The sequence below is a fragment of the Pseudorasbora parva genome, chromosome 1, assembly GCF_024679245.1.
Source record: "Pseudorasbora parva isolate DD20220531a chromosome 1, ASM2467924v1, whole genome shotgun sequence".
In the NCBI taxonomy this organism is placed as follows: domain Eukaryota; kingdom Metazoa; phylum Chordata; class Actinopteri; order Cypriniformes; family Gobionidae; genus Pseudorasbora; species Pseudorasbora parva.
The window spans coordinates 69015846-69159869 of NC_090172.1; the positions used below are offsets into that span (position 1 = coordinate 69015846).

At 35.7% G+C, this 144024-nt stretch overlaps 2 protein-coding genes across 4 annotated transcripts; both read right to left on the reverse strand.

Moving 5' to 3' along the window:
- Nucleotides 1-12509: 12509 nt before the first annotated feature.
- On the reverse strand, nt 12510-73085 carry apold1b (apolipoprotein L domain containing 1b). Of its 3 annotated transcripts, XM_067447614.1 has the most exons (11): nt 72950-73085; nt 70573-70659; nt 31759-31818; nt 30708-30758; nt 30548-30583; nt 27320-27379; nt 25902-25955; nt 25786-25825; nt 25659-25710; nt 17388-17802; nt 12510-13998 (listed from the first exon to the last, which is right to left on the reverse strand). In XM_067447614.1, the coding sequence occupies exons 2-11, from the start codon at nt 70645-70647 to the stop codon at nt 13513-13515; spliced, it is 1329 nt and encodes a 442-aa protein (XP_067303715.1). In that variant the 5' UTR covers nt 70648-70659; nt 72950-73085; the 3' UTR covers nt 12510-13512. The 3 variants fall into 3 exon arrangements, with proteins under 3 accessions (XP_067303715.1, XP_067303717.1, XP_067303716.1); XM_067447616.1 differs by lacking the exons at nt 70573-70659; nt 72950-73085 and adding an exon at nt 31979-32073 and having other exon boundaries at nt 25902-25950; XM_067447615.1 differs by lacking the exons at nt 70573-70659; nt 72950-73085 and adding an exon at nt 31979-32073.
- Nucleotides 73086-74565: 1480 nt separating this feature from the next.
- On the reverse strand, nt 74566-107815 carry si:cabz01007807.1 (uncharacterized). The gene is made up of 35 exons (XM_067445177.1): nt 107684-107815; nt 106535-106576; nt 105958-106002; nt 103139-103771; nt 102975-103043; nt 100493-100555; nt 100276-100335; nt 100047-100082; nt 99077-99130; nt 98944-98994; nt 97956-98021; nt 97799-97876; nt 97669-97716; nt 96364-96411; nt 96197-96277; nt 96075-96122; nt 94500-94559; nt 93341-93406; nt 93194-93259; nt 88052-88117; nt 87919-87978; nt 87743-87799; nt 87622-87669; nt 86642-86719; nt 86407-86457; nt 85704-85748; nt 84187-84240; nt 84034-84117; nt 83902-83955; nt 83756-83830; nt 83124-83210; nt 83010-83049; nt 82875-82929; nt 77178-77511; nt 74566-75751 (listed from the first exon to the last, which is right to left on the reverse strand). The coding sequence occupies exons 1-35, from the start codon at nt 107684-107686 to the stop codon at nt 75338-75340; spliced, it is 3219 nt and encodes a 1072-aa protein (XP_067301278.1). The 5' UTR covers nt 107687-107815; the 3' UTR covers nt 74566-75337.
- Nucleotides 107816-144024: the final 36209 nt, after the last annotated feature.

Sequence of the window (144024 nt, forward strand, 5' to 3'; positions counted from 1 at the left end):
CACCTTAACTCAAATACAGCAGATCCTCCGGTGACGCTGTGCAGTGACGGAAATAATCCGTTTACCATCATCACTTGTGATGCACTTGACTGACAATAGCTTTCTTCATCAGAAAAAGAGTCGGACAAAACCTCACATAATATAAAAGTGAATATAAGTAGAAGATTCACTGAAGCCAATTTGGTTTTGATACATATTATTGAGTAATATTTCGTCGTAGGTGTTTGTATATTGTTTGAAGGAAACTGCAAAAAAAAGTAAATGTTGAGTTTATTGAACTTTAAAACATTTGTTGATACAATGAAAGAAATTTAAATTGTAACTGAACCACGGAAAATTGATAAATTGATAAATATGGTTACACAAACTTTTAGTAATGTTTTTATTTTTTTATTACAGTTTGTAAATAGAACAAGTAATTTGTTTTAATGAGAAAATGACTATTTTTCTTTTCTCAAATGAGTTTCTTTAATTCAGTGTGTTACTTGCAATTTCTTAATAAAAAATAAAATAAAAGTTTTAAACAGTTTCTACACAACACATTTTTTTCAGAAAAAGAGTCATAGTTATATTCTGTAGTTTCAACTGTAGAAGTTACATTGAAGCCAGTTTGGTTCAGATGCATATTATGGAGTAATATTTAGATGTAGGTATTGTGTTATATTGTTTTAGGGATTTTTTTGGTGTTTGTTTTATGAGAAAATACTATTTGAGTTTCTTTTTTCTTCTTCCTCAATTGAGTTTGTTACTTGCCATAACTATTTTGTAAAATGTTTGAGGGTTAAACTGTTTCTACAGCACATTTTTCAGTATTATAACTGGTATGTATTTGGCAGAAGCATTGGTAAAAGTGTTGTCACAGTTGATCTTGTGGTTACCGTCTAATCACTGCCTCTTCAGCCTTTGTTCTTCAATACATGAAAACTCCTTAAATATTTACTCAGGGTGAGGTATAGGCATTTGCTTTTATACATTAAATCACCAACAACTGCAAATAACCACAGTCCATTAAGAATGACCTTGAGTCTACTTGACCGTAGAAAAAAACTGAAATTCTAAAAAAAACACACATAACACAGGCATTATGTTTTATTGGTCTGAAAAAGGAGCGAGAATTAAAGAATTTGACCATCCAACTTGGCATTTGTTAAAACAAACAAGATTGACGCTCATCAAACTTTTATTCTGGTCTGTTAAATACTTCTGGGACGATCATGGCTATTTTAGGCCACCGCGTCTGTTAGTTATGTTATATAAGCATTGATGAGCATCAAGTTATTGTTGAGCTGCTCTTCCAGTTTCTCCAGATAGCGACGTAATGAAGGGACAGTGCAGAGTGAAGCTTCACACCCAGTCGAAGACAAAAATTCCAACTGCACCATCAATTGAGACAAAAGGTATAAAAAAAGCTCAAATTCTCCAGAATGCACTCCTGCATTCTGGAGAATTTGAGCTTTTTTATACCTTTTGTCTTCATTCTTCAGTCTGGAAACACAGACACAAGTGAAATCCATTTTTAAACATAGTTTGACACTGAGCAATGATATGATCAGTCAGTCATGGCAACTTACGTTTTTACATTACTTTGACTTAAAATATTTTTATATAATTCATATGAGATTCAACTCCAGTTTGTAAGTCAGTTTAACATAATTTAAGTTTAAAGGACGTACAGCCAATCTAATGCTTAATTTACGGCAGAAATTGAACTTAATTTTTAAGATTTCCTTTGTATATATCTTATTGTATATTATTTATTATATTATTTAAATTACTGCATCATGCTACATACTGTATTTTGTCAGTAAAATTATTGGTAACTAAGTAAATAAATAAATAACAACAAAAGAAGGCATGGAAAGTACTAAATAAAGCTAATTTATTGTATAATTGTAGTGTAACTATAAAGTACACATACGTATAATATAATTAAACAATATGTAATATTTGTGGAATAAAGGGGTAACTATCGGGAAAATTGACAACCTAATTATACTGTAAGCGTTTTTAATTAAGGGGTAATTATCTGTGTCAGGGTAAGTGGTACTTCTGGTGTTACCAAAATATCTCAACAAACTTCTTCTCAAATACATCTTGATTTAAGAATAAGTATCGTTTTCTGAATGATTAGGTGTGATTTTGCTCAACAACAACAACAAAACAAAAAAAAACCTGTGTAGTAAGGAAAATCATTTTGTTTTTTCTCTTTAAGTTAAGTTGATTTTTCCGGCCCGCTTGGCAGATTGCCTGGTTTTAAACAAACTTTGATACAGTTTTCAGAAAGCAAGGCTTTATATGTGTCATTTAGGTACCGGAAAACAAGCATAGATTTTGTGTTTGAGTGTGTTTGTAGTCCTGATAACAGGAGAGTAACTGTTAAGAATTTATTGAAATGATTTTAAAAACAAAGATGTGTATGAACACGCCTTTATACACTAAACAAATCTTGTCTCTTGGTCTGGTCCAACAAGTTCTTCTCTCCACTGAAAGACAAAAGGAGGGTGCATCACCGAGAAGAAGAGAGCCATTGATCTGGAGGAAATGAACTTGGTAACTGGCAGAAAACAATGACACATGATACGAAAAATGCATAAAACGACATACTTCTCATATCTTTCTGGGCTGAATTGAACTTTCCAATAAGCAATCAGTCATCTTCATCTCTAGAGTCTCTAATGTTCAGTTATTTTACGTGATAAGCCCCTGTGTATTAGCCTGGCTCTGCCCTCCTACGTACTCAATTTTCCTTTTCCTTCAGCGCTACTTCTGGGACTGCGGTGTATTCTTAGGTTTTCTCTGAAAAGATTTTTACCGGTCCAATCAGCGAACAGAGGGAGGGGCTGAGAACGATGGCGTTAATATCGAACACTAGTTTGAGTTGTAGTTCAGTAATGGCGGTGGAGAAAGATGTGAACGAAACCATTCATTGCATTGTGGCACCGCTGCCGAATATCCAGAAGTTAAAGCCGGAGCAAGAACAATCTTTGCTGGGGTTTATTGGTGGCCATGATATTGTGACCCTCCTCCCCAACAGGGGGAATTCGGGAAAAGTTTGATTTTCCAGCTCGCTTCGTTAGTGGTGAAGGAGTTTCTGTATTTGGACGGTAACTGTTCCTCGTGGGGTCAAAAGATATTGCCATCATTTAAGTTACAGGGACTGGTCAGTAATTTTATTGCCGTCCGTCTCTCAGCACCCATGTAAAAATCCACGGCCGAGTTACTGCTTTTGATATACACAAGGTAGTGTGGTGATTATAGCTGTCCGAATCCACATCTCTGAGTTTTCAAGAATATAGCACTTCAAAATTCACTGTTTATAATCATTTTTGACCACTACAGACCACCATACGGTTGCTTCGCTGTTATTTTGGATGCATTTCTAGACTTGTATTTCTTTAAAATGCTGGCAAGTATTTAGAAGAGCAATATATTTTATCACCGCTCAAAATAATTAAAATAAAAAGCTCTTAAACATTTGAATTGGTCCGTTATTTATAGCAGCATTTATTATCATACCAAGCATATGACATTTTATTTACAGCATACAGTGATGTTACGGACCATGTGAGCACCGCGTTCCCGATCACAGAACTCTCCTCTCCACCGTGGCGTGAATAAATCACAATCCGAATGCACGAGTTTTAGGTTTTATCCTATTATTTCATCACTGAGGTGGCATGCACATGTATATTGTCAGATATAGATATATATGACATACGTCACGACCAAACGATAGCGATTGGTTTTGGCAGATCCAGAGTGGCTCAGGGCAGATCCAATAGTTTTAAACCTCAACAGAGTTCCCGCCTTCGCGGAAATAAACCCTCGTCAGTGGAGAGTGGCCAGACTCTTTGTACAAATGAAATGTACGAGAGTCTGGTAAGACCAGGTTACCTGGCATTGATAATATCTTGGATAGTTGTTTTAGAAAATATGTCTTCATGTGAGAAAAACAAACGGCATATAGGCCAATAACTATGAAATACCTAATGTATTAACCGTTGTTGTTGTTAGTTGGGGTCAAATTATCTTTACTTAAAATTTTCTTTAATACTGAACGAATCTGATCTGAATCCAATAGAATGTTCATCTATTGGAATATCTGAAAATTAAAAACAGGTTTTTCACAGGTATATTTATAGCAGCATTATAGCAGCATAATTTACACATGAGGAAAACCAATTGTTTAGTCAATAAATCAAAAAGGTCCTCTTGATTCTAACTTGTACTTGGTCTTATTAAAACCTAACATAGCTACTTAAATTGTTTAACTATAGCATTTGTTACAATAAGGATATAATTACAGGTAAAACCAATGACGGCTCCTCATTACCATGCTTAGGACAACCGTTTTTTCTTTTTTTATCTATAGCTTTTGATATGAAAAATTAGCCTGACAAGCCAGAGCCACATCAAGATGTTTGGTCTGGAAACTCACCATTGACGGCTCTATCCAAGGAGCGGATAAACGTCATCTGTCAAACTCCCTCTGCACGCGATAGGATAGCTCTACAACTAAAGCTCGTTGACAGATCTAGATGCACCCTAGCAGCAGCAAATCTAATCTGCCCGCGAGTGTCGTCTATCAACTCTCAATACCCTTCTGAGCTGTAAATGCCAAACTCTTGCCGGGCCAATCACATCATGTATAGAGTCTGTGGGCGGGGCCATAATGACGACGGCCGAGTTGCGCTTGCGTGCTTCTAGTAAACACAGAAACTGGCGAACTGCGGTCTGTCGAATCAGCTTTGACCGCGACTCTGGAAGACTTGGAGTTAAGCTTTTCTCTGAGAAAAGAACAAAGAACGGCACTGAAGTCATTCTTAAGAAGGGAAGATGTGTTCGGAGTTTAGCCGACCGGATACGGTGAATGTTTAATCTGTCAGCGAGCTCTGCTTCCCCTTCATTGCTCTGGTTGGTTGTAGCGCTATCCTATCGCGTGCAGAGGGAGTTTGAAAGACAACCGTTTATCCGCCCCTCGGATTGAGATTGTCTATGGTGAGTTTCCAGAACAAACATCTTGATGTGGGACTGGCTTGTCAGGCTAGTAGCGGCGTAGCACCAAATTTTGGGCCCTGGGTACAAACCATCTTGTTGGGCCCCTGTACCATGTATGTGTATGTATAGAAAACTGACTTCTAAGGGCCCCCCCTGCCTCGGGCCCTGGTTACTCGGTACCCTTTATTCCCCCAGTCCGATGCCCCTGCAGGCAGATACTACTAGCCTGACGTGGTCATACTCAATTCTAGACAGAATATGAGTCTGATGCTCCATTGGGCTGTGATTATGGGGCGTGTTTTAACCGAAGCAGGAAAGATCTCAATTGGATAGACCGACAACCAATCAGAGCAGCGGAGCGACGCATTGTCAAATGTCAACAGAGCTCAACTGCACTGTGTTGCCAAGTCCGCGTATTTATCGCCGGTTGTTTTCTATGTCTGCGGGTTGAAGCGACTATTATGTGATATATAGACCCATGAGTGCGAATTTTAGCAGCAACCTTGCCAAAATAACACACATTTTACCCCAAAAAACCTTTTTCCCCCAGAGAACCCCCCGAGAAGCTATTATGGCTAGTAGTTGGTGGGTTTTGTTGTAAAAACAACCCGGTCTACAGGCGCGCTGGAATCAGGCTGGAATACACGATCTTTGCCAGTGTTGTAAAAAAATAAGTGAACTGAATGGGGCAGTTTGCACCTCTAAACAATAGAGGCAATAGATTGAATGAAAGCTGAGATGTGGCAATAAACATCAGTTGATATTTTAGAGATATCTCAAAATAAAATCACATGAAACGATCTTGTAAAACGTTTAATAAAATTCAGAGTTTTAGACTGATCATCTTCAGATCTGAAATATAACATGGTCAGACTTGTGGCTTTAGCTGTAGTGCATTTCTAGATTTCTCCAAGGCCCACTTCAATTTTATTTTCATAAAGATATTTCATACAAATACATTTCTAATAACTTTACAAAACTTTGAAGCTTATTATAGCTTTTTTTTTTATTATGATTATTTAAAAAAATGAGACCATAATTATGCTTTTAGTGCAAAGGATTCACAAACTGTATTTGTTTTAGTCTGAGTATGCATTTCTTAGGATTTTTTTTCAAAAGTTGGGATTCAGCTTAACCGGATAAACTGTCCTACATCTGACCTGAGATCATTTCTCAAATGTGTGTACGTGTGAAAATGTGCGTACGCCTCTCACATGTGAAATCTATAAATCGAGTTGAATGCTATCAGATATCCTTCCTAAACGCCCCCAATTAATATCCATCCATCTATCATTTTCCGCTTATCTGGAGCTGGAGCTCCCAGACTTCCCTCTCCCTAGACACTTCCTCAAGGAAAAGAGAGGTGTCCCAAGGCCACATAATCCCTCCACTGTGTCCTAGATCTTCCCCAGAAACAAAATCTTTCCCATGATCTTCAGTCATGTTGGGACAGGAAGGGGCCGTCCCCAAACTGTTCCCACAAAGTTGTGAGCATAAAATTGTCCAAAATGTATTGGTGGAGCATTAAGAGTTCCTTTCACTGGAACTAAAGGGCCAACCCCTGAAAAACAACCCGGCCATGGAAACCCATTCCATGAAGCTCTCCTCTAAACTCTTCCTCCACTACTTTTCTTTTTTCTTCCCTTTTCCTGGTTTTTGCTACTCTGAGTAGTATACAAATCTTGGTATTTAGGGCACTTTTTGTGTTTCTTTGTCTCTTCTTGAAAGATCGTTTCCTGTACTCCTGAGTTGTAAGTCACTTTGGATAAAAGCGTCTGCTAAATGCATAAATGTAAATGTAAATGTACGCTGTTCTTGAGCTCATCTGTAGGTCACAGAAGTCTGGAGGTCTGGAGCTGTTGACTCTGCAGAAAGCTGGAGACTTCTGCGCACTGTGACCCTCAGCATGCGCTGACCCCGCTCTGGGATTTAACACTTCGTGGCTGAGTTGCTGTTGTTCCCAATGGCTTCCACTTTGTTATAATCCCACTAACAGTTGAGCGTGGAATATTTAGTAGTGAGGAAATGTCAGGAATGGACTTATTGCACAGGTGTCAGCCTATCACGGCCCCACGCTTGAGTTCACTGAGCTCCTGAGAGCGACCCATTCTTTCACTAATGTGTGTAGAAGCGTCTGCAGGCCTAGAGCTGGAGTTATACACGGATTGAACACCTGAACTCAGGGATTTGGAAGGGTGTCCCAATACTTTTGGCAATATAGTATAGCTTTGAGATAGGACTCAAACCAGTGGAGTTTCTGTGATTCCAGTGAAGAGAGGCTGGACAGAAGGATCAGATGACTCAGTGTCAAAGGCAGAAGATATATTAGATGATTAATTTATTTATTTTCAATAAAACATAAACACTTGTAAAAGGTGTTTTTGCAGCACCCTGTTCTGCCTAGCCACAATCACCAGCGTGTGGTGCTTCGAAACAGTGAATCATTGGATTGAAAGCTGTGAAAAGCTTCATTTGTCCCATCACTAGTCATCACTCCTTCTTTTATCCTTTTGGAGCTCCTCCGTGAGACTCGAGACCATTGTGGCCTGTAGGTGGCGCTCATTAATCTTGTCACTGAAAAGGAGAACAGGAGATGACAAGAGGGCCTTTACTCAGTGCCACTTCTCTTCACTTTTTGCCACTTCACTTTCCCTATCTTAGTTTAAAGTTATGGCTTATTTGATAAACTACAGATGTTTTCCACTGACTGGCTTCAGCCCTTCCTCAAGCACCTTTCACTTCATGCATAATTCCCATGCTGGTTTTCTGCGTCCAGCAAATGACTCATTATTTGAGGAACATCTCTAAATAGAGATTGTAAAGCTAAGATTATCTAGCCCCACCAAAACCTTGAGACACACCTCTGTACGATTCACCTTTCCTTTACCTCCGTATTCACCTGAAGCGCTTGTGTAAATAAAACCATATCTCCACACCTGTGGCACAGACGTCTTCACTGTTCGCAACTCACCCGACACTCATCAAAATAATATCATTCCTTCAACACTTATATAATATACACAAGGGGTGAGCATATTTTAATTACTGAAAACGAGGGCACTCGGCCCGGCAATGAGATACTGAAATGATACTCGAAGTTTACTCAAAGATTCCTTATTAATTTCAATACATTTAAAGTATCGGTACGGATAGAAAATTGTTATATTACAAAATACTATCTATAACCAAAATGTCCTGGTAAAACAGGAAGTCTGGTCACCCTAATGCATAGCTAATTCACATTTATATGCTGCTCATTCTTTAAGTCTATCAATATATTTAGAAACACTGCAAAAAAAAAAGAAGAAAAAAAAAAGAATTGTCTTAGTATTTTCATCTTGGTTTAAAAAACAAAACAAAAAAAAAGTTCTCTTTGAGTTGTTAATCTTAAATCAAAGAAAAAAAAACGTTCATTGTTCTGACCCCATTGGCAGATATTCTTTCTTGTTTTAAGCACAAACTCGCTTAATTTTGAGACATTTTTCAGAACACAAGACTTCATATCTTAGGTAATTTTCCTTCTTAAGAAAATGTACCCTAAAGGGCAACTCCGGTGAAAAATGACCCTAGGGGTAATTAACAGATGGTTAGCGAGTAGATCGTTCTCTGAGATGCGTTTTGATGAAAACCGAATGTAAAGAGTTTTATCTCTAAAACAGATTAGCTTATAACGCTTGCATATAGGGCACAGAGTAAGTCAAATTAAATCGCTAGTTAATACCACTAACAAGGCTCAAAATAGCCTCACACTAACACTGCAGCATAATGAGGGTCCCTACATGCAAACCCAAGCATTGAGGACTTTGTAAGAGTACAAAAAGTTTAATAAGAAGATACTTTATAAAGACAGTACATTACGCGTTTACAGACAGCAGCCATTTTGGAAAACAAGTCAAGCCATGAACAGAAAAGTCCATTTTAAATAAGCCTTGGCCCAGAGATCATGTTTGGATATGGCTTTATATATATATATATATATATATATATATATATATATATATATATATATATATATATATATATATATATATTGTTGCGTTTTCAAGTGTTTTATGTTTGTGATTTAGTAAGGGTAATGTTTTGACCATTTCATTTGACTCTTAACATATATTTTATAAGTAATTTGGTCTTTTGTGAACTGTCGTCATCAAGGTTACAATGTTGATTTTATTTTACATTTGATTTTGGTCAGATAGGCCTGCAGCGTTATTGACCACTAAGAGGGTGATTTATTTAATTCTACAATATGGTGTTTTATATGGTTTTGTTCATTGTTACTAATGTTCTATGTAAAGAGTTGTCGTGTGTTGTGATGCAAATTGGTGTTAATGCCGTTATGACGCTACAAAAGAGTTGCAATGTGTACTGCCCGCTGTGGGCCAGTTCCTCAAGAGATGCTCTAGTGACTGACGCTAGAGGTTGTAGGCTTTAGCCTCCTTGTTAGAACGTCCGACGCTCATGCTGGCGAACCTGGGTTCGCGTCCCGCTTGGAGCAAGCGGTTCGAACAGGAGGGGTTACACGGGCATCCAGTATGGTTTTCTGGCCTTGTGGAATGTGTAGCTCTCATGAAATCCAAAAGGAGGTAATATTTGGAATGACATTTCAAAATGTCTCACTTGCAACATTTGATATGTTATTTATTTTCTATTGTGAATAAGAAATAAGTTAATGAGATTTGTAAATTATTGCATTCCTTTTTTATTCACAATTTGTACAGTGTCCCAAATTGCCCCAAATAAAGTGATTTGGAATCGAGTTTTAATTGGTCAGTTGATTGGTTGGATGGCTGCTTGCATAGTTATATAATTGTTCAGTTGGTTTGATGGATGGCTGGTTGTTTATTTCTTTATTCGTCACACTATATGTGCAGAAAACATTAATATTTTGACCAATAAAATAACAAACTGAACCGTTTGTGTAAGTTTAGAACGTGAAACACTTTAGCACACAATACCATGATGAACAAATAAAGGATTGTTTATAATAATTACAGTTTCTGAGTATTATAGTGAATGTCTGCAGTTTCTATTATTCAGAAATTCATACCAAAGTTACATCCTGATTCCAGGTAATGTTAACTGCTGGAAGTACTGGTGTAGTTGGTTAAACCACATTGATCACAAGTAACATTATTACCGCACCTGTTTAATGACTAACCGGCATACATCAGTGTTTCCCAACCTTTTTTTCAGTCATGGCACCCTTTGGTTCGGTTTGTATCACGGCTTTAGGTTCACGGTTTCAGTACGGTTGGGTATTTGCCATGCTCAGGGACAGAAAGAACTACTGTCAAATAAAAATAAAGAAAATAGGAACAAAAAACTTAAATACAAGCAGCAATAAATACTATTGAGCAAAGATACTGATAAAATGAACAATGCTTTTCAGGTTTTTCAGGTACGTCTAACAGTTTTTAGGTAGAGAAATTGAATAAATTAATCAAATGTAAAATAACTGCACATTTAACTGTTTAAATTAAAGATTAATCCTCATTAATCTTACAAAAGCTCTTCAATCAAGAGCAGTGAGTGATGTCTTTATCTTTTGTTTGACATTAAACAGACAGCAGTAAAGGCTACTGCCCCTTTAAGACCTAATGCACGGATATGCATGTTGATATACTTTTTGCGTGAACTTGTCCGTTAAAGCACAAGACGCGCGTTTGGACGAGCACACAGAGACAGATCTTCTCACACTGCATTCGCATCTAGTGAATATACCCGGGTGATGACGGCGAAAATGACTGGTCATACGGCAGCACTCGCATGCATTGAACACAGTTTACGAAGACAGACCGTTTTACCCACGTTTTTTATTTTTTATTATCGCTGTGGTAGTGTAGCCTATCACTGAGGAGCCAGCACGTGTAGGCTATCCATCAACAGAACCATACATAAAGCATTATTTTTCAAGTTACAACCCATATTAAAGATGCGTCATCAGATGTGAGATGGGAAACACTGATGTACAATATTTAATCTCTAGAAAATTTAACAACCTAATTTCAACGTAACAAAAAAAAGGGGGGACATTTAATCTTCAAGTTAATCAAAGAGATTCAGGTGTGTATTTAAGATAAGCTGGTCTGAACGCAACCAAATGTTTTTCTAACACTGACTTGTCAATGAAAGCTATATTTAACTTGAAATGTCTGAAAAATGCGGAAAAACAGTGAGACAAATGCCACAAATGTCAGTCTAAAAATATACATAAACCAACAATTACAACAAAACCTAAAATCGCCATTCATTTTAATGGGACAGACAGATCAGTGAAAGACTGATGGTGAAAGGGGCATTTAAAAGAGCTCAATGATGACACAAATGTCTTTTATAGAGCAGCTTTACAATAATTTGGCATCATTAACATGATTATTACATGTTTACTTCAGTGAAGCTGCTTGGAAATATATTTGACTTTAAAAAATCCGGTCCGACTTGTTTTGGTGGTCATAAATCATTTGGATGACTGCCTCAGCAAACAAATGTGGTGAACTGTAATTCTGTTGAACGATCTGAGCAATTCATTTATTACTGGTGTTGTGGGTCTGAGGTTTGGTGCACCTGCCCTCTAGTGGTGACAGAAAGAACATAATGGGTGGGAAATGACTATCTGTAGAGTGAATCAAGTAATCATAAACGACTGTGATTGGTCCGCCCTGACCAGTGCTGAGAAAAGGAGTCATGTGACTGCTGTTTGTGTGCTATTTTTACATCCACCGAACTGAACATATACAATAAGACATAAGTATACATATTTGAAATGTAAGAACCCATCATACCTGAGCAGTTTCTGATTTAAATTGAGCAATAATAGAGAATAATAATAAATAAGAGAATGAAAATAAACATCTGTTATAACTATCACAATATGTAACATGGCACTATGTTGATGATTGCATAGGATATAAAAGAGTTACTCATCATCTCGTACCACGAGACTCAGCCTAACCTAGCAAACTACTGTCTAATGACATTTGGCAAACAGCGGAAATATGATACACGCTAGCGGACAAAAGTTTGGAATACTTAAGCTGTTCTTTTCTGCTCATTAATCTGATCATAAACCCAGTAAATCAGTGAGTGTAAATCATCATCTATATGGGAATATATAGTAAAGTGTCATTTATATCTGTGATCAAAGCTGAATTTATCCTCATTACTGGTCAATCTTTAGGAATTATAATAATAATGCATACATAATGAACAAATTATACATAAGTAAGGAAGAAATGACTCCAGGCCTTTGAATTATTAGAAAAATAATCCACATCCACATCGTGACCGCATCTCCACCTCGGGTGTGCATTATTTTTTTTAATAATTCAATGGCCCGGAGTCAATTATTCCACTTATACTACGGTTACCACACCACACCAAACGCTATTGTGAGTAGTGATTAAAAATCAAAAAATCAGTGATTTAAAGTGATTAAAAATCATTTAGTGATTTCTTCTTGATAACAATCTACTGCGATTATTAATGAAGTTATTAGAGAGAGAGAGAGAGAGAGAGAGAGAGAGAGAGAGAGAGAGAGAGAGAGAGAGAGAGAGAGAGAGAGAGAGAGAGAGAGAGCTCAGACTGTGCTCACACTGCCCTGGTGGAGTCGTAGAGGTCGAGCTGCACTTCCTCACCCAGTGCAAATATAACAACATCAGAGAAATATATTTCACCCAAATCACTCAAATGTTCCCCGAATTCCTGCAAACCAGTGACAGCGACCAACTCTGTTATATCTCAGGAGAAGAAGAGAAATGTCTCCACTGCCATATAATGAGGGGCAAAGGCTGAACCCTCCTCATTCTCTTCACTGCTCTCTGTAACCCTTTACCCTGTATTTTACAACCTGTTGATTTATGTCAATATATATGTACAATATAGCAATGTATAGGTTATGTTTTCTTTTTCCTTTCTTCCCTTTTTTATTATATTTTGTATTTATCTATCTATACCTGTATAACTTGTTACATGTTTAATGCTTTGGCAACATTGTACTATCCGACAGTCATGCCAATAAAGCTGAATTGAATTGGAGAGAGAGAGAGAGAGAGAGAGAGAGAGAGAGAGAGAGAGAGAGAGAGAGAGAGAGAGAGAATTAGGCTACCTCTGTGCGTCTCTAAACAGCGCTGTTATAACCTCGCTAGTGAAAAACTGTTATTTGTAGCCTTTAAGTTGCTTTATGTTGTTTTCCGTTATTACTGTATCCTGTAATTTCCGTTATTCCACCTAACTATGCGAAGTGATATGGAAGTGTAATGCGGTCACGAGAGCTGCCTGAACTACGCTCGCTGTGCGTTTCCCAGAAAATAATTGCACGGCTCAGAACATTAATCAGCCAATCAGATTCAAGCATTCAACGGGCCCCGTAGTATAAATAAAAATATTCCAAACTTTTGACCGCGAGTGAATTCTATACGTATATAATTACTTTATGCACGTTTATCCAAAGCAACTTGCAAACAAATCGTATCCAAATGATTAATATGTAATCTTGCTCAGCATTATCGTCTATGCTTATTCCTCTAGCTTTGACTGTTCTGATCCTCGTTCTTCCTCTTCCTCTTCCTCCTCATCTTCCTCTTCCTCCTCTTCCATCTCAACGCCGTCCAGGGTTTTCTGCAGCTGCTGTTGGATTCTCTTCAGCTCCTGCAGTCCATCTCGGAGCTCCTTGCAAACCTCCCTAATCTTGGCCGCGAACTCGGTCTTAGCGCCCTTGCGCAGCTCCAGCGATCCCTTGGCCAGGAAGAAGACGTCGAGCGCGAGGAAGAGGCCGGACATGACTCCGCTGGTGATGCTGATGACCTGCGCCGCTTTGGCCGCTCCTCCCGCCACGCTGAGCACCTGGACCGTGTTGATGAGGTTCTCCGTGTTTACGAGCAACGCTTTCCCGGCCCGGCCGCCCTCCTTCAGAACATGCTTGACATTCTGGTTCAGAGCTTTTCTGGAGATGCTGTCCACGTACTGCTCGAAGTTCCACTCCTCCAGAGTCGCCATCCCGGCCTGGAGAGACAGAAACCACGGAAGAGAGACATGGCGAGGAGATATTTATTACAGGGTTTTTGTTTCAATTGCTAAATGACAGTGAGCACGACTGGAGGCACATTAACTACAGTCTGCACTACCAACATTCACCCGAGCTAAACACTTCACATCACCTGCAAAACTCATTCCAGGCAACACAACTCTTAACACATGGCTCAAAACAGGCTCAGTGCAGCCAAACACTATGCACAACACACACTCGAATAACACACACACTGAGATACACACTGAGATAACACACACTTTAAGATAACACACACACTGAGATACACACTGAGATAACACACACTTTAAGATAACACACACACTGAGATACACACTGAGATAACACACACTCAAATAACACACACACTGAGATACACACTGAGATAACACAAACACTGAGATACACACTGAGATAACACACACTCAAATAACACACACACTGAGATACACACTGAGATAACACAAACACTGAGATACACACTGAGATAACACACATTAAGATAACACACACAGAGAGATAACACACACACACTGAAATTACACACACACTGAAATAACACACACTGAGATAACACACACACTGAATTAACACACACAGAGATAACACACACACTGAAATAACACACACTGAGATAACACACACACTGAAATAACACACACACTGAAATAACACACACTGAGATAACACACACTGAAATCTATCTATCTATCCATCCATCCATCCATCTATTTTTTTAAAGCAATTTAAACTTGTTATTGCATCTAGTTCCAAGAAAATGTTTCTCATACTAAAGTACTAAAGTAACAATAAATTAATAATAATTATAATAAAACTGTATAGATTAAAAATAAGTTGAAACAGGTCTGAAAATGTTTCATGTCATAAGCTGTAATGCTTCTCCTGTCCTCAAGGGGGCTCTAGAGAGGTTTCTAAAGGAAATGCTGTCGTTTAAAGAGAGACAAGGAAGAGTGTTTAATGGAGGTACTGGCACATTTTGTAATTCTATGTTTGTTTTCTGTGTTCAAGTGGATATTTAGATTTTGTTTTGCATATTTCTTCAGAGGGTTTTCTTTCGGCCTCATTCATTGAAAAGGATACTTCATCTGGACTATGATATGATCTTTGTCTGCACTGATCACTGAACGTTGGGCCACTGTGTTGAACTGTTGGAATGTGGTAAAGATACTCTGATTATTTGCGGTTCATAACATGTTGTGGTTTTTGATGAAATGTTCCAGAAAATAATAACCAGATGTGTATTGTGAATTTTTCTTTGAATGTGATGTTTTGTTTATATTGTTGCTGTTTGGGGTATCTACTCTTTAAACCTTTTCATTTATATATGTGACCAGAGTGTTATAAAGTCAAAACATTATAAAACAAGCAGTAAAATATCTAAAACAGAACATAATGTTAAGTAAAAAATAAAGTATAGAATTATGGTTAGTATTAACAAAACCTTAAACCATAAAAAATACTTTTAAAGTATTTTAAATATTTTCTTTCAGTTTGTTTATTTAAAATTATTTATTTTTATCTTGTTGCAAAGGCAAAATTTCTTATGTATGTTCAGTTTAAAAACAAGCAACAAAATGACAATCTGACTAAAATTAAAAACTAACTCAATACTTTAATACATAATTTATACCAAAATATATATTGTAATAACTTCCCATTTAATCTCCAGATTACCGTGCACTGTACCCGAATTCTCAAAATGCTTTTATGAGTATTAGAACTTATTGTTTTAAGTTAAATCTTTAGTCATCAGAATAATTTCATTATTATGAGTTTTATGAACGCGTTTCTTTTCATTTAGACAAACCAAAATTTTTCTGAAACTGTCATGGGATTTATATTTCCCAGCCTACTTTGCCATGACACTTAAAAAGTAAATGCCAAATCAAATGTTATATTGGTTGCAAAATTAATGTTCAGTGGTAGATTTAGTAGTGTTTGATGTTTTGCTTTAGAAGAGTTTCTATTATATTGTGTTTTGGTGATGAGAGTGCATTAGCTTTTTTATGAACAGATTTATGTTAAATGTTTAATATTGCTTTACTCATTCAACAAGTGCTACGCTAGTACTATTAAAGCATTGTGCTACCAGTTAGCTTTTTTTTTAATTAGCCAGTTAAAGCTAGCCAAGTTTCCACTACTAAAAATATTTAAGTTGATAATTGTGAGTAAAATGTCTGAATTAGCTTACTTGAATATTTAAAGTTAAAGGGTAAGTTCACTCAAAAATGAAAATTGTCATTAATTACTTACCCTCATGTCGTTTGACACCAGTAAGGCCTCCGTTCATCCTCTGAACACAATTTTTGTCGTTCATAATTCGGATCGCGTGTCAAACTGCTGAAATCACTGACTTTGGCAATCCGAATCTTGAATCGATTCGCTGATTCATAACGGTTAGAAGCTGTGTTTTGAATTTGGCCCATCACTATATAAGTCTTTTTTTTTTTTTTTGCGCACTAACTCTATTCTGGCCTCTTCATCAATGATTGTAGAGCTGCTGTAGTGAGATGGGCTTTGTAACGACGTCTTTAGTGCCTTTATGGGTCTTGAGAGAGGAAATGACATTGGTGTCAATGAAGGCCTTTCTGAGCCATCGGATTTCAACACTAATATCTTCATCTGTGTGTGAAGATGAGCGGAGGTCTGACGGCTGGCCAACCACAGGAGGAATTAATCACACAATTTACACTTCTGGGTGAACTAACCCTTTAAGAGCAATTCAACTTTACTTAAAGCTCCACTGTGTGATATTTTCCCCATCTAGCGGTGTAAAGGTATTTGACCGTCCAGTGAATATTAGTTTCTGTTCCTCTCAATTCTGATTTCGTTTTAAATCCTACGGTGGCTGATTTAGTCCAAGATTAACATGGCTTGCAGTTCAACCTCGTCCATGAGTGGCATCGAGTGTTAAACGCGAAAGGCGAAGCTTGAATTTACGGGTATGTCCCTCTTTGGCTACTGTACTTTCAAGATGGAGGAGCAACATGGCGGCCGGCATCCGAACCCTCACCCGTATGTTTTCTCAACGGCATATTATAAACTTACGAGAATAAACTAAAAATGTTACACAGTGTAGCTTTAAACCTAATTTCTTAACTTAATTTAAAAAAATGATTTAGCTGATTGTATACTACAAGAAGATTGGTCACTGATACTTCTACTGATTTCTCTATGAAATATAATTTTCTCTCTCAAAATTAGCCATTATAGCCATTCGAAATTACAGTATGTCACAGACAGGAGATTCACAGATGTTTTACGTTTATGTTTTAAACTGAAAAACAATTAATCACATGCATTAACATCTTAATTTTGACAGCACTAAAACAACGCGTCTGACCTGCAGAAAGTCCAGGCATTCTTTAATATCCTGAATTTCGTGCTGATAGTCTTGGATCATCTTCTCCACCTTCTTCCGGTCCGTGTTGGAGTGAACCGTGTCTGTGATGTTTGCCGAGGCTGAGGTCACGCCCCCAGCGGTCGCCACGCCGATGCCCACCGCCGTCACGATGAGGGAAGTCCCGAAAGTGAAGGGCGCCAGAACCAGGCCGGTGATGGTGGTGATGGATCCGGCTACGCTGGCCACCCCGCCGCCCACGCTAGCGGTCACCGTCTTCTTGTGGAAGCTGTCCGCCGAATCCGCTAAAGCCAGGAGCTCGTGTATCCGCTGCTCCAGCGACGCCTCCCGCTGGTTCAGCAGGTGAACGAACAACTTGGCAGCCATGAAGACCCGGTTGGCAACAGCTTCGATCGCTCTGGCAGACAGAGACATGTTTCACTTAAAGGGTTAGTTCACCCCAAAAAAATTATTCTGTCTTTAATTACTTACCCTCACGCCATTCGACACCCATCAGTTCTCCGTTCATCTTCACACACAGATGAAGATATTAGTGTTAAAATCCGATGGCTCAGAAAGGCCTTCATTGACACCAATGTCATTTCCTCTCTCAAGACCCATAAAGGCACTAAAGACGTCGTTACAAAGCCCATCTCACTACAGCGGCTCTACAATCATTTATGAAGAGGCCAGAATAGTTTTTCTGCGCAAAAAAACAACTAATTGACTTTATAGTGATGGTCAGGTTTCAAAACAAAGCTTCGAACCTTTATGAATCAGTGAATCGGTGTCAAACCGCCAAACTGCTGAAATCACATGACTTTGGTGATCTGTAGCTTCATAACTGTTCAAAGCTTTGTTTTGAAATCGGCCATCACTTTATAAGTCAAAAAATATTCTTCATAAAATGATTGTAGAGCCGCTGTAGTGAGATGGGCTTTGTAACGACGTCTTTAGTGCCTTTATGGGTCTTGAGAGAGGAAATGACATTGGTGTCAATGAAGGCCTTTCTGAGCCATCGGATTTCAACACTAATATCTTCATCTGTGTGTGAAGATGAGCGGAGGTCTGACGGCTGGCCAACCACAGGAGGAATTAATCGCACAATTTACATTTTTGGGTGAACTAACTCTTTAAGTAACTAACTCGCAGTTTTATTTTTTATTGATTTTGATTTCAGTTTTAGCTTTAGTAAATTGGCATCTAAGTTTTTTTTTTTTTTTTTAGTTAATGTTTATTGTACATACAGTATTGTTCAAAATAATAGCAGTACAATGTGACTAACCAGAATAATCAAGGTTTTTCGTATATTTTTTTATTGCTACGTGGCAAACAAGTTACCAGTAGGTTCAGTAGATTCTCAGAAAACAAACAAGACCCAGCATTCATGATATGCACGCTCTTAAGGCTGTGCAATTGGGCAATTAGTTGAATTAGTTGAAAGGGGTGTGTTAAAAAAAATAGCAGTGTGGCATTCAATCACTGAGGTCATCAATTTTGTGAAGAAACAGGTGTGAATCAGGTGGCCCGTATTTAAGGATGAAGCCAACACTTGTTGAACATGCATTTGAAAGCTGAGGAAAATTAGTCGTTCAAGACATTGTTCAGAAGAACAGCGTACTTTGATTAAAAAGTTGATTAGAGAGGGGAAAACCTATAAAGAGGTGCAAAAAATGATAGGCTGTTCAGCTAAAATGATCTCCAATGCCTTAAAATAGAGAGCAAAACCAGAGAGACGTGGAAGAAAACGGAAGACAACCATCAAAATGGATAGAAGAATAACCAGAATGGCAAAGGCTCAGCCAATGATCACCTCCAGGATGATCAAAGACAGTCTGGAGTTACCTGTAAGTACTGTGACAGTTAGAAGACGTCTGTGTGAAGCTAATCTATTTTCAAGAATCCCCCGCAAAGTCCCTCTGTTAAAAAAAAGGCATGTGCAGAAGAGGTTACAATTTGCCAAAGAACACATCAACTGGCCTAAAGAGAAATGGAGGAACATTTTGTGGACTGATGAGAGTAAAATTGTTCTTTTTGGGTCCAAGGGCCACAGGCAGTTTGTGAGACGACCCCCAAACTCTGAATTCAAGCCACAGTACACAGTGAAGACAGTGAAGCATGGAGGTGCAAGCATCATGATATGGGCATGTTTCTCCTACTATGGTGTTGGGCCTATTTATCGCATACCAGGGATCATGGATCAGTTTGCATATGTTAAAATACTTGAAGAGGTCATGTTGCCCTATGCTGAAGAGGACATGCCCTTGAAACGGTTGTTTCAACAAGACAATGACCCAAAACACACTAGTAAACGGGCAAAGTCTTGGTTCCAAACCAACAAAATTAATGTTATGGAGTGGCCAGCCCAATCTCCAGACCTTAATCCAATTGAGAACTTGTGGGGTGATATCAAAAATGCTGTTTCTGAAGCAAAACCAAGAAATGTGAATGAATTGTGGAATGTTGTTAAAGAATCATGGAGTGGAATAACAGCTGAGAGGTGCCACAAGTTGGTTGACTCCATGCCACACAGATGTCAAGCAGTTTTAAAAAACTGTGGTCATACAACTAAATATTAGTTTAGTGATTCACAGGATTGCTAAATCCCAGAAAAAAAAAAAATGTTTGTACAAAATAGTTTTGAGTTTGTACAGTCAAAGGTAGACACTGCTATTTTTTTGAACACACCCCTTTCAACTAATTGCCCAATTGCACAGCCTTAAGAGCGTGCATATCATGAATGCTGGGTCTCATTTGTTTTCTGACAATCTACTGAACCTACTGGTAACTTGTTTGCCACGTAGCAATAAAAAATATACTAAAAACCTTGATTATTCTGGTTAGTCACATTGTACTGCTATTATTTTGAACAAGACTGTACATTTTTACATTTGAAAATAGTTTTAGTTTTATATATGAACCCCTCGAGGTCAAACTTGCTTTTTTTCTTGTCAGTGTGAAAGAGACTCAATACTCGTTTGATTTTGGTCATTCAGGCAAGTTTTATACATCATTTTCATCTGTTAAGTTACTACTTTTATTTGTGTACATTCACAATAAAAACTAAATGTTGTGCTTATTGCTTAATGAGAAAAAACTAACATGATGCGCAATCTGCAGCCTCTCTCTCAATGACGTTCATTCAGAAAGGCGTCAGAAAATGAACTGTAACTCAGTGAATTCTTGTCACACAAACATGAGAAACATGTCTTAAGAAACATTGAAATGTCAGGTTTTAAATATTGTCAATCAGATCGAAAACAAATATTCTCTGTTTATGTAATCCCTTTGAAAAGAAAGCTGTCGGTTGCTCGCAAGCCTCTTCATTAGTGTTAATGCGGCCACGCCCACGGAGCTCGCATACTTTTGAAATTCAAATCCTGGTGGGGTCCATGAGACCAGAGTCAATGCCCACATCAACTCAAACACATCAAGAGTTGAGCATGTACGTTTCATCGTTTTGAGACACGGTGAGGAATAATCCTGGGATAATTTACCTCAGAAAGAAGCTATTTCTAAAAGCAACGGATTCAGATGCTGATTACAAGGTAAGTTTATGATGTTAGTTTCTGTAAATATTAAACTGCAAAAGAGTTTAAATATGAATCCTGCTGCAACATAAAATGTCAGACGCAAGACTGTTTGGACAAGATTTGGACAGATTACGAAGTGTTAACTGTAAAATATCTAGTGTCACATCAATAAAGCTTTTGTTTTGCAAATAATTCTGTTTTACATCACCAAAATAAATTATATTTTAAAGTATATTAAAATAAACAACCATTATTTTAAATTTCACAATATTAATGTTTTTTTCAGTATTTTAGATCAAATAAATGCAGGCTTAATGAGCATGAGACTTTCAGAAACATAGAAATAGTAATGTGTCCAATCTTAATCATCAAACTAACCAACTAACTAATGATCTAAATAACTAAGTAACCAACTAACTGACCAAACCTCTAACTAATTAACTAACAACTAAGTGACTAAACATCGAACTAACTAAATAAACCTATAACAACTAACTGACTAAACTTATTAAGTAAACATCTAACAACTAACTGACTTAACTAATTAAGTAAACATCTTACAACTGACTTAACTAATTAAGTAAACATCTAACAACTAACTGACTAAACTTATTAAGTAAACATCTAACAACTAACTGACTTAACTAATTAAGTAAACATCTTACAACTGACTTAACTAATTAAGTAAACATCTAACAACTAACTGACTTAACTAATTAAGTAAACATCTTACAACTGACTTAACTAATTAAGTAAACATCTTACAACTGACTTAACTAATTAAGTAAACATCTAACAACTAACTGACTTAACTAATTAAGTAAACATCTAACAACTAACTGACTTAACTAATTAAGTAAACATCTTACAACTGACTTAACTAATTAAGTAAACATCTAACAACTAACTGACTTAACTAATTAAGTAAACATCTTACAACTGACTTAACTAATTAAGTAAACATCTAACAACTAACTGACTTAACTAATTAAGTAAACATCTTACAACTGACTTAACTAATTAAGTAAACATCTAACAACTAACTGACTAAACTTATTAAGTAAACATCTAACAACTAACTGACTTAACTAATTAAGTAAACATCTTACAACTGACTTAACTAATTAAGTAAACATCTAACAACTAACTGACTAAACTAATTAAGTAAACATCTAACAACTAACTGACTTAACTAATTAAGTAAACATCTAACAACTAACTGACTTAACTAATTAAGTAAACATCTAACAACTAACTGACTTAACTAATTAAGTAAACATCTAACAACTAACTGACTTAACTAATTAAGTAAACATCTTACAACTGACTTAACTAATTAAGTAAACATCTAACAACTAACTGACTTAACTAATTAAGTAAACATCTTACAACTGACTTAACTAATTAAGTAAACATCTAACAACTAACTGACTTAACTAATTAAGTAAACATCTTACAACTGACTTAACTAATTAAGTAAACATCTAACAACTAACTGACTTAACTAATTAAGTAAACATCTTACAACTGACTTAACTAATTAAGTAAACATCTAACAACTAACTGACTAAACTTATTAAGTAAACATCTAACAACTAACTGACTTAACTAATTAAGTAAACATCTTACAACTGACTTAACTAATTAAGTAAACATCTAACAACTAACTGACTTAACTAATTAAGTAAACATCTTACAACTGACTTAACTAATTAAGTAAACATCTTACAACTGACTTAACTAATTAAGTAAACATCTAACAACTAACTGACTTAACTAATTAAGTAAACATCTAACAACTAACTGACTTAACTAATTAAGTAAACATCTTACAACTGACTTAACTAATTAAGTAAACATCTAACAACTAACTGACTTAACTAATTAAGTAAACATCTTACAACTGACTTAACTAATTAAGTAAACATCTAACAACTAACTGACTTAACTAATTAAGTAAACATCTAACAACTAACTGACTTAACTAATTAAGTAAACATCTAACAACTAACTGACTTAACTAATTAAGTAAACATCTTACAACTGACTTAACTAATTAAGTAAACATCTAACAACTAACTGACTTAACTAATTAAGTAAACATCTTACAACTGACTTAACTAATTAAGTAAACATCTAACAACTAACTGACTTAACTAATTAAGTAAACATCTAACAACTAACTGACTTAACTAATTAAGTAAACATCTTACAACTGACTTAACTAATTAAGTAAACATCTAACAACTAACTGACTTAACTAATTAAGTAAACATCTAACAACTAACTGACTTAACTAATTAAGTAAACATCTAACAACTAACTGACTTAACTAATTAAGTAAACATCTTACAACTGACTTAACTAATTAAGTAAACATCTAACAACTAACTGACTTAACTAATTAAGTAAACATCTTACAACTGACTTAACTAATTAAGTAAACATCTAACAACTAACTGACTTAACTAATTAAGTAAACATCTTACAACTGACTTAACTAATTAAGTAAACATCTAACAACTAACTGACTTAACTAATTAAGTAAACATCTTACAACTGACTTAACTAATTAAGTAAACATCTAACAACTAACTGACTAAACTTATTAAGTAAACATCTAACAACTAACTGACTTAACTAATTAAGTAAACATCTTACAACTGACTTAACTAATTAAGTAAACATCTAACAACTAACTGACTTAACTAATTAAGTAAACATCTTACAACTGACTTAACTAATTAAGTAAACATCTTACAACTGACTTAACTAATTAAGTAAACATCTAACAACTAACTGACTTAACTAATTAAGTAAACATCTAACAACTAACTGACTTAACTAATTAAGTAAACATCTTACAACTGACTTAACTAATTAAGTAAACATCTAACAACTAACTGACTTAACTAATTAAGTAAACATCTTACAACTGACTTAACTAATTAAGTAAACATCTAACAACTAACTGACTTAACTAATTAAGTAAACATCTAACAACTAACTGACTTAACTAATTAAGTAAACATCTAACAACTAACTGACTTAACTAATTAAGTAAACATCTTACAACTGACTTAACTAATTAAGTAAACATCTAACAACTAACTGACTTAACTAATTAAGTAAACATCTTACAACTGACTTAACTAATTAAGTAAACATCTAACAACTAACTGACTTAACTAATTAAGTAAACATCTAACAACTAACTGACTTAACTAATTAAGTAAACATCTTACAACTGACTTAACTAATTAAGTAAACATCTAACAACTAACTGACTTAACTAATTAAGTAAACATCTAACAACTAACTGACTTAACTAATTAAGTAAACATCTTACAACTGACTTAACTAATTAAGTAAACATCTAACAACTAACTGACTTAACTAATTAAGTAAACATCTTACAACTGACTTAACTAATTAAGTAAACATCTAACAACTAACTGACTTAACTAATTAAGTAAACATCTAACAACTAACTGACTTAACTAATTAAGTAAACATCTTACAACTGACTTAACTAATTAAGTAAACATCTAACAACTAACTGACTTAACTAATTAAGTAAACATCTTACAACTGACTTAACTAATTAAGTAAACATCTAACTAAATAAACATCTAACAACTGTAACAGTCAATGCCTGTCACAAGATTTCTAGTACCGATGGTTATGTTCTTCCGGGCCTCTAGGGGGAGATAGGAACATACTCTGGCTGGTGTGCATGTGGGTATATAACAGGAAACTGTAGAGTAAATGTTAGGGTCTGTTTGATGCTTCCTCGGCGGTTGTTTGTAACCTTTCTTTCCAAATCCTGTTTGAGAAACTGTTGGTTTCCTGCTCAAACGTAAGTTTAAGGTTGATTTGTATTGTGTTGCTTTAAAGTTAAAATGAATTAATTGAGTTTAATTTATTGTTATTGCATTAGATGTTTTCTCTTTGTAGAGGATTTGTTTGTGAGGCACTTTTTTTGCTCTTTGACTGTGGGCAACTACATGTTCACAAACATACTGTTTGTGTTGGTGAAACCATCCTCTGCTACCATGAAACATTTCGATTAACCACACATCCAAGTGAAGGACAACAGTCTACCATATCTTCTGTAGCTCTACTCATCGACAGCTAAGACTGTTTCCTTAAATTGCTGAACTATTTATGCTCTCAGATAGGAGAACAGGACTATGTCGGATATTGTGACAACCCCCCCCCCCCCTTCACATGCACATATATGTACACATGATGAAAGCATTGAATTGTACCTATGTATTGTAAGAATGAGGGTGAATAAATAAGGGTGAAAATATTACACAACTCTTGTTTGTTCCAGAACTTTTGTTTTTAGGTCCTTTTCCACTATAATACCATTTCATTAATAATCGGTAACTGACTAAACTAATTAAGTAAACATCTAACTAACTACACATATCACAAATTAACTAACTAACTAAACAACTAATTACTTATCTAACAAACTAACAATTCATTTATGTAGTACTTAGTTATCTTTCAGAGTACATTTTTGCCATTATAAATGTTAATATTTTGAATATATATTGTAAAAAACTTTTATTTCAGTTAATTTTATTTGTATTTAACACATTTTTATTTAATAAAACAATTATAAACCTGGTTTAAATATAATACAACAAATTGTAACACTTAAAGAAAGGTATTTTTTCTTATAAAATGTAATATATATAAATGTAATATAATTATAAATCTCCCTCACCGTTCTCCATCTTCATCTTTAAACTGTTGTGACTCGTTCCATTCACCCCAACCTGACGAATAAAGCATAATTGTGACACTGCAAGACCAAACATATTTAAAACACATGTGAACTTTAAAGAACATACCTTCCACTGTTCTCCACCAATCCAGCAAACCATCTTCATCCTGTCGGTGAAAGACGAGCTCAGTTTTCTAACACCAAACACTAGTAATCAAGGACTAAACTTGAGTTTTGACTTACATCTTCATCGTCCAGAGGATTCCCGGCAGCAGTGTGAACTTCAGCAGAGCTGCTCTGGAAATCAAACAGTGAGTGACGATGCTTTCAGGCTTACAAAACACTGATCAATCAGCTTTTCAACAACGCAAGGCTGCAAACCTTTTACAATTAAACATGGGACTTTACAATTTTTACTCATGAGTTCTGCATGTAAGTGAAAGCAATAACAGGTTATTGAAGGTACAGCCAATAGTTCAGTATGTCAGTCATATTTCCAAAATGTAAAAATTTAGTGTGACACACTTTTGTCTGACTTATCTTTAACTAAATAACCAACCAACTAACTATGTAACCAACTAACTGGCTAACTATGTAACCAACTAACTAGCTAAATAAACAACTAACAAGTTAACTAACTAGCTAACTAAGTAACAAACTAATTATGTAACCAGCTAACTAACAAACTAACTGTGTAACAAGTAACTAGCTAACTAAGTAACAATTGACTAACTAGATAACTAAGTACCTAAGTACACAACTAACTGTAATCAACTAACAAATTAATTAACCAGCTAACTAAGTAACTAACTAACTAGCTAACTAACCGAGTAACCAACTATCTTGCTAACTAACAAATAACTAGCTAACTACATAACAATTGACTAACTAAATTACTAAGTAAACAGATATGTAACCAATTAATTAACCTGCTAACTAAGTAACAACTAACTAACCAAGTAATCAACCAACCAAGTGACTAAATAACCAACTAACTAAAATGTATCTGTATTGTGTCAAACATTACATTTATTAATAAGTGATTAAATGTTGAAGTAAACATTTGCTGTTATAAATTATTTTGCAGCATTTAAAAAAACTAATATAAATATTATTTTCAAAGTTTTAATTTTTATATTTTCGTACCTTTTATATATATTGCACATACCTACCTTCAAACTTTTTAATTTATCATCTCATAAACTATATCATGGCCCAGCTGTTGAATGTGACTAAGGCATGGAAATATTAAGATATTATTTACATTTACATTTAATCATTAAGCAGACGCTTTTATCCAAAGCGATTTACAAAAAAGGGGAGAGTAATAGAAGCAACGAAACAGACAAGGCCAACAACCTGTAAGAGCTGTAAGAAATCTCAATTAATTAGCACAATACACAATATTTTTTTTTTTTTTTTTTAAGACATCTACAACAAAAACTCACGTATGCAAAATGCCATAAAAATGCCATAAATGATATAAACATATAGAGCTGCTTTGAAATTTTGTGTGTTGTGGAAAGAGATCAATTTGACGATTAGATGTATATAAAGCAGCTCTCACACAATCTCAAAAGAAATCATCACATCTGATTTTGAGTCAAATGGGACCATATTTAAGATGTCATACATGTGCACATGAAGAGACGAACACACACCTGTGTGACCAAACACTCTCCATCTGTCGAGGATGAAGTGGCCTCACCTCCATCACATTCCTGCAGAAGTGATTCAGAAACACTATATGAGTATTTCATATATCAGGCTTCGCAGGGTTAATATCTTACACATGTTTATTATGAGCTGGTTTTGCAGTATAATGGAAACATATTTTGTAGATTTAGTTTGAAGGTTCAGTAAATATGCTTTTTGAGTATCATATTTGATACATTAGGGCTTTTATGGCTCATAGAGTGAAAATATGGAGGAAAAATGGCTCATTTTTATTTAAAGATTCAATTGGAGCAAACTATGTTCGCTGCATATGCTGATTTTTATTTGAAATTCTGATGCTTGTAATGTAAATCAATGAAGTCTTTATATATATGAATATCTGCCAAAATATGCCTGAGTAAGACGATATTTAAATGTGTATCATGCAATAGTGATGATTTACAGATTAACTAATAACCCTTCCTCAAGAGCCGGATGGTCATATTTGAGATTCAGGATTTTTATAATAAACCCTGTATAATCATCATGTGGTGGTCAGGGTCAATATGACCTCAAATTGAAAATGAATGGGAAAAGTCACACACATATACACAGTTTTTTCCCCCATGAGAATGATACAAATATTATTTTTCACAAAGTCTGCTGCCTCATTTATTATGGCAATTTGCATATACTCCAGAATGTTATGAAGAGTGATCCGATGGGGTCCTAGTGTCATTAAAGAGGCCACTCCGCTCCTGGAAAGACATTAGGGACAGACTGATATCCTGCAAAAGGCACAGTGATTGGACCATAATTGTAACCAACTAATTGTGTAACCAACTAAGTAACCAGCTAACTAACTAACTAACTATGTAACAACTAACTATCTAACTAAGTAACCAGTTAACTAACTAACTAAGTAAACAACTAACTATGTAACTAAGTAACCAGCTAACTAGCTAAATAAGTGACCAACTACATAACCAACTAACAAGCCACCTGTGACAACTGACTTACTATCTAACTAAATAAACAACACACTATGTATCCAACTAGCCAATTAAGTAAGTAAGTAACTAACTAACTAACTAACCGTGTAACAACTAACTAGCTAGCTAACTAAGTAATCAACTAACCGTAACCATCTATCTATCTATCTATCTATCTATCTATCTATCTATCTATCTATCTATCTATCTATCTATCTATCTATCTATCTATCTATCTATCTATCTAACTAAACATCTAACCATAACCAACTAAACAATTAAGTAACTAACTAACTAACCAACTAACCAACTAACTAACTGTGCAACAACTAACTAGCGAGAGAGTAAGTAAACAACTAACTGTAACCAAATAACCCATTAAGTAACCAGCTAAGTTACCAACTTACTAGCTAAATAAGTAACAATCTACATAACCAACTAAGCAACCAACTAACAAGCTAACTGTGACAACTAACTAACTAACTAACTAACTAACTAACTAACTAACTAACTAACTAACTAACTAACTAACTAACTAAGTAAATAACTAACTACATGACCAACTAACCAATTAAGTGGAGGTCACTCAGAACACAGCTGTAAATAATGAACGGCACAAAGTTCCTCCGAGAGCAACCATCCAAGAAGAGTTTGGTGACGAACAGTGGCTTTTCCAGCATGATGGAGCACCTATAGTGTGACTCGGGGAACAAGACATCAACATTTTGGGTCCTTGGCCAGGAAACTCAGACCTTAATTCCATTGAGAACTTGTGGTCAGTTTTTAAGAGGCAAACAAAAACCCACAAATTCTGACAAACTCAAGTATTGCTTATGTAAGAACGGGCTGCCATCAGTGGGGTGTGTCCCAGAAGTTGACTGACAGCATGCCGCGGCGAACTGCAAAGTTCTTGAGAAAGAAAGAAAGTTGAACTCTGCAAAAAGATCTAAAAACACTGACTTTGTGAAAACGTATATTTGTGTCATTCGCAAACTTTGCCCACAGCTGCATATATATATATAATACACACACACACACACACACACACACACACACACACACACACACACACACACACACACACACACACACACACACACACACACACACACACACACACACACACACACACACACACACACACACACACACACACACACACACACACACACAGCGTTTGCTATAGGCAAGCTATGTTTATTAAACATGATGATCATAGGGCGCCCCCTCAGCCACACGTTTAATTACTTATCAACCTGATTATTAGATTGAATTGATGGTGATTATTGATTATTGGTTCAGGCGTTAGGTCAGTGCTCATCTTGTGCGTTCATCAAAAATGAGGCATCTAAACCCGCGGATGCACAGGGACGGAGAAAGAGAAAGGAAGAAAATCGAAAGAAAGCCCAGTATAGATGATAGTCTTCTTATCTCAGTCAAGCTAAATAAATTTACTTAGTATTATCAATATTATCAACTAATATTAATTTTATTCATATTGTCACTAAGCTATCACTTGGTAGTTTTCTACGTATTACTACGTATTGCAAACATAACTTCACTAACAATAATCTACAATAACCTATATGGATGTCATTTAAATATCAAAAGTCCAGTTCGTTATAAATATGGATAACGTATGCATGTTAGTTATGAAAAGTACAAACGCTCTCTACATGGGCGTCAGAAGAACATAAAAAGTGGGGCCTCTGTTTTTTTTTTGTTTTTTTTTACTAGAGTAACGATAGATGCCATATTATTTATATTAAAAACAAATATAATGTAGTTTACTTAAAGATTGATTGGGCCAGACAAAACTCTATCTCGCCTAGGGCAACCAAAGAGCTAGAGCCGGCATTTTTCGCATATTATTATGTTGTAATATTATTATATTATTATATTATACTATATATTTAAATCAATGCAACTTTAGTTTAATTAACATACTAATATAGACTTGATTTTTAGTAGTTTTATTGTGCTTCTGTAATTGTTATTCGTTTTTTTTATACATCTATATAGCTTGTATTGATTTTCATTAATGTTTTAGCTTTAGCACAAACAAGCCAAAGAGAAAATAATGCGTAGACGCTGACGCACTTCAAACCAGAAACAACAGATCAGCCGGTCAGACGTGTGTGTGTTTACACACACACAGTTCATTGGCGAGAACAAAAGCCTGACAGACTCGCGTCCATATAATCAGACATCACAAACTCTGATGAATCCAGACTCTCGTACCTGAGCGGGAGACTTCAGATGCATCCCAGCGAGATCCTGAAACGCAAACTCACAGAAGTCAGAGCATGAACGCAGTCCCACCGGAGGAGTGGAGGAGTGTAGGAGTGTGTGTATGTGTGTGTGTGTGTGAGAGAGAGAGAGAGAGTGAATGTGTGTTGACCTGTGTTTGCTGCTCGGATGCGGAGACACTTGGAGGCTCGTCGCTCTTGTTCTACAGAACCAACCGAGAGAGAGAGAGATGCTGAAACAGACAAACATTTACTGCTGAGCGGCCGAAAGAGCGCCGGCGGATTGTGCTGAGACCTTAAGGAGCTGTGTGTGTGTGTGTATGTGTGCCCTTCTTTATATTACATTGTGGGGACCAAATGTCCCCATCAGGATAGTAAAACCTGACATTACCTACATTGTTGGAACCAGCCAGCGGTCCCCACTTTTCAAAAGACTTATAAATCATACATGATGAGTTTGAGAAAGTAAAAATGCAGAATGTTTGTGTGTGTGTGTGTGTGTGTGTGTGTGTGTGTGTGTGTGTGTGTGTGTGTGTGTGTGTGTGTGTGTGTGTGTGTGTGTGTGTGTGTGTGTATAGATGGAGAGCTCAGACTGTGCTCACACTACCCTGGTGGAGTCGTAGAGGTCGAGCTGCACTTCCTCACCCAGTGCAAATATAACAACATCAGAGAAATATATTTCCCCCAAATCACTCAAATGTTCCCCGAATTCCTGCAAACCAGTGACAGCGACCAACTCTGTTATATCTCAGGAGAAGAAGAGAAATGTCTCCACTTGGCAGCGCAGTATGTGTCCTCCTGCCATATCATGAGGGGCAATGGCTGAACCCTCCTCATTCTCTTCACTGCTCTCTGGAACCCTTCACCCTGTATTTTAACACCTGTTGAGTTATGTCAATATATGTGTACAATATAGCAATGTATCCTTTCTTCCCCTTTTTTTATTGTATTTTGTATTTATCTATCTATACCTGTATAACTTGTTACATGTTTAATACTTTGGCAACATTGTACTGTTACTATCCGACCGTCATGCCAATAAAGCTGAATTGATATATATATATATATATATATATATATATATATATATATATATATATATATATATATATAGAGAGAGAGAGAGAGAGAGAGAGAGAGAGAGAGAGAGAGAGAGAGAGAGAGAGAGAGAGAGAGAGAGAGATATTGTGTGTGTACCTGTACCTGTGAGGAAAACCTGAATGGGTTAAGTTTGTGAATAAATCCCATGATCATTCCAGGATCCTGAAAAAAAGAATAAATAAATACATAACAAAATGTTTAATCATCACACCAATATTATTAGTAATGTTAGATTATTATAGTTCATTAGTGGCAAAAACTAAATAAATGAAAGCAAATTACATGTGTATAAATGTTAGTATAATAAACTAAAATAACCGACAGGTTTGGCTTCAGCCGTTGTGTTTGGCGCTGCCTCGTTTGAACTCACAGGGGTGTCCTAATAAAGAAGAGAGACTTCAGTTCCAAATTAACAAACATTATGGCAGAGTTAAAATTATTTAATCATATTTATAATATTGAAAGTAGAAATTATGAATAGTAAATCATAATTATGAGATAAAAAGTAAAAATTGAAAAAAATATGACAAAAAATTCTACAAAAGTAGAAATTATGAATAAGTGATAATTATGTGACGCAAAGTCAAAATTGACACAAAAGAATGACACTGAGTTGAAATAAGTTAATGATGACCCAAGCCATATTTATAAGATGAAAAGTAGAAAAGATGAATACTAAGTCAAAATTGACAAAATTATGACATAAGTTTTAAATTATTTAATTATGACTTAAGCCATACTTATAAGATGAAAAGTAGAAATGATGAACACTAAGCCAAAATTGACAAAATTATGACATAAGTTTGAAATTATTTAATTATGACTGAAGCCATACTTATAAGATGAAAAGTAGAAATGATGAATACTAAGTCAAATTTGACAAAATTATGACATAAGTTTGAAATTATTTAATTATGACTGAAGCCATACTTATAAGATGAAAAGTAGAAAAGATGAATACTAAGCCAAAATTGACAAAATTATGACATAAGTTTGAAATTATTTAATTATGACTTAAGCAATATTTATAAGATGAAAAGTAGAAAAGATGAATACTAAGCCAAAATTGACAAAATTATGACATAAGTTTGAAATTATTTAATTATGACTTAAGCCATACTTATAAGATGAAAAGTAGAAATGATGAACACTAAGTCAAAATTGACAAAATTATGACATAAGTTTGAAATTATTTAATTATGACTTAAGCCATACTTATAAGATGAAAAGTAGAAATGATGAACACTAAGCCAAACTTGACAAAATTATGACATAAGTTTGAAATTATTTAATTATGACTTAAGCCATATTTATAAGATGAAAAGTAGAAATGATGAATACTAAGTCAAAATTGACAAAATTATGACATAAGTTTGAAATTATTTAATTATGACTTAAGCCATATTTATAAGATGAAAAGTAGAAAAGATGAATACTAAGCCAAAATTGACAAAATTATGACATAAGTTTGAAATTATTTAATTATGACTTAAGCCATATTTATAAGATGAAAAGTAGAAATGATGAATACTAAGCCAAAATTGACAAAATTATGACATAAGTTTGAAATTATTTAATTATGACTTAAGCCATATTTATAAGATGAAAAGTAGAAATAATGAACACTAAGTCAAAATTGACAAAATTATGACATAAGTTTGAAATTATTTAATTATGACTTAAGCCATATTTATAAGATGAAAAGTAGAAATGATGAACACTAAGCCAAAATTGACAAAATTATGACATAAGTTTGAAATTATTTAATTATGACTTAAGCCATATTTATAAGATGAAAAGTAGAAATGATGAACACTAAGCCAAAATTGACAAAATTATGACATAAGTTTGAAATTATTTAATTATGACTTAAGCAATATTTATAAGATGAAAAGTAGAAAAGATGAATACTAAGCCAAAATTGACAAAATTATGACATAAGTTTGAAATTATTTAATTATGACTGAAGCCATATTTATAAGATGAAAAGTAGAAAAGATGAATACTAAGCCAAAATTGACAAAATTATGACAAGTTTGAAATTATTTAATTATGACTTAAGCCATATTTATAAGATGAAAAGTAGAAATGATGAATACTAAGCCAAAATTGACAAAATTATGACATAAGTTTGAAATTATTTAATTATGACTGAAGCCATACTTATAAGATGAAAAGTAGAAATGATGAATACTAAGCCAAAATTGACAAAATTATGACATAAGTTTGAAATTATTTAATTATGACTTAAGCCATATTTATAAGATGAAAAGTAGAAATGATGAATACTAAGCCAAAATTGACAAAATTATGACATAAGTTTGAAATTATTTAATTATGACTTAAGCCATATTTATAAGATGAAAAGTAGAAATGATGAACACTAAGTCAAAATTGACAAAATTATGACATAAGTTTGAAATTATTTAATTATGACTTAAGCCATATTTATAAGATGAAAAGTAGAAAAGATGAATACTAAGCCAAAATTGACAAAATTATGACAAGTTTGAAATTATTTAATTATGACTTAAGCCATATTTATAAGATGAAAAGTAGAAATGATGAATACTAAGCCAAAATTGACAAAATTATGACATAAGTTTGAAATTATTTAATTATGACTTAAGCCATATTTATAAGATGAAAAGTAGAAATGATGAACACTAAGCCAAAATTGACAAAATTATGACATAAGTTTGAAATTATTTAATTATGACTTAAGCCATATTTATAAGATGAAAAGTAGAAATGATGAATACTAAGCCAAAATTGACAAAATTATGACATAAGTTTGAAATTATTTAATTATGACTTAAGCCATATTTATAAGATGAAAAGTAGAAATGATGAACACTAAGCCAAAATTGACAAAATTATGACATAAGTTTGAAATTATTTAATTATGACTTAAGCCATATTTATAAGATGAAAAGTAGAAAAGATGAATACTAAGCCAAAATTGACAAAATTATGACAAGTTTGAAATTATTTAATTATGACTTAAGCCATATTTATAAGATGAAAAGTAGAAATGATGAATACTAAGCCAAAATTGACAAAATTATGACATAAGTTTGAAATTATTTAATTATGACTTAAGCCATATTTATAAGATGAAAAGTAGAAATGATGAACACTAAGCCAAAATTGACAAAATTATGACATAAGTTTGAAATTATTTAATTATGACTTAAGCCATATTTATAAGATGAAAAGTAGAAATGATGAATACTAAGCCAAAATTGACAAAATTATGACATAAGTTTGAAATTATTTAATTATGACTTAAGCCATATTTATAAGATGAAAAGTAGAAATGATGAACACTAAGCCAAAATTGACAAAATTATGACATAAGTTTGAAATTATTTAATTATGACTTAAGCCATATTTATAAGATGAAAAGTAGAAATGATGAATACTAAGCCAAAATTGACAAAATTATGACATAAGTTTGAAATTATTTAATTATGACTTAAGCCATATTTATAAGATGAAAAGTAGAAATGATGAACACTAAGCCAAAATTGACAAAATTATGACATAAGTTTGAAATTATTTAATTATGACTTAAGCCATATTTATAAGATGAAAAGTAGAAATGATGAACACTAAGCCAAAATTGACAAAATTATGACATAAGTTTGAAATTATTTAATTATGACTTAAGCAATATTTATAAGATGAAAAGTAGAAATGATGAACACTAAGCCAAAATTGACAAAATTATGACATAAGTTTGAAATTATTTAATTATGACTTAAGCCATATTTATAAGATGAAGAGCAGAAATGATGAACACTAAGTCAAAATTGACAAAACTATGACATAAGTTTGAAATTATTTAATTATGACTTAAGCCATATTTATAAGATGAAAAGTAGAAATGATGAATACTAAGTCAAAATTGACAAAATTATGACATAAGTTTGAAATTATTTAATTATGACTTAAGCCATATTTATAAGATGAAAAGTAGAAATGATGAACACTAAGTCAAAATTGACAAAATTATGACATAAGTTTGAAATTATTTAATTATGACTGAAGCCATATTTATAAGATGAAAAGTAGAAATGATGAACACTAAGTCAAAATTGACAAAATTATGACATAAGTTTGAAATTATTTAATTATGACTTAAGCCATACTTATAAGATGAAAAGTAGAAATGATGAATACTAAGCCAAAATTGACAAAATTATGACATAAGTTTGAAATTATTTAATTATGACTGAAGCCATACTTATAAGATGAAAAGTAGAAATGATGAATACTAAGCCAAAATTGACAAAATTATGACATAAGTTTGAAATTATTTAATTATGACTTAAGCCATACTTATAAGATGAAAAGTAGAAATGATGAACACTAAGTCAAAATTGACAAAATTATGACATAAGTTTGAAATTATTTAATTATGACTGAAGCCATACTTATAAGATGAAAAGTAGAAAAGATGAATACTAAGTCAAAATTGACAAAATTATGACATAAGTTTGAAATTATTTAATTATGACTTAAGCCATACTTATAAGATGAAAAGTAGAAATGATGAATACTAAGCCAAAATTGACAAAATTATGACATAAGTTTGAAATTATTTAATTATGACTGAAGCCATACTTATAAGATGAAAAGTAGAAATGATGAATACTAAGCCAAAATTGACAAAATTATGACATAAGTTTGAAATTATTTAATTATGACTTAAGCCATACTTATAAGATGAAAAGTAGAAATGATGAACACTAAGTCAAAATTGACAAAATTATGACATAAGTTTGAAATTATTTAATTATGACTGAAGCCATACTTATAAGATGAAAAGTAGAAAAGATGAATACTAAGTCAAAATTGACAAAATTATGACATAAGTTTGAAATTATTTAATTATGACTTAAGCCATACTTATAAGATGAAAAGTAGAAATGATGAACACTAAGTCAAAATTGACAAAATTATGACATAAGTTTGAAATTATTTAATTATGACTGAAGCCATATTTATAAGATGAAAAGTAGAAATGATGAACACTAAGTCAAAATTGACAAAATTATGACATAAGTTTGAAATTATTTAATTATGACTTAAGCCATACTTATAAGATGAAAAGTAGAAATGATGAATACTAAGCCAAAATTGACAAAATTATGACATAAGTTTGAAATTATTTAATTATGACTGAAGCCATACTTATAAGATGAAAAGTAGAAATGATGAACACTAAGCCAAAATTGACAAAATTATGACATAAGTTTGAAATTATTTAATTATGACTTAAGCCATACTTATAAGATGAAAAGTAGAAATGATGAATACTAAGCCAAAATTGACAAAATTATGACATAAGTTTGAAATTATTTAATTATGACTTAAGCCATACTTATAAGATGAAAAGTAGAAATGATGAACACTAAGTCAAAATTGACAAAATTATGACATAAGTTTGAAATTATTTAATTATGACTTAAGCCATATTTATAAGATGAAAAGTAGAAAAGATGAATACTAAGTCAAAATTGACAAAATTATGACATAAGTTTGAAATTATTTAATTATGACTTAAGCCATACTTATAAGATGAAAAGTAGAAATGATGAATACTAAGCCAAAATTGACAAAATTATGACATAAGTTTGAAATTATTTAATTATGACTGAAGCCATACTTATAAGATGAAAAGTAGAAATGATGAATACTAAGCCAAAATTGACAAAATTATGACATAAGTTTGAAATTATTTAATTATGACTTAAGCCATACTTATAAGATGAAAAGTAGAAATGATGAACACTAAGTCAAAATTGACAAAATTATGACATAAGTTTGAAATTATTTAATTATGACTGAAGCCATACTTATAAGATGAAAAGTAGAAATGATGAACACTAAGCCAAAATTGACAAAATTATGACATAAGTTTGAAATTATTTAATTATGACTTAAGCCATATTTATAAGATGAAAAGTAGAAATGATGAATACTAAGCCAAAATTGACAAAATTATGACATAAGTTTTAAATTATTTAATTATGACTTAAGCCATATTTATAAGATGAAAAGTAGAAATGATGAACACTAAGCCAAAATTGACAAAATTATGACATAAGTTAGAAATTATTTCATTATGACTTAAGCCATATTTATAAGATGAAAAGTAGAAATGATGAACACTAAGCCAAAATTGACAAAATTATGACATAAGTTTGAAATTATTTAATTATGACTTAAGCCATATTTATAAGATGAAAAGTAGAAATGATGAACACTAAGCCAAAATTGACAAAATTATGACATAAGTTTGAAATTATTTAATTATGACTTAAGCAATATTTATAAGATGAAAAGTAGAAATGATGAACACTAAGCCAAAATTGACAAAATTATGACATAAGTTTGAAATTATTTAATTATGACTTAAGCCATATTTATAAGATGAAGAGCAGAAATGATGAACACTAAGTCAAAATTGACAAAACTATGACATAAGTTTGAAATTATTTAATTATGACTTAAGCCATATTTATAAGATGAAAAGTAGAAATGATGAATACTAAGTCAAAATTGACAAAATTATGACATAAGTTTGAAATTATTTAATTATGACTTAAGCCATATTTATAAGATGAAAAGTAGAAATGATGAACACTAAGTCAAAATTGACAAAATTATGACATAAGTTTGAAATTATTTAATTATGACTGAAGCCATATTTATAAGATGAAAAGTAGAAATGATGAACACTAAGTCAAAATTGACAAAATTATGACATAAGTTTGAAATTATTTAATTATGACTTAAGCCATACTTATAAGATGAAAAGTAGAAATGATGAACACTAAGTCAAAATTGACAAAATTATGACATAAGTTTGAAATTATTTAATTATGACTTAAGCCATACTTATAAGATGAAAAGTAGAAATGATGAACACTAAGCCAAACTTGACAAAATTATGACATAAGTTTGAAATTATTTAATTATGACTTAAGCCATATTTATAAGATGAAAAGTAGAAATGATGAATACTAAGTCAAAATTGACAAAATTATGACATAAGTTTGAAATTATTTAATTATGACTTAAGCCATATTTATAAGATGAAAAGTAGAAAAGATGAAAACTAAGCCAAAATTGACAAAATTATGACATAAGTTTGAAATTATTTAATTATGACTTAAGCCATATTTATAAGATGAAAAGTAGAAATGATGAATACTAAGCCAAAATTGACAAAATTATGACATAAGTTTGAAATTATTTAATTATGACTTAAGCCATATTTATAAGATGAAAAGTAGAAATGATGAACACTAAGCCAAAATTGACAAAATTATGACATAAGTTTGAAATTATTTAATTATGACTTAAGCCATATTTATAAGATGAAGAGCAGAAATGATGAACACTAAGCCAAAATTGACAAAATTATGACATAAGTTTGAAATTATTTAATTATGACTTAAGCCATATTTATAATATGAAGAGCAGAAATGATGAACACTAAGCCAAAATTGACAAAATTATGACATAAGTTTTAAATTATTTAATTATGACTTAAGCCATATTTATAAGATGAAAAGTAGAAATGATGAATACTAAGTCAAAATTGACAAAATTATGACATAAGTTTGAAATTATTTAATTATGACTTAAGCCATATTTATAAGATGAAAAGTAGAAATGATGAACACTAAGTCAAAATTGACAAAATTATGACATAAGTTTGAAATTATTTAATTATGACTGAAGCCATACTTATAAGATGAAAAGTAGAAATGATGAACACTAAGCCAAAATTGACAAAATTATGACATAAGTTTGAAATTATTTAATTATGACTTAAGCCATACTTATAAGATGAAAAGTAGAAATGATGAACACTAAGCCAAAATTGACAAAATTATGACATAAGTTTGAAATTATTTTATTATGACTTAAGCCATACTTATAAGATGAAAAGTAGAAATGATGAATACTAAGCCAAAATTGACAAAATTATGACATAAGTTTGAAATTATTTAATTATGACTTAAGCCATACTTATAAGATGAAAAGTAGAAATGATGAACACTAAGTCAAAATTGACAAAATTATGACATAAGTTTGAAATTATTTAATTATGACTTAAGCCATACTTATAAGATGAAAAGTAGAAATGATGAACACTAAGCCAAACTTGACAAAATTATGACATAAGTTTGAAATTATTTAATTATGACTTAAGCCATATTTATAAGATGAAAAGTAGAAATGATGAATACTAAGTCAAAATTGACAAAATTATGACATAAGTTTGAAATTATTTAATTATGACTTAAGCCATATTTATAAGATGAAAAGTAGAAAAGATGAATACTAAGCCAAAATTGACAAAATTATGACATAAGTTTGAAATTATTTAATTATGACTTAAGCCATATTTATAAGATGAAAAGTAGAAATGATGAATACTAAGCCAAAATTGACAAAATTATGACATAAGTTTGAAATTATTTAATTATGACTTAAGCAATATTTATAAGATGAAAAGTAGAAATGATGAACACTAAGTCAAAATTGACAAAATTATGACATAAGTTTGAAATTATTTAATTATGACTTAAGCCATATTTATAAGATGAAAAGTAGAAATGATGAATACTAAGCCAAAATTGACAAAATTATGACATAAGTTTGAAATTATTTAATTATGACTTAAACCATATTTATAAGATGAAAAGTAGAAATAATGAACACTAAGTCAAAATTGACAAAATTATGACATAAGTTTGAAATTATTTAATTATGACTTAAGCCATATTTATAAGATGAAAAGTAGAAATGATGAACACTAAGCCAAAATTGACAAAATTATGACATAAGTTTGAAATTATTTAATTATGACTTAAGCCATATTTATAAGATGAAAAGTAGAAATGATGAACACTAAGCCAAAATTGACAAAATTATGACATAAGTTTGAAATTATTTAATTATGACTTAAGCAATATTTATAAGATGAAAAGTAGAAATGATGAACACTAAGCCAAAATTGACAAAATTATGACATAAGTTTGAAATTATTTAATTATGACTTAAGCCATATTTATAAGTTGAAAAGTAGAAAAGATGAATACTAAGCCAAAATTGACAAAATTATGACATAAGTTTGAAATTATTTAATTATGACTTAAGCCATATTTATAAGATGAAAAGTAGAAATGATGAACACTAAGCCAAAATTGACAAAATTATGACATAAGTTTGAAATTATTTAATTATGACTTAAGACATATTTATAAGATGAAAAGTAGAAATGATGAACACTAAGCCAAAATTGACAAAATTATGACATAAGTTTGAAATTATTTAATTATGACTTAAGCCATATTTATAAGATGAAAAGTAGAAATGATGAACACTAAGTCAAAATTGACAAAATTATGACATAAGTTTGAAATTATTTAATTATGACTTAAGCCATATTTATAAGATGAAAAGTAGAAATGATGAATAGTAAGTCAAAATTGACAAAATTATGACATAAGTTTGAAATTATTTAATTATGACTTAAGCCATATTTATAAGATGAAAAGTAGAAATAATGAACACTAAGTCAAAATTGACAAAATTATGACATAAGTTTGAAATTATTTAATTATGACTGAAGCCATACTTATAAGATGAAAAGTAGAAATGATGAACACTAAGCCAAAATTGACAAAATTATGACATAAGTTTGAAATTATTTAATTATGACTTAAGCCATACTTATAAGATGAAAAGTAGAAATGATGAATACTAAGCCAAAATTGACAAAATTATGACATAAGTTTGAAATTATTTAATTATGACTTAAGCCATACTTATAAGATGAAAAGTAGAAATGATGAACACTAAGCCAAACTTGACAAAATTATGACATAAGTTTGAAATTATTTAATTATGACTTAAGCCATATTTATAAGATGAAAAGTAGAAATGATGAATACTAAGTCAAAATTGACAAAATTATGACATAAGTTTGAAATTATTTAATTATGACTGAAAGCCATACTTATAAGATGAAAGGTAGAAATGATGAATACTAAGCCAAAATTGACAAAATTATGACATAAGTTTGAAATTATTTAATTATGACTTAAGCCATATTTATAAGATGAAAAGTAGAAAAGATGAATACTAAGCCAAAATTGACAAAATTATGACAAGTTTGAAATTATTTAATTATGACTTAAGCCATATTTATAAGATGAAAAGTAGAAATGATGAATACTAAGCCAAAATTGACAAAATTATGACATAAGTTTGAAATTATTTAATTATGACTGAAGCCATACTTATAAAATGAAAAGTAGAAATGATGAATACTAAGCCAAAATTGACAAAATTATGACATAAGTTTGAAATTATTTAATTATGACTTAAGCCATATTTATAAGATGAAAAGTAGAAATGATGAATACTAAGCCAAAATTGACAAAATTATGACATAAGTTTGAAATTATTTAATTATGACTTAAGCCATATTTATAAGATGAAAAGTAGAAATGATGAACACTAAGTCAAAATTGACAAAATTATGACATAAGTTTGAAATTATTTAATTATGACTTAAGCCATATTTATAAGATGAAAAGTAGAAAAGATGAATACTAAGTCAAAATTGACAAAATTATGACATAAGTTTGAAATTATTTAATTATGACTTAAGCCATATTTATAAGATGAAAAGTAGAAATGATGAACACTAAGCCAAAATTGACAAAATTATGACAAGTTTGAAATTATTTAATTATGACTTAAGCCATATTTATAAGATGAAAAGTAGAAATGATGAATACTAAGCCAAAATTGACAAAATTATGACATAAGTTTGAAATTATTTAATTATGACTGAAGCCATACTTATAAGATGAAAAGTAGAAATGATGAACACTAAGCCAAAATTGACAAAATTATGACATAAGTTTGAAATTATTTAATTATGACTTAAGCCATATTTATAAGATGAAAAGTAGAAATGATGAACACTAAGTCAAAATTGACAAAATTATGACATAAGTTTGAAATTATTTAATTATGACTTAAGCCATATTTATAAGATGAAAAGTAGAAAAGATGAATACTAAGTCAAAATTGACAAAATTATGACATAAGTTTGAAATTATTTAATTATGACTTAAGCCATATTTATAAGATGAAAAGTAGAAATGATGAACACTAAGCCAAAATTGACAAAATTATGACAAGTTTGAAATTATTTACTTATGACTTAAGCCATATTTATAAGATGAAAAGTAGAAATGATGAATACTAAGCCAAAATTGACAAAATTATGACATAAGTTTGAAATTATTTAATTATGACTGAAGCCATATTTATAAGATGAAAAGTAGAAATGATGAATACTAAGTCAAAATTGACAAAATTATGACATAAGTTTGAAATTATTTAATTATGACTTAAGCCATATTTATAAGATGAAAAGTAGAAAAGATGAATACTAAGCCAAAATTGACAAAATTATGACATAAGTTTGAAATTATTTAATTATGACTTAAGCCATTTTTATAAGATGAAAAGTAGAAATGATGAATACTAAGCCAAAATTGACAAAATTATGACATAAGTTTGAAATTATTTAATTATGACTTAAGCCATATTTATAAGATGAAAAGTAGAAATGATGAACACTAAGCCAAAATTGACAAAATTATGACATAAGTTTGAAATTATTTAATTATGACTTAAGCCATATTTATAAGATGAAGAGCAGAAATGATGAACACTAAGCCAAAATTGACAAAATTATGACATAAGTTTGAAATTATTTAATTATGACTTAATTATGAACTCCTTTGTACCCCTGTCTATTATAGCCTTAAATAAGCATTAAGGTTACCTCTGAGATGTATTTTAAATTTTAGAACTGTAGTTTAAAGGGCAATGTGCAGTTGGTTGTTTGATTGTAGTTTGTATATGTATTGCAGATATTGTGTGCGTGTGTGTAAAGTGCGTGTGTACAAGTGACATTCATGCATTTATTTATTTACGTATTTATTATTATTTATTTTTTTATACAGCAGACAGTGTTTTTGTATGTGTCCAAGACAAATTTCCTTCGGGATAATAAAAGGTCAATCAATCAATCAATCAATCAATGACTTAAGCCATATTTATAATATGAAGAGCAGAAATGATGAACACTAAGCCAAAATTGACAAAATTATGACATAAGTTTTAAATTATTTAATTATGACTTAAGCCATATTTATAAGATGAAAAGTAGAAATGATGAATACTAAGTCAAAATTGACAAAATTATGACATAAGTTTGAAATTATTTAATTATGACTTAAGCCATATTTATAAGATGAAAAGTAGAAATGATGAACACTAAGTCAAAATTGACAAAATTATGACATAAGTTTGAAATTATTTAATTATGACTGAAGCCATACTTATAAGATGAAAAGTAGAAATGATGAACACTAAGCCAAAATTGACAAAATTATGACATAAGTTTGAAATTATTTAATTATGACTTAAGCCATACTTATAAGATGAAAAGTAGAAATGATGAACACTAAGCCAAAATTGACAAAATTATGACATAATTTTGAAATTATTTTATTATGACTTAAGCCATACTTATAAGATGAAAAGTAGAAATGATGAATACTAAGCCAAAATTGACAAAATTATGACATAAGTTTGAAATTATTTAATTATGACTTAAGCCATACTTATAAGATGAAAAGTAGAAATGATGAACACTAAGTCAAAATTGACAAAATTATGACATAAGTTTGAAATTATTTAATTATGACTTAAGCCATACTTATAAGATGAAAAGTAGAAATGATGAACACTAAGCCAAACTTGACAAAATTATGACATAAGTTTGAAATTATTTAATTATGACTTAAGCCATATTTATAAGATGAAAAGTAGAAATGATGAATACTAAGTCAAAATTGACAAAATTATGACATAAGTTTGAAATTATTTAATTATGACTTAAGCCATATTTATAAGATGAAAAGTAGAAAAGATGAATACTAAGCCAAAATTGACAAAATTATGACATAAGTTTGAAATTATTTAATTATGACTTAAGCCATATTTATAAGATGAAAAGTAGAAATGATGAATACTAAGCCAAAATTGACAAAATTATGACATAAGTTTGAAATTATTTAATTATGACTTAAGCCATATTTATAAGATGAAAAGTAGAAATAATGAACACTAAGTCAAAATTGACAAAATTATGACATAAGTTTGAAATTATTTAATTATGACTTAAGCCATATTTATAAGATGAAAAGTAGAAATGATGAACACTAAGCCAAAATTGACAAAATTATGACATAAGTTTGAAATTATTTAATTATGACTTAAGCCATATTTATAAGATGAAAAGTAGAAATGATGAACACTAAGCCAAAATTGACAAAATTATGACATAAGTTTGAAATTATTTAATTATGACTTAAGCAATATTTATAAGATGAAAAGTAGAAATGATGAACACTAAGCCAAAATTGACAAAATTATGACATAAGTTTGAAATTATTTAATTATGACTTAAGCCATATTTATAAGTTGAAAAGTAGAAAAGATGAATACTAAGCCAAAATTTACAAAATTATGACATAAGTTTGAAATTATTTAATTATGACTTAAGCCATATTTATAAGATGAAAAGTAGAAATGATGAACACTAAGCCAAAATTGACAAAATTATGACATAAGTTTGAAATTATTTAATTATGACTTAAGCAATATTTATAAGATGAAAAGTAGAAATGATGAACACTAAGCCAAAATTGACAAAATTATGACATAAGTTTGAAATTATTTAATTATGACTTAAGACATATTTATAAGATGAAAAGTAGAAATGATGAACACTAAGCCAAAATTGACAAAATTATGACATAAGTTTGAAATTATTTAATTATGACTTAAGCCATATTTATAAGATGAAAAGTAGAAATGATGAACACTAAGTCAAAATTGACAAAATTATGACATAAGTTTGAAATTATTTAATTATGACTTAAGCCATATTTATAAGATGAAAAGTAGAAATGATGAATAGTAAGTCAAAATTGACAAAATTATGACATAAGTTTGAAATTATTTAATTATGACTTAAGCCATATTTATAAGATGAAAAGTAGAAATAATGAACACTAAGTCAAAATTGACAAAATTATGACATAAGTTTGAAATTATTTAATTATGACTGAAGCCATACTTATAAGATGAAAAGTAGAAATGATGAATACTAAGCCAAAATTGACAAAATTATGACATAAGTTTGAAATTATTTAATTATGACTTAAGCCATACTTATAAGATGAAAAGTAGAAATGATGAACACTAAGCCAAACTTGACAAAATTATGACATAAGTTTGAAATTATTTAATTATGACTTAAGCCATATTTATAAGATGAAAAGTAGAAAAGATGAATACTAAGTCAAAATTGACAAAATTATGACATAAGTTCGAAATTATTTAATTATGACTTAAGCCATTTTTATAAGATGAAAAGTAGAAATGATGAACACTAAGCCAAAATTGACAAAATTATGACATAAGTTTGAAATTATTTAATTATGACTTAAGCCATATTTATAAGATGAAAAGTAGAAATGATGAACACTAAGCCAAAATTGACAAAATTATGACATAAGTTTGAAATTATTTAATTATGACTTAAGCCATATTTATAAGATGAAAAGTAGAAATGATGAACACTAAGCCAAAATTGACAAAATTATGACATAAGTTTGAAATTATTTAATTATGACTTAAGCCATATTTATAAGATGAAAAGTAGAAATGATGAACACTAAGCCAAAATTGACAAAATTATGACATAAGTTTGAAATTATTTAATTATGACTTAAGCCATACTTATAAGATGAAAAGTAGAAATGATGAACACTAAGCCAAAATTGACAAAATTATGACATAAGTTTGAAATTATTTAATTATGACTTAAGCCATACTTATAAGATGAAAAGTAGAAATGATGAATACTAAGCCAAAATTGACAAAATTATGACATAAGTTTGAAATTATTTAATTATGACTTAAGCCATACTTATAAGATGAAAAGTAGAAATGATGAACACTAAGTCAAAATTGACAAAATTATGACATAAGTTTGAAATTATTTAATTATGACTTAAGCCATACTTATAAGATGAAAAGTAGAAATGATGAACACTAAGCCAAACTTGACAAAATTATGACATAAGTTTGAAATTATTTAATTATGACTTAAGCCATATTTATAAGATGAAAAGTAGAAATGATGAATACTAAGCCAAAATTGACAAAATTATGACATAAGTTTGAAATTATTTAATTATGACTTAAGCCATATTTATAAGATGAAAAGTAGAAATGATGAATACTAAGCCAAAATTGACAAAATTATGACATAAGTTTGAAATTATTTAATTATGACTTAAGCCATATTTATAAGATGAAAAGTAGAAATGATGAACACTAAGCCAAAATTGACAAAATTATGACATAAGTTTGAAATTATTTAATTATGACTTAAGCCATATTTATAAGATGAAAAGTAGAAATGATGAATACTAAGCCAAAATTGACAAAATTATGACATAAGTTTGAAATTATTTAATTATGACTTAAGCCATATTTATAAGATGAAAAGTAGAAATGATGAACACTAAGCCAAAATTGACAAAATTATGACATAAGTTTGAAATTATTTAATTATGACTTAAGCCATATTTATAAGATGAAGAGCAGAAATGATGAACACTAAGTCAAAATTGACAAAATTATGACATAAGTTTGAAATTATTTAATTATGACTTAAGCCATATTTATAATATGAAGAGCAGAAATGATGAACACTAAGCCAAAATTGACAAAATTATGACATAAGTTTGAAATTATTTAATTATGACTTAAGCCATATTTATAAGATGAAAAGTAGAAATGATGAATACTAAGTCAAAATTGACAAAATTATGACATAAGTTTGAAATTATTTAATTATGACTTAAGCCATATTTATAAGATGAAAAGTAGAAATGATGAACACTAAGTCAAAATTGACAAAATTATGACATAAGTTTGAAATTATTTAATTATGACTGAAGCCATACTTATAAGATGAAAAGTAGAAATGATGAACACTAAGCCAAAATTGACAAAATTATGACATAAGTTTGAAATTATTTTATTATGACTTAAGCCATACTTATAAGATGAAAAGTAGAAATGATGAACACTAAGCCAAAATTGACAAAATTATGACATAAGTTTGAAATTATTTTATTATGACTTAAGCCATACTTATAAGATGAAAAGTAGAAATGATGAATACTAAGCCAAAATTGACAAAATTATGACATAAGTTTGAAATTATTTAATTATGACTTAAGCCATACTTATAAGATGAAAAGTAGAAATGATGAACACTAAGTCAAAATTGACAAAATTATGACATAAGTTTGAAATTATTTAATTATGACTTAAGCCATACTTATAAGATGAAAAGTAGAAATGATGAACACTAAGCCAAACTTGACAAAATTATGACATAAGTTTGAAATTATTTAATTATGACTTAAGCCATATTTATAAGATGAAAAGTAGAAATGATGAATACTAAGTCAAAATTGACAAAATTATGACATAAGTTTGAAATTATTTAATTATGACTTAAGCCATATTTATAAGATGAAAAGTAGAAAAGATGAATACTAAGCCAAAATTGACAAAATTATGACATAAGTTTGAAATTATTTAATTATGACTTAAGCCATATTTATAAGATGAAAAGTAGAAATGATGAATACTAAGCCAAAATTGACAAAATTATGACATAAGTTTGAAATTATTTAATTATGACTTAAGCCATATTTATAAGATGAAAAGTAGAAATAATGAACACTAAGTCAAAATTGACAAAATTATGACATAAGTTTGAAATTATTTAATTATGACTTAAGCCATATTTATAAGATGAAAAGTAGAAATGATGAACACTAAGCCAAAATTGACAAAATTATGACATAAGTTTGAAATTATTTAATTATGACTTAAGCCATATTTATAAGATGAAAAGTAGAAATGATGAACACTAAGCCAAAATTGACAAAATTATGACATAAGTTTGAAATTATTTAATTATGACTTAAGCAATATTTATAAGATGAAAAGTAGAAATGATGAACACTAAGCCAAAATTGACAAAATTATGACATAAGTTTGAAATTATTTAATTATGACTTAAGCCATATTTATAAGTTGAAAAGTAGAAAAGATGAATACTAAGCCAAAATTGACAAAATTATGACATAAGTTTGAAATTATTTAATTATGACTTAAGCCATATTTATAAGATGAAAAGTAGAAATGATGAACACTAAGCCAAAATTGACAAAATTATGACATAAGTTTGAAATTATTTAATTATGACTTAAGCAATATTTATAAGATGAAAAGTAGAAATGATGAACACTAAGCCAAAATTGACAAAATTATGACATAAGTTTGAAATTATTTAATTATGACTTAAGACATATTTATAAGATGAAAAGTAGAAATGATGAACACTAAGCCAAAATTGACAAAATTATGACATAAGTTTGAAATTATTTAATTATGACTTAAGCCATATTTATAAGATGAAAAGTAGAAATGATGAACACTAAGTCAAAATTGACAAAATTATGACATAAGTTTGAAATTATTTAATTATGACTTAAGCCATATTTATAAGATGAAAAGTAGAAATGATGAATAGTAAGTCAAAATTGACAAAATTATGACATAAGTTTGAAATTATTTAATTATGACTTAAGCCATATTTATAAGATGAAAAGTAGAAATAATGAACACTAAGTCAAAATTGACAAAATTATGACATAAGTTTGAAATTATTTAATTATGACTGAAGCCATACTTATAAGATGAAAAGTAGAAATGATGAACACTAAGCCAAAATTGACAAAATTATGACATAAGTTTGAAATTATTTAATTATGACTTAAGCCATACTTATAAGATGAAAAGTAGAAATGATGAATACTAAGCCAAAATTGACAAAATTATGACATAAGTTTGAAATTATTTAATTATGACTTAAGCCATACTTATAAGATGAAAAGTAGAAATGATGAACACTAAGCCAAACTTGACAAAATTATGACATAAGTTTGAAATTATTTAATTATGACTTAAGCCATATTTATAAGATGAAAAGTAGAAATGATGAATACTAAGTCAAAATTGACAAAATTATGACATAAGTTTGAAATTATTTAATTATGATTGAAAACAATACTTATAAGATGAAAGGTAGAAATGATGAATACTAAGCCAAAATTGACAAAATTATGACATAAGTTTGAAATTATTTAATTATGACTTAAGCCATACTTATAAGATGAAAAGTAGAAATGATGAACACTAAGTCAAAATTGACAAAATTATGACATAAGTTTGAAATTATTTAATTATGACTTAAGCCATACTTATAAGATGAAAAGTAGAAATGATGAATACTAAGTCAAAATTGACAAAATTATGACATAAGTTTGAAATTATTTAATTATGACTTAAGCCATATTTATAAGATGAAAAGTAGAAAAGATGAATACTAAGCCAAAATTGACAAAATTATGACAAGTTTGAAATTATTTAATTATGACTTAAGCCATATTTATAAGATGAAAAGTAGAAATGATGAATACTAAGCCAAAATTGACAAAATTATGACATAAGTTTGAAATTATTTAATTATGACTGAAGCCATACTTATAAAATGAAAAGTAGAAATGATGAATACTAAGCCAAAATTGACAAAATTATGACATAAGTTTGAAATTATTTAATTATGACTTAAGCCATATTTATAAGATGAAAAGTAGAAATGATGAATACTAAGCCAAAATTGACAAAATTATGACATAAGTTTGAAATTATTTAATTATGACTTAAGCCATATTTATAAGATGAAAAGTAGAAATGATGAACACTAAGTCAAAATTGACAAAATTATGACATAAGTTTGAAATTATTTAATTATGACTTAAGCCATATTTATAAGATGAAAAGTAGAAAAGATGAATACTAAGTCAAAATTGACAAAATTATGACATAAGTTTGAAATTATTTAATTATGACTTAAGCCATATTTATAAGATGAAAAGTAGAAATGATGAACACTAAGCCAAAATTGACAAAATTATGACAAGTTTGAAATTATTTAATTATGACTTAAGCCATATTTATAAGATGAAAAGTAGAAATGATGAATACTAAGCCAAAATTGACAAAATTATGACATAAGTTTGAAATTATTTAATTATGACTGAAGCCATACTTATAAGATGAAAAGTAGAAATGATGAACACTAAGCCAAAATTGACAAAATTATGACATAAGTTTGAAATTATTTAATTATGACTTAAGCCATATTTATAAGATGAAAAGTAGAAATGATGAACACTAAGTCAAAATTGACAAAATTATGACATAAGTTTGAAATTATTTAATTATGACTTAAGCCATATTTATAAGATGAAAAGTAGAAAAGATGAATACTAAGTCAAAATTGACAAAATTATGACATAAGTTTGAAATTATTTAATTATGACTTAAGCCATATTTATAAGATGAAAAGTAGAAATGATGAACACTAAGCCAAAATTGACAAAATTATGACAAGTTTGAAATTATTTAATTATGACTTAAGCCATATTTATAAGATGAAAAGTAGAAATGATGAATACTAAGCCAAAATTGACAAAATTATGACATAAGTTTGAAATTATTTAATTATGACTGAAGCCATACTTATAAGATGAAAAGTAGAAATGATGAACACTAAGCCAAAATTGACAAAATTATGACATAAGTTTGAAATTATTTAATTATGACTTAAGCCATATTTATAAGATGAAAAGTAGAAATGATGAATACTAAGCCAAAATTGACAAAATTATGACATAAGTTTGAAATTATTTAATTATGACTTAAGCCATTTTTATAAGATGAAAAGTAGAAATGATGAACACTAAGCCAAAATTGACAAAATTATGACATAAGTTTGAAATTATTTAATTATGACTTAAGCCATATTTATAAGATGAAAAGTAGAAATGATGAACACTAAGCCAAAATTGACAAAATTATGACATAAGTTTGAAATTATTTAATTATGACTTAAGCCATATTTATAAGATGAAAAGTAGAAATGATGAACACTAAGCCAAAATTGACAAAATTATGACATAAGTTTGAAATTATTTAATTATGACTTAAGCCATATTTATAAGATGAAAAGTAGAAATGATGAACACTAAGCCAAAATTGACAAAATTATGACATAAGTTTGAAATTATTTAATTATGACTTAAGCCATACTTATAAGATGAAAAGTAGAAATGATGAACACTAAGCCAAAATTGACAAAATTATGACATAAGTTTGAAATTATTTAATTATGACTTAAGCCATACTTATAAGATGAAAAGTAGAAATGATGAACACTAAGCCAAAATTGACAAAATTATGACATAAGTTTGAAATTATTTAATTATGACTTAAGCCATACTTATAAGATGAAAAGTAGAAATGATGAACACTAAGTCAAAATTGACAAAATTATGACATAAGTTTGAAATTATTTAATTATGACTTAAGCCATATTTATAAGATGAAAAGTAGAAATGATGAATACTAAGCCAAAATTGACAAAATTATGACATAAGTTTGAAATTATTTAATTATGACTTAAGCCATATTTATAAGATGAAAAGTAGAAATGATGAACACTAAGCCAAACTTGACAAAATTATGACATAAGTTTGAAATTATTTAATTATGACTTAAGCCATATTTATAAGATGAAAAGTAGAAATGATGAATACTAAGCCAAAATTGACAAAATTATGACATAAGTTTGAAATTACTTAATTATGACTTAAGCCATACTTATAAGATGAAAAGTAGAAATGATGAACACTAAGCCAAACTTGACAAAATTATGACATAAGTTTGAAATTATTTAATTATGACTTAAGCCATATTTATAAGATGAAAAGTAGAAATGATGAATACTAAGTCAAAATTGACAAAATTATGACATAAGTTTGAAATTATTTAATTATGACTTAAGCCATATTTATAAGATGAAAAGTAGAAAAGATGAATACTAAGCCAAAATTGACAAAATTATGACATAAGTTTGAAATTATTTAATTATGACTTAAGCCATATTTATAAGATGAAAAGTAGAAATGATGAATACTAAGTCAAAATTGACAAAATTATGACATAAGTTTGAAATTATTTAATTATGACTTAAGCCATATTTATAAGATGAAAAGTAGAAATGATGAACACTAAGTCAAAATTGACAAAATTATGACATAAGTTTGAAATTATTTAATTATGACTGAAGCCATATTTATAAGATGAAAAGTAGAAATGATGAACACTAAGTCAAAATTGACAAAATTATGACATAAGTTTGAAATTATTTAATTATGACTTAAGCCATACTTATAAGATGAAAAGTAGAAATGATGAATACTAAGCCAAAATTGACAAAATTATGACATAAGTTTGAAATTATTTAATTATGACTGAAGCCATACTTATAAGATGAAAAGTAGAAATGATGAATACTAAGCCAAAATTGACAAAATTATGACATAAGTTTGAAATTATTTAATTATGACTTAAGCCATACTTATAAGATGAAAAGTAGAAATGATGAACACTAAGTCAAAATTGACAAAATTATGACATAAGTTTGAAATTATTTAATTATGACTTAAGCCATACTTATAAGATGAAAAGTAGAAATGATGAACACTAAGCCAAACTTGACAAAATTATGACATAAGTTTGAAATTATTTAATTATGACTTAAGCCATATTTATAAGATGAAAAGTAGAAATGATGAATACTAAGTCAAAATTGACAAAATTATGACATAAGTTTGAAATTATTTAATTATGACTTAAGCCATATTTATAAGATGAAAAGTAGAAAAGATGAATACTAAGCCAAAATTGACAAAATTATGACATAAGTTTGAAATTATTTAATTATGACTTAAGCCATATTTATAAGATGAAAAGTAGAAATGATGAATACTAAGCCAAAATTGACAAAATTATGACATAAGTTTGAAATTATTTAATTATGACTTAAGCCATATTTATAAGATGAAAAGTAGAAATGATGAACACTAAGCCAAAATTGACAAAATTATGACATAAGTTTGAAATTATTTAATTATGACTTAAGCCATATTTATAAGATGAAGAGCAGAAATGATGAACACTAAGCCAAAATTGACAAAATTATGACATAAGTTTGAAATTATTTAATTATGACTTAAGCCATATTTATAAGATGAAGAGCAGAAATGATGAACACTAAGCCAAAATTGACAAAATTATGACATAAGTTTTAAATTATTTAATTATGACTTAAGCCATATTTATAAGATGAAAAGTAGAAATGATGAATACTAAGTCAAAATTGACAAAATTATGACATAAGTTTGAAATTATTTAATTATGACTTAAGCCATATTTATAAGATGAAAAGTAGAAATGATGAACACTAAGTCAAAATTGACAAAATTATGACATAAGTTTGAAATTATTTAATTATGACTGAAGCCATACTTATAAGATGAAAAGTAGAAATGATGAACACTAAGCCAAAATTGACAAAATTATGACATAAGTTTGAAATTATTTAATTATGACTTAAGCCATACTTATAAGATGAAAAGTAGAAATGATGAACACTAAGCCAAAATTGACAAAATTATGACATAAGTTTGAAATTATTTTATTATGACTTAAGCCATACTTATAAGATGAAAAGTAGAAATGATGAATACTAAGCCAAAATTGACAAAATTATGACATAAGTTTGAAATTATTTAATTATGACTTAAGCCATACTTATAAGATGAAAAGTAGAAATGATGAACACTAAGTCAAAATTGACAAAATTATGACATAAGTTTGAAATTATTTAATTATGACTTAAGCCATACTTATAAGATGAAAAGTAGAAATGATGAACACTAAGCCAAACTTGACAAAATTATGACATAAGTTTGAAATTATTTAATTATGACTTAAGCCATATTTATAAGATGAAAAGTAGAAATGATGAATACTAAGTCAAAATTGACAAAATTATGACATAAGTTTGAAATTATTTAATTATGACTTAAGCCATATTTATAAGATGAAAAGTAGAAAAGATGAATACTAAGCCAAAATTGACAAAATTATGACATAAGTTTGAAATTATTTAATTATGACTTAAGCCATATTTATAAGATGAAAAGTAGAAATGATGAATACTAAGCCAAAATTGACAAAATTATGACATAAGTTTGAAATTATTTAATTATGACTTAAGCCATATTTATAAGATGAAAAGTAGAAATAATGAACACTAAGTCAAAATTGACAAAATTATGACATAAGTTTGAAATTATTTAATTATGACTTAAGCCATATTTATAAGATGAAAAGTAGAAATGATGAACACTAAGCCAAAATTGACAAAATTATGACATAAGTTTGAAATTATTTAATTATGACTTAAGCCATATTTATAAGATGAAAAGTAGAAATGATGAACACTAAGCCAAAATTGACAAAATTATGACATAAGTTTGAAATTATTTAATTATGACTTAAGCAATATTTATAAGATGAAAAGTAGAAATGATGAACACTAAGCCAAAATTGACAAAATTATGACATAAGTTTGAAATTATTTAATTATGACTTAAGCCATATTTATAAGTTGAAAAGTAGAAAAGATGAATACTAAGACAAAATTGACAAAATTATGACATAAGTTTGAAATTATTTAATTATGACTTAAGCCATATTTATAAGATGAAAAGTAGAAATGATGAACACTAAGTCAAAATTGACAAAATTATGACATAAGTTTGAAATTATTTAATTATGACTTAAGCCATATTTATAAGATGAAAAGTAGAAATGATGAATACTAAGTCAAAATTGACAAAATTATGACATAAGTTTGAAATTATTTAATTATGACTTAAGCCATATTTATAAGATGAAAAGTAGAAATGATGAATACTAAGCCAAAATTGACAAAATTATGACATAAGTTTGAAATTATTTAATTATGACTGAAGCCATATTTATAAGATGAAAAGTAGAAATGATGAACACTAAGTCAAAATTGACAAAATTATGACATAAGTTTGAAATTATTTAATTATGACTTAAGCCATACTTATAAGATGAAAAGTAGAAATGATGAACACTAAGCCAAAATTGACAAAATTATGACATAAGTTTGAAATTATTTAATTATGACTTAAGCCATACTTATAAGATGAAAAGTAGAAATGATGAACACTAAGTCAAAATTGACAAAATTATGACATAAGTTTGAAATTATTTAATTATGACTGAAGCCATACTTATAAGATGAAAAGTAGAAATGATGAACACTAAGCCAAACTTGACAAAATTATGACATAAGTTTGAAATTATTTAATTATGACTTAAGCCATATTTATAAGATGAAAAGTAGAAATGATGAATACTAAGTCAAAATTGACAAAATTATGACGTTATCTTTAAATTATTTAATTATGACTTAAGCCATACTTATAAGATGAAAAGTAGAAATGATGAATACTAAGCCAAAATTGACAAAATTATGACATAAGATTGAAATTATTTAATTATGACTTAAGCCATATTTATAAGATGAAAAGTAGAAATGATGAACACTAAGTCAAAATTGACAAAATTATGACATAAGTTTGAAATTATTTAATTATGACTTAAGCAATATTTATAAGATGAAAAGTAGAAATGATGAACACTAAGCCAAAATTGACAAAATTATGACATAAGTTTGAAATTATTTAATTATGACTTAAGCCATATTTATAAGATGAAAAGTAGAAATGATGAATACTAAGCCAAAATTGACAAAATTATGACATAAGTTTGAAATTATTTAATTATGACTTAAGCCATATTTATAAGATGAAAAGTAGAAATGATGAACACTAAGCCAAAATTGACAAAATTTTGACATAAGTTTGAAATTACTTAATTATGACTTAAGCCATATTTATAAGATGAAAAGTAGAAATGATGAATACTAAGCCAAAATTGACAAAATTATGACATAAGTTTGAAATTATTTAATTATGACTTAAGCCATATTTATAAGATGAAAAGTAGAAATGATGAATACTAAGCCAAAATTGACAAAATTATGACATAAGTTTGAAATTACTTAATTATGACTTAAGCCATAATTATAAGATGAAAAGTAGAAATGATGAATACTAAGCCAAAATTGACAAAATTATGACATAAGTTTGAAATTATTTAATTATGACTTAAGCCATATTTATAAGATCAAAAGTAGAAATGATGAATACTAAGTCAAAATTGACAAAATTATGACATAAGTTTGAAATTATTTAATTATGACTTAAGCCATACTTATAAGATGAAAAGTAGAAATAATGAACACTAAGCCAAACTTGACAAAATTATGACATAAGTTTGAAATTATTTAATTATGACTTAAGCCATATTTATAAGATGAAAAGTAGAAATGATGAACACTAAGCCAAAATTGACAAAATTATGACATAAGTTTGAAATTATTTAATTATGACTTAAGCCATATTTATAAGATGAAAAGTAGAAATGATGAATACTAAGCCAAAATTGACAAAATTATGACATAAGTTTGAAATTATTTAATTATGACTTAAGCCATATTTATAAGATGAAAAGTAGAAATGATGAACACTAAGCCAAAATTGACAAAATTATGACATAAGTTTGAAATTATTTAATTATGACTTAAGCCATACTTATAAGATGAAAAGTAGAAATGATGAATACTAAGCCAAAATTGACAAAATTATGACATAAGTTTGAAATTATTTAATTATGACTTAAGCCATATTTATAAGATGAAAAGTAGAAATGATGAATACTAAGCCAAAATTGACAAAATTATGACATAAGTTTGAAATTACTTAATTATGACTTAAGCCATATTTATAAGATGAAAAGTAGAAATGATGAATACTAAGCCAAAATTGACAAAATTATGACAAGTTTGAAATTATTTAATTATGACTTAAGCCATATTTATAAGATGAAAAGTAGAAATGATGAATACTAAGTCAAAATTGACAAAATTATGACATAAGTTTGAAATTATTTAATTATGACTTAAGCCATATTTATAAGATGAAAAGTAGAAATGATGAACACTAAGCCAAAATTGACAAAATTATGACATAAGTTTGAAATTATTTAATTATGACTTAAGCCATATTTATAAGATGAAAAGTAGAAATGATGAACACAGCCAAAATTGACAAAATTATGACATAAGTTTGAAATTATTTAATTATGACTTAAGCCATACTTATAAGATGAAAAGTAGAAATGATGAACACTAAGCCAAAATTGACAAAATTATGACATAAGTTTGAAATTATTTAATTATGACTTAAGCCATATTTATAAGATGAAAAGTAGAAATGATGAATACTAAGCCAAAATTGACAAAATTATGACATAAGTTTGAAATTATTTAATTATGACTGAAGCCATATTTATAAGATGAAAAGTAGAAATGATGAACACTAAGTCAAAATTGACAAAATTATGACATAAGTTTGAAATTATTTAATTATGACTTAAGCCATATTTATAAGATGAAAAGTAGAAATGATGAACACTAAGCCAAACTTGACAAAATTATGACATAAGTTTGAAATTATTTAATTATGACTTAAGCCATATTTATAAGATGAAAAGTAGAAATGATGAATACTAAGTCAAAATTGACAAAATTATGACGTTATCTTTAAATTATTTAATTATGACTTAAGCCATACTTATAAGATGAAAAGTAGAAATGATGAATACTAAGCCAAAATTGACAAAATTATGACATAAGATTGAAATTATTTAATTATGACTTAAGCCATATTTATAAGATGAAAAGTAGAAATGATGAACACTAAGTCAAAATTGACAAAATTATGACATAAGTTTGAAATTATTTAATTATGACTTAAGCAATATTTATAAGATGAAAAGTAGAAATGATGAACACTAAGCCAAAATTGACAAAATTATGACATAAGTTTGAAATTATTTAATTATGACTTAAGCCATATTTATAAGATGAAAAGTAGAAATGATGAATACTAAGCCAAAATTGACAAAATTATGACATAAGTTTGAAATTATTTAATTATGACTTAAGCCATATTTATAAGATGAAAAGTAGAAATGATGAACACTAAGCCAAAATTGACAAAATTTTGACATAAGTTTGAAATTACTTAATTATGACTTAAGCCATATTTATAAGATGAAAAGTAGAAATGATGAATACTAAGCCAAAATTGACAAAATTATGACATAAGTTTGAAATTATTTAATTATGACTTAAGCCATATTTATAAGATGAAAAGTAGAAATGATGAATACTAAGCCAAAATTGACAAAATTATGACATAAGTTTGAAATTACTTAATTATGACTTAAGCCATAATTATAAGATGAAAAGTAGAAATGATGAATACTAAGCCAAAATTGACAAAATTATGACATAAGTTTGAAATTATTTAATTATGACTTAAGCCATATTTATAAGATCAAAAGTAGAAATGATGAATACTAAGTCAAAATTGACAAAATTATGACATAAGTTTGAAATTATTTAATTATGACTTAAGCCATACTTATAAGATGAAAAGTAGAAATAATGAACACTAAGCCAAACTTGACAAAATTATGACATAAGTTTGAAATTATTTAATTATGACTTAAGCCATATTTATAAGATGAAAAGTAGAAATGATGAACACTAAGCCAAAATTGACAAAATTATGACATAAGTTTGAAATTATTTAATTATGACTTAAGCCATATTTATAAGATGAAAAGTAGAAATGATGAATACTAAGCCAAAATTGACAAAATTATGACATAAGTTTGAAATTATTTAATTATGACTTAAGCCATATTTATAAGATGAAAAGTAGAAATGATGAACACTAAGCCAAAATTGACAAAATTATGACATAAGTTTGAAATTATTTAATTATGACTTAAGCCATACTTATAAGATGAAAAGTAGAAATGATGAATACTAAGCCAAAATTGACAAAATTATGACATAAGTTTGAAATTATTTAATTATGACTTAAGCCATATTTATAAGATGAAAAGTAGAAATGATGAATACTAAGCCAAAATTGACAAAATTATGACATAAGTTTGAAATTACTTAATTATGACTTAAGCCATATTTATAAGATGAAAAGTAGAAATGATGAATACTAAGCCAAAATTGACAAAATTATGACAAGTTTGAAATTATTTAATTATGACTTAAGCCATATTTATAAGATGAAAAGTAGAAATGATGAATACTAAGTCAAAATTGACAAAATTATGACATAAGTTTGAAATTATTTAATTATGACTTAAGCCATATTTATAAGATGAAAAGTAGAAATGATGAACACTAAGCCAAAATTGACAAAATTATGACATAAGTTTGAAATTATTTAATTATGACTTAAGCCATATTTATAAGATGAAAAGTAGAAATGATGAACACAGCCAAAATTGACAAAATTATGACATAAGTTTGAAATTATTTAATTATGACTTAAGCCATACTTATAAGATGAAAAGTAGAAATGATGAACACTAAGCCAAAATTGACAAAATTATGACATAAGTTTGAAATTATTTAATTATGACTTAAGCCATATTTATAAGATGAAAAGTAGAAATGATGAATACTAAGCCAAAATTGACAAAATTATGACATAAGTTTGAAATTATTTAATTATGACTTAAGCCATATTTATAAGATGAAAAGTAGAAATGATGAACACTAAGCCAAAATTGACAAAATTATGACATAAGTTTGAAATTATTTAATTATGACTTAAGCAATATTTATAAGATGAAAAGTAGAAATGATGAACACTAAGCCAAAATTGACAAAATTATGACATAAGTTTGAAATTATTTAATTATGACTTAAGCCATATTTATAAGATGAAAAGTAGAAATGATGAATACTAAGCCAAAATTGACAAAATTATGACATAAGTTTGAAATTATTTAATTATGACTTAAGCCATATTTATAAGATGAAAAGTAGAAATGATGAACACTAAGCCAAAATTGACAAAATTATGACATAAGTTTGAAATTATTTAATTATGACTTAAGCCATATTTATAAGATGAAAAGTAGAAATGATGAACACTAAGCCAAAATTGACAAAATTATGACATAAGTTTGAAATTATTTAATTATGACTTAAGCCATATTTATAAGATGAAAAGTAGAAATGATGAACACTAAGCCACAATTGACAAAATTATGACATAAGTTTGAAATTATTTAATTATGACTTAAGCCATATTTATAAGATGAAAAGTAGAAATGATGAATACTAAGTCAAAATTGACAAAATTATGACATAAGTTTGAAATTATTTAATTATGACTGAAAGCCATACTTATAAGATGAAAGGTAGAAATGATGAACACTAAGCCAAAATTGACAAAATTATGACATAAGTTTGAAATTATTTAATTATGACTTAAGCCATACTTATAAGATGAAAAGTAGAAATGATGAACACTAAGCCAAAATTGACAAAATTATGACATAAGTTTGAAATTATTTAATTATGACTTAAGCCATACTTATAAGATGAAAAGTAGAAATGATGAACACTAAGTCAAAATTGACAAAATTATGACATAAGTTTGAAATTATTTAATTATGACTTAAGCCATACTTATAAGATGAAAAGTAGAAATGATGAATACTAAGTCAAAATTGACAAAATTATGACATAAGTTTGAAATTATTTAATTATGACTTAAGCCATATTTATAAGATGAAAAGTAGAAAAGATGAATACTAAGCCAAAATTGACAAAATTATGACAAGTTTGAAATTATTTAATTATGACTTAAGCCATATTTATAAGATGAAAAGTAGAAATGATGAATACTAAGCCAAAATTGACAAAATTATGACATAAGTTTGAAATTATTTAATTATGACTGAAGCCATACTTATAAAATGAAAAGTAGAAATGATGAATACTAAGCCAAAATTGACAAAATTATGACATAAGTTTGAAATTATTTAATTATGACTTAAGCCATATTTATAAGATGAAAAGTAGAAATGATGAATACTAAGCCAAAATTGACAAAATTATGACATTAGTTTGAAATTATTTAATTATGACTTAAGCCATATTTATAAGATGAAAAGTAGAAATGATGAACACTAAGTCAAAATTGACAAAATTATGACATAAGTTTGAAATTATTTAATTATGACTTAAGCCATATTTATAAGATGAAAAGTAGAAAAGATGAATACTAAGTCAAAATTGACAAAATTATGACATAAGTTTGAAATTATTTAATTATGACTTAAGCCATATTTATAAGATGAAAAGTAGAAATGATGAACACTAAGCCAAAATTGACAAAATTATGACAAGTTTGAAATTATTTAATTATGACTTAAGCCATATTTATAAGATGAAAAGTAGAAATGATGAATACTAAGCCAAAATTGACAAAATTATGACATAAGTTTGAAATTATTTAATTATGACTGAAGCCATACTTATAAGATGAAAAGTAGAAATGATGAACACTAAGCCAAAATTGACAAAATTATGACATAAGTTTGAAATTATTTAATTATGACTTAAGCCATATTTATAAGATGAAAAGTAGAAATGATGAACACTAAGTCAAAATTGACAAAATTATGACATAAGTTTGAAATTATTTAATTATGACTTAAGCCATATTTATAAGATGAAAAGTAGAAAAGATGAATACTAAGTCAAAATTGACAAAATTATGACATAAGTTTGAAATTATTTAATTATGACTTAAGCCATATTTATAAGATGAAAAGTAGAAATGATGAACACTAAGCCAAAATTGACAAAATTATGACAAGTTTGAAATTATTTAATTATGACTTAAGCCATATTTATAAGATGAAAAGTAGAAATGATGAATACTAAGCCAAAATTGACAAAATTATGACATAAGTTTGAAATTATTTAATTATGACTGAAGCCATACTTATAAGATGAAAAGTAGAAATGATGAACACTAAGCCAAAATTGACAAAATTATGACATAAGTTTGAAATTATTTAATTATGACTTAAGCCATATTTATAAGATGAAAAGTAGAAATGATGAATACTAAGCCAAAATTGACAAAATTATGACATAAGTTTGAAATTATTTAATTATGACTTAAGCCATTTTTATAAGATGAAAAGTAGAAATGATGAACACTAAGCCAAAATTGACAAAATTATGACATAAGTTTGAAATTATTTAATTATGACTTAAGCCATATTTATAAGATGAAAAGTAGAAATGATGAACACTAAGCCAAAATTGACAAAATTATGACATAAGTTTGAAATTATTTAATTATGACTTAAGCCATATTTATAAGATGAAAAGTAGAAATGATGAACACTAAGCCAAAATTGACAAAATTATGACATAAGTTTGAAATTATTTAATTATGACTTAAGCCATACTTATAAGATGAAAAGTAGAAATGATGAACACTAAGCCAAAATTGACAAAATTATGACATAAGTTTGAAATTATTTAATTATGACTTAAGCCATACTTATAAGATGAAAAGTAGAAATGATGAACACTAAGCCAAAATTGACAAAATTATGACATAAGTTTGAAATTATTTAATTATGACTTAAGCCATACTTATAAGATGAAAAGTAGAAATGATGAACACTAAGTCAAAATTGACAAAATTATGACATAAGTTTGAAATTATTTAATTATGACTTAAGCCATACTTATAAGATGAAAAGTAGAAATGATGAACACTAAGCCAAACTTGACAAAATTATGACATAAGTTTGAAATTATTTAATTATGACTTAAGCCATATTTATAAGATGAAAAGTAGAAATGATGAATACTAAGTCAAAATTGACAAAATTATGACATAAGTTTGAAATTATTTAATTATGACTTAAGCCATATTTATAAGATGAAAAGTAGAAAAGATGAATACTAAGCCAAAATTGACAAAATTATGACATAAGTTTGAAATTATTTAATTATGACTTAAGCCATATTTATAAGATGAAAAGTAGAAATGATGAATACTAAGTCAAAATTGACAAAATTATGACATAAGTTTGAAATTATTTAATTATGACTTAAGCCATATTTATAAGATGAAAAGTAGAAATGATGAACACTAAGTCAAAATTGACAAAATTATGACATAAGTTTGAAATTATTTAATTATGACTGAAGCCATATTTATAAGATGAAAAGTAGAAATGATGAACACTAAGTCAAAATTGACAAAATTATGACATAAGTTTGAAATTATTTAATTATGACTTAAGCCATACTTATAAGATGAAAAGTAGAAATGATGAATACTAAGCCAAAATTGATAAAATTATGACATAAGTTTGAAATTATTTAATTATGACTGAAGCCATACTTATAAGATGAAAAGTAGAAATGATGAATACTAAGCCAAAATTGACAAAATTATGACATAAGTTTGAAATTATTTAATTATGACTTAAGCCATACTTATAAGATGAAAAGTAGAAATGATGAACACTAAGTCAAAATTGACAAAATTATGACATAAGTTTGAAATTATTTAATTATGACTTAAGCCATATTTATAAGATGAAAAGTAGAAATGATGAATACTAAGCCAAAATTGACAAAATTATGACATAAGTTTGAAATTATTTAATTATGACTTAAGCCATATTTATAAGATGAAAAGTAGAAATGATGAACACTAAGCCAAAATTGACAAAATTATGACATAAGTTTGAAATTATTTAATTATGACTTAAGCCATATTTATAAGATGAAGAGCAGAAATGATGAACACTAAGCCAAAATTGACAAAATTATGACATAAGTTTGAAATTATTTAATTATGACTTAAGCCATATTTATAAGATGAAGAGCAGAAATGATGAACACTAAGCCAAAATTGACAAAATTATGACATAAGTTTGAAATTATTTAATTATGACTTAAGCCATATTTATAAGATGAAAAGTAGAAATGATGAACACTAAGTCAAAATTGACAAAATTATGACATAAGTTTGAAATTATTTAATTATGACTGAAGCCATACTTATAAGATGAAAAGTAGAAATGATGAACACTAAGCCAAAATTGACAAAATTATGACATAAGTTTGAAATTATTTAATTATGACTTAAGCCATACTTATAAGATGAAAAGTAGAAATGATGAACACTAAGCCAAAATTGACAAAATTATGACATAAGTTTGAAATTATTTTATTATGACTTAAGCCATACTTATAAGATGAAAAGTAGAAATGAAAAATACTAAGCCAAAATTGACAAAATTATGACATAAGTTTGAAATTATTTAATTATGACTTAAGCCATACTTATAAGATGAAAAGTAGAAATGATGAACACTAAGTCAAAATTGACAAAATTATGACATAAGTTTGAAATTATTTAATTATGACTTAAGCCATACTTATAAGATGAAAAGTAGAAATGATGAACACTAAGCCAAACTTGACAAAATTATGACATAAGTTTGAAATTATTTAATTATGACTTAAGCCATATTTATAAGATGAAAAGTAGAAATGATGAATACTAAGTCAAAATTGACAAAATTATGACATAAGTTTGAAATTATTTAATTATGACTTAAGCCATATTTATAAGATGAAAAGTAGAAAAGATGAATACTAAGCCAAAATTGACAAAATTATGACATAAGTTTGAAATTATTTAATTATGACTTAAGCCATATTTATAAGATGAAAAGTAGAAATGATGAATACTAAGCCAAAATTGACAAAATTATGACATAAGTTTGAAATTATTTAATTATGACTTAAGCCATATTTATAAGATGAAAAGTAGAAATAATGAACACTAAGTCAAAATTGACAAAATTATGACATAAGTTTGAAATTATTTAATTATGACTTAAGCCATATTTATAAGATGAAAAGTAGAAATGATGAACACTAAGCCAAAATTGACAAAATTATGACATAAGTTTGAAATTATTTAATTATGACTTAAGCCATATTTATAAGATGAAAAGTAGAAATGATGAACACTAAGCCAAAATTGACAAAATTATGACATAAGTTTGAAATTATTTAATTATGACTTAAGCAATATTTATAAGATGAAAAGTAGAAATGATGAACACTAAGCCAAAATTGACAAAATTATGACATAAGTTTGAAATTATTTAATTATGACTTAAGCCATATTTATAAGTTGAAAAGTAGAAAAGATGAATACTAAGACAAAATTGACAAAATTATGACATAAGTTTGAAATTATTTAATTATGACTTAAGCCATATTTATAAGATGAAAAGTAGAAATGATGAACACTAAGTCAAAATTGACAAAATTATGACATAAGTTTGAAATTATTTAATTATGACTTAAGCCATATTTATAAGATGAAAAGTAGAAATGATGAATACTAAGTCAAAATTGACAAAATTATGACATAAGTTTGAAATTATTTAATTATGACTTAAGCCATATTTATAAGATGAAAAGTAGAAATGATGAATACTAAGCCAAAATTGACAAAATTATGACATAAGTTTGAAATTATTTAATTATGACTGAAGCCATATTTATAAGATGAAAAGTAGAAATGATGAACACTAAGTCAAAATTGACAAAATTATGACATAAGTTTGAAATTATTTAATTATGACTTAAGCCATACTTATAAGATGAAAAGTAGAAATGATGAACACTAAGCCAAAATTGACAAAATTATGACATAAGTTTGAAATTATTTAATTATGACTTAAGCCATACTTATAAGATGAAAAGTAGAAATGATGAACACTAAGTCAAAATTGACAAAATTATGACATAAGTTTGAAATTATTTAATTATGACTGAAGCCATACTTATAAGATGAAAAGTAGAAATGATGAACACTAAGCCAAACTTGACAAAATTATGACATAAGTTTGAAATTATTTAATTATGACTTAAGCCATATTTATAAGATGAAAAGTAGAAATGATGAATACTAAGTCAAAATTGACAAAATTATGACGTTATCTTTAAATTATTTAATTATGACTTAAGCCATACTTATAAGATGAAAAGTAGAAATGATGAATACTAAGCCAAAATTGACAAAATTATGACATAAGATTGAAATTATTTAATTATGACTTAAGCCATATTTATAAGATGAAAAGTAGAAATGATGAACACTAAGTCAAAATTGACAAAATTATGACATAAGTTTGAAATTATTTAATTATGACTTAAGCAATATTTATAAGATGAAAAGTAGAAATGATGAACACTAAGCCAAAATTGACAAAATTATGACATAAGTTTGAAATTATTTAATTATGACTTAAGCCATATTTATAAGATGAAAAGTAGAAATGATGAATACTAAGCCAAAATTGACAAAATTATGACATAAGTTTGAAATTATTTAATTATGACTTAAGCCATATTTATAAGATGAAAAGTAGAAATGATGAACACTAAGCCAAAATTGACAAAATTTTGACATAAGTTTGAAATTACTTAATTATGACTTAAGCCATATTTATAAGATGAAAAGTAGAAATGATGAATACTAAGCCAAAATTGACAAAATTATGACATAAGTTTGAAATTATTTAATTATGACTTAAGCCATATTTATAAGATGAAAAGTAGAAATGATGAATACTAAGCCAAAATTGACAAAATTATGACATAAGTTTGAAATTACTTAATTATGACTTAAGCCATAATTATAAGATGAAAAGTAGAAATGATGAATACTAAGCCAAAATTGACAAAATTATGACATAAGTTTGAAATTATTTAATTATGACTTAAGCCATATTTATAAGATCAAAAGTAGAAATGATGAATACTAAGTCAAAATTGACAAAATTATGACATAAGTTTGAAATTATTTAATTATGACTTAAGCCATACTTATAAGATGAAAAGTAGAAATAATGAACACTAAGCCAAACTTGACAAAATTATGACATAAGTTTGAAATTATTTAATTATGACTTAAGCCATATTTATAAGATGAAAAGTAGAAATGATGAACACTAAGCCAAAATTGACAAAATTATGACATAAGTTTGAAATTATTTAATTATGACTTAAGCCATATTTATAAGATGAAAAGTAGAAATGATGAATACTAAGCCAAAATTGACAAAATTATGACATAAGTTTGAAATTATTTAATTATGACTTAAGCCATATTTATAAGATGAAAAGTAGAAATGATGAACACTAAGCCAAAATTGACAAAATTATGACATAAGTTTGAAATTATTTAATTATGACTTAAGCCATACTTATAAGATGAAAAGTAGAAATGATGAATACTAAGCCAAAATTGACAAAATTATGACATAAGTTTGAAATTATTTAATTATGACTTAAGCCATATTTATAAGATGAAAAGTAGAAATGATGAATACTAAGCCAAAATTGACAAAATTATGACATAAGTTTGAAATTACTTAATTATGACTTAAGCCATATTTATAAGATGAAAAGTAGAAATGATGAATACTAAGCCAAAATTGACAAAATTATGACAAGTTTGAAATTATTTAATTATGACTTAAGCCATATTTATAAGATGAAAAGTAGAAATGATGAATACTAAGTCAAAATTGACAAAATTATGACATAAGTTTGAAATTATTTAATTATGACTTAAGCCATATTTATAAGATGAAAAGTAGAAATGATGAACACTAAGCCAAAATTGACAAAATTATGACATAAGTTTGAAATTATTTAATTATGACTTAAGCCATATTTATAAGATGAAAAGTAGAAATGATGAACACAGCCAAAATTGACAAAATTATGACATAAGTTTGAAATTATTTAATTATGACTTAAGCCATACTTATAAGATGAAAAGTAGAAATGATGAACACTAAGCCAAAATTGACAAAATTATGACATAAGTTTGAAATTATTTAATTATGACTTAAGCCATATTTATAAGATGAAAAGTAGAAATGATGAATACTAAGCCAAAATTGACAAAATTATGACATAAGTTTGAAATTATTTAATTATGACTTAAGCCATATTTATAAGATGAAAAGTAGAAATGATGAACACTAAGCCAAAATTGACAAAATTATGACATAAGTTTGAAATTATTTAATTATGACTTAAGCAATATTTATAAGATGAAAAGTAGAAATGATGAACACTAAGCCAAAATTGACAAAATTATGACATAAGTTTGAAATTATTTAATTATGACTTAAGCCATATTTATAAGATGAAAAGTAGAAATGATGAATACTAAGCCAAAATTGACAAAATTATGACATAAGTTTGAAATTATTTAATTATGACTTAAGCCATATTTATAAGATGAAAAGTAGAAATGATGAACACTAAGCCAAAATTGACAAAATTATGACATAAGTTTGAAATTATTTAATTATGACTTAAGCCATATTTATAAGATGAAAAGTAGAAATGATGAACACTAAGCCAAAATTGACAAAATTATGACATAAGTTTGAAATTATTTAATTATGACTTAAGCCATATTTATAAGATGAAAAGTAGAAATGATGAACACTAAGCCAAAATTGACAAAATTATGACATAAGTTTGAAATTATTTAATTATGACTTAAGCCATATTTATAAGATGAAAAGTAGAAATGATGAACACTAAGCCAAAATTGACAAAATTATGACATAAGTTTGAAATTATTTAATTATGACTTAAGCCATATTTATAAGATGAAAAGTAGAAATGATGAACACTAAGCCAAAATTGACAAAATTATGACATAAGTTTGAAATTATTTAATTATGACTTAAGCCATATTTATAAGATGAAAAGTAGAAATGATGAATACTAAGCCAAAATTGACAAAATTATGACATAAGTTTGAAATTATTTAATTATGACTTAAGCCATATTTATAAGATGAAAAGTAGAAATGATGAACACTAAGTCAAAATTGACAAAATTATGACATAAGTTTGAAATTATTTAATTATGACTTAAGCCATATTTATAAGATGAAAAGTAGAAATGATGAACACTAAGCCAAAATTGACAAAATTATGACATAAGTTTGAAATTATTTAATTATGACTGAAGCCATATTTATAAGATGAAAAGTAGAAAAGATGAATACTAAGCCAAAATTGACAAAATTATGACATAAGTTTGAAATTATTTAATTATGACTTAAGCCATATTTATAAGATGAAAAGTAGAAATGATGACATACTAAGTTATAATTATGTGATGAAAAGTCAAAATTTACAAAAAAATGTGACAATTAGTTGAAATTATTGAATTATGACTTAAATCATATTTATAAGATGAAATTAAGAAATTATGAATAAATCATAATTATGTGATGGAAAGTAAAAATTGACAACATTATGATACCAATTTGAAATTATTTAATTATGACTAAAGTCATATACGATGTAAAGTAGAAATTAAGACATACTAATTTATAGTTATGTGATGAAAATTGTGACACTAAATTACATTTTCATATTATATGATGAACATTAGAAATTTTGACATGCTTAATCATAATTATGAATGAAATAAGAATAATTTGAAATCATTGGCATAATATAGATACCTCTCGAACCAGATTTAAAGCCAGATTTAGGACACTTCCTCTCTAAAGCCATTACCTGAGGTTCAGCCACAGCCCTCGGCTGAGCGGTCACCTGAGGAGACGATGATTTAAAGGGAAATACTTTCTGCATCACCAGTCCTTCCTGTCAAACAAAACACTTTTAATCACACAACAGCCTGTTTAATGACAGAGAAGCTCATTAAAACAGCAGCTGGTTGAGCTGGATGGTCTGGGCGGCCGGCGAATGGATCTGGACTATTAAAGACACACTAACCGCAGCTCTTAAAGAGTAAACACACGTATGTAACGCTACACGTAACTTCACAGTAAAGTCATGAGTGGATCAGACATACCTCACCTGTATTTACAGTCACACTGATGACGCATATTCAGCTGCTATTGTAAACACTCAATACACTCCAGATGAGTGTCCTCGCGATGTTACACAGCTGATGCCACACTAATAACGATTATTAACTTGACACAACACAGTCGCGTCGCGCATATTAATTATGTAATGTCATGTAGGATTGGGGTTTTCAAACGTAGAACTTGAATTAAAAGGGCAGAAGCTAACATTTGCCCAATTCGACATTCGTCGCTTTCATACGGGTTATAAATTATGAAACTGCAGTTGTTTTATTCTGTTGGCAGCTGTAGTTTTGAACAGAAAGAAACAAAATCAGTAAGTGTTCATCAGTTAGGACATGCAGTTGCTCATAATTAATAGACTAAAAAAGAAATTATGCCAAAAAGTCTAAATAGTGAGGTAAAGTTTAAATTAGAGTCAGAATTATGCCAGTCAATTAAAATTATGACATAAAAATTTGAAATTCTAATTTAACTCAATTTAAATAAGATTCCTTTTATTCATTCATTTTATTAAATTAATATTAATTCATTTTTTGGAGAAAAAAAAATATCAGTCATAATTTTGATTTTTTAATTTAAATTTTACAACAATTTTACTCATAATTAGGACATAAATTGAAATGATTAAGACAATATAGTTATAATTAATAGATTCAAATCAAAATTATGACAAAAAGTCCAAATTGTTAGGTAGTTTACGTCAAAATTATCACTTTAATAACATCAATTTCGACTTTTTATGAAAAGTCAAAATTATGACTAATTTTGACGAAGTCATAACTGATAAAAAGAGTAGGGAGATGATAACTGATAGGGAGATGGATGGATGGATGGATGGATGGATGGATGGATGGATGGATGGATGGATGGATGGATGTACGGAGAGATGGATGGATGGATGGATGGATGGATGGATGGATGGATGGATGGATGGATGGATGGATGTACGGAGAGATGGATGGATGGATGGATGGATGGATGGATGGATGGATGGATGGAAGGAAGGATAGGTGGATGGATGGATGATGGACATGTGGATGGATGGATGGATGGATGGATGGATGGATGGATGGATGGATGGATGGAAGGATAGGTGGATGGATGGATGATGGACATGTGGATGGATGGATGGATGGATGGATGGATGGATGGATGGATGGATGGATGGATGGATGGATGGATGGGCATAACAGACAGACAGACAGACAGACAGACAGACAGACAGACAGACAGATAGATAGATAGATAGATAGATAGATAGATAGATAGATAGATAGATAGATAGATAGATAGATAGATAGATAGATAGATAGATAGATAGATAGACTCAAAAATAGAACCTTATGGAACCAATATATAGTTCGACTTTTAGAGAAACCCTTTTCGTTTTCTGAATAAAAAGTTACAAAATGTACATAAAAATGGACACACACTTAAAAAATAACTCCATTGTCACTTTTTATGTCATTAGATTAAGCTGTAGCTACTAAAGCATGACTCGTTTCTCTGGAGCGGCAGGAATGGGCTTCCACAGGAGGAGGTTTCCAGGAATCGGCGAACTGTAGTTGACCATAACAGCTTCTGAGAAAAACACTCCCGCCCGCCCGCATCTGGAAAACCGAGTCGCGCTGCGCCAAACACAAGCTAATATAAAACTCTTGACAGAAAAGGATTGTATTCTGTTAAGTTGACACACGCTTTGCAAACGCAACGCAAACACACGCCTTTGATTCGTTGAGCACACCGAGGGCGTACTCAGCTGTCAAGTCCTGGGGGAAGGTTAGGCTCATGAATATTAATGAGGTTATGAGACTAATAATAACCGGTGAAGGAACTTTCGCTTCGGGCGATGGAATGTACAAGTTTTGTTGGGACGCGCACGCACGTTTTTTTGCAATGCGTTCAAAGATCAAGTCATCATAAAACACAAGAAATGTTCCTCAGCTTGCAATGGTAATGGTATATTTCCTCTTTCAACTTCCCCTTAAAAGCGCTGAAGTTTCAAGACAGAACACACCACACTCGACAAAACGCGCTAAACACACACTCACACACCTTACCTTCACACGGCTCTGATTGCGACCGTATTCGCTTTATATCCTCTTCCAAAAGGAAAGAAAAATACAAACAAACGGAACGAACGAAGTTCCTGAGGTGAGAAGAAACTTTCCCTGTTAGTCCACCGACTCTTCCTCGAAAAAGCACATGATCACGGGGCGTGTTTGTACAAAAATTGTGATTTTTTCCACATCACTTGAGCTCTTGATTTGCTTTGAACAGGGGCACTGATTACGATGTTATACACACAGAGAGCTGTATTTCAGTTCATTTATTGACCATATCTTTATTGCTTCATTGCACAAAATAATGTCAAGACATGGAATAACATTTCTGCCAAAGCTTAGTGTTGGTAATAATACAGTTTGTGCAAAACAAGAGCTTATGACATAAAATACATAAAAATGACACAATACCTAAAAATGCACTGTATTTAAAGCATACAATCTCAATTACTGTACATAAAAACAAATATCGTCCATCCTCACCATGATTGTAAACAAATGATTACGCCAGAACAGTTAAATACGAAATATGATTTTTGAGTACACATAAATCTTATTTGTTTTTATGTTATATGGTCCAGCAAAGCATGATGGGAACAGTTTTTTTTCTTCTTGGAGCCTGTTAATATGTTAATATTTATGCAGAGGATTACAATTTCACTATTGTGATACACACTTTTTTATTCCATGCCACACACACACGGAATAAAAAAGTTTAAAACTGGCAATTGTGAGAGAAATGACCAGAATTTTGTAATTGCGAGATATAAACTTATAATTTGAAGAAGTCTAAATTGTGAAATCAATTCACTATTGCGAAAATATTAGTTTTAATTGTGAGATAAAAAGTCACAGTTTATAAAATATTTGTTACAGAAATGTTTGTGTTTATAACTTGCAACTGCAATTCAAAAACTCACAAATCTGTCATTGTAGATTTGCAGTTGTAAAAAACAATCAGAATTTTGGAACTGCGAGATACAAACTTATGGAAAAAAATAAACATAAAAAAAAATATTTTGTTACATTATAGATGTAAACTTGAATTCTGAGGGGAAAATAAGTTGTTTAAGATTAGCAATTCTGAGAAATTCGCTATCGCAAGATATTTGTTACGATTGTGAGATAAAAAGTCACAATTAATAGAATATTTGTTTATACTATTTATAATTTTTCTTTTGTTTTTATAAACTTATGATTCTGAAGTCTGAATTGTGACAAATTCACAATTGCAAGAATATTGTTTTAATTGTGATATAAAAAGTCGCAATTACGAATATTTTTTATTCCATGCCAGAAAAAAAGCCAACATAAAATTCTTTTTAAAATTCGCAATTCCAAATAAACATAAATTTGCTATTGCGATATTTTTCAAACCGTGAGATACAAATTTGCAATTACCTTTTTTTTGGCAATTGTGTGTGTGTGATTATAATTTGCTATTTCGAAAAATAAAATTCTAAGAAGAAAAGTTTGAATTGGGAGATTTTTATTGTTTTTTTTTTTTTTTTTTTTCGTGGCAAAAACAAGCCTCCACATGCTTGCAATCGTTCGCATTTTTCTTGTTTTATCAAGAGACATTCTTTCCCAAAAGAAAAATCCTTCGTAAGATTCGATGTGCAGCCGTACTTCATTCATTTTCAGTGAGCGTTGGTGGGAGCCAACGGTAGCGCAGCAGAGCCGAGCAGCCCAAAAAAAAAAAAAAAAAAAGAAAGTCGAAATTGCTTGTTTATAACTTTCAATTAAGGAAAAAGTGAGAATTTGTGTTTATAACTTGCAAATATGTGACAAAAGCGTTAAATTGTAAGACAAACTCGCAATTCTGACGATGTAATTTAGCAATTGCGAGAAAAATATCAGAATTTTGGAATTGCGAGACAAACTCTGAATTGTGACAAATTCATTATTGCAAGAATATTGTTTTAATTGTGATATAAAAATAAAAAAAATCGCAATTACCAATATTTTTTATTCCATGCCAGAATTTTTTATTTTTAAAAAATTCGCAATTCTGAGAAAAATGTTAGAATTTTGCAATTCAGAATAAACACAAAGTAGCTATTGCGAGAAAATTTTTTAAACTGTGAGATAAAAAGTTGCAATTACCTTTTTTTTGTGATTGTGAGAATGTGTGTTTATAACCTGCAATTGCGAGATATAAACTTACAATTACCTTTTTTATTGTTTTATTCCGTGGCGATAACAAGCCTCCACATGCTTCCAATCATTCGCATTTTTCTTGTTTTATCAAGAGACATTCTTTCCCAATGGTTTCAATCCTTTGTAAGATTCGATGTGCAGCCATACTTCATTCATTTTCTGTGAGCGTTTGTGGGAGCCAATGGGAGCGCAGCAGAGCCGAGCAGCCAATGGGAGCTCAGCGTCTCAGATGTTCCCGCTGGCGTCCATCAGTTGCTCTCTGATGGAGTTGAGCTCCACCAACCCCTCATGCAGTTGTTTGGCCAGGCTTCGCACCTCCGCCGTCACCTCCTTCTTGCAGCCCTTCTTCACCTCCTTCATATCTTTGGTGAAGTATTTGTCCATTCCTACATGCAGACTGGCTAGCTTGGCCAGCGTGTTGTTGATGATGTCCTCCGCCCGCTCCACCGGCTCCGTGACGAGGCTGATGGTCTGGAGCGCGCGCCGCACCTCCCAGTCGCCGGTGTAGTAATTGTTGCGGCGCAGAAGCTGATGAGCACGCAGCCGACCGAGACCTTCAACGATGAACCGCAAACAGTGCTGCATTTCCACCAGCTGTGCCTCGTAGTCCTGGACAATGACCTCAATCTTCTTACGGTCCTACGGATGGAGCGAAAACAACACCTCAATTATATTTTATATGACATCTTAATGACCAACATTACAAAATCTTGTGTTAAAACATGACGAACATTACAAAAGCAACATGTTAAAGGGCTGATGAACTGAGGAATCAACTTTCCCTTCAGCTTTTGATATATAAATGGTCATGGTAATATAAGAATATCCTCTAAGTTTCAGAGCTGAAAACTTCCTTGTTAGTCAAAGAAAAGCTTTTATAGACACCAGGCTCAGAAAACGGTCCTGTGCTTTATACTGACGTCAGTGCGCGACAAATCACCGCCTATACAGAACATACAGCGCGTCTAATCCAGAAGCCCCGCCCACCGACTCATGGAGGGCTCGTGCTAGCTGGTCAACAACAAACATGCCGTGGAAGATTAAGATATTGCACTATTCCTGGTTGTGGAAGAACACAGTCGCTGCATAAGCTTCCTTCGGATCCTAATATTAGGAATGAGTGGTTGAACTTTATTTTTAATGAAGTTCCAGCTCACAGACATGTTCACTTCAGTTCACTGCGGGATCGTTTGTAAACTAATCTCCAGTCGATGCTGGATTTGGATCCGACAGGAATGGTGCAGCACACTTATGTGAGTAAAACGTGTTTATTATATGTGATAGTACTGCATTGTTATAGATCATTTTGCTTATGTGTATGTGTCTAACAGAGCATACCGTTAGCACGCTGGACTCAGACACGTATGGGCCAGGGCTCGCAAAGCCCGGCAGGCCGGTGAATCTCATTATATTCCATTCTTGTTCTGCTATTCTCTCTCAGTCTCTCTCAAGTGGACATCTGAAGGGCGGTGCGCGCCAAATTTGTATGTGTGCGCGGGGTTCGCATTTATATCGTCCGATCTTGCGGGCTATATAAATATAATAGTCCAATTACGAGCCCTGTGATCGAGATAATCATTCTGATTGCCACTTCTCCCTCATTCTCTCCTCTCCCTGAATTGACAGGGGAGCTTAAGCTCATTAAATATGCAAATCTTATCCAATCCTAGCCCTGGGCGTTTACTTCCAAGTCTCCAGTGCTGCACGCCCATCAAAACCCAGCGTTTAGGAGAGAGCCTCAAAACCAGTGTAGAAAATAGCCTATTACTGATTAGTTATGATGTTTTTGAATGTAAAAACCACACGAACATCATTAGTTGATCTCAGACAACAGTATACAAAAATAAAAAAGCCAGTTCATGACACCTTTAAAGCCTCATACATATGGTGTTAAATAATGCTAAAAATTATAGCAATGTAAGGCTAGTAAAGCATGTTAAATCATGTCAGAAAAACGGTACCCATGTGTTAAATCATGCAAAAAATTATAGCATTGTCATGCTGTCAAAATGCTAAATCATATTAGCCATGTGCTAAATCATGTTAGCGATGTGTCAGTACGTACGTGCATGTTGTGGATGTTGTCTGAAATGGTGGCTGACGCCGCCGTGATGCCGCCCGCAGTGGCAACGCCCAGTCCGATGGCTGAGATGACGAGCGAGACACCGAAGGTGACAGGAACCAGCGCTAGTCCAGCGATGGCCGCGGCTCCACCCACGGCTGTGGTGGTGCCTCCCGTGATGTTGGCGATTTTAGCGCGGTGGTGGAAGTTGCTGATCTCCTCTGCGATGCCATACAGGATCAGCACGTGCTGGTAGAGCAGCTCGGCCCGCTCCATGAAGAGCTTTTGGTACACGCGGAGGCCACGATGGACCTTATCAGCCACCGCTTTAAACGATCTGACGGGAGGAAGAGCAGCACTTAGAGCTTCTCCGCTCAATATGAGGGACTTATCATGTATGCCCCCCCCCATGTCCCCCCTATGGTTTCTCCCCTGTGGTTTCCCTCCTATGGTTTCCCCCCTATGGTTTCCCCCCTATGGTTTCTCCCCTATGGTTTCCCTCCTATGGTTTCCCCCCTATGGTTTCTCCCCTATGGTTTCTCACCTATGGTTTCCCCCTATGGTTTCTCCCCTATGGTGTCCCCCCTATGGTTTCCCCCCTATGGTTTCTCCCCTATGGTTTCCCTCCTATGGTTTCCCCCCTATGGTTTCTCCCCTATGGTTTCCCCCTATGGTTTCCCTCTTATGGTTTCCCTCCTATGGTTTCCCCCCTATGGTTTCGCCCCTATGGTGTCCCCCTATGGTTTCTCCCCTATGGTTTCCCTCCTATGGTTTCCCCCCTATGGTGTCCCCCTATGGTTTCCCCCATATGGTTTCCCTCCTATGGTTTCCCTCCTATGGTTTCCCCCCTATGGTTTCCCTCCTATGGTTTCCCTCCTATGGTTTCCCCCCTATGGTTTCGCCCCTATGGTGTCCCCCTATGGTTTCTCCCCTATGGTTTCCCTTCTATGGTTTCCCCCCTATGGTGTCCCCCTATGGTTTCTCCCCTATGGTTTCCCTCCTATGGTTTCCCCCCTATGGTGTCCCCCTATGGTGTCCCCCTATGGTTTCCCTCCTATGGTTTCCCTCCTATGGTTTCTCCCCTATGGTGTCCGCCTATGGTTTCCCTCCTATGGTTTCTCCCCTATGGTTTCTCTCCTATGGTTTCTCCTATAGTTTCCCTCCTATGGTTTCCCCCCTATGGTGTCGCCCTATGGTTTCTCCCCGATGGTTCCCCTCCTATGGTTCCCCCCTATGGTTCCCCTCCTATGGTTTCCCCCATATGGTTCCCCTCCTATGGTTTCTCCCCTATGGTTCCCCTCCTATGGTGTCCCCCCTATGGTTTCCCACTATGGATTCCACCCTATGGTTTCCCCCCAATGGTCCCCCCCTATGGTTTCCCCCATATGGTTTCTTTCCTATGGTTTCTCCCCTATGGTTCCCCTCCTATGGTTTCTCCCCTATAGTTCCCCTCTTATGGTTTCTCCCCTATGGTCCCCCCCTGTGGTTTTCTCCCTATGGTGCCCCCCCTATGGTTTCCCCCAATGATTTCTCCCCTTTGGTTTCTCCCCTATGGTGTCCCCCATATGGTTTCCCCCTATGATTTCTCCCCTATGGTTTTCTCCCTATGGTGTCCCCCCTATGGTTTCCCCCTATGATTTCTCCCCTATGGTTTTCTCCCTATGGTGTCCCCCATATGGTTTCCCCCTATGATTTCTCCCCTATGGTTTTCTCCCTATGGTTTCCCCCTATTATTTCTCCCCTATGGTTTTCTCCCTATGGTGTCCCCCTCTATGATTTCTTCCCTATGGTTTTCTCCCTATGGTGTCCCCCTATGGTTTCCCCCTATTATTTCTCCCCTATGGTTTTCTCCCTATGGTGTCCCCATCTATGATTTCTCCCCTATGGTTTCTCCTCTATGGTTCCCCTCCTATGGTTTTCTCCCTATGGTGTCCCCCCTATGATTTCTCCTCTATGGTTTCTCCCCTATGGTTTCTCACCTATGGTTTCCCCCTATGGTTTCTCCCCTATGGTTTCTCCCCTATGGTTTCCCTCTATGGTTTCTCCCCTATGGTTTCTCTCCTATGGTTTCTCTCCTATGGTTTCTCTCCTATGGTTTCTCCCCTATGGTTTCTCTCCTATGGTTTCTCTCCTATGGTTTCTCTCCTATGGTTTCTCCCCTATGGTTTCTCTCCTATGGTTTCTCCTATGGTTTTCCTCTATGGTTTCTCTCTTATGGTTTCTCCCCTATGGTTTCTCTCCTATGGTTTCCCTCTATGGTTTCTCGCCTATGGTTTCTCCTCTATGGTTTCCCTCTATGGTTTCTCTCCTATGGTTTCTCCCCTATGGTTTCCCTCTATGGTTTCCCTCTATGGTTTCTCTCCTATGGTTTCTCCCCTATGGTTTCTCTCCTATGGTTTCTCCTATGGTTTTCCTCTATGGTTTCTCTCCTATGGTTTCTCCCCTATGGTTTCTCTCCTATGGTTTCTCCCCTATGGTTTCCCTCTATGGTTTCTCTCCAATGGTTTCTCTCCAATGGTTTCTCTCCAATGGTTTCTCTCCAATGGTTTCTCCCCTATGGTTTCCCTCTATGGTTTCCCTCTATGGTTTCTCTCCTATGGTTTCTCCCTCTATGGTTTCTCCCCTATAGTTTCCCTCTATGGTTTCCCTCTATGGTTTCTCTCCTATGGTTTCTCCCTCTATGGTTTCTCCTCTATAGTTTCCCTCTATGGTTTCTCCTCTATAGTTTCCCTCCTATGGTTTCTCCTCTATAGTTTCCCTCTATGGTTTCTCCCCTATGATTTCCCTCCTATGGTTTCCGCCCTAGTGTTTCCCCCTATGGTTTCCCCTCCATGGTTTCTCCCCTATGGTTTTCTCCCTTTGGTTTTACCACTATGCCCCCCCCATGGTTTCCCCCTATGATTTCCCACCTATGGTTCCTCCCCCATGGTTTCCCCCCCCTCATGGTCCCCCCATGGTTTCCCCCCCTATGTTTAACCCCCTATGGTTTCTCCCCCATGGTCCCCCCCCTATGGTCCCCCCCATGGTTTCCCCCTATGATTTCCCACCTATGGTTCCTCCCCCATGGTTTTCCCCCCCTCATGGTCCCCCCATGGTTTCCCCCCTATGGTACCCCCCTATGTTTAACCCTCTATGGTTTCTCTCCTATGGTTTCTCCCCTATGGTTTTCCTCTATAGTTTCTCTCCTATGGTTTCTCCCCTATGGTTTCTCTCCTCTGGTTTCCCTCTATGGTTTCTCTCCTACTGTTTCTCCCCTATGGTTTCTCCTCTATAGTTTCCCTCTATGGTTTCTCCTCTATAGTTTCCCTCTATGGTTTCTCCTCTATAGTTTCCCTCTATGGTTTCCCTCTATGGTTTCTCTCCTATGGTTTCTCCCCTATGGTTTCCCTCTATGGTTTCCCTCTATGGTTTCTCTCCTATGGTTTCTCCCCTATGGTTTCTCCCCTATGGTTTCTCTCCTATGGTTTCTCCTATGGTTTTCCTCTATGGTTTCTCTCCTATGGTTTCTCCCCTATGGTTTCTCTCCTATGGTTTCTCCCCTATGGTTTCCCTCTATGGTTTCTCTCCAATGGTTTCTCTCCAATGGTTTCTCTCCAATGGTTTCTCTCCAATGGTTTCTCCCCTATGGTTTCCCTCTATGGTTTCCCTCTATGGTTTCACTCCTATGGTTTCTCCCTCTATGGTTTCTCCTCTATAGTTTCCCTCTATGGTTTCTCCTCTATAGTTTCCCTCCTATGGTTTCTCCTCTATAGTTTCCCTCTATGGTTTCTCCCCTATGATTTCCCTCCTATGGTTTCCGCCCTAGTGTTTCCCCCTATGGTTTCCCCTCCATGGTTTCTCCCCTATGGTTTTCTCCCTTTGGTTTTACCACTATGCCCCCCCCCATGGTTTCCCCCTATGATTTCCCACCTATGGTTCCTCCCCCATGGTTTCCCCCCCCTCATGGTTCCCCCATGGTTTCCCCCCCTATGGTACCCCCCTATGTTTAACCCCCTATGGTTTCTCCCCCATGGTCCCCCCCCTATGGTCCCCCACCATGGTTTCCCCCTATGATTTCCCACCAATGGTTCCTCCCCCATGGTTTTCCCCCCCTCATGGTCCCCCCATGGTTTCCCCCCTATGGTACCCCCCTATGTTTAACCCTCTATGGTTTCTCCCCTATGGTTTCTCCTCTATGGTTTCCCTCTATGGTTTCTCTCCTATGGTTTCTCCCCTATGGTTTCTCCCCTATGGTTTCTCCCCTATGGTTTCTCCCCTATGGTTTCTCCTCTATGGTTTCTCCCCTATGGTTTCTCCTCTATGGTTTCCCTCTATGGTTTCTCTCCTATGGTTTCTCCCCTATGGTTTCCCTCTATAGTTTCTCTCCTATGGTTTCTCCCCTATGGTTTCTCTCCTCTGGTTTCCCTCTATGGTTTCTCTCCTACTGTTTCTCCCCTATGGTTTCTCCTCTATAGTTTCCCTCTATGGTTTCTCCTCTATAGTTTCCCTCTATGGTTTCTCCTCTATAGTTTCCCTCTATGGTTTCTCCTCTATAGTTTACCTCCTATGGTTTCTCCTCTATAGTTTCCCTCTATGGTTTCTCCCCTATGATTTCCCTCCTATGGTTTCCGCCCTAGTGTTTCCCCCTATGGTTTCCCCTCCATGGTTTCTCCCCTATGGTTTTCTCCCTTTGGTTTTACCACTATGCCCCCCCCCCCCATGGTTTCCCCCTATGATTTCCCACCTATGGTTCCTCCCCCATGGTTTTCACCCCCTCATGGTTTCCCCCCCTATGTTTAACCCTCTATGGTTTCTCCCCTATGGTTTCTCCTCTATGGTTTCCCTCTATGGTTTCTCTCCTATGGTTTCTCCCCTATGGTTTCTCTCCTATGGTTTCTCCCCTATGGTTTCCCTCTATGGTTTCTCTCCTATGGTTTCTCCCCTATGGTTTCTCTCCTCTGGTTTCCCTCTATGGTTTCTCTCCTACTGTTTCTCCCCTATGGTTTCTCCTCTATAGTTTCCCTCTATGGTTTCTCCTCTATAGTTTCCCTCTATGGTTTCTCCTCTATAGTTTCCCTCTATGGTTTCTCCTCTATAGTTTACCTCCTATGGTTTCTCCTCTATAGTTTCTCTCTATGGTTTCTCCCCTATGATTTCCCTCCTATGGTTTCCGCCCTAGTGTTTCCCCCTATGGTTTCCCCTCCATGGTTTCTCCCCTATGGTTTTCTCCCTTTGGTTTTACCACTATGCCCCCCCCCCCCCCCATGGTTTCCCCCTATGATTTCCCACCTATGGTTCCTCCCCCATGGTTTCCCCCCCCCCTCATGGTTTCCCCCCTATGGTACCCCCCTATGTTTAACTCCCTATGGTTTCTCCCCCATGCCCCCCCCCTATGGTCCCCCCCATGGTTTCCCCCCCTCTATAGTCCCCCCATGGTACACCCCCTATGATTTCCCACCTAATGTTCCTCCCCCATGGTTTCCCCCCTATGTTCCCCCCCCCCCTCATGGTTTCCCCCCCTATGGTACCCCCCTATGGTTTCTCCCCCATGGTCTTTCCCTATGGTTATCCCCTATAGTTTCCCCCTATGATCCCCCCCATGGTTCCCCCACATGGTTTCGCCCCCTATGGTCTCCCTCCTATGGATCCCTCCCATGCCCCCCCCCCCATGGTTTTACCACCTATGGTCCCCCCCTTATGGTTCTTGACAACGAATCTTACATGGTCTCTTCCTCTTTAGAGCTCAGCATCTCGTTCGCTGGCTGTTCATCCCAAACTGAAAAACACAGAGATAGGGTGAGAAATTATCTTGCGATGATGAGCAACGGATGAATTTGTGAACTAATCTCGACTCACACTCAACGGTGTTCCACCACTCCATCAGACTGTCAGTGTCCTGCCAATCAAACACACGTGACAAACACTCTGTGGCAAACAACAAAGCAGAATCTATAGCTCAATGATACTGACCCCTCCATCCTCCTCTTCCTCACGCTTCCGCTCTTCCTCGTGATCTTGCAGTCGTCTCAGGTCCATCTGAGCCGACGTCCACTCAGCCTTACGGAGAGAGACGTGATGAAGAATGAGAAAAAATACAAGAGAGGATGACTATAACCTCACAGACATTACTACAGGGCCCTAAGATCTACACAATGCGGAACAGCTGCTAATTCAATTCAAACATGCCTGCAATGTGATAAATCATGCTAGCAATAGGGTAAAACATGTCAGCAATATGATACATGACGCTAAAACCATCCTACTTAACAAGTAAAATCATGCTAGGAACATGTGAAATCATACTAGTAGTGTGATAATTCAAGCTAGAAACATGCTTGGGATGTGCTAAATAATGCTAGCGATATGTTAAAACATTTTAGCAATGAAAAATCATGTAACTAAACATGTTAAAAATGCTAGGAACATGTGAAATCATACCAGTAATGTGCTAATTCAAACTAGGAACATGCCTGTAACATGCTAAATCAGGCTAGCAATAAGGTAAAACATGTCAGCAATGTGCTGAATAATGCTAAAATCACCTATAATAATTGGTATTTGAGGAAAAATATAACTGCTACTATTGTATAGTTGCTGAATACCTTAGCTGCCTCAGACAGGTGGTAATTGGCAGATGTGGCACCTGGAGGGTCCAGGAAGTCTTCGGGAAAGGTGTCCTGAAAACAGCCGGATTTAAAGCAGATGGATAGAAAGTGAAGGAGTTGTGATGGAGGGGACTCTTTCTTACCTCCGACCCTCTGCGATGCGGGTCAGTTTCTTTGGGTCTCGGGGGCTTGTTGTCCTGGGAGAGAGGGCTGTTAGTGCTAAACTCGTTTGTGTGAACGTCATTAAAGCATGGAAGTGAAAGGATGATAGATACCGGTGTGTATTCCTCCAGTGGCTCGCCGTCTTCGGCCCGGAACAGATCCGCACCTTTCTGAGGGACCTCGTCCTCCTCCACGCCCTGCAGAGATTTCAGACGTCAGAATCTGGACATTTAAACAGTGCCTTGAGCAGAAAGTCAGAGCCGCACCTTTGAGTCTCGGCGGGACAGAGGAGGCACTTCGAGGATCGGAGGCTTCCTCGTCTGCGGAAACAGACACCATCAAACCTCAACAGCACTCATTTAATACATATAATTATAAACAAATACATTATTAGGAAATATACATACAACTGTAAATATCATAAACAAATACACTATTATTAAATATACATACGACTGTAAATGTTATGAACGAATACATTATTATGAAATAAACATATGACTGTAAATATTATAAACGAATACATTATTATTAAATATACATACAACTGTAAATATTATGCACTTTTATGTATATATATATATGGCTGTAAATATAAATTAAAAAAAAATAAAAATATATAGCTATGAATATAAATATTATGTACATATGTACATATACATATATGGCTGTAAATATAAATAAAAAAATAAAAAAAATATATATATATATAGCTATGAATATAAATATTATGTACATATGTACATATACATATAAAAATTTAAATTATAAATGAATATAAAATTATACATTTGAATATAAAAATATACATTTGAATATATATATATATATATATATATATATATATATATATATATATATATATACATATATGCATATAAATATAAATATTGTAATTATAAATAAATATAAAATATACATTTGAATACAAATGTTATGTACATATATACATGCCTATATTATAAAAAAAAAACATTCATGTGAATATACATTTTTGTACAAATATTTATATATGCCTATCCCTATAAATATTATAATCATAAATCAAATAAATAAATATTAAGTTTACAAAAGTATGTACACATACTTTTATATGCATGTAAATACAAGTATAAATACAATATTTAATAATTAAATGCACAAATCTGCTTATGAATATAAATATTATGTAGATATATTCATAAATGCCTATAAATATTATATTTATAAATAAAAATATATAAAATATGCATATGAATATACATATTATGTAGATATATTCATATATGCATATCATTATAATATAATAATTATAAACACAATTGTAATTATGTAGATATATTTATGTATGCCTATAAATACAAGTATACATTTTACAATTAAGTAAATACAAATATGAATACATATGAAATGAATATAATATAAATATATATCATTATAAATAAATATAGTATGATATAATTGCCAAATGAAGCTCCGTCAACAGCATCAACTCCATTAACTTATTTAAAATAAATTAATGAATGAATGAAATATGGATACATATAAAATAAATATAACAAAGATATAAACTTATTATAAATAAATATAATATTACATAAACATAATGTGAATTTATATGTATTTACTTGCATAATATGTATAATATAAATGATTATAATTCCTAGTTTGAGACAAGCATGACAGAATAACAGAAGTTCATCTATTCCACCTCTAACAACACTCAGTTATTGACAAAAGAAACATTTCTTATGACATAATTCATGCAAATGTGAAACATGAGGAAATAAACGGCCGGTCTCACCTCGACGTGATCTTTAGTCGGCCCGAACTCCGGTTCTTCTAAACTCTAGAGACACAAACAGAGTTTCTGTCATCGGTTCATATCCCAGAAATTATGCTTAAATATACCAGGAATTATGAGTAAACTAAAGCTAGATATATATCTAAAACCATAAAAAAACATATATATATTTTAGTAATAAAACTAATAATAATAACAAAAAGCATACAATTAATAAAACTTTAACTAAAAGAAAACATTTATATAAAAAAGAAAAATGTATTAAAATAAAATGTTAACATTTACAACTAAAAAAACAATAATAACTATAGATCTTCATAGCATTTAAAAGCTATATACAATTTTATATTTTAATATACATTAAGAAAAACTAAAACATTATAATAAAATTAATATATTCATGATATAGCATGCAAATAAAATAATGTTAACTGAAGTAAAATAATAAAAAAAATTGCAAGGCCACATTTAGTTTAACTTACTGAAACTGAAATAAAAATAAATTAAAAATACTTATACATTAGAAAACCCGAGACTTTTCAGTCAGAAACAAATAAATGAAAATGGGAAATATAGAAATCAAATATTTTACTTTATTTAACTAGTGGCCATGACAACATTTCTTATTTAACAAAGTTAAGCTATGAGTTAAACCTGAAGTACTGAAATAACTGAAAGGGAAATAAAAAGTGATCAGATTTACCTTTGACTGTCTGCGGTGTAAACGAGGGACTTTAAACTTCATCGGCTTCTTCTGTATAGACAGAAACAGATCATCTACACTCAAACTGAAAGCTTGACAGAGATCACGAGAGTAACCGCCACAGACATTGAGCGGGACAAGTCCCCTCCAATAATTACAAATGGACATGATTTTAATAAATAAAAAGATTTTCCCCAATAATCAAAAAATGGATTTGGCCTTGCTGTGAACATACAGGTCGACAGTCTGGCATCTCCTGATGTTTCTCCCCGGAGTCAGGAGTCCTGAAGACATCTTTCTCCCGATCGGCTCCCTGAAAACATCAGAACAATATCCCCGGATTATGAATTACATTTGGTTTAAACATGAGTTATGCAAGAGCGCTATTATGGGGTTAAATTCATGCCAAATGTACTGCGGCTTCAAAAAATAAAGATGCGTGATTTCAGAATTTACAAAAAAAAAAAAAAAAAAAAAAAAAAAAAAAAAAAAAAAAAAAATATATATATATATATATATATATATATATATATATATATATATATATATATATACATATATATATATATATATATATATATATATATATATATATATTGTAGTTGTCTGTTTTAGTTAAAAATATTAACATTTTATTTTAAAAGATTTTATTTTATTTTTATATTGATTTTTTTTCTTTACTGAAAGTTTTAGTATGTGATTTTGTTATTTGTATTAGTTTTGTTTTTGAAAACATTTTTATTTTTTTTTATTTTATAAAAACATTTTATTTCAGTTATCATTTATTTTATTTCAGGTATGCATGCTATAGCATTAATACTATTATAGTTTTAATTAATATTTTTAATATGTTTTAATATTATATTTTGAATATTTTATTATATATTTGGTGTATTTTGTAGATCAAATTATTGCAACCGAGACAAAAACACAGTATAAAACAGTAATAAAACCAAAGAATACATAATTTTTAAGTTTTGTGCAATATAATTTAACATTTTTGACGATTTTTTTATTTTTTTAAATGCACTTTTTTATTTTATTCATGCTTATAATATTCTTAATTCGTGAACACATTATTTGCTATTCTGATCGTTTTGCATTCTTTTTTTCATTTTGTGCAATGTATTTTTACGTGTTATTAAATCTTAAAATCACGCGTATTGTTCTTTGATCCCGCAGTACATTTGGCAGGAATTGAATCCCTTACCCTACCTTCGAACCCCACGAAGAAGGACCCAAAAACTCATCAGAATATGAACTCTGGAAAAAAACAATCATTTAGGCAATGATACCCTCATGAGAAGTGAGCAGCACAATATGGATAAGTTTGAACCTTAAAATAGTTTGGTGAATAACTGCGTCCAGCTTCGGCTCTCAGTGATGTGTCTTCCTAGAAGGGGAGATATTATTAAGGGAGATAATATTAAGGGAGATAATATTAAGGGAGATATTATTAAGGGATATTATGTGAACAGATGTGCGATTTCAAACTCATGGCGGTTTCTCTACCTTGAACTTGTGAGGCGTGTAACCGCTCGTTCCCTTCAGCTCATCCAGCCCGTCGTGATCCTAAAAGCACCGCTGATCTTTGTTAATAATCCCAGACACACATCTGAGCTTTCCACAAACTATTTCCACAAACCTTAAGATCTGGATGAGGCGTGAAACCACAAGCTCCCTTCAGTTCATCCTCGTCGTCATCATTCTCCTGCAACACACCGTTATAATATCAGAGAGAACCGCATAGTACCATCTTTCTGCAGTGTGTACTGTTCAAATACTAATCTGAACACCGAATGCGTTTTTTTACTATTGCCCCATGATTAAACAGGCTGCCCAATTAGATTTGAGCTTTAGATCATGTGACCGGAGCCGCTCCAGTGTAGAAACAGAAGAAAAGTAGATGTCTTGTTATCAATGGTGTCTGAGAACAGATTTATTCTCTTGTTAACTTTTATTAATTTTCTATTGAATTATGCTATCTGAAGAGCTTGAATCAAATACCCACTTTTCGGTCAGTGATGAGATTAGTGAACTACAGTCCCTGACAAAAGTCTTGTCGCTTATCTATTTTCTAGAAATACCTGATATTAACCTGACTTTTAATTAATTCATTGGTGTTAGAAATAGCTCATATGAAAAGCTAAAACCCTCCCAAATGATGTTTAATGCACTGAAATAAATAATGTTCACAGAAAAAATATTTATCATTTAAAAATATTTATCATTTAAATTTTTGGCAAGACAAAAGTTTTGTCGCCTGTACAGAAATTGAACAAATTTACTGCAAATACAAAAATATGTCAGCAAATTAAGTTGTGGTGCAGTGAGATCCAAATCTAATATCTTGTATGACTTCCATGAGCTTGAAGGACTGCATCCATGCGGTTTGGCAAGGATTCATACAATTTATTGATGAAGTCATCAGGAATAGCTAAGAAAGCAGTCTTGCATGCCTCCCAGAGTTCATCAATATTCTTTGGTTTCGTCTTCCATGCGTCCTCTTTCATCCTACCCCACATATGCTCAATGATGTTCATGTCTGGTGACTGGGCTGGAGCATCTTGATCTTCTTCGCCTTGAGGAACTTTGATGTGGAGATGGAAGTATGCGATGGAGCACCGTCCTGCTGCAGAATTTGGCCTCTTTTATGGTTGGGAATATAAGAGGTAGCTAAGATTTCTTGGTATTTTAGACTATTGATGTTGCCTTCCACCCTGCAGATCTCTCGCACACCCCCATACTGGATGTAACCCCAGACCATGATTTTTCCGCTACCAAACTTCACTGTTTTCTGGGTGAATCTCGGATCCATTCGGGCACCAGTAGGTCTCCTGCAATATTTGCGGCAACTGTGGTGTAATTCAACAGAAGATTCATCTGAAAATCCACCTTCTTCCACTTTTCCAGCGTCCATCCTTTTAGCAGGCTGTGGGCCTTGGCAAATGCCACAAGGTTTTTCAATTGTCTTTTGTTTAGTGCTGGCTTCTGGGCACTGATTTGACCATGGAGGCCATTTCTAGGCAGAATCCGACAAACTGTTCTGGTTGACACAGGGACTTCAGGTGACCAGGTCTCGTGGAGATCTGCTGCAGTGGAAAATGGGCTGGCCTTGGATTTTCGAGCCAACAAACGGTCCTCTTGAGCAGTTGTCTTGCGGGGTCTGCCTGACCAGGGCTTGTCAAAAACGTCTCCAGTCTCTTCAAATCTTTTTTTTATCCTCTGTACTTGAAGCTGAGACACATTGAAGGTGTCTGCCACATCAGCAGTGGATCTGGTCTTCAGCCTCTTGATAATCAAAACTTTAGTCTCAGGGTGAATCTTAGGCATGTTTGCAGAGGTCTAGTTGCAGTTGATGTGAAGGTCTAGTGTACTGGGGTTCTTTTTATACACACTTGAGACCTAATTGATCCATTATTAGTCACAGGTGCAGCTCATATGACAAGGTGACAACACTTATGTCTTAGCAAAAATTGACTCAATGGGCTTTACCAAGCTGTGAATGTTAGAATACTTTTTGAAAGTTTAGTTTTTCACTGAAACATTATCACAAAAGCTGGTGGGATTAAAATGAGCCATTTCTTGAAAAAAAAAATCTTGATTAGAAATATATTTCAGCGGCACTTTAGGTCAATTTGTACACAAGCGTCAAGACTTTTGTCAGGGACTGTATTCTATGTTGTGAAGCTGAAAGCTATATCACCTGATCATCTCTGTTTCTGATTTCCTTTGCAACAAATTATGCATTTTGGTGAACACTGTTACAAAGATCATAAATTGAGATAAAAAGCAGCAAGCCAAACTGCTCAACTAAAGCTAACACTGATCTCCATAATGGCGAGCAAACATTTTCAATAAAACATCTAAACCTTTGTTTATCTCAGTATGAGCTTCTGTAGACGTCTGACAGAAATAAGCCAGTCTGGTCATTAGTAAGTGAAGCTGATGATGCTGTTTGTGGAGTTTTTTAATTATCCTCTGCTGAGATCTTCAGAGATTTAATGTATTTTAATCTTATAGTTCTTGTGTTTTATTTCCTTCATTGATTCTGCTTGTTAACATCAGATGTTCATCACTAACGCTCAGTCATCACTTAATAGTCATCCCTTATTGTTAATCACTTAACATGTATTATCCAATTATCATGATGGAACTAGACTCATTCAGTTTAAGTTCTGTTTCAGTTATTGTGCAGCTGTTAGATATCTTACTATGTCAAGAAAATATGATCATATAACCCCCATTTTGTCATCTCTCATATTAAGTTCTGTATCAATTATAAAGTATTGCACCTGACCTGTAAGGCCCTAAACGGTTTAGCTCCTGTCGTTTAACTGATCTTCTATCGCCGCTCTTTAAGATCACTAAACTCTGGACTTGTGGTAGTTCCTAGAATATCTAAGTCCACTAAAGCAGGAAGACAGTTTTCATATTTGGCCCCTAAACTCTGGAATAGCCTTCCCGATAATGTTTAGGGCTCAGACTCACTCTCTCAGTTAAAATCTTGATTAAATACACATCTTTTTAGCCAAGCTTTTTCATAATGTATCTCATAACCTTGTTCCCCAGATATATCAGTGCACATGATGCTTTGAACAGCAGCTACGCCAATTATTTTCCAGTTCTGTTTTATCTGGTATACCCATCCTGAGGTAACCAGAAGTAAATTCTTATGAATTAAATTCTTAAATTCTTAAACTCTTATGAAGACTTCAGATGACCTGTGAAGCGACGACATCCAATAAATCTTTTCTATAAACCCTAATCATTGTTAAAAACAAGCATGTCCATTGTTTCCGCCTTAAATGATCCCATTGTTTATTAGGGGTTTGAAGAGATGCTGCGCCCTATGGTCATGATGGAGTGTGAGGGTGAAGTTAGGATAGAATCTGTCACTGACAGGTTTTCATTACGCCTCCACTATAGGTTTGCTTTTTACAGAAATATGAACAATTGAATTCAGGTGGATAACAGTCACTTCAACTCCATCAGATCATCCAAAACAGGCTGTTCGAGTCATACATAGTGCCCTGGCGGATGATTCGTTGCGCAACAGAGCGTCAGACAATGGTCTTATCTTTTAAAATGCTCATTCAGCACCACCGCTCCTTATTTACAGAGTATGCATGATTGCGAAATTGAAAGTAAAAGTAAATAGGAGCGAACACTCAAACACAATTTCAATCCGTTACTGCTGTTTGAAGGCGTCTCCCTGAGGCATATCTCCTAATATGAAAGCTGTCTGCCATATCTTATCTGTATCATGCTTAAAGAAAATTTGGTCACGTTTGCATTTTGAATATTGAGTGCTTTGATTATGGTTATTGTTTGCACTTAATATCTAGGATCAATTTTTTCGGGAAGGCGTTCAGTTAAGAGGTCTAAAGAAGCTCATCTGCAGATCATACAGGATAGAAGCCGGTCAGTCTGAGTTTGTGTAAAACCTTTACAGTGCTTCATTATTGTCTTTTACTGTATCTGATCATTCATACTCAGAAAGTAGAACTGAAATTATATTATAATAACTGAGATGATATTCATTACAAGTTGATTAGTTAAAATGTCTCGTTCTTGTGAGATAAGTGTCTAGTCGCACCCCTATATTATATTAATACATCGTTAACTGTGTGCTTGTGTATTTTCTGAAATCCATAACTTGGACACAGTCTCCTCTGATAGCAAATCACTTTAAAGGCCAGCTCCGGTGAGAAACGACCCTAGGGGTAATTAACAGATGGTTACCGAGTAGATCGTTCTCTGGGATGCGGTTTCATGAAAATCAAATGTAAAGAGTTTAATCTCTAAACACAGATTAGCTTATAATGTTTGTCTATGGGGCATGGAATAAGTGAAATTAAATCTCTAGTTAATACCACTAACAAGGCTCAAAATAGCCTCACACTAACACGGCAGCATAATGAGGGTCCCTACATGCAAACCGAAGCATTGAGAACTTGTTAGAGTACAAACAGTTTAATAAGAAGATACTTTATAAAGACAGTACATTACGCGTTCACGGACGGCAGCCATCTTGGAGAACAGTCTCGATGACTCGAGCCACGAGCGCTGTGCTAAGTGAGCTGGTCGATAGGAATTAAGTTTGTGAAATCTAATTACATGGACATTTTTTTATTTTATTTTTTATTTTCTCTGTCACGTTTAGTTCTTTCTTCCGGAAACAACGGAGCATATGAGATTCCAAGTCACAGTTCATCACTTAGTACAGCACTCATGGCTCGACTCGTCGAGACTGTTCTCCAAGATGGCTGCCGTCTGTAAACACGTAATGCACTGTCTTTATAAAGTATCTTCTTATTAAACTGTTTGAAGTTCTCAATGCTTCGGTTTGCATGTAGGGACCCTCATTATGCTGCCGTGTTAGTGTGAGGCTATTTTGAGCTGTTAGTGGTATTAACTAGCGATTTAATTTCACTTACCCTGTGCCCCATAGAGAAGCGTTAAAAGCTAATTTGCTTTTAGAGATAAAACTCTTTACCTTCGATTTTCATGAAAACGCATCCCAGAGAACGATCTACACTGTAACCTAGGGGTAATTAATCTGTAAATTACCCCTAGGGTCATTTCTCACCGGAGTTGTCCTTTAAATTGTAATGTAGACGCAATACATTTCTTTGAAGCTGCTTTGAGCTGATAAGTATTGTGAAAATTGCTATCAATTAAATATGAATTGGCTTTACTTCTCTTAATTTACTGTTGTATGTTGTGCAGCGGACGAGATTAAAGCCTCTTGGATAAAGCACTCAAAGACACGTGAGCCACTCACCCTGGACAAGCCGATGACAAACCCTCTTTGAGGAACAAACTTGACTTTGACCTTCTTCTTGTGTTTCTGATTTAAAAAAAAGAAAAACAGTGACTAAATTAAAGCATGAATGAGGAAATGAAGAAGAGGAAGATGACAGATCTCTACCTGTCCATCATCGACCCCCTCCGCGTTTCTCTCGTCATCGCACGGATACGTGTCGATCTCTGGAATCTACAACAGAAAATCATGAGCAGACCATCAAGCCACCCTGAACACCCTATCAACTGCATAGCAACACCTTAACAACCACCCTGAACACCCTAATAACTGCATAGCAACACTCGCTCAAACCTTCTGGCTAGGCTTTCTCAAGTTAACAAAGTTTGTATTGTTAAGATATCAGTTTTCTGGAAAGATAATAAACAAAACAGAAACATACAAAACTACATCAGCATATATAAAAATACAAAAAACAGACTAAAACTTCAACTGAAATTAAAATGAAGGCTGAAAATAAAATAAAAGAATGTAATATATTAATAATATAACGCTGCCATCTGCTGGTCAAACACGTACAGACAATAAAAATACACAAACACATTGCTTTGGAAATGATATATTTTATTTAAGGATAATCTACAATATCCTTAAATGCACCAGTCAGAATTTTTGCTTTTTTTTTACTAAATTGTTATGATAATGTATTTATTTTTGTCATTTTCATACTCAAATTGTATGATTTAATTGTGTACTACAAATAAATGTTATATATTCTGCTACTATATTCAGCTTTGACTGAGAAAACCGTACAAAAATATATATTTATTTTATGTTATCTTTATATATTTTTGTGTTTTGTGTTAAATTATTTGTGTCATTTTTTTATTATTTACATTCTCGTTTTTTTTTTTTTTTTTTTTAATTATTATGCGATTTTTGCACTTTTTTATGTTATTTTTTATAATATATTTATTTTATGTTATTTATTTTTTATAACTTTATTTTACTTTTTTTAAAAATATTTTAAAAATATTTTTTCAGTTATTTTTTTATTTTGCAAAGCTACAAACGTGACATGGGTTTAGCGGATGTCTGTCATCGACTGAAGCGAAGAGATTCAAGTCTCCTTCCAAAAAGGGATCTTTAGAAAAGGACTACAAACAATACACACGTGTTTTTGACACATATAAAGATTTAAATTCAAATAGGTTTGATTAGTAAACCGAGATCACAGTACAGATACTGTGTACAAATCTAGTAGCCTTTTTAAAATGTATTTTTCCAGTCATCTTTCTTCACCTCAGTAAAGGAGCAATGAAAATACCTTTGACTCCATCGCCGGAGGAGGACCATGCAATGATTTCAGACCAACTGCAGAAGTATCCTTCAGAAATGAGCAAAGATGAGATTAAAGAGGAGCTATTGTGCTTTTGTCCATCTGTCTTTACTGTGTAATGCTGCTGTTTCTTCTCTATATCAGTGTCAGAGTTTCTGAACTCCTGAAACGCCTCCATCTTGAGTTTTCTTCCAGAAGCCAACACGTCACAATATTCCTCATTATAATAATTATTGGGCAGCATAACGACTGATGGTTGAGTTAGCTAGTAGTGTGTTGAAACTGCCGGTTATGGTAAGGGGCGGGGCATTTCCCGAACACCAATCACAACACACCGCTCCAGCTGACCAATCAGAGCACAGTGTGCTTTCAGAAGGCGGGGCTTCATAGAGACAGGAACTAAACAGAGTTTCTGACAGACTGGGAAGAGATGAGCTCAAGGCTAGATTATTGTAACGCTCTACTGGGTGGTTGCCCTGCTCGCTTAATAAACAAACTCCAGCTGGTCCATGATAGATAGATAGATAGATAGATAGATAGATAGATAGATAGATAGATAGATAGATAGATAGATAGATAGATAGATAGATAGATAGATAGATAGATAGATAGATAGATAGATAGATAGATAGATAGATAGATAGATAGATAGATAGATAAATAGCATAGCTTAGCATAAATCATTGAATCGGATTAGACCATTAGGATCGCTCTCATAAAAATGACCAAAGACTTTCAATATTTTCCTAACTTGACTCTTCTATAGTTACACCATGTACTAAGACCAACGAAAAATAAAACGTTTTTAGGCCGATATGACTAGGAACTATTTTCTCATTCCTGCGTTATAATCACAGATTTACTGCCGTAAAACAGCGTTTCTGCAAATACACAAACTTAGTACCGGTCACATTGGAAGTTACCTATCTAAGGACTACTTTCAGGCGCTGCGTAATATCATTGCGCCGCTACACCCATGATACGGCAGCAAAGCTCTGTGATTATTGCGCAGGAATGAGAAAATAGTTCCTATCTATATCGTTCTAAAAATTGCAACTTTTTATTTTCCGTTGGTCTTAGTACACAATCTAACTACAGAAGAGTCAAGTTTTAAATAGGCAAAATATTATCTTTGAAAAAATAAAGTCTTTGGTCATTTTTGTGCGCGATGTGAATGGTCTAATCCGATTCAATGATGTATGCTAAACTATGCTAGAAGGTGCTACCACCAGATACAAAGATCGGCTGAATGGATTCAAAAACAGTCTCTAAAGGACTTGGAAAATGAGTGTGTTTTTTTTTTTTTTAAGTGGAGTGTTCCTTTAAACATCGCATACATTTTAAAATCTTGCTAATTACTCAAAGCACTAAATGGTTTAGCTCCGGTACTTAAGCGAGCTCTTAACACATTATACTCCATCACGTCTATTGCGGTCTCTAAACTCTGGAGGAGACGCTTCATAGAGACAGGAACTAAACAGAGCGACTGGGAAGAGACTTATGACTTTAAAATCCAGGCTGTAAATCTATATTTCACATATGAATGTTTTATATTTCTCATACCTTTGATGGTCTGTGTGGGACAGGAGGCTTGAATTTCTGTGTTTGCTTCTGTGAAATAGATTGAATATGTTAAAGAGTTGACTCAAGGTTTATTGGCAGCGAGAGAAATGTGTATGTCGTACCGGTTTCCAGTCCATATCTTCATCCCTCTTCTCTCCTAACGCCGTGAGATCAGCCGTTTTTGATGAGGACCATAAATCATCCTGATAAGACAGTTCAGTGCAGTCAAAGGTTAGCCATCTTTAACATAATAATGTATTAATAAAGTTCAGCGAAGCCCTACACACACCTGAGAGTCTGGAGTGAATCCTTTAGCTGAAGCATCGGCATGTTTCCCCTAAACGTGTAAAAGATTCAGAAACACGGAAGAGTTAATGTTAAAGTTGGCTGGACAATACTGGCTCGTTTTAGACACACACTGACATTCATCCCATCGGACAATCATTTACACATTCTGGCGGTCGGTCTCTGTTTATTGACTGCAGTGGATTTTAAATAAGATCTTATTTTACTGTGCTAATCATCTATCCGGATCCATTCATTATGTTTTAAACAGCAGAAACATCAATCAAAGGGTGATATGAAAATATTTCAATATTGTGTGAGAAATTGGAAATGAGCACCTTTATTAGTTATTTTTTTTACTTTATTTGTTCATAATTAAAACTATTTTTTATCATAAAATTATTACAAATAGTTTATTATATTAAAAAGTAAGTAATTTATTTTGTGAAGTAAATAATATATTATTTTAATATTTTACAAATACAAATCTAACCTTTCAGATGTATAAATTATTATATAAATTATTTTATTTGTATAAAGCAATGTATTTATTATTATTTTAAATTATATAAATGTAAAATTATATACAATTATTATACATTATTTTACTATTTAAAAAGTAAAGATTATGAATATAATTTACTATTTTGTAAAGTAAATATAATATTTGTTATGTTAAATTATAAACATTATAATAAATTATTTAACAAAAATGTATTTATTATTTTTTAAAGTAAATGTTATATTATTTTAAAGGATTGTTAAAATTATAAATATTACAACAAATGATTAAAACATATTTTTTATTATTTATTATTTTAATCTTGTACTATTTAAAAATACAAATAAAATGCAATTATTGATGTATACATTATTTATAAATTATTTTATTTTAAAGTAATAATGTATTATTGTTATGTATTATTTTTAAATGATAAACATTATAATATAATAAATAAATTGTATTTTAATACAATAATGTATTAATTATTATTGAAAATGTAATAAAATATATATAAAATACAATTATCGATCCCTTCAGATGTATAATTTATTATATAAATTCATGTATATCATTTTATAAATATGTATTGATTGATTGATTGATTGATTGATTGATTTATTTATTTATTTATTTATTTATTTATTTATTTATTTATTTATTTATGTTTAAATATTTATTTTTAAATATTGTTTAAAAAACAAAGATTATGAAGATCATGACATTATTCATTATTTTATTAAGTAAATATTATATTGATTTAATCTTGTATAATCTTGTATAATGACAGTAATGGTGAAGTTTCACCTTAGAGCCTCTGCGCTGAGTGATAATCTTGGGTTTTGATGATTTCTTCTGTTGAGAGAAACACAATCTGCGATGAAAGTCATGAATCTGAAACGACTCAAACATGATTCAGAAATGAAGAGCGTCGTACTGATTTAATCTCGGCGGCTTCTTTCTGTTCTCCGTCTTTATCTTCAGAAAAAAACTCTTCCGGTCCGTCCACAACGATCTGAAGAGCAAACACACAACACATCAGAGAAAGAAAGAACAGAGCACTCTCCCACACAATAACCTGCCGAGACGTTCACCTTTGACCCTCGATGGAGTGCGTTTGTGTTCGTCTCAGAGCTCTTCCCTTCCTCTCCAATCTTATCCTGAAATCAAAGATGTTCAGTTCATGACAGCGGACAAACACTGAGCTGTTCCAATATTTCCCAGATTAACACTCACACTACTATTAAACCCTTCTGATGATTTCCCCAAACTCAGCTGTCAAAGAGTTTTATCCTCGTCAGCCCAACAATCAAACAACTAATCAATCAGCCATAACATTATGATCACCATCCTAATATTGTGTTGGTCCCCTTTTGCTGACCGTTGAGGCATGGACTCCACTAGACCCCTGAATGTGTCAGCAGCAGATCCTTTAAGCACTTTTGATAGATACTGACCACTGCAGACCGGGAACAGCCCACAAGAGCTGCAGTTTTGGAGATGCTCTGACCCAGTCGTCTAGCCGTCACAATCTGGCCAAACTCACTCAAATCCTTACGCTTGCCCATTTCTCCTGCTTCACACACATCAACTCTGAGGACATGCTGTTTAATCTATCCCACCCACTAACATTTTCTCCTAATATTGTGATTGGTCTGCTCTTCTCTGGTCAGAGGGCCCAGTTTGCTCTGATTGGTCAGAAAGCAAGCGCTCATTATCATATCTGCATCTCAGCTCTTGACACTCAGTTATACGAACAGTAACAATGGCGTGGGTTTGACTGTCTCAATCTCAGCAGAAAACAGCGTCTTCTCCAAATGGATAACACCAACCAAACACTTCCAGTCGCAGAGATGATTACAGTGTGTGAGGGCGGGGCTAAGAGCCCATCAAGCCAATCACAGAGCCGATAAGACAATCAAGAACATAGGCATTTTTATGTAGGTTCAGCAGGAAGTGAAACTGAATTACTGATGACTTGTTTCAGCAATAACTCCATTTGTCTGCACTTTAAAACTTTGCAGATCTTTTATATCTGAAAACTCATGATAGGGGCACTTTAAATCTGGTTGAGTCATTTACCTTTGAGCTCCTCCTGATCAGCAGAGAGTGTCGTAGTTTCTTTCCCAGAGTCTGTAGAGATCAACAGGACGAACACATGAGGACAAACAGACTCTCAAAGCCACGCATGCTGAGTTTAATAACTCCTTTTTACCTGCTTTCCGTTCTTCTTCGCGATCCCATCGGCTCCATCGGACGCTTCTGTGATCTAGTGGCAGGAGTTGACGTTACATTATGAAAGCATGTTTTTATAGTGTGAGAAACTCGGCAGCATGACGCATGTGATTTGGGTGGTTGCCAATACATTGCTAACGTCTTCTGTGGTTTTTAGAGCATTCCACACTCTCAATATTCGAAAAACATCAACAATAATACACAAGATGAAGAGAAATACGCTCTAGAGCACATTAAATACAGGCCTCAAGGATAAATATGGCAGCCATACTGTTTTGTGAGGTTAATTATTGACTGCAAATATTATTATATTATTTGTTTTATTTGTTTTATTTCATATAACATTTAATTTATTGTTTGATTTTAAAGACAACTTTGTTCATTTTTGGGGGGCTTCATAAATAATTACATTATTTGAATTATTATTATTTGTTTTATTTTGAATAAAATAGAATTTTATGCTTAATTTGAAAGAATTTTGTTAATTTTTGGTTGCAAAAATTATTATATTATTTTAATTATTACTATTATTTGTTTTATTTAGAATAAAATACAATTTAAAGTTTAACTTTAAATGTTTTTGGCTGCAGATTTTTATATGTTATTTTAATCATTAATTGTATTACTATTATTTGTTTTATTTAGAATAAAATATAATTTAGTGTTTCATTTTTAAATACATTTTTGTTTATATTTTAGCACTGCAGAAGTAACAGTATATTATTTTGATTATAAATTGAATTGAATATTATTTGTTTTATTCAGAAAAAATACAATGAAATGTTTATGTGTTAGGTTTGATGCTGATTATAAAAATGAAGTAAATCCGCCTGTGAAATTCTGAAAAGTTTTTCATCTAATCGAATCCTATATTTAATTTAATTTAATTTAATTATTTTAATTAACAGAAATGTTTTCAATAGTTGTAGTCATGTGAAGGTCTGGCTCACCCGTATAGAGTCTCTCCGAAGCCTTAATTTCCCAGCCTGCAACAGAGAGAGAGAGAGAGAGAGAGAGAGAGAGAGAGAGAGAGAGAGAGAGAGAGAGAGAGAGAGAGAGAGAGAGAGAGAGAGAGAGAGAGAGAGAGAGAGAGAGAGAGAGAGAGAGAGAGAGAGAGCAGATGAAATGCCAGTGTTTTTGTGACCAGGTTTGCTGTAGGTTCACACAATAAAAACTCACTGGTTTCCATTCTGGAGAGAGTTCTGGACTGTGTTCGGGCCAGTCTTCCACACACCTTTCCTGTAAATCGTGTTTCAGTTATGTAGGTGTATTTGTCTTAACATGAAGGTAAAATTAAAACCTGTTCAGGAGACTTTTTACAATGCCGTCAGCATTATATTAAACCTTCAATTAAGCCAATAAGTACACTTCGCATTTTTGCGAAAGACACCCATACCTGACCGATGAGAAGAACATCCTCATAAACCGGCAGATCGTTCTCAATCTCAGCCGCCATGTTCTGCCAGATCAAAACACACTTCATGATAGTGTCGAACAGATAACAGAGCATAGATAACACGTGAACTAAAAAATACAATACTAGTGTAGTTACAAATGAATGAGTTAGTTGACATGTAGTAACAAATGAATGAGTTAGTTGATATTTAGTTACAAATGAATGAGTTAGTTGACATGTAGTTACAAATGAATGAGTTAGCTGACATGTAGTTACAAATGAATGAGTTAGCTGACATGTAGTTACAAATGAATGAGTTAGTTGACATGTAGTTACAAATGAATGAGTTAGTTGACATGTAGTTACAAATGAATGAGTTAGTTGACATGTAGTTACAAATGAATGAGTTAGTTGACATGTAGTTACAAATGAATGAGTTAGCTGACATGTAGTTACAAATGAATGAGTTAGTTGATATTTAGTTACAAATGAATGAGTTAGTTGACATGTAGTTACAAATGAATGAGTTAGTTGACAAGTAGTTACAAATGAATGAGTTAGTTGATATTTAGTTACAAATGAATGAGTTAGTTGACATGTAGTTACAAATGAATGAGTTAGTTGATATTTAGTTACAAATGAATGAGTTAGTTGACATGTAGTTACAAATGAATGAGTTAGCTGACATGTAGTTACAAATGAATGAGTTAGCTGACATGTAGTTACAAATGAATGAGTTAGTTGACATGTAGTTACAAATGAATGAGTTAGTTGACATGTAGTTACAAATGAATGAGTTAGTTGACATGTAGTTACAAATGAATGAGTTAGCTGACATGTAGTTACAAATGAATGAGTTAGTTGATATTTAGTTACAAATGAATGAGTTAGTTGACATGTAGTTACAAATGAATGAGTTAGTTGACAAGTAGTTACAAATGAATGAGTTAGTTGATATTTAGTTACAAATGAATGAGTTAGTTGACATGTAGTTACAAATGAATGAGTTAGTTGATATTTAGTTACAAATGAATGAGTTAGTTGACATGTAGTTACAAATGAATGAGTTAGCTGACATGTAGTTACAAATGAATGAGTTAGTTGACATGTAGTTACAAATTAATGAGTTAGTTGACATGTAGTTACAAATGAATGAGTTAGTTGACATGTAGTTACAAATGAATGAGTTAGTTGACATGTAGTTACAAATGAATGAGTTAGCTGACATGTAGTTACAAATGAATGAGTTAGTTGACATGTAGTTACAAATGAATGAGTTAGTTGACATGTAGTTACAAATGAATGAGTTAGCTGACATGTAGTTACAAATGAATGAGTTAGTTGATATTTAGTTACAAATGAATGAGTTAGTTGACATGTAGTTACAAATGAATGAGTTAGTTGACATGTAGTTACAAATGAATGAGTTAGTTGATATTTAGTTACAAATGAATGGGTTAGTTGACATGTAGTTACAAATGAATGATTTAGTTGACATGCAGTTATAAATGAATGAGTTAGTTGACATGTAGTTACAAATGAATGAGTTAGTTGATATTTAGTTACAAATGAATGAGTTAGTTGACATGTAGTTATAAACGAATGAGTTAGCTGACATGCAGTTATAAATGAATGAGTTAGTTGACATGTAGTTACAAATGAATGAGTTAGTTGATATTTAGTTACAAATGAATGAGTTAGTTGACATGTAGTTACAAATGAATGAGTTAGCTGACATGTAGTTACAAATGAATGAGTTAGCTGACATGTAGTTACAAATGAATGAGTTAGTTGACATGTAGTTACAAATGAATGAGTTAGTTGACATGTAGTTACAAATGAATGAGTTAGCTGACATGTAGTTACAAATGAATGAGTTAGTTGACATGTAGTTACAAATGAATGAGTTAGTTGACATGTAGTTACAAATGAATGAGTTAGTTGACATGTAGTTACAAATGAATGAGTTGTTGACATGTAGTTATAAATGAATGAGTTAGTTGACATGTAGTTATAAATGAATGAGTTAGTTGACATGTAGTTATAAATGAATGAGTTAGTTGACATGTAGTTATAAATGAATGAGTTAGTTGACATGTAGTTATAAATGAATGAGTTAGTTGACATGTAGTTATAAATGAATGAGTTAGTTGACATGTAGTTACAAATGAATGAGTTAGTTGACATGTAGTTGTAGATTAATGAGTTATTTGACATGTAGTTGTAGATTAATGAGTTATTTGACATGTAGTTGTAGATTTAGTTAGCTGAAGTTTTTCTGTCTAAATTGTGTTTAATCTGTAAAGTTATTGCAGTAATAAAAAAGACAGAAAGAGTTAGTCTGTATCCAGACTAATATTATGATCAAATGGCATCAAGATGAACATCAACTTTGGTCCATCTCCCACAAAAAATTAATACTGGGGAAAATAAAGGGATGAGATGGAATAATGAGAGAAGTTTCGGCTGAAGGAGGTGATACCTGTGGCTTCTGGATGCTCTTAGTGGCTTTAGTGCGAGGAGCAGGTTTCGGTGGACGTCTCCTGAACATCTATAAGAACAAAAAAACTAAGCATTTGTTTTGGGTGAGAAATAAATGGGTCTAAACTTGACTTCACTGGGTCTTTAGGGGAAAGACGTTCTCACCAGGTCTCCGTTGGAGGTGTTTGTGGAAGGAATCTCTGGAACGGCTCCGTTCTGCAAACCAACATGGGACATACGAACGGCCTGCTTCGTATCTTGAGCGAAGAGCAGCAGATCAGTGTTGCTTTTCTGATTGAACTGAGCTTCATTATGAGGGTCGAACAGAGGATCAAATGCCTTGATGTCAGAGACATTAGTAGCTGCGGTGGACGGAGGAGTCTGGAAAATATCATCAAAGTTAGAGACGTACGGTGTCTTGAGGAAACTGGCTGTTTTAGTGGACGTTTCTTGGAAAACATCGGCCGAATCGGACGGTGTGACTTGGATTTTCTTCTGCCTGGAGAGGATGAACTCCAGTAGAGGATCCTTCTGATTGGATGAGGAGTCTGTGTTCTGATTGGTTGAGCTGCTTTGTGTCAGATCAGTGTCCACTTTGTCTTTAAAAGGCTGGAAAATGTCTGTTTCTTCACCCCAAATGCCAGATGCGGTTTGAAACGCATCAGGAGTGTTATCTTTATAAAATTCAGGTGGAGGAAACTCTACCCAGTCTGGAGCCACAAAAGGAGCGCTGTCCACGTTGAAGTCTGAAGATGGAGACTTCTGAGCAATGCCTGCTTCATTGATTTCCTCATCAACCTGCAAACACAAGCACAGTCAACACAATGTGAGGATTCTACGCCATATACAGTTGTGGTCAGAATTATTGGTCAAAGATGGCTGTTCAAAATAAATCTGCATCGTATTTCCTTTTGATATTTCATTCAAAAATGTGACCTTTGATTGAAGTAAAACAATGGAAGGTCGGGTAAAATCACTTTATGAAATAATGCTTTTCTCCAAAACACGTTGGCCAGAATTATTGACACCTCTAGAATTGTCTATGAATGAACTATCTCTGAAGTATATTCACAGTCATATTCCCCTTGATTAGGAGCATGATATTGTCCAGCAATGACTTCCAGTTTCACAGGAATATCAATATGAGGAAACGCAAAGGCCAAGTTCCCTTAATCATTCATCACAGTGAAAAACAGAAGAAGATAGTTCTGATGTGCTGCAAAAAATTGTTGAGCTTCACAGAACAGAAAGTTGCTGTAGGAAAAGAGCAAAAGCATTTAAAATGGCCATTTCCACCATTAGGGCAATAATTAAAAAGCTCCAAACAACTAAAGATGTTAGGAAGAGGATGTGTGTGTCCATATCCTTCTGCACAAGAGGAGGAGAGTTTGAATGGACAAAGACTCTTCAAGGATCACAGATGGAGAATCACAGAGATTATTGAGTCTTGGGCTCAAATTTTTTTTAAATACAACGTTTAATAACCCCTACATCACCACATGTTGTTTGGGAGGGTTTCAAGAAAAATCCTTCTCGCTCATCCAGAAACAAACTCCAGCATATTCATTGGTCAGATGGGATTGGAGCTTCAAACAGGACCTGCTTCTTTGGTCAGATGAAACTATAAATAAGAGCTTTTTGGCAGAAAACCTAACTGATGTGTTTGGTGCAAACAGGGATTAAAAGTACCCCATGACCACGGTTAAAAACTCCACTGGATCTTTAATGTTGTGGGCCTATATTTTGGTGGAGGTCCTGGATTTCCAGTTAAGATTCATGGTATCATGGATTCTAGCAAATACCAACAGAAAAAAATGACGTCCTCTGCTAGAAATCTTATAATGGGCCGTGGTTGGATCTTCCTTCAGGACAATGATCCAAAAAAACCCCATCAAAATCTAACCATTGACTCCCAGTCCTGAACCCGTAAGAAAACTGAAGAGAAGAGCTGGGGATCTGAAGGACCTGTAATGAGGAATGGTCTCTGATGTCCAAACTCATCAGGCATTATAGCAGAAGACTCAGAGCTGTTAGCTGGGCAAAAGGAGGTTGCAAAATGTATTTGATAAAAGGATGCCAATTATTATGGTCAAAAATGTTTTGGAGAAAAACTTTTCCTAATGCAGTTGTCCCCCGACTTTCCATTATACTTTAATTATACTTTTATTGCTCTCCCCTATTTTGTAAGTCGCTTTGGATAAAAGCGTCTGCTAAATGATTAAATGTAAATGTAAAATGTAATTAAAGGTCAGCTTTTTGTGAATTGTTTAAATGATAGATCAAAAGGATAAACAATGCAGACTTATTTTTACAGCAATCTTTGATTATATTTACCAGGGGTGTCAATAATTATGTCCACGGCTGTACATACACTTCTGCACTGAATATTACATGTTGTCTCACTAATAAATCTGAAACCCAATTGAACTTTCTTTTGCCCCCACTGTATATTAAGTGGCTTTAACTATTCTACACGCACACAAAAAAAAAAAAAGCTAAACTGTATTTGTTGTGTTCATATGGCAGCATTATTTTAAAAATGCAATGACAAAAATGGGTCTAAAATGATTGGGGTTAGTATGTTTTTTTATATTTTGAAAGAGTCTCTTCTGCTAATTTATATGATCATAACTCCAGTAAAGCTGTGTAATATTCCTCCAGAATAGATCATCTGTTCTCTATGTGAATATATAGTAAAGTGTGAATTTATCATCATTACTCCAGTCTTCAGTGTCACATGATCCTTCACTAATCATTCTCAGATGAGGATCTGATCATCAACACATTTATGATTATTATCAGCTCTTATCTTTGAGGAAACTATTATGCATTTCCAAAGTCCAAAAGTCCCCAAAAAAACTAAATTTATTTGATTTTTTTTTTTTTGTGCTAAATTATAAATGTGACTTTTTTGCATCCTTGCTGAATAAACATATTAATTTCTTAATAAAATCTGTAATATAAGTGTGAGATGGTCACTGTACCTGTAGGTTTGGATAGAAAGGATTCCAGGAGCTGTTGATCCCATTCTAGTGCAGAGAAACATCCCAATGAAAGAGTTTAGATTGGACAAAATGGCAACACACACACACACACACACACACACACACACACACACACACACACACACACACACACACACACACACACACACACACACACACACACACACACACACAGACTGCCCCTAAACCTACCCATCACAGGAAACATTCTGCATTTTTACTTTCTCCAAAAAACTCCTCCTGTGTGATTCATACAATGTTTTCCGTTGAATGTCCCCAAAAGGACAAGGATTTCGGATATTGCCATATTTGTGGGGACATTTTGTCCCCATAATGTAGGGATGTAGGGATTACCCCCCCCCACACACACACACACACACACACGCAGGTTGTTCTATGGCAGCACTGCAAAAACCTTATCTATTTTGTACGTTTTTGTAAACTACAGAGAAAATTTTTACTTGAGCTGTATGTCAAATGGACCGTATGGATATATTCTTATCATTAATTCTTATTTAATTATTTTATAAGACTAAGATGCTGGTCAGAATCTCACCTCCATTATCCGACCTGATGCACCAAACAGTGAATCGGCCTCCTGTGACAGGATGGAAAGATGGAAAGAGGTTAGATATATGTTCTGGGTTTATTCCATAAGTTCATTAAAATACAACTTAAATACATGAACAACCCAGCTAACACAAATATGAAAATATGAAATTATTATTTATTATCCAAAATCTGTTGCTCCATAAATGGTAAATACAAACATATATTATTATATATTTTCCTGTATATCATACATTATAGGAGTAGTGAAAAATGCGTTTTTTTTGTTAAAGTGTGCCTTTAACGTTGAACCCCATGAATAATGTTTTGTGCTGACGTTTACAGAACATTATCAAAGACCAGATAGGCCTACATGTGAACAGAACGTTCTGTTAACGTGATGTTTGCTCGTAATTTGCCAAAACGTTCCCAGAACATTCCCTGCTTATCACTCGATCATCATGAGTTGCAAAAGCAGTTCCATTAAAGCAAGGCAAGCATTACTGAGCATATGAACCTGAAATACGTGTCGTGCGTAATGACTGCACAATCCACTCAGATGGCCACCATAGATTAAGCCACAATAACGCCTGAGAATGAGTTTGATGTCATTTAACTTTCACTGATATTCGATGTAAACAACATCAGTCATCAAACTCCGAATTTACAGCATTTCCTACACTAAAACAACCGAGAAATACTATCTGAATCAATCGAAATACATTCATTTATACCAACATTAACCGTACGGGTTAAATCGAGCATTGATGGCAATATTTAGCAATTAAGAGTTATTAAGTCTGAATTCTGAGATATAAACTCAATTGCGTTATTAGTCAAAATTCAGACTGAGAAAACAATGTCACACAGTTGCGAGTTTATCACACAATTCTGACTTTATAACTCGCAAATGTGAGAAAAAAGTCTGAATTCAGAGATTAAAAAGTCACATTATCTCTTTTTTATTGTATTTAGTGGCGGAAAGGGGCTTCCATACTCATGTTAGGTTAGCGAAACTGTCTTAGGCGTCAGTAGACATGTTAAAGCTGGAAAAGAAGCGCGCTCGCGTTTGTCCTCAGCTGGAGGAGCATCACGTGTGGGGCGAACTATATTCATTCCTCTATCGTTGCATTGATATTTTAATAATAAAACTTACCATGTAGCCTGTGAGGTTTCCAGAGAAGCTTATGGGAAGCCTGTGCACTGCATCACTCACCAAACTCGTTGCTAAAAAAAATAATAATAGCCACGATCGTTCCGCGCACAGCTGGCGCGCGCCTCTGTCAACACTCGCTCGAGCGAAACTATGCGGACCTGCCGGTCCTGTTGAGTCTCAGGTAGGGCACAGGTCAATGAATATACAGCTGAAAGAGGCTGAACTCAACCCAAACCACACACAACAAGGGTCAGATCAACTCATGCAGTAAACAGAACCAATGCAGCGTGCGCATTAAAGCAGGCGAACAGGTTTGGGCTTGCATTCCAAGTCCACTTGTTTTGTGATGTTTACCTCTCATAAAAATACGATTAAAAATAGCCTAATATTCCGTTTAAGTGAAAGTGAGATCTCATGAAATCGCTCAGTCCTGATTCGAGAATAAACTAATTTTTATCAGACACTTTCCCAAAATAAGTGACATTGACTTTTGCACATGTATGTGTGTTAATGTCACCTGATCGATGCATTTAGCCTTCAGATGGTGTCCAAATCTTTGGGTCTTCAATAGTGAATGATTTGCTTTCAGTGCCAGATTAATAACTCTTTTCATCAGTTTAACCTATATAACCTATATAACTAACCCTGTTTATCAGTTTAACCTATATAACCTATATAACTAACCCTGTTCATCAGTTTAACCTATATAACCTATATAACTAACCCTGTTCATCAGTTTAACCTATATAACTAACCCTGCTTATCAGTTTAACCTATATAACTAACTCTGTTTATCAGTTCAACCTATATAACTAACCCTGTTCATCAGTTTAACCTATATAACCTATATAACTAACTATGTTCATCAGTTTAACCTATATAACTAACCCTGTTCATCAGTTTAACCTATATAACTAACTCTGTTCATCAGTTTAACCTATATAACTAACTCTGTTCATCAGTTTAACCTATATAACTAACTCTGTTAATCAGCTTAACCTATATAACTAACTCTGTTCATCAGTTTAACCTATATAACCTATATGGTGAGGCGGCTGAGAGGAACGAGCCAATGGGGGGCGTTCCAGAAGCCCGCCGAAAAAAGGTGCTTATATTTGCATACAGGAGGCTATATAAAGCCCTAATTTCGCCATAGGTGTCAGGTTTTTAGATCGACTGAAGCGATACCTGAGAAGCATAAACACGGCACGGAACGTAATACTCGTTCAACTCTGTTCATCAGTTTAACCTATATAACTAACTCTGTTAATCAGTTTAACCTATATAACTAACTCTGTTCATCAGTTTAACCTATATAACCTATATAACTAACTATGTTCATCAGTTTAACCTATATACCTAACTCTGTTTATCAGTTTAACCTTTAACCCGTCACTTTATTCGGGAAAAAAAAAATCCGTTTCCCCTCCAGGGAGGCCATGAGGCGCCTCCACCCGGCACCGTTAGTGTTAGCTGTTAGCTGTTAGCTGTTAAGAGCCGCAGGACGGTGGCTTTACTGGTTCCTCAGGGGGCTCATGAATCTATAACGCCAGAAAGCACCCATGCTAATGGCTAGCTTGTCACCAAAACTTTTGGTTCGGGAATCCTTTCCCAGAAAGGCCCAAAAAGGCCTGACAGCATAATACACTTGCCTATCGAGCGTCCCAACTCGGGGGCTCACCCTCAGGCGGCCTGCAGGAAGGTGGCTTTACTGGTTCCTCAGGGGGCTCATGAGGCTATAATGCCAGAAGCCACCCATGCTAATAGCTAGCTTGACACCGAGACCTGGTCCGGGAATCCCTTCCCAAAAAGGCCCAAAAAGGCCTGACAGCATAATACACTGGCGGCCTAGAGCGGCCTACTTCCTGCCAGCCAATGTGCAAACTGTCGGGAGCTGTTGTGTTCCCGGGGCTCGCCTCCAGGGAGGCCTGTTTGATGCCTACGTACAGTCCGGTCTCTTTAGGGCGGCCTGGAGAGGCCTATTGCCGAATGGCAGTTCCCTATTAGATTGGTGACAGACGGTGCTTATCCGATGGCAAATCCCAGCGGAAACCCTGCAGGGCCGGGAAACGACCTTAGGACGGCCTGAAGCAGCCTATCCCTGATAGCAGACCATGCTAGCCGCCTGGCTAGTACCCAAGCACACTGTTGCAAGACCTGGAACCGGGGCTCACCCTACAGGAGGCCTAAAGCGGCCTAGATCCTGTCAACCAATGGTCGGGACCCTTGGTCACCCCCTCAGGGGACGCCATCTGAGGCGTGTTGAAACTCAGCGAGCCCTCATAAGTCGGGCTGACAGTGGCTTGTCTGCTGGCTGATGAGGACTGAGTATCCAGTCACTACCTGGGGACTCACCCGCAGGGAGGCCTACTGAGGCCTACCACCTGACCCAGAGTTAACTGCCCGGACTGCCTCGGCTGGCGTCTCCCGCCAGCCAGCCTTCTATAGTCGGTCCGCCCCAGCGGCCCATAGAAGCCTTCTGCGATGGCGCAGTCTCCCAGGCAGCGCCTACCAGCGTGGACCTAAAACACAATGCCCACAGCAGTGCACTCAGCATAAAACGCCTTGAACCTTCTAAAGCGAGGGGAGTACAACTTACGGCACCTGCCTCCAGGGCGGCCGCCTGGTCGTCCAGTGGTCTGCCGTCCGCGCAAGGGCGTCAGCCGTGACAGTGTTTCGACTCCAGGGGAGCATCCTACCAACCCATGCTTTCCGATGGTTGCGAAGTACAGCTTGACCCGAGCCCTAAAAGGTGAAGCAGAAGACACAGAGCAAAAGGTGAAAGATATTGAACACACACACCCGGCCATTTCCTGAACCAAGCCGGGGGGCCGCCGAGCAGTGGTGGCCGCACTAGCTCTGGGGGGCGGGGCTAGCAAAACCAGTCTGACTGCGCACTGCGAAGAGACGCCTACCCCGTCCCCACGACCACTGGCTGAGTCGCGATTCATTCTGCTACACACCTTTTTGCATTAATAACAACCCCCAAATGCAGAAAGGGGGTGGGCATTGGCCGGACGACCCTAACTGTGGGAAGGCCGGATAGGGATACAAAGCTCCTGCGGAACTACCCACCGGAGCCCGGGGCAACTGCCAGGGCAATATGCCACCGCGAGACGCCACCGCCATCCCATCAACAGCCTAGGCCAACTTGATGCAATAGCATCGGTCTGATAATCCCACAAACAACGGCCCTAAAAAGGACTGGGACAGACCTTACTGTAGTTCCTGCGCTAGCCTAACCTCACATATTCATCTAGCTATTTTACTAGCAGAGGTGCCAACGCTACCCAGAGGTGACAGCTACCCAGAGGTGACAGCTCCTACAGCTAAAAAAGTTCGCCAGGAGAACATACATCAGTTTATATCGCCGCTACATGCCCGCAGCATGTGCGGTGGCCTCAACTGCTCATATTACACATATCCAGAAGAGAAAACAGCCTTATAAACTACTGTTGCTACACTAGCAAACATACAGCCTACATAAACACACCGTGTTTATACAAACATCGTTCTAGCCACCTTTACCGGGGAGCTACAGGCCCACTTCTCCAACTGTTACACTTTTCTTCATCTTTTGTAGACAAAATATCCCTCAGGGAAGCATAGAGTCCAAACATACGGCATTGAAAAGAAGAATGTTTGCCCTAAAAGGGGACTCACCCGCTGTCTTCAGTGCCTCATCACTTCATGTAACATGCATGCTTCGGCGCACTAACCTGAGGGTGGGGCGCTTTTTTCTCAAATGTAAGGCAGAGGAGGCGGCCGCGAAATCCCGCCCAGAGACGATGCACTGTGTGCGGGCAGAGCACACACCGGCCTGGCAGGCCGTCAGAGTCTCACATCTGCTCATCATCGGCCCGCGCGGCCTGGTGTGAAGCGCGCCCAGGGAGAGAAAAGAAAAACAACAGAAAAACAAAGGAGGGGACACATTTACATCACTTCCGCGCCCTCAGGGGCGGAGACTCACCACCTCGCTTCCGGCGCTGGAAGCGGTTCTTCTCCCCGATGTCCCTCCTCCTGTTGCAGGTGTCCCACCTCTTCTGCGTCCTACTCCTCCACGGAGGGGGCGCACGAGAGGCCACGCTGCTGCGTTGGCCCAATTGACAATCCTCGGACCTCGAAGGGCCAGGGACACCCTCCTGCCTGGGCGCCACCCCGGACCTGAGCAGAATACACGTTCTATATGCCACTGAGCGCGCCCTCGCCTCTCTGAACTTTCCCACCACCGCCTCGACGGAGGTGCCGAAAAGCTCAGAGGGCGAGACCGGGGGATCGAGGAGAAAAGCCTTTTCTTTCCCCCCGATGCCCGCCAGGTTCAGCCACAGATGCCTCTCCATGGCGACCATAGCCGTCCGATGGCGACTGCTGTGTGTTTGGCCGCCCGGAGAGAGAGATCTGTGGTGCGGCGCAACTCAGCCATCGCATCAGGGGGTAGGCCCTCCCCCTGATCGAGGTCCCTCAGCAGGTCAGCTTGATAAGCCTGCAACACAGCAATTGTGTGCAAGGCCGCCGCCGCCTGACCCGCCGATGTGTATGCCCTGCCGTTAAGACGCAAAGTCGTCTTTAATGGTTTAGATGGCAGGGCTGGAGCTCTTAGTGTCGATGGCCGCCCGGACGCGAGATAGTTCGCGAACGTCTCGTCGATGGGCGGCATCGACACATACCCTGCCTCGGCCAATCCCTCGACATTAGCAAAGTTAAAACGCTGATGTCGATGGACTCGCGCCGAGTAGGGTTTCTTCCATGCCCCCACGACCTGCTCGTGAAGGTCGGGGAGGAATGGAAGGCTCCCGGGAGCTTGGCGGCTATGGTTTGGGGAGAAACCGATCGCCCAATCTTATAGGGCGTGCGGCCTCTCCCCTGGCTCTCTGCCACGGCAGCTGAAGTCTCAGCGCCGCGCGCCCCATCACATCTAACAGCTCCCCATACACGGGGCAGGATGGCTGGGAGGATTCAGCCTCAGCTTCATTTTCCTCCTCATCCACCGCCATCCTCTGATCGACCGGAAGAGCATGGGCTGACGACGAGGAGGAGTCTCCATCCGACTCCTCCTCCGTCAGCCTGCTCTCGCGACCTGGCTGATCGTCCGCAAAAACTGTACTCTCCAGATGGTGAGCCAAATCCATCTGGGAGCCCCAGGACAGACGGTGCCGCTCAGCCTCAGCTTGAGCGGGACCGCTCCCAGATGCTGGCTCTTCTTCCCTCGAGAAGAAGGCCAGGCGAGAGCGGAGCGTCCTCAACGGAAAACGTTCGCAGTTTGCGCAGGAAGCCCCCTCGAGAACCTCCCGTGCGTGCTCTTCCCCCAGGCAGAGCACACAAAGGGTGTGTGTGTCCTCAGGTGTGAGAAACCTGGGACACGGATCAGCGTACTTCCTGTACGCTCCCTTCACTTTACGTGTGCACTTCATTTTTAGACTTTCCAGCGAACCAGACAAAACAGTCCCTGAAGACGAAAGGATATTGTCATGTTGGCACGGTGCCCTTTTATACTTCCTGGTCGCACGGTGATGACATCACCAGCTGCCGACGGTCAGTAGGATTGTGATTTGATAGCGATTTCAGACACCTGTCACGCTGAAGGCATTCCCCCCGTAGCGTCAGCTGACGCAGCTCGAGTTCCCTTTCAAAAGGGAACTCTGTTTATCAATTTAACCTATATAACTAACTCTGTTCATCAGTTTAACCTATATAACTAACTCTGTTCATCAGTTTAACCTATATAACCTATATAACTAACCCTGTCCATCAGTTTAACGTATATAACTAACCCTGTTCATCAATTTAACCTATATAACTAACTCTGTTCATCAGTTTAACCTATATAACTAACTCTGTTCATCAGTTTAACCTATATAACTAACTCTGTTCATCAGTTTAACCTATATAACCTATATAACTAACCCTGTTCATCAGTTTAACCTATATAACCTATATAACTAACCCTGTCCATCAGTTTAACGTATATAACTAACCCTGTTCATCAATTTAACCTATATAACTAACCCTGTTCATCAGTTTAACCTATATAACCTATATAACTAACCCTGTCCATCAGTTTAACCTATATAACTAACCCTGTTCATCAGTTTAACCTATATAACTAACCCTGTTTATCAGTTTAACCTATATAACTAACACTGTTCATCAGTTTAACCTATATAACTAACACTGTTCATCAGTTTAACCTATATAACTAACTCTGTTCATCAGTTTAACCTATATAACTAACTCTGTTCATCAGTTTAACCTATATAACTAACTCTGTTCATCAGTTTAACCCTATATAACTAACTCTGTTCATCAGTTTAACCTATATAACTAACTCTGTTCATCAGTTTAACCTATATAACTAACTCTGTTCATCAGTTTAACCTATATAACTAACCCTGTTCATCAGTTTAACGTATATAACTAACTCTGTTCATCAGTTTAACCTATATAACTAACTCTGTTCATCAGTTTAACCTATATAACTAACTCTGTTCATCAGTTTAACCTATATAACTAACTCTGTTCATCAGTTTAACCCTATATAACTAACTCTGTTCATCAGTTTAACCTATATAACTAACTCTGTTCATCAGTTTAACCTATATAACTAACTCTGTTCATCAGTTTAACCCTATTTAACTAACTCTGTTCATCAGTTTAACCCTATATAACTAACTCTGTTCATCAGTTTAACCTATATAACTAACTCTGTTCATCAGTTTAACCTATATAACTAACTCTGTTCATCAGTTTAACCCTATATAACTAACTCTGTTCATCAGTTTAACCTATATAACTAACTCTGTTCATCAGTTTAACCTATATAACTAACTCTGTTCATCAGTTTAACCCTATATAACTAACTCTGTTCATCAGTTTAACCCTATATAACTAACTCTGTTCATCAGTTTAACTTATATAACTAACTCTGTTCATCAGTTTAACCTATATAACTAACTCTGTTCATCAGTTTAACCTATATAACTAACTCTGTTCATCAGTTTAACCCTATATAACTAACTCTGTTCATCAGTTTAACCTATATAACTAACTCTGTTCATCAGTTTAACCTATATAACTAACTCTGTTCATCAGTTTAACCCTATATAACTAACTCTGTTCATCAGTTTAACCTATATAACTAACTCTGTTCATCAGTTTAACCCTATTTAACTAACTCTGTTCATCAGTTTAACCCTATATAACTAACTCTGTTCATCAGTTTAACCTATATAACTAACTCTGTTCATCAGTTTAACCTATATAACTAACTCTGTTCATCAGTTTAACCTATATAACCTATATAACTAACCCTGTCCATCAGTTTAACGTATATAACTAACCCTGTTCATCAATTTAACCTATATAACTAACTCTGTTCATCAGTTTAACCTATATAACTAACTCTGTTCATCAGTTTAACCTATATAACTAACTCTGTTCATCAGTTTAACCTATATAACCTATATAACTAACCCTGTTCATCAGTTTAACCTATATAACCTATATAACTAACCCTGTCCATCAGTTTAACGTATATAACTAACCCTGTTCATCAATTTAACCTATATAACTAACCCTGTTCATCAGTTTAACCTATATAACCTATATAACTAACCCTGTCCATCAGTTTAACCTATATAACTAACCCTGTTCATCAGTTTAACCTATATAACTAACCCTGTTTATCAGTTTAACCTATATAACTAACACTGTTCATCAGTTTAACCTATATAACTAACACTGTTCATCAGTTTAACCTATATAACTAACTCTGTTCATCAGTTTAACCTATATAACTAACTCTGTTCATCAGTTTAACCTATATAACTAACTCTGTTCATCAGTTTAACCCTATATAACTAACTCTGTTCATCAGTTTAACCTATATAACTAACTCTGTTCATCAGTTTAACCTATATAACTAACTCTGTTCATCAGTTTAACCTATATAACTAACCCTGTTCATCAGTTTAACGTATATAACTAACTCTGTTCATCAGTTTAACCTATATAACTAACTCTGTTCATCAGTTTAACCTATATAACTAACTCTGTTCATCAGTTTAACCTATATAACTAACTCTGTTCATCAGTTTAACCCTATATAACTAACTCTGTTCATCAGTTTAACCTATATAACTAACTCTGTTCATCAGTTTAACCTATATAACTAACTCTGTTCATCAGTTTAACCCTATTTAACTAACTCTGTTCATCAGTTTAACCCTATATAACTAACTCTGTTCATCAGTTTAACCTATATAACTAACTCTGTTCATCAGTTTAACCTATATAACTAACTCTGTTCATCAGTTTAACCCTATATAACTAACTCTGTTCATCAGTTTAACCTATATAACTAACTCTGTTCATCAGTTTAACCTATATAACTAACTCTGTTCATCAGTTTAACCCTATATAACTAACTCTGTTCATCAGTTTAACCCTATATAACTAACTCTGTTCATCAGTTTAACTTATATAACTAACTCTGTTCATCAGTTTAACCTATATAACTAACTCTGTTCATCAGTTTAACCTATATAACTAACTCTGTTCATCAGTTTAACCCTATATAACTAACTCTGTTCATCAGTTTAACCTATATAACTAACTCTGTTCATCAGTTTAACCTATATAACTAACTCTGTTCATCAGTTTAACCCTATATAACTAACTCTGTTCATCAGTTTAACCTATATAACTAACTCTGTTCATCAGTTTAACCCTATTTAACTAACTCTGTTCATCAGTTTAACCCTATATAACTAACTCTGTTCATCAGTTTAACCCTATATAACTAACTCTGTTCATCAGTTTAACCTATATAACTAACTCTGTTCATCAGTTTAACCTATATAACTAACTCTGTTCATCAGTTTAACCTATATAACTAACTCTGTTCATCAGTTTAACCTGTATAACTAACCCTGTTCATCAGTTTAACCTATATAACGGCTCGGGTTATGTATATAACCCTTGTTCCCTGAGAGGGAACGAGCACTGCGTCGAAACGCTTTGGGGGATGCTCCCTAAGCATCAGCGAATCTGAAGCCTGAATAAACACTAGTCCAATCCGATTGGTCGTGCGTGATGACGTCATTGTGACGGCGTACCCGGAAGTATAAAAGGGGAGCCGGCGCATAATGGCGGCAGTTCTTGCTCTGAAGCATGCGCTCCAGGCGTGCCGAGGTGTGGCGGTACGACGCAGTGCTCGTTCCCTCTCAGGGAACAAGGGTTATATACATAACCCGAGCCGTTCCCTTATCGAGGGAACTTCCCACTGCGTCGAAACGCTTTGGGGAACGAGTACCCACTAGGCCACACCGAGGGTAGCGCCTGTCCTAGTGTGAAGCCGGAAACCGGGCACAACTAGGGTTGGAGCACCCTCGCGCCAGGCGTCGCAGGGAGATCCAGGCTATAAAACCTGATAAAAGTGTGTGGAGTAGCCCACCCCGCCGCCTCGCAGATATCCTGCAGGGGGACCCCAGAAAGGAGGGCCACCGAAGAGGCCATGCCTCTGGTGGAATGTGCCCTCACGGCTACAGGTGAAGGCAAACTGCGCACCTGGTAAGCCATGGTTATTGCCTGGACTATCCAGTTACTGATAGTCTGGGTAGACGCAGGCAACCCCTTCTTGGGTGAGCCAAAACACACCAACAATTGTTGCGATCTCCTCCACTGTGCGGACTTCGCCAGATACACCCTGAGTGCCCTGACCGGGCAGAGTAGGTGAAGCCTCCCCTCTTCCGCCGTCACGTGAGGCGGAGGATGAAATGCCTGCAGAACCAAAGACCTGACCACCCTTGATGGGACCTTGGGCACATAGCCCGGCCTAGGGTGCAAGATGGCCTTTACTCCACCCGGGGCAAACTCCAGGCAAGTCGGCGTTACTGCCAAGGCCTGGAGATCCCCTACTCTCCTTAGAGAGGTAATGGCGAGTAGAAAGGCCACCTTAAGGGTCAGATTCTTAGGTTCTGCTGACTCTAGTGGCTCGAAGGGGGCCTCAGCCAATCCCTCGAGAACCACTGCCAGGTCCCAGGTTGGAACTCTGGACTGAGCCACAGGCCTCATCCTCCGAGCCCCACGGAGGAACTGTACAACCAGCTGGTGCCTACCCAAAGGCCCATCACCCAGAGGAGTGTGGAAAGCCGCAATGGCAGCCACGTACACCTTGAGTGTGGACGGGGTTAGGCCCGCAGAGAAGCGATCTTGGAGGAACTCCAGCACTGAAGCCACTGGGCAGTTAACTGGGTCCTCCTCACGCCTCCTGCACCAAGTGGAAAATACATTCCACTTGAGGCTGTACAGTCTCCTTGTGGACGGAGCCCTGGAGCTGAGTAAGGTCTCTACCACCTCTGCCGACAGGCCAGCCTCTAGGTACCTGGCCCCCTCAGGGGCCAAACCCAAAGGTTCCATATCTCCGGCCGGGGGTGGAAAATCGACCCCGCCGCCTGAGACAGGAGATCCCTCCTCAGAGGAATCTGCCATGGATGACCTGCCAGCAGGGCTATGATATCCGAGAACCAAACTCGCGTCGGCCAACGGGGTGCTACCAGAAGTAGACTGACCCCCTGCCGACGGACCCTCTCCAGGACTCCCGGGAGCAGAGCAATCGGGGGAAATGCGTACAGACGCAGCCTCGGCCACGTCTGCACCATGGCATCCAACCCCAACGGGGCTGGATGCGTGAGGGAGAACCACAGTGGACAGTGGGACGTCTCTTGAGACGCAAACAGATCCACTTCCACTGGGCCGAACCTCTCGCATATGGCCTCCACCACTTCGGGGTGGAGCCGCCACTCCCCGGGCCTCAGCCCCTGCCTCGACAGGATGTCTGCTCCCTGATTTTGAACCCCCGGGACATACATTGCCCTGATGGACAACAGTTTCCCCTGGGACCACAGGAGGATTAGATGCGCCAATCTGCACAGAGGGCGCGATCTTACCCCTCCCTGGCGATTGAGGTACGCTACGACAGCCGTATTGTCTGTCCGCACCAGGACATGTTGGCCGCGGAGGTCCGGGAAAAAACTCCTGAGAGCTTTGTAGACCGCCATCATCTCCAGGCAATTTATGTGCCAGGAGGAATGACGGCCCTCCCATGGGCCCCTCGCAAAGCGGCCGTCCATGACCGCGCCCCAACCAGTGAGGGAGGCGTCTGTTGAAACGGATTTCCGGCAACAGGACGCTCCCAACACTGGTCCCTGGGACAGAAACCAAGGTTTCTTCCATATGACTAGGGAACGAAGGCATCTGCGCGTTACCCTGATCATACGAAAAGGATTCCCTCTGGGGGAAAACCCCTTGGTTTTCAACCACCACTGGAGGGGTCTCATGTGTAGCAGGCCGAACGGTATCACGTTGGACGCTGCTGCCATGTGCCCCAGCACTCTCTGAAAGTGCTTCACAGTGATGGTGTGGCCTAGCCTTATTCCTGAGACCATCGCCAGTATGGTCTCGACGCGCGCGGGAGACAATTGTGCCCGCATCGTCGTCGAATCCCATACTACCCCTAGGAACGTAGTCCTCTGGGACGGCGTCAACACACTCTTGTTCGTGTTGAGTCTCAGCCCCAAGCACTTTATGTGGGCTAGAACGACATCTCGATGCCGAACCGCCATATCGTACGACTGGGCCAGTATGAGCCAGTCGTCGATATAATTCAGTACACGGATGCCCTGAAGCCTCATAGGAGCCAGGGCTGCATCCATGCACTTTGTGAATGTGCGTGGGGAGAGGGCTAGGCCGAAGGGAAGAACTCGATATTGGTACGCTTCGCCCCCGAAAGCGAACCTCAGGAACTTCCTGTGACATGGAAGGATGGAGATATGAAAGTATGCGTCCTTCAGATCTATCGTGACGAACCAGTCCTGGGACTGGATCTGACTCACGATCATGGGGATAGTGAGCATTTTGAATCTGAACCTCCTTAGAGACCGATTCAAATCCCTTAGATCTATAATCGGACGCAACCCTCCATCCTTTTTGGGAACTATAAAGTACCGGCTGTAGAAGCCGGACTCCCTCTCTGGCGGAGGAACATGTTCTATGGCCCCCTTTGCCAGTAAGGTCTTTACTTCTAGTTCCATTACCCGACCCCGCTCTGGTACCACTGTAGTCCAGGTCACCCCCCTGAACCCAGGGGGAGGCCGACCGAACTGCAGTCTGTACCCATTTTCTACAATGCGCAGGACCCATGTGGATACACTCGGAAGGCATTTCCATGCGCCGAGATAATCTACTAAGGGAACCAGCCTCTCGAGGCTGGCGTCGGGTGTTACACGAGCCTCGTCCCCGACCCCCTGAAGCGGTTGCCCGGCAGGAAGTGGTTGGGGACGAGTCTCTGTGTGCGGACGCGCCAGCTGCCCAGCCGCAGGTCTTTCCAGAGGCGGCTGGAGCAGCGTGCGTTCGCGGGAAATCGATGTGGCCCGAAGCGTCGTAGACGGCGGGATTACCACATCGATTTCCCCAGGGCGCCGCGAAGGAAGCAACCTCGGTTGCCCCCTCGCGGGAGGGACCGCCCTGAGAAGTCCTGCCGAGGCTAGGACTTCTTTGCGGCAGCCTTTCGCGCCTGAAGGACGTTCCTCAGATCGCCCTTCGGAGCGGAAGGCTGCTGTTGAGCGCGCCGCCTCTGTTGCCAAGCTCCCGGAGGAGGGGCTCTAGAGGCGACGCTCTCTTTTTGCATCTGACGATGCGAGGAGGAGCTGGTCGGCGGCTGAGGCTGCCCGCTAGGGCCAGCCTTCCCGGGCTTAGAGCGGCGAGGGAGGTACTGCTGGAAGGCCGCTGACTGTCTCTTCGCCTCCTGGTGTCTGGAGACGACGGAGTTAACCGCGTCCCCAAACAGACCAGAAGGCGAGATCGGGGAGTCCAGGAGGAAGGATCTGTCCTTCTCCTTTATCCCCGACAGATTCAGCCAGAGATGTCTCTCCGTTGTCACCATAGCTGCCATGGAGCGGCCGATGGCACGGGCCGTCTCCTTGGTAACACGGAGAGACAAATCCGCGACCTTCCTGAGTTCCAGTACGTCCTCCGGAGAGGGACCCTCGCCCTCATCCAGCTCTTTTAGAAGGTCAGCCTGGTAGGCCTGCAAGATCGACAGAGTGTGCAGCGCACTACCAGCCCGCCCAGCCGCCATATAAGCCTTGCCCACCAGCCCTGAGGTGTCCCGACAGGGTTTGGTGGGCAGCACCGGGGTTTTAAGGGACGATGCCGATTCGGGCGAAAGATAGCTCGCGAGAGCATCCTCCACCCGCGGCATCGCCCCATAGCCCGCCTCGCGTGCCCCCAGAACGTTGGAATAGTCCAACAGTGGGGGATTAGAGACACGCGAGGAATAGGGCTTCCTCCACGATCTACACACCTCGGTGTGCAGATCGGGGAAAAAAGGCAAACCCCGGCGCGGTGTTTGGACCCGGTGTGCGAGGAACCGGTCATCCAGCCTACTGGGTGGCCGAACTTCCTGTTCCTCCTGTGGCCACTCAATGTTGAGTTTAGCCACAGCCCGGGTCAACACCTCGACCAATTCCTCCTGGGCGGGCGGATGAGGCGATGGAAAAACCTCATCCCCCGCCCCGATGCCCGCGCCCTCCGGCTCCTCAGAACCGGAGAGAACGAGCATCGGACCCTCCGCCCCGGGGGAAGAAGCCGCAAAGCGGGCTTCCACACGGGGAGGAAGATCATCGGAACTGTCCGAGGAGGATTGGGAAAGTGCCGCAGCAGTCCCAAAGCCCTCGGACAGATCCCGCTGTGAGCCCCATGATCTGCGACGCCGCGACGCCTCAGCGACCGCGGGTCCAGAACCCTGGGGCTCACGAGGCTGGCCGGTCTCATCGAACACGGCCAGCCTAGAGCGGAGCAGCCTGAGTGTCAGCCGCTCACAGTGCTCACAGGCGGCTCCCTCGAGAGCCGCCCGAGCGTGCTGCACACCCAGACACTGCACACATAACAGGTGTGTATCCGATCCCGAGATGAAGCGGGGACACGGATGCACACACTGTCTAAATCCGCTCTTTCCTTCCATACTTTTACTATAAAGTTTTCACTCACACACACACTCGCAACTGGACAGACAACAGTAAATAGACAGACCAAACAGAGAGCGCTATGCTGAAGAGCAATAACTGCCGCCATTATGCGCCGGCTCCCCTTTTATACTTCCGGGTACGCCGTCACAATGACGTCATCACGCACGACCAATCGGATTGGACTAGTGTTTATTCAGGCTTCAGATTCGCTGATGCTTAGGGAGCATCCCCCAAAGCGTTTCGACGCAGTGGGAAGTTCCCTCGATAAGGGAACTAACTCTGTTCATCAGTTTAACTTATATAATTCAGGCCTACATTAGACACGTGCTCTGCCTCTCCACAAGAGGGCAGTAAACGAGCACTTATTCCTGAGAAGAAGTAATCCCAAATTCAGTATCTCAGAAAACCACCTATAGGTTCACTCACGATCGGAATAATAGATATAAAATAATGATACCTATGCGCAAATTTAATATTAAATAATAAAAATAGGAAATACATTTATCAAAAGGCTTCAGAGGTTGTGAGAGACAGAGGACAAGAACAGCATTATTGCAATTATACATTTCAACATTAAACAGTGGTAAAAAAAAAAAAAAAAAAAAAAGTACCTTGTGCACTAATAAAGTCAAAGAAAATCATACAATTCATTCACACATGTTGTCAAATTGTAGCTTATTGGTTCACTCAATATCAGAATATAGCTATAAATGATGCCTAAGAGCAAATGAAATAATAAATATAGCTATAAATGACCTCTAAGTGCAGATGAAATAATAAATATAGCTATAAATAACCTCTAAGTGCAAATGAAATAATAAATATAGCTATAAATGATGCCTATGTGCAGATGAAATAATAAATATAGCTATAAATGATGCCTATGTGCAGATGAAATAATAAATATAGCTATAAATGATGCCTATGTGCAGATGAAATAATAAATAATAAAAAAGGAAATGTAATTTGCTTTGTAAAAAGGCTTCAGAGGTTGTGAGAGACAGAGGACAAGAACAGCAGTAATGCAGTTATACTCTTCATAATAAACAGTGGTAAAAATGCAGCAGATATTTGAATATTATTTATGTCACTTTATCTTGTGCACTAATAAAGTCAAAGAAAATCATGCAATTTATTTTCACTTTAGTTTAATGTATTTCTGAATGTGCATGCTGTCAAATTTACACAGTATGACATGAACAAAAAGGGAGAGAATAACTAAAAAAACAGAATATTGTTTATCACAACCCCTACAGGTTTACAGTTAAACTGCTATTAACATGATTCTATAGTCTTCTAAATGTGAACATGGCTCCATTACAGCAACAGTTTGTGACGGGTTTCCTGATTTCATTCTCCAATGAACTCTCTCAGTAAAGATACAGCTTTGGGGAACAGAACAGGGGAGCTCAAACCTCATGAGTGAGGATGGTTTGCTTCCAGTGCCTCAGAAATCATTATCATCATTGCTCCAGATAGTTCGCTGTAAAACGAATGATTTAAACTTTCAGCACATGCCGGAGGACCGAACTTACTGCATTACTCGCTGCCGTACCGACACTATTCAGAGAAAAAAGAAAACGCACCAACATTAAAAATAAGAAAATCTTTGGAAGATACGGAACATTTATTTAACCATAGCAAATGTCAATTTCTTACTTGAGTACAATATTTAATCTTTGTGTGTGTGTGTGTGTGTGTGTGTTTATTTAAAATAAGACAGATCTGATATTATTGTAATATTATAATAGTTGCGCTGGGTCTTTAATGCGTCGAAGAGCAGGCCATGTTGTCACACTGCGGTAGAAATATGATATTATATTCTATACACTACCAGTCAAACGTTTGGAAACTGTAATATTTTGATTTATTTTTGATTTATTTTTTTAAGAAGTCTCTTCTGCTCACCAAGGCTGCATTTGTTTGATCCAAAAAAAAGCAAAAACTGTATTATTGGGGAATATTTTTTACAATTTACAAAATAACTTTTTTCTATTTACACGTATTTTCAAATTAAATGTATTTCTTGTGATCAAAGCTGAATTGATCATTATTTCTCCAGTCTTTAGAGGCACATGATCCTTCACTAATCATTGTCATATGAGGATCTGATTCACTAGAAATATTTAATATTATTATGATCAGTGTTGAAGGAGTGATTATTTAATGAATAGATAGCATTTATCTGAAGTATAAAGCTTTTGCAACATTATAAATGTCTTTACTGTCACTTGATCAATTTAATGCATCCTTGATGAGTTGTAATTAAGCAACTAATACACAAGGACGCTGTAAAATAAAGTGTGTGCAGAGATCTGTCCAGGAGTTCAGGATCTTTAGGTCAGAAGGACAGCAGGATCTTCCTTCATGCCGGGTTTCGTGTGGCGATGAAAGATCTTCCCATCCGCCTGGACTTGCCATGTTACGTCAGAATCGACGTCCATCTTCTGCTCCGTGAGGATCTGCCTGATCTGAGGACGGGATTGGAGCGGAGGTCAGTGAGGGATGATGATGATAAAGCGGAGCATAAGATCATCTCACCTTCTCTTCTATGCCCGCCATCACTCCAGATTCATCCAGAAGTCCGTCTGAAGACACGGCCACGCGCACCAGCTGCTTTATCCTGCGTTTAACTTACGGAGAGAAGCATTCACAATGGCTCAAAAATCAATACTGTAAAAAATCATTTCAGCTTAAAGTGTGGATTTACAGTATATTCTGGTCATACTCTACTATAAGGTTTATTAGTTAACTACATTAGTTAATAATGAACTAATGATGCACTCAAAAAAACGGCTCGGGTTATGTATATAACCCTTGTTCCCTGAGAGGGAACGAGCACTGCGTCGAAACGCTTTGGGGATGCTCCCTAAGCATCAGCGAATCTGAAGCCTGAATAAACACTAGTCCAATCCGATTGGTCGTGCGTGATGACGTCATTGTGACGGCGTACCCGGAAGTATAAAAGGGGAGCCGGCGCATAATGGCGGCAGTTCTTGCTCTGAAGCATGCGCTCCAGGCGTGCCGAGGTGTGGCGGTACGACGCAGTGCTCGTTCCCTCTCAGGGAACAAGGGTTATATACATAACCCGAGCCGTTCCCTTATCGAGGGAACTTCCCACTGCGTCGAAACGCTTTGGGGAACGAGTACCCACTAGGCCACACCGAGGGTAGCGCCTGTCCTAGTGTGAAGCCGGAAACCGGGCACAACTAGGGTTGGAGCACCCTTGCGCCAGGCGTCGCAGGGAGATCCAGGCTATAAAACCTGATAAAAGTGTGTGGAGTAGCCCACCCCGCCGCCTCGCAGATATCCTGCAGGGGGACCCCAGAAAGGAGGGCCACCGAAGAGGCCATGCCTCTGGTGGAATGTGCCCTCACGGCTACAGGTGAAGGCAAACTGCGCACCTGGTAAGCCATGGTTATTGCCTGGACTATCCAGTTACTGATAGTCTGGGTAGACGCAGGCAACCCCTTCTTGGGTGAGCCAAAACACACCAACAATTGTTGCGATCTCCTCCACTGTGCGGACTTCGCCAGATACACCCTGAGTGCCCTGACCGGGCAGAGTAGGTGAAACCTCCCCTCTTCCGCCGTCACGTGAGGCGGAGGATGAAATGCCTGCAGAACCAAAGACCTGACCACCCTTGATGGGACCTTGGGCACATAGCCCGGCCTAGGGTGCAAGATGGCCTTTACTCCACCCGGGGCAAACTCCAGGCAAGTCGGCGTTACTGCCAAGGCCTGGAGATCCCCTACTCTCCTTAGAGAGGTAATGGCGAGTAGAAAGGCCACCTTAAGGGTCAGATTCTTAGGTTCTGCTGACTCTAGTGGCTCGAAGGGGGCCTCAGCCAATCCCTCGAGAACCACTGCCAGGTCCCAGGTTGGAACTCTGGACTGAGCCACAGGCCTCATCCTCCGAGCCCCACGGAGGAACTGTACAACCAGCTGGTGCCTACCCAAAGGCCCATCACCCAGAGGAGTGTGGAAAGCCGCAATGGCAGCCACGTACACCTTGAGTGTGGACGGGGTTAGGCCCGCAGAGAAGCGATCTTGGAGGAACTCCAGCACTGAAGCCACTGGGCAGTTAACTGGGTCCTCCTCACGCCTCCTGCACCAAGTGGAAAATACATTCCACTTGAGGCTGTACAGTCTCCTTGTGGACGGAGCCCTGGAGCTGAGTAAGGTCTCTACCACCTCTGCCGACAGGCCAGCCTCTAGGTACCTGGCCCCCTCAGGGGCCAAACCCAAAGGTCCCATATCTCCGGCCGGGGGTGGAAAATCGTCCCCGCCGCCTGAGACAGGAGATCCCTCCTCAGAGGAATCTGCCATGGATGACCTGCCAGCAGGGCTATGATATCCGAGAACCAAACTCGCGTCGGCCAACGGGGTGCTACCAGAAGTAGACTGACCCCCTGCCGACGGACCCTCTCCAGGACTCCCGGGAGCAGAGCAATCGGGGGAAATGCGTACAGACGCAGCCTCGGCCACGTCTGCACCATGGCATCCAACCCCAACGGGGCTGGATGCGTGAGGGAGAACCACAGTGGACAGTGGGACGTCTCTCGAGACGCAAACAGATCCACTTCCACTGGGCCGAACCTCTCGCATATGGCCTCCACCACTTCGGGGTGGAGCCGCCACTCCCCGGGCCTCAGCCCCTGCCTCGACAGGATGTCTGCTCCCTGATTTTGAACCCCCGGGACATACATTGCCCTGATGGACAACAGTTTCCCCTGGGACCACAGGAGGATTAGATGCGCCAATCTGCACAGAGGGCGCGATCTTACCCCTCCCTGGCGATTGAGGTACGCTACGACAGCCGTATTGTCTGTCCGCACCAGGACATGTTGGCCGCGGAGGTCCGGGAAAAAGCTCCTGAGAGCTTTGTAGACCGCCATCATCTCCAGGCAATTTATGTGCCAGGAGGAATGACGGCCCTCCCATGGGCCCCTCGCAAAGCGGCCGTCCATGACCGCGCCCCAACCAGTGAGGGAGGCGTCTGTTGAAACGGATTTCCGGCAACAGGACGCTCCCAACACTGGTCCCTGGGACAGAAACCAAGGTTTCTTCCATATGACTAGGGAACGAAGGCATCTGCGCGTTACCCTGATCATACGAAAAGGATTCCCTCTGGGGGAAAACCCCTTGGTTTTCAACCACCACTGGAGGGGTCTCATGTGTAGCAGGCCGAACGGTATCACGTTGGACGCTGCTGCCATGTGCCCCAGCACTCTCTGAAAGTGCTTCACAGTGATGGTGTGGCCTAGCCTTATTCCTGAGACCATCGCCAGTATGGTCTCGACGCGCGCGGGAGACAATTGTGCCCGCATCGTCGTCGAATCCCATACCACCCCTAGGAACGTAGTCCTCTGGGACGGCGTCAACACACTCTTGTTCGTGTTGAGTCTCAGCCCCAAGCACTTTATGTGGGCTAGAACGACATCTCGATGCCGAACCGCCATCTCGTACGACTGGGCCAGTATGAGCCAGTCGTCGATATAATTCAGTACACGGATGCCCTGAAGCCTCATAGGAGCCAGGGCTGCATCCATGCACTTTGTGAATGTGCGTGGGGAGAGGGCTAGGCCGAAGGGAAGAACTCGATATTGGTACGCTTCGCCCCCGAAAGCGAACCTCAGGAACTTCCTGTGACATGGAAGGATGGAGATATGAAAGTATGCGTCCTTCAGATCTATCGTGACGAACCAGTCCTGGGACTGGATCTGACTCACGATCATGGGGATAGTGAGCATTTTGAATCTGAACCTCCTTAGAGACCGATTCAAATCCCTTAGATCTATAATCGGACGCAACCCTCCATCCTTTTTGGGAACTATAAAGTACCGGCTGTAGAAGCCGGACTCCCTCTCTGGCGGAGGAACATGTTCTATGGCCCCCTTTGCCAGTAAGGTCTTTACTTCTAGTTCCATTACCCGACCCCGCTCTGGTACCACTGTAGTCCAGGTCACCCCCCTGAACCCAGGGGGAGGCCGACCGAACTGCAGTCTGTACCCATTTTCTACAATGCGCAGGACCCATGTGGATACACTCGGAAGGCATTTCCATGCGCCGAGATAATCTACTAAGGGAACCAGCCTCTCGAGGCTGGCGTCGGGTGTTACACGAGCCTCGTCCCCGACCCCCTGAAGCGGTTGCCCGGCAGGAAGTGGTTGGGAACGAGTCTCTGTGTGCGGACGCGCCAGCTGCCCAGCCGCAGGTCTTTCCAGAGGCGGCTGGAGCAGCGTGCGTTCGCGGGAAATCGATGTGGCCCGAAGCGTCGTAGACGGCGGGATTACCACATCGATTTCCCCAGGGCGCCGCGAAGGAAGCAACCTCGGTTGCCCCCTCGCGGGAGGGACCGCCCTGAGAAGTCCTGCCGAGGCTAGGACTTCTTTGCGGCAGCCTTTCGCGCCTGAAGGACGTTCCTCAGATCGCCCTTCGGAGCGGAAGGCTGCTGTTGAGCGCGCCGCCTCTGTTGCCAAGCTCCCGGAGGAGGGGCTCTAGAGGCGACGCTCTCTTTTTGCATCTGACGATGCGAGGAGGAGCTGGTCGGCGGCTGAGGCTGCCCGCTAGGGCCAGCCTTCCCGGGCTTAGAGCGGCGAGGGAGGTACTGCTGGAAGGCCGCTGACTGTCTCTTCGCCTCCTGGTGTCTGGAGACGACGGAGTTAACCGCGTCCCCAAACAGGCCAGAAGGCAAGATCGGGGAGTCCAGGAGGAAGGATCTGTCCTTCTCCTTTATCCCCGACAGATTCAGCCAGAGATGTCTCTCCGTTGTCACCATAGCTGCCATGGAGCGGCCGATGGCACGGGCCGTCTCCTTGGTAACACGGAGAGACAAATCTGCGACCTTCCTGAGTTCCAGTACATCCTCCGGAGAGGGACCCTCGCCCTCATCCAGCTCTTTTAGAAGGTCAGCCTGGTAGGCCTGCAAGATCGACAGAGTGTGCAGCGCACTACCAGCCCGCCCAGCCGCCATATAAGCCTTGCCCACCAGCCCTGAGGTGTCCCGACAGGGTTTGGTGGGCAGCACCGGGGTTTTAAGGGACGATGCCGATTCGGGCGAAAGATAGCTCGCGAGAGCATCCTCCACCCGCGGCATCGCCCCATAGCCCGCCTCGCGTGCCCCCAGAACGTTGGAATAGTCCAACAGTGGGGGATTAGAGACACGCGAGGAATAGGGCTTCCTCCACGATCTACACACCTCGGTGTGCAGATCGGGGAAAAAAGGCAAACCCCGGCGCGGTGTTTGGACCCGGTGTGCGAGGAACCGGTCATCCAGCCTACTGGGTGGCCGAACTTCCTGTTCCTCCTGTGGCCACTCAATGTTGAGTTTAGCCACAGCCCGGGTCAACACCTCGACCAATTCCTCCTGGGCGGGCGGATGAGGCGATGGAAAAACCTCATCCCCCGCCCCGATGCCCGCGCCCTCCGGCTCCTCGGAACCGGAGAGAACGAGCATCGGACCCTCCGCCCCGGGGGAAGAAGCCGCAAAGCGGGCTTCCACACGGGGAGGAAGATCATCGGAACTGTCCGAGGAGGATTGGGAAAGTGCCGCAGCAGTCCCAAAGCCCTCGGACAGATCCCGCTGTGAGCCCCATGATCTGCGACGGCGTGACGCCGTCAGCGACCGCGGGTCCAGAACCATGGGGCTCACGAGGCTGGCCGGTCTCATCGAACACGGCCAGCCTAGAGCGGAGCAGCCTGAGTGTCAGCCGCTCACAGTGCTCACAGGCGGCTCCCTCGAGAGCCGCCCGAGCGTGCTGCACACCCAGACACTGCACACATAACAGGTGTGTATCCGATCCCGAGATGAAGCGGGGACACGGATGCACACACTGTCTAAATCCGCTCTTTCCTTCCATACTTTACTATAAAAGTTTTCACTCACACACACACTCGCAACTGGACAGACAACAGTAAATAGACAGACCAAACAGAGAGCGCTATGCTGAAGAGCAATAACTGCCGCCATTATGCGCCGGCTCCCCTTTTATACTTCCGGGTACGCCGTCACAATGACGTCATCACGCACGACCAATCGGATTGGACTAGTGTTTATTCAGGCTTCAGATTCGCTGATGCTTAGGGAGCATCCCCAAAGCGTTTTGACGCAGTGGGAAGTTCCCTCGATAAGGGAACGATTGCATGATGCTGTTCACGTTATTTAAGTAATTCATCTCGATTTAACAGCGTTATATCAGGTTTCTGATTCAGATGTGATCGCTTCATGTTATATTGACTTAAAACCGTTACTCTTTGACATAACTTGACGTTTGTATTTTCAGATAACATGTTTTAATCAAGTGAGCTAAACAAACACAACCTTCACTTCCCATCATGCTTTGCAAAGGGGCTGAATTCGGAGAGTAAATGTTTTAATAAAGTGATATTTTATGTATTTCTAACGATATGAGACAACGGAGGGACTTTTTAATGTTTAATGTTGGGATTTTTGAAAGTTGTGTTATGTTAGTGTTTTTGGAGATTATCATGTGCTCGGGGTGACGACCTCCTAATTATGATTAAAGTTGTTTTTATAATAATAAAACATATACTTTGGGCATGCCATGGATGTAACAAAACCATCTTCTGGTTAGGCAATATGATTTTGTAAAAGGTTGTCTTGTAGATAACATTTGTACATTTGTAATTAAACTGGATTACTTGTTATGGTTTTTGTTTGATTTTTTTTATTTGTTTTTTGTTTTGTTTTGTTTTTTGACAGAAAATTACCTGAAAATGAACTTGCATTGATTTCATAGTAAAAATAAAAATACAGTATTCACTGTGAAAAAGTGTTATTGCAACTTAAAAAAAGGGTTTGTAATGCTTTAAAAACTGTAAAAATGTAGTGAGAATGTCCAGTATATTCTTGATTATTTGTCATCTTTGCTTTTTTACAGTCTATGTTCTTTTTGTTGAGAAAAAAAATACCTGAAAATTATCCTGACTTGATTTCATAGTAAAATATGAATAGAGTATTTACGGTGGAAAAAATAATGTTGTTGCCACCGTGACACCTTAAAATGTAAAAAAATAAAATAAAGGGATTGTTCACCCAAAAATAGTCATCATTACTTACCCCCATGTTGTTCCAAACCTTTATGAGTTTATTTGGAGAAACTTTCATTTTTGGGAGAGCTATCCCTTTAAGTGTGACTGTACAGTGCTCTTGATTATTTGTCTTTTCCCCTTTACAATAAGTAGTTGTGAGTAATAACAGTGAATACAGTATCTAGTGCAATAAGTCATTTCATCTTAAAAAAGGGCTGTGCCTCCTTAAAACCTGTGAACATGTACTGTGAACTCACAGTAATATTGTGATTATTGTCATACTTTGCTTTCTTTTTTAAATAGTTGTATGACAGGAAATGATCTTGCATTGATTTCAAAGTAAAAATATAAATACACTGTTTATGGTAAAAAGCCTTAAAAAGGTTAATAATGTTGTTTGAGATTACAGTATATTCTTGATTATTGATTGAGTCATTGTTGTAGAGTAATTAGCGGTGACTAAAAATGACCTGGAAAATATATTGCATTAATTTCACAGTAAAAATATGAATACAGTGTTTACAGTAAAGTCATTTCAGCTTAACGTGTTTGTGCCGTCTTAGAGTAATGTAATGTACATTTAATTGCCATTCTTTGCTTTTTTTTTACAGTAATATATCCTTTCTGTTGACTGAAAATAACCTGAACATGAAATTGCATTGATTTCAGTAAAAAAATATGAATTGAGAATTTACTGCAAAATTCATTCCAGCCAAAAATAGTGTTTGACACTTTAAAAATATAAATAAATTAAGTGTGAATGTACAGTGTTCTTGATTTGTCATTTTTTTCCCTTTCTTTTTTACAGTAATTAGTCATTTTGTGACAGAAAACGACCTAAAAACGATCAATAGTAAAAATATGAATACAGTGTTATTGTACATAAAAAAAAAAACACTTTGTTTGTGTTGCCTTAAAAACTGTTTAAGATGTAGTGTGAGTTTACTGTATATTCTTCCTTATTAAATGTAATTATATGCATGTTTTTATTTTCTTTCAGGAAAATGGCCTGAAAAGGATTTTGCACAGTAAAAATATAAACACAGTATTTGTAGCATAAATAAATAAAAACTTAAAGTGTAGATGTTGCTGTAAATTATTAAATTTAAGCTGAGAAAGCTATTCCAATGCTACATTTTAGGCAGTCATATATTTAATGGCAAAAAAAATGTTTTTAAAACTGAAATAAATGACTTTTTAGTATTTTAAAATCCACACAATATGTATCTGATGTTTTAATATCTGTATTTATTTTCACAGTAAGGGACTGAACTCCAGTTTATAGGTGAAGCGGGCAGAAACGGCACTCACCACAGAAGAAAGGTAAGGGCTGTGAGCATTCTTCATCCCCGATCAATCCGTTATCTTGGATAAACGCACACTTCTCATTTCCACTGCCATTATCAGGCTCTCCCGGAGCCCATTTCAAAGACGCCCAGTTCACTGTGCTCTGGTCCGACCACAGCCACAAGTTCTTGGACAAGCCGACCCAGCCCTGAAATCCCAAATTTAAAGGGAAGTTTTTCAGAATGAGTCCAAACACGATGAGGCTGTCACGGCTGTCACTAATGCTGGCCAGGTCGATGTGGTTCATCCTGCAGTAAAGTTGAGCTTCATGCCACGTCAGTTTGGTTTTAATGACCACAAATTTGTCTGTAGAGTCCCTTCCTGCAAGTGTTGTTGTCAGAAAAGAGAAAGATCATGCTAAGTGGATGAGAAACGCTCACATCACATATACATCACATAACAGTCAGCTTCCTCTGATGAGGAAATGTTTAGAAGGCCAACCAAGTGTGGCTGAAAACCGATAAATGTTCTTTGGCATCAAGCCCCCTCTCAATATTTCACATATTAATATTGTAGCATCATTTATAACAATTAATTTCACTTACCAGTGTAACAAAAAAAGTTTTTTTGTTCCTCACAATAGGCACTATGCCAGAATGTGGCATAATCAACCATGCCACACTTCCTCGGATACGTGTAGCTCGGGTCTTCCGACACCCAGTTCTGAAACTTTAAGTGCTGATTTTGGTAAGACCAGCTCCAAGAGTTTACATCAACATACAGTCCCATCCAGGACCTGTTAAAGCTCATGGAGCTGGCGATCTCATGTATCTTAGACTCGTCCTGATCGCTCTGAACCATGGCCAGGCCTCCAAAAAGCTCCTTACAGAATGACTGGGCTTCGGTCCAGTTCTTTGGGTCCTGGATCAGAAGGAAGTAGCACGAGGTCTTCGAGAAGAGTCCTGTCGACAGCACAGTTAACAGTGCATTAGTTAACACGACCTAACAATGAACAATACGACAAATCACCACGACGTCACAACAGTAATAAACGATCTTCCGGGTGGCAAAAGCCGAAGCGTTCCTATGGCTAGTAAATTGCTTGGGATTCAGACAGTTAACATGATTATTGAGGGACTGATTAACTAATTCAGGAGATAGCGATACATGAAATGCCTAACCTTGCTCCAGCAGATGTAGCGTTAGTCTAATACCATCATTTTTAAATGAGCTTCAGCCTACCATTGAGTAGTGATTTTAGTGACTGTTGCTGTTTGACTTACAATATGTTAGGCTATCGTAGATGGTCTATTTCCCTGTTATCTAACTCAAAAGGCTATGATGGTTTTCTGTTGCTCGGTCGGATCGGATGGCACAGACGTGAGCTTCTGACGGTCAAAAGGATAGCGTGTTACTAATGTTAGGCATTCACTCAAACTAAACTCGCGAGTGTGCCAGTGTGGTACACGCATCAATAATCCATCAGCCTACAACTATGTTCTGCTTTTCCTATTTCTTCCGTCGATCAGTAGCCTACAGGACACTAGAAGTTCGGTCTCTTCCTACTTTTACTTCAGGCAGTGACTGGCAATGAGTTCGATCTTTAAAAGAGATCTAAAATTTCCTAATATTGTTCTTGAATTTCCCCAGATGAAGATAATTATGCTCTGGTATGATTTTGTAGATGGAGCGTTTTGAGAATATTTCTCTGTGGCGCCTCTTTTGACGACGTTCACTCGCTTTAGCCTCCTCACCCACAAGTTTTACTGGATATATTTACTTTTTCTGAAGGAAATCGATACAATCCTACACCTTTTGCTGTATATCTGACGGCGTAACCCCAAAGACAACACGCTTTCATCATAGTTTCAACTTTAATCAACAACAATGTTCTTAACTCTGTAACTGTGTACAGTCGGCTGATCTCTTCAGTTTGTCAGTAGCAGCCACTCGCGTTCTGCCGTCCGGAAGGATCCTGGTGCCGATTGCTTACAAACATTGTGAAATGCTGTATACGTGTGCAGCATTTATTAATCTCTAAGTCAATAGTAATTTCTACACTGTAAAAAATTATTTAGAAAAATGTTACCTGGTTGCCTTAAAATTTCGAGTTAATACAATGAACATTTTTGGAGATTCGACAACCTTTATTAAAATATTATTAAAAGATTTTGTAAGCATATTGGGTTGTGTTTTATTCTGTTGACGCAGTGAAACATGCCAAATTGTGCTATTTATCAATTTTTTTATTTGGTTCAGAGACAATAATATTTTGAGTTTCTATTTATTAAACAAATTTCCTTCAAAGTATCAACTCAAATTTTTAATTTTAATAAACCCAAAATTTTAAGGCAACCAGGTTACTTACTTTTTTAAGTTAAACCAACAAAAAACAACATTTTTTTTACAGTGTAAATTTACTATCCAAAGTTTTATCAGTTAACATTTGCTATAACATGAACAATTAGATTTTACTAATGTTCATAAAGATAAACATTGCTTAAAAATATATACTGTATACACGTCAACTAACCCGTTAATTTGCAACTACATGTCAACTAACTCAATCATCTGTAACTACATGTTAAGTAACTAATTAATTTGCAAATAATTTTGCTCTCAAAGTATGATGTTGCATTGACATGGGGCATCACCGTTCTTGTGATTGAACTGATTTGTGGGTCCTGCTGCATTGAGTCACTACCGTAGTTTGAGGCAGACACTGAATGGATTTTAACCTTTTAAATGCCATTGTCAGATCGCCTATGCAAATATCAAAGCCCAGACACTAGCCAAATGCTTTCACGCAACATCGGAAAAGGTATGTTGAAGTTGAAGTTGATGTGGCATTTGTCACTATGACGGTCATGACACACCCTCTGAAAAGCCAAAGCCCAGTGTAAATGCAGTGTTACTTGGGTTAGCGTTAGGGTTAGTGGAACCAGTTGACATGTAGTTGCAAATTTACTTACAGTTAGTAGAATGAGAAGTGGACTATTGAAATAAAGCATAATGTTAGGTTTTACCAATGAAGTTTAGCTCTGACTAGGTTCCTGATAACACAGCAAACCACATTATCCAACACAGGACATATGTGACCCTGGACCATTGAATAAATAAGCTTTGTTTGGATAGGACTATATTTGTCTGAGATACAAATATAAAAAAATCTGGAATCTAAGAAATTCTCTTTTAAAGTTGTCCAAATGAAGTCCATATTATAATAATAATTGGCAAATGACTAATAATAATACATTCGTTTCAAATATATTTATGGTAGAAAATTTACTCTAATCTTCATAGAAGATGATCATAATATCATAATGATTTTTGGTATTTCAAAGTCAAATAGTATTTCTATAGCACATTTACAGATGGCTGAGCCACACCAAAGTGTGTCCCAATAAAGTACTAAGTGCAATTCGCAAAGGAAGGCAAAGAAAAAAATAAAATAATAAATAAGTAGATTAAAATAAAATGAAAAGGCCAACAAGACAATAACTGCAGGAGTTAAAATAATGTAAAAGAACATTTGAATGGTAGCCAGGGGGCACTATGGCACTTAAAAAGGAGACACTAATCAAAGGCTAGAGAAAAGAGGCGAGTCTTCAAAAGAGACTTAACAAAGTTTAGAGTCTGGGGGCTCTGTCACCCTATCCCTCTTGGTTTTTAGCCTGGACCTGGGCACTTCCAACAGCAGTAGGGGCCACACCATGGAGGGATTTATAGACTGTCAATAGCAGTTTAAAATCAATGTGGTAGCGAGGACCGGGGTGATATGTTCTCGCTTTTTTCTACAGGTAAGGTGTCGGGCGGCTGAGTTCCCTTTCGGGGAACTCGAGCTGCGTCGAAACGCTGTGAGAACGCCTCTGCGTTAATGCGTCGTGAAGCGCCTGTAGAACCATTCCATCGGAAAAAAGATCGATCGTCGCCGACGTGATGACGTCGCCGACGTGATGACGTCATCAACCGGAGACTATAAAAGGTCCGCGATCACAAACAGGAACCAGCTTCTGAGCCTTCAGCAAGCGATCTGTGTGAACCTGTCTGTCTATTTGGTGTTTTTGTCTGTCTATATCCAGAGATTTTCCACCCTTTTGTTAAATATTGCAGTATATATATTAACAAACAAAGAGAAAATAAAATAGATAGAGTAAAATGGCGAGTGAAAGCAGCTTTAAGAGGTGTGTTCATCCCTGCCCACGCTACATCACGAGCGGGGATACACACTCTCTTTGTGTAGCCTGCTTGGGAGCGCAGCATGCCCAGGCAGCCCTCGAGGGGGCTGCTTGCGAGCACTGTGAGCGTATGCCACTGAGAACGCTGCGCTCCCGCCGGGCACTCTTCGAGGAGGGTGCCTCGGCTCGTGTTCCCCGCGGCTCTGGTCCCGCTGCTGCCGAGGCAGAGCGGTGGCTTCAGTCGTGGGGTTCACACATGGACTTTACAGAGGGGTTTGAGACGGGCCCAGCCTTATCTCAGCCCTCACCTGTATCGTCCAGTGTCTCGTCTCGGGGTTTGGAAGCCCGCTCTGCGGTCTCTTCCTCCCTGGGCGGGGCACCGGTGCTCCAACTATCCAGCTCTGAGGAGGTGGACGTTGAGAGCATCGCGACTGAAGACTCGCCACTTCAGTCATCCGCTAGTGAGTTGAGGTTCTCACGAGAGCTGTGGCCAGGTTAAATATAAAAATAAGAAATGACTGGCTGGCTGAAATATCTGAATCCCATCGAAATCAGAGAGAACGAAATTAGATGAGCGATTCCTGCCCTCTCGTGCAAAGCATCAACGTCCTGCCATTCTTCCCTGACCTGCACACCGAGGTGTCTAGGTCATGGAGGAAACAAGCGGTATCATATAGAGTGTTCAGCCCACATACATCTGCATATAGTAATATATTTGGGCTGAGACACTATGGTTATGGGGCGATGCCGAAGATCGAAGAGACGCTTGCGAGCTATCTCTCGCCTTCAGCTGCATCGTCCCTGGCATTTCCCCTCCGAAGGAAATCGGTGCTTACCTCAGCACACGGTACCCGTCTTCCTTCGGTGCCCACAGGGGGCCGCGCTGCTAACCCCGCCGCAATGTCAGGGCGCAGAGGGTCTCCGCGGGCCACCTGAGGGTGGTCCGCCCCCTCCTCGGAGGGCATGCGAGCAGTCAGGTCAGGTGTTCCCTGCCGGTTCGCCGTTTCAGGGCACTGCACTCGCTGCTCAAATTACACCAGAGGCCAGCCTCGAGAGGCTGGTTCCCTTAGTTTCCCCTCCGTGGGAAGACGGTGCTTACCTCAGCATACGGTACCCGTCTTCCTTCGGTACCCTCAAGGGGCAGCGCTGCCAACCCCGCCGCAATGTCGGGGCGCAGAGGGTCTCCGCGGGCCACCTGAGGGTGGTCCGCCCCCTCCTCGGAGGGCAGGGGAAACAAAAGGACGCTGAGGGTAGTCCCCTCCGAAGGGAAACGGTGTTTACCTCTGCCTACGGTACCCGTTGTCCTGCAGCGCCCTCTGGGGGCCGCGCTGCCAACCCCGCCGCAATGCCGGGGCGCAGACGGTCCCCGCGGGCCACTCGAGGGTGGTCCGCTCCCCCTTCGGGGGGCTCCCGAGCAGTCAAGTCAGTCGTTCCCTGCCGGTCCGCCGCTTCAGGGCACTGTGCTTGTTGCTCAAAATACACCAGAGGCCAGCCTCGAGAGGCTGGTTCCCTTAGTAGATTTTCTAGACGAGTGGAAACGTCTATCAAATATATCTCAGTGGGTCCTGCAGATAATAGAAAAGGGGTACGCCATTCAGTTCAGAAGTCGGCCACCTCCTTTCTGCGGTGTCCTACCTACAGAGGTGGGCCCGGAGCAGGCTCTGGTAATGGCACAGGAAGTAGAGACACTCCTGCAAAAAGGGGCTATAGAGAGGGTTCCCCCTCCCAGCAGGGAGTCTGGCTTTTACAGCCGTTACTTCATCGTGCCGAAGAAGGATGGGGGCTTACGCCCGATATTAGATCTGCGGCTATTGAATCGCTCGGTGGCCAAGCTCAAATTCAAGATGCTTACACTCAGACAGATTGTAGCGCAGGTCAAATCGGAGGATTGGTTTGTCACCATAGACCTCAAAGATGCGTATTTTCATGTCTCCATCCTTCCACATCACAGGAAGTTCCTGAGGTTTGCCTTCGGGGGAGAGGCATACCAATATCGTATACTTCCCTTCGGTCTAGCACTGTCACCCCGCACGTTCACCAAGTGTGTGGATGCAGCTCTGGCGCCGCTGCGTCTACAGGGCATCCGCATACTGAACTATATCGACGACTGGCTGATTCTAGCGAATACAGAGCAGATGGCGGTTCAGCATCGAGATGCTGTTCTCGCCCATATGTCGAAGCTGGGGTTGAGGCTGAACGCCAAGAAGAGTGTGCTTTCTCCGGCTCAGAGAACCACTTTTCTAGGTGTGAACTGGGACTCGGTAATTATGCGGGCGCAATTATCGCCAACACGCATAGCATCGATCCTGGCAGCCGCCAAAGAACAGAAGCTAGGCCGAGCCGTCACTGTGAAACGGTTCCAGAAACTGTTAGGTCTCATGGCAGCAGCGTCCAACGTGATACCTTTTGGCCTACTGTACATGAGGCCACTGCAGTGGTGGCTCAAAACAAAAGGGTTCTCCCCGAGGGGAAATCCGCTCCGCACGATCAAAGTCACGCGGCGATGCCTACGTGCTCTGGTCATGTGGAAAAACCCGGGGTTTTTATCTCAGGGTCCCGTGTTGGGGGCTCATGTTCGTCGCGTAACGCTAACGACAGATGCCTCTCTCACGGGCTGGGGGGGCGACCATGAGTGGTCGCTCATCCCAGGGTCTATGGCAGGAACATCAGCGGCACTGGCACGTAAATCGGCTAGAGATGCTCGCAGTGTTTCTTGCATTGAAACAGTTCCTGCCCGACCTCAAGGGGCCACCATGTGCAGACAACACATCGGTGGTCGTCTATATAAATCACCAGGGGGGTCTGAGGTCCCGTCCGTTGGACAATTGGCACATCGGATCCTCCTGTGGGCCCAAGGGAAATTGCTGTCAGTCAGAGCAGTATATATCCCGGGGGTCCTGAATCAGGAAGCAGACAGCCTGTCGAGGCAGGGGCCGAGGCCCGGGGAATGGAGACTCCACCCAGAAGTGGTGGAGCTCCTATGGAAGGTATATGGGAGCTATTTGCTTCGGCGGAGAGTTCTCACTGCCCGCAGTGGTTTCTCTGACCCATCCAGCCCCGCTGGGGTTGGATGCCATGGTACAGGGGTGGCCGAGGCTACCTCTGTACGCCTTCCCCCCGATTGTCTTGCTTCCAGGAGTTCTGGACAGGGTACGCCGGGACGGGGCCCAGGTACTCCTAGTGGCTCCGTACTGGCCGACCCGAGTATGGTTTTCGGACCTGATATCTTTCCTGGAAGGCTCTCCGATGGAGATTCCGACCAGGAGGGATCTTCTCTCTCAGGCGGGCGGGAGATTCCTGCATCCACGCCCAGAGATGTGGAAACTGTGGGCCTGGCCTCTGAGGGGGCTAGGCTCATAGAGGAAGGTCTCTCGGCCGAGGTCGTAGAGACCATCCTTCACTCCAGAGCTCCGTCCACGAGGAAACTGTACGCTCTGAAAGGGAAACTTTTCTCAGCATGGTGCAGAGAACGCCAGTGGGACCCAGTTAACTGCCCGGTTGGTACAGTGCTGGAGTTTCTGCAGGCAAGGTTCTCGGCAGGGTTGACCCCCTCCACAATAGAGGCGTACGTGGCGGCCTTGGGTGCCGTCCACGTCCCTTTGGGTGGAGTGTCTTGGGAAGACACCCTCTGATTACACGTTTCCTCCGTGGCACTTTAAGGTTGAGGCCTGTTATGCACTCGAGGGTCCCAGCATGGGACTTAGCCTGTGTTTTCGGGGCTTGTCAAAAAGAAAGAAAACCTTTTGGCTATTTCATCTCTCAAAAGAATAAGAGATATTCAGTCCCTGTCTGTAGGGCCCTCATGTCTAGAGTTTGCGCCGGGGATTTCTCATCCCAGGCCGGGTTATGTCCCCAAGGTTCCTACGAGCCCACGGGGCCCCATTACTCTTCAAGCATTCTGTCCTCCTCCTTTCACGACGTCAGACCAGGAAGATTAATCTGCTGTGCCCTGTTAGAGCACTAGATACTATGTCCACAGAGCTGCCAAAACTGTGGAGGAAAACTGATCAGCTGTTTGTCTGTTTCGGGCCCCCTAAGAAGGGGCCCCAGTATCTAAGCAGAGTATGAGCAAGTGAGTGGTCGAGGCCATCTCACTTGCTTATGAGGCGGCCGGGCAGCAGTTTCCACTGGCTGTCCGGACGCATTCAACCAGGGGTATGGCTGCTTCTTAAGCACTTTTGTCGGGGGCTTCCCTCCACGATATTTGTAAACGCGGCCGGATGGTCGTCTCCTTTAACTTTCGTCAGGTTCTATGAACTAGACCTGGCATCTACAGTTGGGGCACAGGTACTCTCGTAACCGTGTGCGCTTCGGCTTCACACATACGAGACACTTGGTCCTATGGCGATGTGGGTATAAGCGTTCTCACAGCGTTTCGACGCAGCTCGAGTTCCCCGAAAGGGAACGTCTCAGGTTACGTATGTAACCCTAGTTCCCTGAGGGAACGAGACGCTGCGTCGCTCTGCCATACTCCCGGCGTGTCTGTGATCACTTACTTCAGGCTTTATCAGAAGCTAGTTCCTGTTTGTGATCGCGGACCTTTTATAGTCTCCGGTTGATGACGTCATCACGTCGGCGACGTCATCACGTCGGCGACGATCGATCTTTTTTCCGATGGAATGGTTCTACAGGCGCTTCACGACGCATTAACGCAGAGGCGTTCTCACAGCGTTTCGACGCAGCGTCTCGTTCCCTCAGGGAACTAGGGTTACATACGTAACCTGAGACGTTCTGAACCAACTGCAGGCGGCAGAGCTGGGAAAGGTCAATGCCAGTGCATAAAGCGTTGCAAGAGTCCAGTTGAGAGGTAATGAATGCATGGATAACTCTCTCTAGATCACTCTGGGGCAGGTAGGCTTTGGTCTTAGCTATAGTTCTCAAGTGATGAAAGCTTTTCCTGACTACTGCACTGACCTGCTGCTCAAACTTGAAGGCACTGTCAAAGGTCACCCCCAGATTTCTGAAAGAGGGCCTGACGTTAGAGGCGAGAGGGCCCAGGGCATCAGTGGAGAAGGCCGGGGAAGTTTTGCCAAAAATAATGATTTCGGCATCCTTACCCGCATTGAGGTTGAGGAAGTTTGCACCCATCCATGCCTTGATGTCAGACAGATGGTCAAGCAAAGGATGGAGTGCAGCCTGTCCATCAGCCTTTAGTTTAGATATCACTGGACGTTGTCGGCATAGCAGTCGAAGGAGATGTTGTGTTTGACCAGAATTTTGACCCTCAATGTATTGATGGCTATTTCCCCAAAAATACCCTTGAGACTCATGACTGGTTTTATGCTCCAGGGTCACATATATTGTTATTACGTGGATGCATATGACACAAATACTATTAAATAGTTATATTAACAAACAATGACATTTATTCATTAACAAACTCACCTAGTAAAAGAAGTAGCGTCATCATTTTTTGGATCATCTCTGTTTCTCATAGGTTTGTTAACTGAAACATGAAATACATTTTTAAAAAATGTAGGAGAAATAATGATTCAATAAATGCAAGTATTAAAAAAATGAATGAAATAAAGTGCACATTATTCTGTATTTTACTTAATAATTCAAATTTATGAAAATGTGAACTCCTATGATCAGTGCGTCAAGTCTCAAGACAGGAATATACTATAAGAATCTCATATAAAATAATAAAAATGCAGTGCCATGTAAAAAAGGTTTGCAATAAGACGTCTGTAATTTAAATGTGCGTCTGTAACCTCACTTTGTACAACCATTCCGATCTTAAAGTTCAGATTAAATGGAAAAAACATCTCGACTTGAATGATGACATAAACAAGTACAATACGATCAACATCACAGCAGATTTTGAATTTATCGTCATTAATAGACAAATCTTTCAACTTTATTTCTATTACCTTTGATGGAGATCCTCCCGCGGAGCAGACGTTCAGTGTGGAGACGGCGAGACTGATTTCCATTCTGACTTTGCTGCAACATGAGGATCTTTATTTAAATGGTATTGCAGATCAGGAAAATAGCCAGTAACTGATATCATCCTCATGGAAATGGGCCATTTTTACATACTTGTAAAAATGGCATCTTCCTGCTCTTTTCTTGGCAAAATGTACAATGACATCTTAATGTATTTGATTTAATGCGATTTTGAATTAATTGGATTATTATAGGGACCTTTTTTATTACTTTAGTTACTTGTTCACACTTTGGTCAGTGACTTGTTCACCCAATTTGGTCATCATCTTGTGCCTTTGTGCTATTATGTGCAATGACAAAAGTAAACACATCTCACTATGAAAAAAGTAAAAAATAATATCTGACACACACACACACACACACACACACACACACACACACACACACACACACACACATATATAAACACCTCGTTCAAAACAAACTCTTCTGAAACTCCTCAATGTCCAACATAAATGAACAATAAACTAACAACATCTTTCCCTTTACTGAAAAACACATAAAATAAAACATTAATCTGTAAATTTACTCTCCTAATGGAGCCCTTGCAAAGCATGCTGGGAACTACAGATCCACTGCCCAGTTAGTTATGTCAGCACAAATATTTCATGTAGTTTTAACACAAATAAATTAAGTAAATTTCAGTTTTAAAGGGTCATGAAACCCTAAACCAGATTTTCTGAGCTTTTTACAGAAGTGTGTGTGTTGAACATCATGGAAGACAATGTTACCATCAGGGCCGTACCCAGGATTTTCTAAATACTGAGGTCCAAATATGAATTTTGGAGCGTTTGAAAAAAAAAAAATTCCCTCCTTTATACATATGCATTTTAAGACATAAGAAAATCAAAGATTCAGCTAACTGTCGCTTTAAAACCATGTCAGTGTGCAGTATAAATTATTTTAAGAAGACAACAGATTTTTATAAATGAGAATCTGGTTAAATGTTGCAAAAAAAAAAATTAGACTCCAAATTAGAAAATCAGAAAATCAGTTTTGTTGTTAAATTGAGCCAAAGACGACATATGTGTGACTCCGTCTTTGAAAACCTAGCTAAAATTTGTGTGATTTACATTATGTAAAGAACATTATTTGAACATATAACCTTGATATATTTAATGTTGAATGAGTAAGATCATGTCAAAGATAGAAATCAATGTGAAATATAACCAATGAGTGAAATCAAGATGTGATGCTCCTAATCTCAATATTAGATGATGAGACTTTATCCTGGATTTCACAGACCAGAATCACATTATGTGTAGCAATCAGGAATATATTGTAGGCTAATGCTTTCTCTATTCTGAGCACAGTGGGCTACCTGCTCTTTCTGTCTCATCGCCACCATCTTCTCTCTTTCTTTTTCCCCCAGTCTCCTTCTCTTGCCCTGTATCTTTTCTCTTTTCAAAGCTGAGCTTTGCTTGAAGCAGTCTTTTCATTTTCGTCTGTATCGGTAAAAACAAAGTTGTAAATGTAAATTTACTGAAGGCTTCCAAGAAAACCAGGTCAAGAAAACGTCATTAGTTTGCATCCGTTGATTATTAAGCGCTCTTGTGGTGTTGTGATGTCAAACATCAGTCGTTGTTCGAAGCGCCGGTTGGTGGTTGTGGCATTTGTCCCGCCTCTCCTCCACTGTGATTGGACATTGATGTTCACCCAAAGTTAAACTGTGGACGCTCAACGTGTAAAAATGGACAAAACCTGCCAGCTGTTGGCGCTATTGAAAAGTGCGGCGCATCCATTGGAAACAATTGAAAACATACGCCGTCGCTGTACCGTCAGCTGTCAGTCCCCACCCCCCTCCCCGCCACTAAACCACGCCCACTTTGATAGCATTTCAATTCAAATCT

Coding starts and splice junctions, on each gene's coding strand:
- si:cabz01007807.1 (XM_067445177.1), bottom strand. Junction 83,050..83,123: donor AGGAAGAGGAGGATGGAGGG/GTCAGTATCATT, acceptor TTTGATTGGCAG/GACACTGACAGTCTGATGGA. Junction 75,752..77,177: donor ACAACATCCACAACATGCAC/GTACGTACTGAC, acceptor CTCCATCCGTAG/GACCGTAAGAAGATTGAGGT.
- apold1b (XM_067447614.1), bottom strand. CDS start 70,647: ATGCAGAAAGTATTTCCCTTTAAATCATCGTCTCCTCAGGTGACCGCT. Junction 27,380..30,547: donor ATCTGAAGTCTCCCGCTCAG/GTACGAGAGTCT, acceptor TCACTTCTGCAG/GAATGTGATGGAGGTGAGGC. Junction 25,826..25,901: donor ATCCTCTGGACGATGAAGAT/GTAAGTCAAAAC, acceptor TTTCACCGACAG/GATGAAGATGGTTTGCTGGA.